The sequence below is a fragment of the Cinclus cinclus genome, chromosome 11 (genome assembly GCF_963662255.1).
Source record: "Cinclus cinclus chromosome 11, bCinCin1.1, whole genome shotgun sequence".
Lineage (NCBI taxonomy): Eukaryota > Metazoa > Chordata > Aves > Passeriformes > Cinclidae > Cinclus > Cinclus cinclus.
In genome coordinates, this window is record NC_085056.1 from 19,270,620 (window position 1) to 19,378,144 (window position 107,525).

The 107,525-nt window shown below is 48.8% G+C and overlaps 2 protein-coding genes across 3 annotated transcripts; both read left to right on the forward strand.

The window, feature by feature from the left end:
* The first annotated feature begins 1,893 nt into the window (after positions 1 to 1,893).
* On the forward strand, positions 1,894 to 15,485 carry NAE1 (NEDD8 activating enzyme E1 subunit 1). Of its 2 annotated transcripts, none has more exons than XM_062500011.1 (20): positions 1,894 to 1,952; positions 3,921 to 4,028; positions 4,099 to 4,176; positions 5,065 to 5,095; positions 5,725 to 5,796; positions 6,100 to 6,179; positions 6,691 to 6,800; positions 7,137 to 7,246; positions 7,833 to 7,895; positions 8,133 to 8,196; positions 9,259 to 9,350; positions 10,598 to 10,657; positions 10,740 to 10,873; positions 11,021 to 11,096; positions 11,338 to 11,377; positions 12,338 to 12,424; positions 13,522 to 13,614; positions 14,030 to 14,144; positions 14,218 to 14,267; positions 15,229 to 15,485. In XM_062500011.1, exons 1-20 carry the CDS (start codon positions 1,897 to 1,899, stop codon positions 15,336 to 15,338), a joined length of 1,629 nt encoding a protein of 542 aa, XP_062355995.1. In that variant the 5' UTR covers positions 1,894 to 1,896; the 3' UTR covers positions 15,339 to 15,485. The 2 variants fall into 2 exon arrangements, with proteins under 2 accessions (XP_062355995.1, XP_062355996.1); XM_062500012.1 differs by having other exon boundaries at positions 3,921 to 4,024; positions 4,116 to 4,176.
* A 14,486-nt stretch (positions 15,486 to 29,971) lies between these two features.
* On the forward strand, positions 29,972 to 104,980 carry LOC134048146 (hydrocephalus-inducing protein homolog). The gene is made up of 69 exons (XM_062499745.1): positions 29,972 to 30,269; positions 31,135 to 31,157; positions 33,299 to 33,418; positions 35,437 to 35,556; positions 37,304 to 37,438; positions 38,838 to 39,037; positions 42,251 to 42,375; positions 43,686 to 43,890; positions 47,199 to 47,391; positions 48,455 to 48,554; positions 49,742 to 49,860; positions 51,039 to 51,262; positions 53,692 to 53,759; positions 56,702 to 56,796; positions 56,848 to 56,934; positions 57,676 to 57,776; positions 59,022 to 59,157; positions 59,605 to 59,769; positions 63,317 to 63,555; positions 64,663 to 64,921; positions 65,205 to 65,235; positions 65,593 to 65,693; positions 67,040 to 67,183; positions 67,673 to 67,989; positions 69,544 to 69,708; positions 70,938 to 71,235; positions 72,104 to 72,232; positions 75,064 to 75,241; positions 75,769 to 75,944; positions 76,656 to 76,789; positions 76,880 to 76,939; positions 77,771 to 77,907; positions 78,544 to 78,665; positions 78,753 to 78,944; positions 79,342 to 79,494; positions 80,541 to 80,780; positions 81,034 to 81,226; positions 81,703 to 81,870; positions 82,099 to 82,365; positions 83,464 to 83,591; positions 84,082 to 84,177; positions 84,469 to 84,643; positions 85,123 to 85,264; positions 86,486 to 86,604; positions 87,562 to 88,139; positions 88,622 to 88,780; positions 89,216 to 89,403; positions 89,578 to 89,760; positions 90,000 to 90,119; positions 91,394 to 91,553; positions 91,659 to 91,831; positions 91,987 to 92,185; positions 92,849 to 92,948; positions 93,559 to 93,658; positions 94,152 to 94,320; positions 94,605 to 94,843; positions 95,168 to 95,228; positions 95,854 to 96,058; positions 96,434 to 96,666; positions 97,225 to 97,376; positions 98,309 to 98,501; positions 99,056 to 99,164; positions 99,756 to 100,010; positions 100,356 to 100,498; positions 100,848 to 101,069; positions 102,229 to 102,398; positions 102,908 to 103,008; positions 103,878 to 104,010; positions 104,818 to 104,980. Exons 1-69 carry the CDS (start codon positions 29,972 to 29,974, stop codon positions 104,978 to 104,980), a joined length of 11,385 nt encoding a protein of 3,794 aa, XP_062355729.1.
* The last annotated feature ends 2,545 nt before the right edge of the window (positions 104,981 to 107,525 follow it).

Consider the following 107,525-nt stretch of genomic DNA (forward strand, 5'->3'; position numbering starts at 1 on the left):
ATAGCTTCAGGGTATTTGTTGGTGGCATAACAGCACCTGACCTCCAATCAAGATATAAGAAAGTAATATCCACCAATGGACAGCAGAGTAAGAGTGGACTGATGAGACTTCGGGAGGGGTGAAAGGTATAAAAAGCAGTGCATCCATTTTGTAAACCAGCACGAGCATGTGGCTGCGAGCCATGGAGAGTCCCAGTGCTGCCTCTTCTCCTTATTCAGTCTTCTGTTGTGTTTTGTTAAGGTTTAATAAAACTTTGACATTTTAAAGAGTGAGTGTTGTTTCTCACAACTACTGAGGTCCAACCAATGCTGATCCTATATGGACAGATCTTCATAACAGAAGCACTTAGGCACAACAGATTTCACATGTTCTTGTCTCCCTACTAAGCAGGAATAACTAAAATCATGTGCAACATCTCTACAAAATATATCCCACCAGATTTTCCTGACTGCAGGTACCTTCAGGTCTTCTGCCTCAGTCTGCCTGAAAATGCCTCAAAAGTCCATACAGAAAGTGCATCGAGAGATGCAGGGAAATGCCCATGTTGAACATAAATTCTGGGAATGGCACTGTTGTTAGACAAATTGGATCCGTTACTGTGCAAGTGCCAGTAAATACACACTGAGAAAGACACTGTTTATGTCAGAGTTGCCAAGCCTCATGCTCCACATTTGTGTTCCACAAATCAAGCAGCCCAACTATCCACACTTTCCCCTATTTATATATTTTAACAAACAAAGACATTAACGTGCGCTGGTTACAAGGTACGTGGTTCTCTTATTAATTAGCATTCTCTTTCCTGTTGGTTAATGGTCACTTCTCGTGGGAATTACTGCCGTGCTCTGTCCTTCTCCTGCTTTGGCTCGCTGCTTTCCTGTGTGGAGCTCCATGACCTGGTGCTCCTGATCTGCCCCTGCCGCAATTCCCCTTTACCTGCTCCGAGCTGATCCCACACAGCTGCTGAGTTGCCTTTATTTGTTTCTTCCCGTGGCCCATGAGTTCTGCACTCCTCGTGTATCGGTGGAAATGCTTCTCCCCGAGCTCTGTTAACCTCCCCCGGGGCTGAGATCACTGGGGCACGTCCAGCCCCAAACTTAACAGGGCAATTCTGCTGACCACGAATTTGTGTTTCCAACAGCTGGACATCACTTAGAGCTCCTTGGCCGCTCTGTTTCACGGATTAAATCTCCCTTCTTGTTGATTAGGCTCGATAGTTAGAAAGATCAAAGAGCAAAGAACATATTTTCTTAACAAAATTTTACATACTCCACATTTTATGTACTGAGGCATAGGTAGGATGTGATTAAACTCTCCATGAGTTCTTTTGAGTAGAATCCTGCTAGGAATGGGGCTCCCATGAGGGCTGGATTGCCGATGGTTGGGCACGGAGAGGTTGCGTGAAGTATTTTTTGTAGGCTCCTATTTTTCGTGTTCTCTGTTCAGGCTGTGGATAATGGACCCTGAGCAGAGGAGTAACACTGCTTTAAAGAACGGCTAGGTTGAGATGCGGGGAAAGCTGCTGGGGGCAGCTCTACTCCGATCGTGACTATTTTTGGCGCTAAATGATTTGATGTGGAGAAGGCCGGGCTCAACGCCCCTCGCTCTGAGGCCTCACGCGGCCGCAAACGCTGCCCAAGGTGTCCCGGGGCGCGGCACAGGGAAGGGCGGGGAAGGCGCTGATGAACACGGGGAGCTGCGAGTGAGCGAGGGGTAGAATTCCGGGCGCGCCGGCTCTGCCGGCTTCGAGTCTCCGGCACAGCGCAGATGCTGCTGTCAGCCCGGCCCGAGGGAGGCAGAGGAGCGGCCGCTCCCAGCGCACGGCCCGGGCGGCGGGGCCGCTCCTCAGGGCAGGGCCGGGCAGGACCCGCCCCGCGCCTGCGCGGGAGAGCAGCGGCCATGGCGCGGCCGGGCCGGGCCGGCCTCAAGGAGCAGCGCTACGACCGCCAGCTCAGGTACCGCGGCGGGCACCGGCACCGGCACCGACACCAACACCGACCGAGCGGGGAGCGGGGCCGCACCTCCGGCGGCCCGCGGCGGACACGGGCCCGCTCGGCTCCGCGCCGGGGAAAGGCCCCCGGGGGCCGCGCTAGGCGGGGAGCGGGAGCTGTGTCCGACCGGCGGGGCCGTGAGGGCTGCACAGGCAAACGGACAATAGATATGCAGTAAATAAACAGTATATATTAACGGGAATATATAGATATGCATTCATACGTCATATTTTATATATATATATAAAGGGGATAGTCATACATAGATATATCTACGTAGGTACTCATGTATGTTCGTATATAAGATATATATTATTTATAAAATGTTTGTTGTATGAGTATATAATGTATGAATATGTGTATTCTATATATTTATATTATGTATGTCTGTTGGTATCTCTGTATATATGTGAATATGTAAAGGAGGGTGTGCCGAAAAGATGGAGCCAGGCTCTGCTCCAGGGCCCAGCAATGGCCCCAGAGCCACGGGCAGGGCTGAGCCCAGGAACTGCCCCTGCACAGGAGGCACAACTTCTGCCCTGGGCAGTGGCCAGCCCTGAGCAGAGTGTGCAGAGAGGCTGTGCAGTCTCCTCCCTGGGGATATTCCAGAGCCCCATGGACACTCTGCTGTGCCCTGTGCTCTGGGATGGCCCTGCTGGAGCAGGGAGGTGGCACCAGAGCAGCCCATGTGGCGCCTCCAGCCTGATCCATTCTTGGATTCTGTGAGAGGGCAGGAAAGATGCGAGTTACCAGGGATGGGTAATGGCACTGAAGTCAAGGGTGTCTGTCTGCAGTGTTCCACATGGATATGTGTGAGTGAAGGGTACAGCAGTGGTGATACTGCTCTGCTGTTCCCTCCATAGCTTTGTACAGCTCAGGAGTGTAGAGTCCTAGGCTCCTCAGTACAGGAAAGACAAGGAGCCACTGGAGAGGGTCCTGTGGAGGGCACAGAGAGGATTTGGGGTCTGGAGCATCTCTGGTGAGGAGGGGCTGGGAGCTGGACCCGGTTAGCCCGGAGCAGAGAAGACTGAGAGGGAATATCATCAATGCATAGAAATACCTCAAAAATGGGTGTCAGAGGGTGGTGCCCAGCGGCAGGACAAGGAGCAATGGCCATAAACTAAAACAGAAAAAGTTTCATCTCAACATGAGGAAGAACTTGTTTTCCTGGAGGGGGCAGAGCCCTGGACCAGATGCCCAGGGAAGCTCTGGAGTCTCCCTCTCTGGGACATTCCAAACCTACCTGGACCCTCTCCTGTGTCACCTGCTCCAGGTGACCCTGCCTGGGCAGGGCTTGGACTGACCTCCAGAGGTCCCTTCCAACCCTAAAAGTTCTGTGAGTTACCACCCCAGTGAAATCAGCAGGACGTGTGACCCAGGACTGTCCCTGAGCCTGATCTCAGCCTCAGTGCTGTTTTCTAGGGGTCTGAAGTACCAGACTCAGCAAGACTGATTTCTGTCTCCTGTGTGTTTCACTGTCTTGTGTGACAAATCTTAAAATATATATATAAAATCCTATTATTTATAATAAAAGTTAGGAGAAAGAGAATGTTCAGCATTAGGACAAAGTTTGCACAAGGACTGTTTTAACCAATGCTGCTTTTTGAAAAATTAAATTATGTTCCAAGAGAAAGAAGTGTGTGCATGCATATGGTGTAAAGTTGGAGAAAATGAAATGTCAGGGAAACTGTTCTTTGGAAAGTCTCAGAGTTTTCACAGCAAGTTCCCTTATGGATGCTTATTTTAGGTCCTCAGCAGTGAATGGACAGTAGCATGCCTGCCTTCCTTTTTTTTTTTTTTTTTTTGTTTGTTTGTTTGTTTTGTTTTGTTTGTTTTTGTTGTTTTTTTTAATCTGTTTGCTGTCTATTTATATAGGCTTTGCAATCTGAAGTTAAATAACTTCATTGTGTTTTGGTTTCCTTCCCAATACAGACTGTGGGGTGACCATGGCCAAGAAGCATTGGAATCTGCCCATGTTTGCGTGATAAATGCAACAGCAACAGGAACTGAAATACTGAAAAACTTGGTGCTGCCAGGTCAGTAGATATTTCTTCTGTCTCTTCTTTGTGATGTATCTGATAGCTTGATGATGCCATGTTATTCATAGGAGGTCTTTTCCCCCCAAAGGTATTGGTTCGTTTACAATTGTCGATGGGAATCGAGTCTCTGGAGAAGATGTTGGAAATAAGTAGGTTTTTACTGATTTCAGTTACAAATTGATAAGTGACAGTTTCATATGTAGTTCCATCTCTATATTTGCTAAGAAGTCCTGTAAAATTCTTTTTAAAGCCTCTCTCTGTTTCTCCAAGTCTTCTGTGGGTTTGGAGGTTGTTGACAGTGTGTACAGTCATTTTGATATTAGCTGCTAAATTATTTTACTTGCTGAGTTTGGACCTTACAGGTCTGTTTGCTTCACACATCAAGTTTATAAGGCCAATGCTCTATTCAGTATACAAAAAAAAGAAAATTAACTTATTTGATGTAGTCTTGAGCTATGACAGTGCTTGTGTTTCAGTATAGTTGAATGTTTTCCCTAATTCTGGTGATGCAGATGATTTAATTTTCATTAGTTGTTGTGCAACTGTGACTGCTAGACATTTGTTAGCTTTCATAGTTTTGAACAGCTCTGTGCAGCAGGGAAGAGGCTAAGAAACCTTTTGCAAATCCTGTAAGGATGATTTGCCTACTGATTCTTGATTAAGTTCTGTTACAGTGCACATAAATACCTACAGGGTTATGTGAGGGGGAAGGACATTCCATGGTATGAGGAAATCAGTAGTCTGATTAATCAGACTTGTAAGTCTGATTAGCCTGGTGAGAAAGAACCTGCAGCATGATCTTGTCTTCTAGAGAAGTTTTGCGTGTCTTATATTTCAGATTTATGGCTTGGGCGTTGAAAAGCTTTATTAAGAAACTTTTTCTGAGGAAAGCAGAACAGTGGTGGGAAAAAGCATATTTAAAGGTTTGTTGTATATGAGAGTCAGCAACATATTCTGCAGAACAAAATGTAACTTCAGTGCTGTTTTTTTCTTCAAAATAAAAGTTCACATGTAACTCTCTTTTGTCTCCTTTTCAGTTTCTTTCTACAAAAAAGCCATATTGGTCAGGTAAGGAAATAATAAGTGTCAGTTTACATGTATTGAAAGCTTGGGAATGTTGAATATTTAAACGTGGTATTATGAATAATGCTAAAAGCATATGTGTATAGGTTAAAGCCTGTTTGTTCTTTTACAGAATTCCCCATGTTTGGTTTTTAGTTGCTCATTAGTGGGAAGATAAACTCAACTGTGGTGAGATTGGATAGAAAAAATGAAGAGGTTGTGGTTAAAATCTATGGAGGGATAAGGTAGCAGACCATTGTGGTGAAGGAGTAAAGCTGGGAGTAGAGAGGTGAATGAGGGGGAAAGAATCACAAAAACAGAGAGTATAAGAGGCATAGATAACTCTTGGAAATTCTGTAATGAAACTGGAAATTAGGAAATAGCTGTCTCACAATTTGTCTTTTTAAAACAGTATTACATGCTCTCAAACTAAGTGCCTGCTATTATGGGATGCATTTTTGCTTCAGATGAGCAATGCTTGGAGTAAGGAGCCTTAGCTTACAATGAGCTTTGTTGTGGGGTGTTACCTGGGGTTGTTTTGTTGTTGTTGCTTGATTTGGCATTGTTAGCACGTGGCATTATGTAGTACTGATACACTGTGTAAACTACATTTCATTTTGATTTCTCTGAAACAGAATCGTGCCCAGAGTGCCATGGAGCTCTTGCAGGAATTAAATAGTGATGTTTCTGGAAACTTTGTTGAAGAGGTTTGTCTTCCTAAATTAGTACTAATGTGCCTGTTATATAGTGTGATAAAAAAGTGAAATAACAGCTCTGTGTTGCTTTGTGTTGTTGCAGTTTAAATAGATTCAGGATAAAACAGCATTTGAGGAATTGATCTTAAGTTAAATCATTTGTATGTATTTCACACAAAAAATCAATGTGTTTCAGACATTATTTTATAACTTCATCTAAATTTTATCTTTCACTTAACGCTTTATGTTCAGCAGAGTTGCTCTGTACTCAGAAATTTTCAGTGTTCCCTGACATAGATTTTTCCCCCTATTTAGAGTCCAGAAAAACTTTTAGACAACGACCCTTCCTTTTTTAATCGGTTTAACTTAGTGGTTGCAACACAACTGCCAGAAAGGTAAGAATTACCTAAGGTTGAATTACTTGTTTTCATTCAGTTGTAAAAGCGGGTTTATATATATGTGTGTGTGTGTGTGCATTTATGCACAGGCATTTCCTTGCAGAAAAGCAGAGCAGAATTGTGTCATTGTGAAGGAAAATTACAGCCAGTGATGGCATGTTCTAGATACCTTTTTGTACCTCTGATGGGAACTGCCTCTTCTGAAAGTTAGGACTATACAAAACATGGATCTCATGCTTTATTTCTCTGTCTCACAACTCATTGAAGCTTTTTATTTGATACTTGGAGCGTTTGGGAAGGTGGAATGAGATGTGAGATAATGGATGGACATTTTTTGCAACTCACTGTAAATTGCTGTATGAAATTAATCACGTTATGTGCTTAGGATCATGATGATATTAGAGGAGTTTCCTGAGAGAACTCTTTCACAAGTAACTGGTGTAGGAGTTAACTTTATAGTTAACTGTTGTCTTCTGTAGATCTGAAAAAAGCATGATTTTCCTTACAGTACATTGCTGCGCCTGGCTGAAGTTCTCTGGAATTCCAACATCCCTCTGCTGGTCTGCAGGACTTATGGGCTGGTTGGTTACATGAGAGTTGTGATTAAAGAACATACAGGTTAGAGGGTGTACTGAGAAAAAGACTTCTCTGCAAGGTTTAAGGCTTCAATAACTTATGTCACTTTGGGGTTTTTTGTTTGTCTTTTTTCATCTTGTGATATATTTAGTATATTTGTTAAGTCTTAGGTAGTTTGCATTCTTTGGGGAATGCACGGGGATTATGAACTGCAGCAAATAGTAAAAGTGGGGATTATCCTGACAATATAGGTGACTTACACAGAACACTTACTTTGGGAATCAAGCAGTGAAAGTAGCAGGTGGTCCTGTATTTGTGTAGCTCTGTTCTGAAGGCCAGACATAAAGCTGGGAAATGCATTGTGTCATTTTTTCACAGTTGTTGAATCTCACCCTGACAATATGTTAGAAGATCTGAGACTGGACAAACCATTTCCAGAACTGACAGAACACGTTCAGGATTATGACTTGGAGCAGATGGACAAAAAGGTTGGTATGTGGCTTGCACTGTGTTCCCCAGCACAGATGCAGACACAGCACAGGGATTTTGTGAAAATGGCTCTAGGCAGATGACTCTGGTGCCAAGTCTCATCTGAACAGAACCAACTCTAGAATCAGTCACAAGGAACTATTTTTGCCTCTGCCCCAAATGTTCTGGTCTATTTAATCTTAAACAGGTATGGGTCTTAGGAAGCAAGAGGTATTACTGAACAACTTGATCTTTTGTTAGATTGAATACTCCCTCACACCCTCTTTTGGAATTTGTTTTTTAATTTTTATGGTTACCTACTGCTGCAGAGCTTTACACTGTGGATGTTTGTGCATAGCATGAGTTCCGCTCCAGAAAAATATTGGAGAACTTGGCTCACCTTTTTTTAGATAAAGTAATAATTTGATAATTTATTTTATATTAGTTAAATAACATTATGGCTGAGTCAAAATCTGGAATATATCCTGTATCTTTAGGGTACTGCAAGGGATATTTAGAGTTTACATTGAAAATAGGTTTTAAATTTGTTTCCTATTTTTCATCTTTTCTCATCCTGACCAAAATTTCTCCACTGTTCAATTCCAGGACCACAGCCACACTCCATGGATTGTGATTGTAGCCAAGTATCTCACAAAATGGTTCAATGAGGTATGTTGCAAAACTGTATTATTACTATTATTGATCTGTCTTTTCTGAAGCAGTTAATTATTTTGGCAGTGTGTAACATAAAAAAACCAAGGTGGAATCATAAAAAAATTATTACTAATTGAAATACAAGTGATTGTATGAGCAATGACAGACTCCTGGAGTTCAGCAGTCTGAACACAGTGATTTTAGTAGTAGGCATTTTAAAGACAAAAATCTCTTTGTGTTTTTTAAATTTAGAAAAGTGAACAGTTGCCTAAGAGTTACAAAGAAAAAGAAGCCTTCAAAGAACTGATTCGGCAAGGTAATCCATGTCCCAGGGGTCCATTGTTCCTACTGGCAGAAGTAGACACAAAGTGGTATCTGAAAAGTAATCCCAATTTCTCTCAGGTTTAATTTATGAAAGAACTGTTGGTATATACTGTATGATTCTTCTGCTTAATGATTGTTTTGTATAGGTGAATCTTAAGGTGCCAGACTTGCTTATAAATGTTTGTTGTCAGTGTTTTATCCTAAGATACAGATTGTTTTGATTTGGGTGGGAGCAAAGGCTTTAAGAGAAAAACCTGTTTAAAATGTGATAAAGAGGAAATCAAATGGCTTTTGACACTGGAATTGTTATTCTGCAAGTATTTGGTGTGTCCATTGACACATGAGACACCTGGTAATCCTTCACATCTGCATGGTCAGTTTCTGTAGCACTGACTGCACTGTAACCAGTGTGTGAATGACTTCATTTGTGCAGGGGTTTCAGTCCATTACCTTTTCAGGGTGCTAAAATTCATGTGGCATTTTTAAGATCTATATTCATTGTCTTGAGGGACTGTAGAAAAACACAATTGACTGAAGTTTTGATATTTCCTTGCTTGAAGGTGGCCTAATGTGCAGATTTGGAGTGGTCCTTAACCCCAGACTGTGATACGGAATAGATCTGATCTGTAGTAATTACCTTTGGTTATGTTAGATTTTAGTGGAGGCCCTTTCCTGGGCTGGCTTGCTCTGTGGATACATAAGTGTTTACCAAATTTGATCAAAAAAACCCGGCAAAACATGACTGGCATGGGAAGTAGAATTGTTAGTTTAGTGCTTATGAAACTTGATTATCTCCTTCTTACAGAAATAGACTGGTGCTTTTGTGCTAAGTAACTTCTACTTAACATCACAAGAAAATGAATCATATGCGGAATTTAGATGAAGTGAGCTTTATAATTACATCTGATCTTTTTTCTTGTGATTTATTTTTCATTTTTTTACTGGTAGCCTTTTTTCCATTAATACATCCAAAGGCAGTCTGCTCTCTTGGTAAGACGTAAATGATGAGGTGTAATTCAACCAGTTGTGCATTTTAATGTTTTTTTTCAATAAGGTATCTTAAAGAATGAAAATGGGACCCCAGAAGATGAGGAAAACTTTGAAGAAGCTATAAAAAATGTGAACACAGTATTAAATCGTACAGAGGTAAAACGGACATTTCTGTGATAAAACTGAAGCAATTTCAACTGCCTCATTTTCTCAGAAGATATATTATTCAGTTTTAGGACTGAAATTCCATTAGTAACATTTGTATTTAGCTAAAACAGGATTAGTACAATGTTAGAACTGAAATTACGTGCTAAATAGACCTAGATTAGCTGGCAATGCAGCTTATGGAAATTATCTTACTCCCTTGCTCTTGCAAGAAATCTACATTTCCCTCCTGCAGACTTGAATTCAAATGTAGAATGAGTCAGCAACCAGAGTGCATCAGTGAGTTCTTGTCTGACTTCTGCAGTTCAGTCTGTAAAAAGCTCTGTGAAGTGCTGGGTACAATTGCAAGGCTTTAGCAGTGAGAGGTGTGGCTGATGCTGATTTAAATGCACTGCTGGGAGAGAGACTGAGAGCACTTACTGAAATTGTGCTGTATTGAAGCCATGGGCTGTAGTAGTTAATCTCTGTAGAAATGAAGGGCTGCATGGGGCTCCTGATACAATAAATTCACTGCTTTCCTCTTGAAGAAACTTGCTACAAAATTCCCTTCATAAACTGGTCAAGCTTGAAAGCGTTAGAAGTTATGTTTTCATTGTTTCTTAAATAATCTTGACCTAGTAACTTGTGGTTTAAAATTGAGCTCTGATTTCTTTTTTTTTCATCTGGGGTAAACTGCAAAGGCTACATGGGGCAAAAGCATATTCTGTGTTGTTTTGAACTGTGCTGATCCTTGCTTGGATGGTCATGTTAAGTCTCCCAAGAAAGCAGCAGGTAAAACTTAGTGCTGTCATCCAAGCCACTAGAAGACATGGCCCAGGATATTAATAGTTATTTGAGTTTATGTGCCAAACTGACTTGCAGCAGTTAAGGATTCTGACTAAAACTGACTTTTGTAGCCCCATTCCCCTTCCCTGGCCTTTTGGCTGCTCTGCCCCAGCAGGGCAGGATGGGCAGTAGGGATGGTTGCTGCTGCAGGTTTTTAAATCTTCTCTGTCAAAGATGGAAGTGAGGTGAGGTTTTGTTTGTGACACTGATCTTGCTCAGAAGCATCGCCTTGCTCTTGGGCTGGGCTTCTGTTTGAAATATGTGTCAGCAACTCTGTCTGTGTTGAATTCGGAAGAGATTTGCCAGGAAATTCTGAGGTCGCTTGGAGTTGGCTCACCTTTGTAGTGAGTGTTGAGGTAATTCAAGAAATCAAAAGTCAAGGAATTACAAACCAAATTTATTTATTTCCATAGATTCCAAGAAGCATTGAAGAGCTTTTTAATGATGATTGCTGCCTAAAACTCACAGAGCAGGTATGAGTAAGGGTAAGACTTAATTTCGAAAAAGCATTGTAAATAACATCTGTGTACCTGACTGTCTCATGTGCATTTGTAGTCATCTTCCTTCTGGATTTTGGTTCGAGCTTTAAAGGAATTTGTGGCAAATGAAGGACAAGGAAGCTTGCCTGTCCGGGGCACCATTCCTGATATGATGGCAGACTCCAGTAAATTCATCAAATTGCAAAATGTGTAAGTAGACGGCTCCTTGAGGGAGCTCACTTCCATTCATGTGGCTTGTATTTTGTCTTTATAATGTAAAACAACAACAACAAAAAGATAGTCTTCAGTGTGGAGTTGTCGGCTTTCTGCTGTAATTATTTACTTCATTATTACCAGATACCGTGAAAAAGCAAAGAAGGATATTGCTGCTGTGGGGAACCATGCTGCTAAATTGTTGCAGTCCCTGGGCAAGGTGAGTGCAAACCTATGGCCATTCTTCTAATGGAATGAAGTGTCAGTGAAGTATCTGCTTTATTTATCAATTTGATTTGGTCATATAAAAGCAAAATGCATATGGGGTATACTATTTACAATTTAAGACACTTTTTTTTGGTACATTAGTAACTAGTTATTTCACAATAAATAATATATATGTGAAAGCAGGAATTCTCTGGTAACTGTATGTACTGGAATGAGTATATTCTCTCTTTTAGGCACCTGAGTCTGTTTCAGAGAGAGAACTGAAATTGTTCTGTAAGTATGCTTGGATTCTCTTCTGGGTTTATGCACATCATCAAATAATCAAAAACTTTTGAATGATCATGTAGTTATTAAGCAGTAAGTCAATATTTGAATTTTTCAAGTAAGTACTAAGTGATGTGGATCCCTCATTTTTAGGAGAAGTAGCAGATGTTCAGCATCTCTCAGGAGTGAGTCTGTAAAGGTTGGCTTTAAAATTCTGTATTTTTTCATTCCAAACAACAGGGAGCAGCTGCCCTCTGCTTTCTTTGATGAGTACCTGATCACTCTTGCCCACGCTGGGGTACTGGTTTCAAAGTGTGGGCTTTGCAGAACTGAGGTAGTCTGAAAAGCTGTAACCCAGTTGATGGCACTTTGGGCTGTGTCTGTCCTGGATGTATACGTGTGTCCAGCAGCAGCCTGGCTGAGGCTCCTCACTACTGGAAGCTCCCCTGTAAGCACACAGTGAGGAGTGTGCTGCCCTGCATTGGTAAAGCACTGGGGAGCCTTCCAGTTGCTCCTTTTTCAGTGCTGGATTGTAGCTGCACCCTGGGTTGGTTCATAGCAATGATACTGGAAAACAACCTTTTCCAGTTCATGGCTATGCTGTTGAGATACGAATTGGGAACACGTGAGGCAGTGCGAGATGTGGTGCAAGACTGAAAGAACTGTGTTAATTTGCAGCCTGGAAGAGGGAGACATGTGGCTGTGACTGATGAATTGCTCTGGTGTACCTGTTACACTAACAGATGCATGGAGATTCCACATGAGCACAAAGTATTTCCCTAAAACCTTCCTGACCATAGACCTAAAGGTAGTTAAACAGGTCTTTACTACTGCAAGCTGAGAAGAAGCGGGGAAGTGTTTGGTGGGGTGCTGTTAAGTTGTAGCCTTTCCCATGTCACACGAAGGTGTGACAGAGCTGTAGTGGGTGGTGGCACTGATGGGCCAATGTCTCCTTGTCCCTGTGCCCAGGCAGCAATGCAGCTTTCCTGCGCGTGGTGCGGTGCCGGTCCCTGGCTGAGGAGCACAGCCCCAACTCCTGCAGCAAGGCTGCAATCAGTAAGTAACTGCTGCTTGCCACAGACCTCACTGCATTTCCAGCTCGGAATGGTTTGGTGAGGAAAAAGAAATGTAAGCTGTGTGTTCTGTTGCATTATTCATTTTTGTCATTTGGAATGTCACAATGTCTTTGGTGAATTTAAATAAATTCTTATTGTAAGGAATATGTCTCCCAACTACAAGTATGGAACCTTCAGGTCTAGAATGTTGAATTTATTTTGATTTTGAAATTTCAAAAATGACCTTACAGATTGATGTACGTTTCAGCTTTTGTTTTCTTGTGGATTTTACTTGCAGTACTCTGTATAAAACAGTGTTTTCTATTCAAACTGTTTTCTTCAAACTTCTCTTTTCTGTACCTCAGTTATTTCTGACACAGCTGAAAATGTGCTTTAACCTGACCAAATGAAAATAATTATCTTGACCCCTTTTGGTTTATTTCTTTAGCATGTGAACTAACAGACTAGTGACTTAATATTGCTTTTGGGTTTTACATTGACTTTTTATTTTTTTGAGCCTGCATAAATTAAAAAAAGGCTAGAAATACTTATTTATCAAAGTTTGTTGAAATTAGCTTAAACAAGTCCTCTGAATATTTCGGACAAAATATGTATTTATTTTGTGTATACATACTTCTTGTAATATTGATCATTACAGTGAAAGCTCCTTGAATTAGTTGGCAATGTGCAGTGGGATATAAGTAGCAGTTAATAATTTCCAAAGACTATTGAGCTGTGTGCTAAGGGATTTAGGACCTGTTATATAAGTACAGTCATTACACATAATACTTAAAGCATATGTTTAAAATACTAAAATTGTAACTAAAGAGAACACATGTAAATTAAAGCAGCTGCCAGAATTGAAACGTGAGTTTCTTCACTGAATAGGTTATATTAAATATGTATAATGTTGTTTTGTCATAAACTTTGGAGGCAAAATTGTATATCTTACAGTTGTTTGATTAAAATTCTGTCACAGGCTATATTATATAAAGGTTTTTTTCTAGTGCAGATTTTACCATTTGTTTTCAGAGAATTCAAAATCTTGCTTTTTCCATTCCATCTGCACCAGCTAACCAGTTCTCTTGCTGTTTTCAGTTTCCCATATGGATAACCCAGACAGTGAAATAGTGCTGTACTTGATGCTGAGAGCTGTCAATAGGTTTTACAAGCAGCATGGCAGATACCCAGGTATGTTAATACCAGTTACTTGACATCATCAGAAGAAATAGGAAGATCCAGTAGTTACTGCAGTTCAAGTTATAAACTGCAAATACATTAGTTGTGGTTTTGTTTCCATAGTAATAACAGTTTTACAAATGTAAAAATTAAAATGAGAGTTTTTTTCTCTTTGGGAACTTAAGCAATTTATCTGAATTAGTATCATTAATGGGTTGTGTGGATTACGAGTCAGTTCAGCTATGCAGTAATTTGTCTATGATGAGAACCATCAACAGAATATTCAATTATTACTAGTCTAGTACTAATAACACATTAATGGGCTTAGAAACTTTTTAGGAAAACAAAATACTTAGGCTGCCATTTGAACCCATTAGCTTTGACTGTGGTTACAGTTATGTGATGAAACAGCTGATTTATTTTCCAGGTGTCTACAACTACCAGGTGGAAAATGATATTGGAAAGCTAAAATCATGCCTTACTGGTTTCCTCCAAGAACATGGGCTGTCTGTAGTGGTGAAAGACGACTATGTGCACGAGTTGTAAGTGTTGTTTTTGGGGTGTGGCTCTTGGTAAAACTGCCGGGCAGGTTGTGACTGTTCCTTTCCTGTGCAGTTGTCGCTATGGAGCTGCCGAGCCTCACGCTGTTGCTGCCTTCATGGGAGGTAAGGGTGATACTCCAGGGCCACGCAAGCAGCAGCTTACCCAACCAGAACTCTGCTGCCTTCATTCCTCTGGGCTCTCAGAGCAAAGGCTGCAGTCACAGTGCAGTCACAGATGGCATTAGGGCACAATTCTCCCTTTTGTTCTCCAAATGTGGCCTCCTACAGTACATACAGAGTAAGTGAGTGCAGCAAGAGTTATAATCAGTAAACTTCAGAAACAATCTCAGTACATCAGCTCCTCAAGCTTAGAAATGGAATGCTGGGAAGAGGCTTATTTTTTTTAAACAAAAGTGATAATTACTATAATTTTAAAATTAGTGCAGTACACATCTTTTAACATAGTACACTTATGTTAAAGATCTATGAAATACAAGTAGCCTTGGTTTCTTACCTTCTTTCAACCTGCAGATATCTTTTAATGGATACTCAAAATTGATATATCAGTTAACATTATTTGGCTTCATGCAGTGATGAGGATAATTATGTATTCTGCTTATGTAGGAATTTTTTTTCTGATTAAAAAACTTAGTATGTATCATTCTTTAGAAAAATTGATAAGGGTAGTTTCTGAAGAAATTACAGAATGTTTCCTACTACAGGAAAACTCGGATCACACTGAAATGACCCTTCAGTTTATTTTACAGTTAAGTTTTATATTATTTTTTTAAACTCAGTTTCTCAATTGAAACAGGTCACAATTTTCATGGGTCTGTCCTCTCACACATTTTTACTCTTGTGTGTATGTACGTGGAGAGAAAGTGTATGCAAAGCTAACCTTTGAAGTAGCAGCTTTCTGACCTTCTATAGTGTGAAGTACTGAAAGGTAGTTGTGCCTCCTAGGAAATTTATCAGGCACTCCTGAAATAATTCCAGTGTAGGGACTTCTAGATAAATAACATTATTTTCCTGTTGTTTAAATATGACCTGCTAGCTGCCTTCTGTTTTTTCTTCTCTTTTGCAGGAGCTGCTGCACAGGAAGTTATCAAAGTCATTACAGGGCAGTTTGTAATTTTTAATAACACCTTTATTTACAGTGGAATGTCACAGACTTCAGCAACCTTCCAGCTGTAAGATATGCTCTTGCATTGTCCAGGCAGTGGTGCTGTTGCATTTACAGTTTTTACAGTATTTACAGTTCTGTAAATACTGTGATGTTCTGCCACTGACTGGACTGTTGTGTTCTGTATTACCTAATTAAAGTTACTTTATTTGTGATGATCTTCTTCTTGCTGTTGTTTCCTGAGGACAAATAAAATCATACTCTATCCTTACAAGTTTTTTAAATCTACAGTTTGCTGACTCACCTCTGAAAGAAAAGGGCAGTAGATGCTTTTGGCAGGGTAAGTTGCATTTACGAATTGGTTCACCTTGTTGGCAGCAGGACTGCATTTTTTCTTATAAAAGCTGCTCAGCTTGAGTGGGGAGAAGGTGCAAAAGGGTGAGAGGGGCTGATGGATCTCTGATGGTCTGAGGATCCAATGGAGCCAAGAGCCGGAAGGTGAAATACCATTTATTGAGTTCAGGGGTCTTTAGGGGAAAGGAATATGTGCCTGAAAGCTCTGTTCTGTCAGCCACATTCACCTAGTCAAAGGGTTTTTTCCTGCACCCGTGTGTGTGGCCAGTGCCACGGGATGGCAGCTCTTTCTGCTGTGGGGGCACTGCAGCCTCCAGCTGCAGAGTATGCAAACTGAGCTGCATTGAAATGTGTTCCCCAGAGCTCAGTGTTGGGGCTGGTTCTGGTTAACACTTTAATCGACGATCTGGATGTGGGGATTGAGAGCAGCCTCAGTAGATCTGCAGACTCCCGGTTGGGTGGCAGTGTGGATCTGCTGGAGGCCAGGAAGGCTCTGCAGGGAGACTGGGACAGACTCGATCCATGGGCCAAGCACAGAGGCGTGAGGTTCCACGAGGCCAAGTGCCACATCCTGCAGGTCAGCAGTCGCCTCAGCGTGAGCCAAAGCGTGCGCAAGGGGGCAAGAGGCCAATGGCCCCTGGCCTGTATCAGCACCGGTGTGGGCAGCAGGAGCAGGGCAGCGCCTGCCCCTCTGTGCTGGGCACTGGTGAGGCCACACGTCAAGTGCTGTGTCCAGCTCTGGGCCCCTCACTTGGAAAAGGACATGGAGGGGCTGGAGTGTGTCCAGAGAAGGGCAGCAAGGCTCATGAAGGGTTGAGAAAATGTGCTGCGAGGAACAGCTGAGGGAGTTGGGTTTGTTCAGTCTGGAGCAGAGGCTCAGGAGGGGCTCCAGGGCTCTCTCCAACTCCCTGACAGGAGCGTGCAGTGAGGCGGGGCCGGTCTCTTCTGCTGGGCCTGCAGTGAGATCCAGAGGAACTGGCCTCACGCTGAGAGAGGAAATTCAGGTTAGATTTTAGGGAAAACATAAATTCAGTGTTCAGGTGTTCAGGCCTAGGAACAGGTTGGCCAGGCAGGTGGTGGAGTTGCTATCCCTGGAGGTGTTCAAGAGGCCTCTGGATGTGACACTGGGAAATGGTTCATTGGTTTCGGGTTTGCAGTGGCAGTGCTGGGCTGACCTTGAACTGACGCTCTTCAAGATCTCTTCCACCCCTGACGCTTCTCCCATTCCAAGTGCTTCCCGCCGGGCTGAGGGGAAGGCTCAGTGCGGTCCCGAGTCCGAGGGTGGCCGCGCCCTGAGGCGCTCGGGCGGCGCAGCGGCTGCGGCGGATCCTGAGGGGCCGGGCCAGGCGCCGCCCTCAGATCCCCTCCGCGGGGCTGCCGCTGCCCCTCAGTCCGGGGATCCTTTCCCTCAGCCAGGGGATCCTGTCCCTCATCCTGGTGATCCTGTCCCTTATCCCGGCGGGCAGCACTCGGCAGCGCAGACCCGCCTCTCCTCGGGGTCTGCCCGGAGCCCCCCGCGCCGCCGGATCACAGGTACCTGAGCCGTGCCCCATTTTCTCCCTCGGGAGTCCCCAGCCCTCCCACAGAAGAATGCAGCTGCCGTTTCATCTTTATAGACTGATGCCTTCCTGTTCCCCCCCACCACCCCCCCATTTAATCTTAAAATTTTGATATGTTCTTTTCCTTTTTTATATTCGGGCTGGAGTGCTTGCTAAGGCTTCAAAGTGGAGCTCTGATAATGAGCTGTAAATCACACACGGCTCCTCTGAGGGAGGACGATGGGAGGGAGCTGAAATAGGCCAGGACACCCCCAAGTCCTGCTCACAGCGCAGCGTCCTCACGGCCTCAGCTGCTGCTGTGGGCTTTGGTTTCCATAGGGAGCCAACAATCCACACTTCTCCCCTCCGGGCTTTGGTCCCTGGATTCCAAAGGATGAGTCCCACCGAGGCTGCCTGGTCTAGTGACCGTGCCAGCCATGTGCTCTAGTGCTGCTGAACACACACATTGACAGATCTGCACTTCTGCGGGAATGGCTTTGGAAGTTTGAAGGGATGTTACTGGGTTATTTTCTGTAACTGATGGAGAAGAGGTAATCTGTTGTATATGCAACATTTGCCAGGTGTTTGTTGAAGCAAATCTAGTTGCTTGTCTTCCCACCTTGCCTTGTGATGGGACAACAGAGGTGTGCTATTTGCATCTAATGAATGGAGGCTGCCTTATAAATACTCTTTTGTGTACCTTCTGTAGGTTGGAAAAGTAAAAGATCCAGGAAAGGTCAAGATGTACCCTTGTATACCTACAGTTTTAAACCCCTTGTGCTTCCTATATTGTATAATTGCATATATGTGTATTAAATTAAACTCTTCTGAAATGCAATTAGCTCCAGAGTGAAGTCTTTTTTACAGCCTTCCTTTTGTTTGGGTGATTTTTGTTGTATTTTAGGCTGGAGGGGTGGTAGCAGTAGGACAAAGAGGTGAGGAAGGCTCGCAAGCTCTTACCTGTTGTGGCAGGGTTGGATTTGCAGGAAAACGAAATGCAAGTCTGTTATCACTTCTGAAAGGCTAAAGGGAGATGAACTCTCTGAATTCTCCCTCTCTAATGGAAGCAGGAAAGGAATAGGGGCTATCAGTAACTCTAAACAGAAAGCAGGGCTGGCTATTTTCATTAAGATGACCATGATACTGCTTTGAGCCTTTGCTCCACTTTGAGAAGGTAAACAAATCCATTATTAAGCTGGATTTGCCACTGATAGGAAGTTTCTACCTGGAGCTAAGTCATTTTTTGAGTAAATGGCATAGGCTACTGTGATGCAGGACTCAGCACTTGGACTTGTTAAACTTCATGTTCTTGGATTCAGCCCCTCTATCCAGCCTGTCCAGGTCCTCCACAGAGCCCTCCTACCCTCCAACAGATGCTCCCAGATTGGTGTCATCTGCCAAATTACAGTCCACTCCCCTCTCATCCCACTTCTTTTTTAGTCCCTTCTTCAACCCCACTCCTCTCCCAGTTCACAGCAACACTGATCAAACCAAACAGAACAAGTCCAAACAATCCAAACAACAACACATAGAATCAACAACTTTCATTCTTTAACCTAATAACCTTTTGGCTTCAGCAAAATAGTGCCTCATCCCTCACAATCCACCCTTTCCTTTTATTCTCCTTTTCTGCTGAAGCCCTTGATTTAATTATCCCGTCTGGCCAGCTGTTGGGGATTGGTTCTTTCCCTTTTCCCTCTGTGGAATTTTCCCCATTGTCATGCTAAGATACCTGTTGGCTGGGCCCTGATGGCAAGGGGGAGGGGAGAGAAGAGGGAAACCCTGCGAGATTCAAACAGCCTGAAGAGAAAGTGGAAGGCTCTGGCTCGCCCCATTTCCCCCGCGGAGTTTGGATGAGAAGGACTCGTCCAGCCAAGCCAGGGACTGCATCTCCTACATGGATGGCACTGGAAGTGGCTATCACTGCTATGTGAGGACTCCCTACCAGCTCCCAGGAACAGCAGGGCAGGGCTTGAGCAATGGGGAAAGGGAGAGCAGTCCACGCTCACCTTGGGGGAGAACTGGAATGCGGCGTCTGCCTCCCACTCAAAGCGCATGACCTTCATACTGGTATGGTTGGTGATGGTGAAGGTCCTGCGGTAGGGCCTCCCGACAGGACAGTCCCCAAACTGGATGTGATTCAATCTGACAGCTGTTAAGGAGGAGAGCAAGAGATCTCAGTATGCAGGGAGCTCCACCCGCCCCTTTCATGTGCACAGACAGCTGTATGTTCAATGCTTCCTTGCTCCAAGCCTTCCTCCCCGTGGGAGGGAGTTCCCCAGGCCTCTCCCCATCCCACCACTTTCAGAGAAACACTCTGACACATCCCTAAGCCAGCGACATGCAGCACGGCACACGCTGCTCTGCATGCATGGCTGCCACAGCCACGGGCCACCAAGTCCTGTGGCTGACAGCCCAGGCCTGGCTAGAGAAAGGACACACTTGATCAGATATTTTTCTCTTCCTTGCTCCACCTTGGCAGCCTCTCCTCTCTTACCATCAATGATGTCTTTCTTCAGACTGCGCTTAGCTCTCCTCTCATCTGTGTCTTCCTCTAGTCCACCAAGGGTGAATTCATCCTTGTGGCCTTCACCCACCAGCTCTATTAGGGTCTTCTTAGAGTAGATGTCTTCCAGTAACACACAAATCTTCCCTTCCAGATGTTGAGTCAGGGTGGGTTTGAAAATGACGTCAATATTTGTTGATTGCCCATGATGCAGAAGGAAGAAAGGCTTCTCTGGGGGCTTGCTCTCTGCACAGCAATGGAAATCAGAGTTAAGTGATACAGCTCTACAGAGGAAATACTTCCATAGGATATATGAGGAAGAAGAGGTTGAAACCAGCTGCCCTCTAAGCACAGCTTCTACCCCAGTGGTTCCAAACCCTCTTCCTATGTTCACGAGACTGCCACCTCCAGACACATCAGCACTTAGAGCAGCTGAACCTCACGTTGATGCCCAGCTGTCATTCCATCTGCTTCCAGCCAGTTCCAGCCATATGGAAAGCTGAGCCAGAGAGTGCTTTTGGCTTCTGCTGGCTGTTTGTGTGCTCAGGGGCTGCATCTGTTCCAGCTGGTACCTTCCCAATGCAGCAAATACCTCAGAGGGTCCACTGAGGTAGTGACAGTCCCCCACAGCTCAACCCACCGTGTCTAGAAGAACTGAACAACTTCTCACAACTTTCTAGGAGGAAACCCTGCAAAAGGTCCCCAAGAAAAGCTGGGGGGACAGAGAGCCCAAGGAAAGAAACTGTGTCTAACATCTGGCTGCTGCTCAGAGAAGCCAAGAGCAGGGCACATGTTTTCCCTCTGTGCATGATCACGCTTCATGGTTAATAAATTTACCATTTCCAACGCAGTCCTCTTCCACATCTTCAGTGTAGAATCTCTCGAGTGTGGAGCCCCTGCCTTTCAAGAAGAACGCTCCGTGCTCATCCTCCAGGTGTAACATAAACTGAGAAAAGGGAACAGAGAGCACAGTGATACTGGTGTGAGTACAGGATGGCACAGGGACTGACACCGCAGTGCTGCTGGTCCCGCAGGGGAACCCAGCACCTCTCCCACTACAAACAGCCCTTAGCACAATAGGTTAAGTCAAACCAGCCAGGAAAAAAGGGTCTTCAGAGACATTTGGATACCACTAACACAGAACCAAACAGGACAGAAAGTAATGAGCAGATTGTATTTAAACCACAACTAAGTTTGCTTGAAATGTAGTAAACTGGGATCAAATGCAATCTAATGAAACTGGGAAATCACACATCACTGTGAGAACAAAAGGTGACGAGAGACAGGGGGGAAAATACTCCATCACCACTCCACCTGTGTTTAACTTAAAGAAGAAAGACTCGATGGAAAATTCCCAAGATCTCCCTTCTTGTATATCAGTCACTTACTTAAAAAGAATTTCTCACACCTCTTCTTAGGTGTGCCATGTTTTCTGGGACCCTTCCCCTGTGCCAAAGGCATTTGTTCCCAAATCAGACCATTCCTTGAGCAGGTTCTCACCTTGACAGGTACGATGCCATTGTTATGGATGACCAGGGGGAGCATCTCTGAATCCCCCACCCGGAGTCTCTTGAAGCGCAGCACAGCATTTCCCCTCTTGCTGCGAGCACTTGGGCACACGACTGTCACCTGTGGCTCATGCCCCTTCCCACTGATGGTGAAGGTCAGGGTTTGGGGCTTAATTTGCACAGAGCTGCAGGAGAGGCACAGAAACAATTTCAGCTGGCACTAACCCATTTCTCTCTGGGCAAGTGAAGCAGCAAGCGCCACCCACAATGTTTTCCCTGCCTGGTGCCCCTGTACCCCACAACACAGCCCCCCACCAGCCTCTTCCCAATCCACGCAGGGCCATTCACAAGAGGAATCTGCTCCAAAGAACCAGAGCCTTCCACAATAACAGTTAATAATTTCACTTAATTGAATCATGCAGTACAGCAGGTAAATAATGAGGCACTAGATGAGATATGGCAAATCCCCTGGCTGCAGGGAGATGAGACATCTGCAACAAGCAAAAGCACAGCAGGAAAGCAGTACAAAAGCAAGGAGGCAAAAGTAAATCATCACCATCAATAAAGATAATTTCCAAGAACAGTAAAATAGCAATTTTGTATTAGGAATGAGACTTCTCTTGTTCCAATTCAGCCACTAAAGGGTTGAGGAAGAACAGGTCAAAGCCCCACTAGAGAGGTCCCAGGGCAGAGGAACTGGGCTCCTCTTTCAAACCAGCTCCAATCACTCACATAAAACCGCTTAATGAATGCCAGGGAACCACAGAGGATCACTTAATTTTACAGAATCTAAGAGGAAATTTTGACTGCTGACTTGCTGGCACCAAACTGTTCATCTCAGCCTTTGTCCTTGGAAACCCGCAGCTCAGCTGCAGCACATCTCAGTAACTTCCAGTTGGCTACCTAATATTTCTGTGTCTTCATAGTTCCTCCTCCAGGCTAAACCATCAGCCTCATTTTTCTGCTCTTTCTAACAGCTACTGCCTCCCAGATCAACTCATGCCAAGTACTCTGCCTAAGGCTACTGAAAGCATTAGAGCTAACAAGAGATCTGTGCCTTCCCAGTGGAGAGGCAGTTTTCAGTGAGGCCTCCCCCAGTATTCCACTGGCAATTTACCTTTTTGGGATGACAAGGGAAGCCTTGAAAGTACAGCCGTAGTTCTGCTTCTCTGGTGGGGTGAAGGTCACCGTAGCAACGGCATTGGATGAGCCAGGAATGGACATCATGTCAGGATACAACTTGAAAATGTTATTGATAGGGCTTTTTTCCTTGGGGAAACCCAGAGAGAAAAGTTAGGAGAAAGCACCTTTCAACATGACACAGTTTTATTCATAAATGCATTACTGAGAACAGCCCCAGACAGTGTGTCATCCTTCCTGCTTCCCGAGGCAGGCTCCCTCTCTCCCAGGGAATGCTGACCTCGTGCTAAAGCATTGTGTGTTTTGAGTGCTGGCAGCTGCCCCAGCATATACGGAAGGTGGGCGCTGCATGGAAAAACCCTGCAAATAACCTAGAACTGGCCTTCAAAGAGAAGGAAAAGCCAGGGAGCCCGAGGAAATGCTCTGCTTTGAGCCCTGGCATGTCAGTTCATAACAGCCCCTCTCTGAGTGTGCTTCCCACTGAAGACCCAGAGGTGTGAGCCAAAACCTTGCCTGGGACATGCAAAATTCAACACAGCTGTTCCCTGGCTCTGCTGCTCTCCCTTGCAGTTTAACCTGCACTAAGCTAGACTAGTCTGGGCCACAGGAAGCAATCCATCTGGAGAACAAAACAAACTCTCACAAGGCCTTTAGAGGGCAGCCATCACCTTGGCCTCTTGATCTTACCTTTCCAGGCAGGGGTTTGTTGGAGAGGACCATGTCACATGGCAGACCACTTGTATTGTAGACACTGAAATGAGCTTCAGCCTCTTGCCCAACCAGAACCTTGGTGAAGACAAATTTGTTCTCTTCTCTGACAAACAGACCCGTGCCTTTCACTGACCGCAGCTTGCAGCTGAGGTTGGTGCTGCTGCAGATCGGGTACTCCTCAAAGGTTAACATGACATCCTCAACAAGTGCTGTGGACAGACAAAAGGAATGAGCGTGGAAAAGCCTCCCTGATGAATTTATCCGCACCCTGCTGGCCTCTCAGAAGGCTTGATGAGCCCCTTCTGCCGATGTGACTGCTAAACCCAAGCTTGGGTGGGGGAGCTGGCTGTGAGGATGGAGCTCAGTCATCCTCAGTCTTAGAGAGCATTGCTTTCCTTTTATCCTTCCGTGCATCCCTCTCAGCCTGGGAGGGATGAGTCCACTGGTGGACTTGAAGAGGGCTGGAACCTCTTCAAGGATTTTAAGGTGGGACACCAGGGCTAGTGTGCCTCTCTATCCTAGCAGCAAGTTGAGGTGCTGATCAGCAGCAGGTGTGACCAAGGCAACCTATGGACAGGATGTACCTGGGAGGCAGGATTCGGCAATCAGGGTAAAGGGAATGCCCAGGGGATTGTCCTTGGGGTCTCTGCCCATGATGTCAATGTAGAGCTGCTCCTCACATGTCCCCTCCTGCCCTGCGAGGCATTCCACTGTGATCTTCTGCTGGCCCCACGGAGCGACAGAGCCGGAGCAGGGGGACACCGTGAACATGCCAAGACTGAGGTAACCCTGCAGAAAAAGTTCCAAGAGAGGCTGATGGCTAATAGCTGTGCCCTGAGCACCCCAGCAAAGAGTATGTCCTGCCTTGGCCTCCAGCTGGGGCCAAGTACCCAGTCCCAGGGCAGGGAAGGATGAATCCATGGCCCAAAGGCAGCTCCAGGCTGAGACCAACCAGCCAAGAGGAGCTGCAAGCCTGTCACAAGTGACAGAGAGAAAGGAGTTTGTGTGTAAAGAATGAAGGTGGTAGCTGTGATCCTTCAACCTCCAGAGGTAACACAGGACAGTAGAAATGGCTGTGAGAAATGATGGGAGAGAGGTAAGGGACTGGGAAGAAGAAAAAGCAATGTGTTCTGAGCTCTGTGGACTGGGAGTTTAGTGGGGGATGTTTTTGCTTCTGTGGTGTTCACACACCTATGCTGGCTAGCAGCTGTCAAACACAGGACCTGCTCCCCTCTGTTGACCCCACAGCTCCAGGTCTGAGCCAGAGTACAGGACTGTCAGTGGGACTGAGCACATCCTGGACTCCATCCTGCAGACTACATCCCACCCTGTGGTGATCAGCCCCCAGCCTGGGCACAGCAGCATGTTCTCACATCCCCTGCAGCAGCACTGCTGGGGAGCAGGAGTCACCCACCTGTGTCAAGGAGCTTGATTTCAGCTTTGTAGCCAATACAGCAGATTCCCCTTGGTTTGAACTGTGGAGAAAGCAGAGGTGTCTGTCATGCTGAGCTCCCCTGCCTTTCTCTGAGGTCAAAGCTGGCTTTCCTCCCCACAGAGGAAAGCCTTCCTGCTGCTGATGGCTCCCAGAGAGCAGCCTGCAGCACCCAGTGCTGCAGAGAGCAGCTCTACCACCAGCTTCATAGTACACATGGGGATACCAAGGTGATGTTTTGCTCCCTCTCCCCAAGCCAGGGATGCAGATGGATGATAGCCCAGGTCTCCTGGCTGCCTGCCACATACCAGCCATGGGGTGGTGCCTCCTCAGACAGGAAGGGTGGTGCAGGGCTTCTCATACCTTTTGCTTTCCAATGCAGATGCATCCTCGGGTGCTTGGAGGATGTGGAATTTGAAGTTGAGCATGCCTCTGTTCTCCAGCACGACAGTCTGGGTCTTCTTGGTGCCCTTGAGCATGGCCCCAAAGTTGATGGGTGAGGCAGGCTCAATACTGTACTTGCTGTACACAGCTTTCGCTGTCACCCTCACTGGGATGGTGGCAACAGTCTGGCTTCCTTCCCCTGAGCTGGCATCTGTCACCTGTGTGCACAGGAAGGGGTGGTAAACAAAGCCAAGAGGCCAGCTTGCTCTACCCCAGTCGCCAGCCTCCACCCCAGGCCTCCATCAATTTACCCTCCCTGTTTAAGCACCTCCTCCAGAGTCAGATTCTCAGCTCCACTTAGGAAGCCTCCCAATGGTTTTGAAAGACTTTGTGTATGTAGGAGAGAGGATTTTCCAGTTAAAGCCTTCCTTCCTTTAGATACCTATCCTGTTGATGCTCCCAAAACACCGTGTGATAACAGAGCCTGGCCCAGGGGGCTCACCTGGCAGTACAGGATGGGTTTGTTCTTGAGGAGCATTTCCCTTGTGGGGTGGAAGACCATCTCAACATTCACACCAGGCTGGGAGGCAATCAGCATGCCCGACTGAGGCTCAATAGTGAAGTGGGATGCCAAATCTTGCATCCTGGGACCTGCATTCTTCAGCACAAAACTGAAGGGGAGAAAGGGAAGGAATGGAGATCTCTGCAGTTAAAAGTATACATCCCACCAGCACAGCCAGGACTTTGTATAGGATTAGGGAAAAAAAAGAAAAGGGAGAGTCCAACTCTGCTCAGGGAATCCTGGATCTTGTCAGAGAGTGCAGGCAATCACAAGGTTACTGCAAGAACCCTTGACACCAAAATTTTTCATTCACTTCTTTACAGAGTCTCAGAAAGAGAAAGGAGGTGACCATCAAAGAAAGGCAATGAATCTCAGCATTTCAGTGGCTGACATTTCTGGGACTCTCCTTTGGGTTCCTCCTGGGCCTTGGAGAACTGCTGGTTTATGGCTGGATTCTCTGGTAAAATAGTTGAGATTAGAGAGCCCAGGTTTTTTATTTATCAAGAGGTAGCCAGCATTGAAACACGTTCTAGCCATTGACAGAGGCAGAAGGCAGGCCTGGCGACCCCAGGAAAGGCTCACTACCAGGCAGCTGGACTCACCAGTACTCAATGTTGTACATCCCTTTGTTCTTTAGACTCAGGACTTTCTTCACATTATCCAGGACATGAATGGTTCCAAATTCCAAGCTTCCATCTGGACCTGCAGAAAACCCGCAGAACAAGGTCAAACACGGTATTTGTGAGCTGCTGCAGAATACACCAGGTCACAAGCTACATGGAGGTCTTGGCACAAAACCCTTTTCAGCAAGTTTCTGTTCTTGAAAGTGTTTTCCAGCTACTTGTCTGCCCGTTCTCTTCTTACTCAAAATATCTGCAAGCTTAGTAGCTAAGCCTTAGGAGCTTGGCTTCCATTTCCTCACTTCCAAGCACAAATCCAATTACTTTATATGCTGTGCTGAGCCTGTGGCAGTTGCCAACTGCCTGTTCACATCTCTGTGGTTTCAAAGCCCCCAAATCCAATCTGCACGTGAAGCTGTACACTTCAAAGGTTAGAGGGGAGAGACTTAAGGCTGTAAGTGCCCTGATGAGGTTTTATTACACACAGCTTGCAGGGTATGTGCTTTATGTATCCATCCCATCCCTGCATCCCATCCCATCCCTGCATCCCATCCCATCCCATCCCTGCATCCCATCCCATCCCATCCCTGCATCCCATCCCATCCCATCCCATCCCATCCCATCCCATCCCATCCCATCCCATCCCATCCCATCCCATCCCATCCCAATTGCTTTGGTCTCCCACCTCCCAAGGCAGTGCAGTGCACCTGGACTGCTTTCTTTGGGAGGCATCCACTGACCTTCAGGCATGTCGATACTCAGAGAAACATCACAGACCTCTGCAGAGATCTCAATGTTTTCAGCCTGAACAATCCCCAGGATGTTTGATGTATCTGAAACCTGAAGCAGCAAGAAACAAACATTGTTCAGATGATTCTTTTAGTAGACAGCCTGTAAGTCCTTGTCTCTGCTGGCTGCTTCCTCTGTGGCCTCCCTGGCTTCACAAATGTTGGTGGACTCCCATGCTTTGTTCACCTGCTGCAGTGGGATTCTGCTGCAGAAAAAAGCCCTATCAGCCCAAGTCTGTTCTCCTACAGCAGGGAATGCTGCTGCCAAAGCATCCTTGAGAGGCACAGGGATGTAAGAACAGCCACAAGAACTGTGAGGTGTCTCAGAGCAGATGGCATTGACATGCCTCTCCAATCACCTAGCACCCTCTCTGAAACGCAGCCCCTAAACCACGGGGAACAAAATCCCAGCGGGAGTGTTTGTTGCACTATGCAAGAGGTTCAGACAAAGTCCAAGAGGAATGTAGAGATAACACTGCAGTCTGTACAACCAAACAACAGCCTTCAACCACTCACAGGGACAAAGTGGTTGTGGTACAGGCTCAGGATGCAGTGTCTGGTTATCTGGGTAGATGTGGATGCACTGCATATCCTGGCAAACGCTGTGTAGAGGCAGAGGTTGGGGTCACAGCACCCTTGTGTCTGTCAGGTGCAGCTCTTCCTGAGTCCACCCCTAAGAGCACACAGCTGCAGGGCAGGGCCCAGTCCCTCTCACCTCTAGTTACAGGGTCTTTGTTGGGGGTTGGTTCTCTCCCTTTTCCCTCTGTTGAATTTTCCCCATTGTCATGCTATAAGATACCTGTTGACTGGGCCCTGGTGACAAGGGGGAGGAGAGAGAAGAGGGAAACCCTGCGAGATTCAAACAGCCAGAAGAGGAAGCGGAAGGCTCTGGCTCGCCCCATTTCCCCAGCAGAGTTTGGACGAGAAGGACGATCGCTGCCTCTGACCCATTCCTGCCTTCCCAGCGGCGGGAGCCATCCTCACTGCTGTCGGACCCTGCACTGCTGCCTTCTCGCTGTAACCTGCCATCATCCAGCACTCTGCTGAGTCGGGACCCACACCGTGAGCGGAGGGCTCTCTCTCCATCTCTCTCTCCCACCTGGGACAGCGCTGCCATCACCCCCAGCCCTCCTGCAGCTCTGCGGGACCTGCCCGTCCCCAGAGCCGGGAACTGCAGCTCAGGGAAAAGGTGCCTGCAGCCAAAAAACACTGGGACTGAGTTACTGTTCTGTTTGTGGGTAATTTTATAGCTGTTGTTGTTCTTGTTTGTCTTGTTAGATATACTAGTAAAGAACTGTTATTCCTACCCCCATATCTTTGCCTGAGAGCTCTCTTAATTCCAAAATTATAATAATCGGAATAATCACATTTTTTTCAGTCCAAAGGGAAGCTTCTGCTTTCCTTAGTAAACACCTGTCTTTCAAACCAGGACAATGACCAGCTATGTTATCCCCAAGACCTCATGACCATCTATTTTCCCCTGGATGGCCTGAGTTCAGGTTTAGCTACTTGATATACAAATTTAACTATTTAGATAGGAGAAACAGAATCAAACCTTAACTTTGTTTTGCTTTGCTTTGACCCTAGAGGGCATTTGTTTTGACATTTGGCATTATTAAACTTGCCTTGTTTCCAAACTGAGAAGTCCTACTCAATCACAGTTCATCTACTTTCACTCAAGTAAAATCTCACTCCTTGTCTCCTCCACCAGGAGCAACTCATAAGTAGGTTTTAAACAATTACTTTGTTAATAAAAATAATTCTCTTAGCACCCTAATTATATTAGTGACTGATGGAAATGGTTTAGACTCTGTCATCAATTTACAGCTCAGATTCTTAAGGAAGCATCCTGAAAGAGATGATGCCTATTACTCTTAGCTCGAGTATGTGTTGAATAGAAACTGTGCACTTAAAAGCTACTTACACCACTGAAGTATAAAAAGAACTGTATTTTCTTACAGATACAGGCTTTGAAATTCCAGATAAATTTGTGGTTGGGTATGCTCTTGACTATAATGAATACTTCAGAGATCTAAATGGAAGTACATGCACATTCCTCCACTGCCAGGTGCCAGGTACCTACCTACCACAGGTACCCAGGGAGAATATTTGCTTCTACTCAGAGCTTTTCAACAATTAAAAACCCTTCAATCCCAGCTAGAAACTTCCACTGAAAGAGCAAAACCACTTTTAAAGTGACGAGTTGGTAATGCAATGTAGGTGCATAAGAAATGTTTGTGCTTCACCTTTTTCTAATTCTACTGCACAAGTCTCATGGCTCAGCCATGCTGCAGGACATTCTGACCGCCAGGATGGTGAGCAGCATACAGTCTGCAGCCCCATCTGAAAGTAAAGTAATTGCAATTTGACTTTAATTGGATGTTTGTCTGTTTTAGTTCAATCCCATGTTGCTCTTTTGTCACCAGTCTTTAAAGCAGCCACGCAGGAGCTCCGTGTGAAGGTTTTCTGTACACTGAGGGATAACACGGCTGTAAGATCCTTCTTCCCTTGTTCCATTACAGCTTCCTTAGGCTGCACAGAGTAGTAAACTTTGAAACATCATAAAGTAAAAGGGTTGATAATTTTTTCCCTCCTTTATTTTCAAAACTACCTTCTTAATTCTGGTTGACTCAGAAAGTTTTTCACTTCAAAGTTGTTTCACTAAGACAAAACACTTCTGCTGAAGACACAAACAATCTGTGGTATTACTCAGCAGCATGGAGTATGCACTCATTTAACAAACCTAAGTTTTTTAAAATATATAAACCTATATATTACAGATAAACTTGGAAAGAATATTAAAACCCCAAGTTTACTGCAAGTAGGAAACTTGCAACCATTATGGTTCCAGCGCGTTTTAACTGCAATGCTGGTAATACAACTGAAAATCAGTCTTGCATTTCATTCGAAGACAGAGGTTGATAAATATTGCACTTTTTGGTTTTTCTTTTAGCACATCTTTATTCTGAAATAGAATGACAAAGAGAAATAAATACAGGATGTGGTAATGCCAGTCTTCTGGAGCACCAATTCCTGGCTGCTGATTAGGTGCTGAACCATGACACCAGGAAATTACTTCTGCTGCTTGTGTGTCCCTAAGAAGAACGGGAAGGTGCACGCTAGTGCCCAGGACCTGCAGCTCGCTGACTGGCACTTGCACGATGCGCCGAACACAAACTGTTGAGACCCTGGGTTTTCCCGTTCTGACGGGCGGCGCGGAGCTGGGTGCGAGGCTCTGGCGGTACCGAGCGCTGCCGCCGTGCCCGTCACGTTCCGGGCCCCGGAGCGGATCGCTCCCGCTCGGCCCGGGGACCGAGGGGCACCAAGGCTGGAACAGGCGGGGACCGAGCGGGGATCGAGGGGGGGAACGAGACGGGACCGAAGGAGGGAGCGAGGCCCGGCCGGCTCCGCCGCCCCCGGGCCGGCCCCGCCCCGCCTGTCGGGTGCCGCGGTTGCCCGGTAACCGCGAACGCGGCCCCTGCGTCTGCGGCGGCTTTGTGGCCTCAGCACCCGCTGAACGCGCTCCTGGCCCGCTGGTCGCAGCCTGAGCGTGTGCGGGCGGCCACACTGCGCCAGTGGCCAAGTGAATTGTTCTCAGAGCTTTGGTCTCTGAGGGCGAGAACTGAACTCGCAGAGCTTTGCTCGGGCCCTGCGAGCCGATGCTGAATTAGGTTTGAAGGTAAAGGTTGACTAAAGTTGCACTTTTTGGTTTTGTCACATCTGTGCTCTGAAAGAGAATGCCGAAGGGAAATACAGGATGTGATAATGCCAGTCTTCGGGTGCAGCAGTTCAGTGGCATGTACTGAACAGGGGCTGAGTGGATGAACAACATATGGTCTACTGATTGGGCTTTTTTTCACTGAAGACATGCAACTTTTCCGAAGTATACTAGTCCATACATTGGTTTCCCTATAGTGACTACTTACACTGCCTAAAGGTGAACGAGTTCTGTTCAAGTTTCAGTGAGTTGTTACCATCTGGTTACTAAAATTATTAGGGAGACACTCCTGAATTAAGGAGTAAATGAGACCATATGCCAAAGTAAAGAATCTGCATTTCATGGAAATGGGAGGAAGAGAGAGAGAAAAACAAGTAGAAAAAGGGAGGGAGGGTGAAAGGCGTTTGGGAAGGGGGGGGAGAAAGAATGTCAGAGACGATTAAGTAGAAAATATCACCATACCTCCCTGGGGTGGGGCAAGTTTGACTCTTGTCTCTTGGTACTTTTGAATAATATAAAATCTTTAGCACCAGTACATCCTTCGAGTCTGCCATGAACTGGGCTCTGGATTTTCAGATCTGTTGTGTTACTTTGCATCTCATGCAGTCATCTGGTGCAAGGCCTCAGGCGTGGGTCTGGGGGCACTTTGGTGGGCTATGACACCCCCTCAGCTGCCCCCGTGGGAACGTCCTCTGGATGTGGTCTCGTGGGAGTGGGGAGTTTTAGAGCTAAGCCAGTTTGTGTGATGGAGGATGGGTGTCCACTGCCTATTGCCAGAGGTTACACCACACCCAAAATTTCCTCCTCCTTCTCCCTCTCTTGATGGGAGGTTTGTGTGCAAACCTGGCCTCAGCAGAGGAGCCTGTGGCTATGACTTCCCCGCCCTGAACCCAGACAGAGCTGATTTTCTGGACAGCTGCTGCGTTTGGCTTTGTTGTGGATACATTTTTCTCCCTCAGCCTTGTTTACTTCTCCCCAGACATGAGATAATAGGACAATAGTGTTGCCTGTACCTTGTCTCAAGTTCCTTTAGGCAGCTTAGCTCACAGTCCAAAGTTCCAGCCAGGAGGCATTTTCAGCATGGGGTGAGCTTCAGTGGTCACAGCTTCTTCATACAGTTTTGTCACAATGGGCAAAAAGTCCTTTAAAACAATATTTAAGCCATTCGGCATAGCATTCCAGTCTCTCACAAGTCCTGTGAGGAGCAGCTGAGAGAGCAGGGGTTGTTTAGCCTAAAGAAGAGGAGGTCCACTCTACCTATTTTAAAGTAGTATTTTAGCTACAGCTTTGTCTCTTTTAACTATTATTAATTTTCAGATTTTTAGCTCTGCTTTTCAGTATGATCCATCTTTGCATTGCAGAACATAGCCATATATTTAAAGTCCAACTAGAGGCCTAACAATACTAGCTACTTACTTCAGACAAGCACTTAGCTACTTTCAAATAATATAAAATTTTTAGCACCAGTATCCTTTGAGTCTGCCATGAATTGGGTTCTGGGTTTTCAGAGTTCCATTGTTGCTCCTTCCAGTTTTGTTGAGGCATTATCGTTCATCTGCGACATCCTGCCTCCACAATGGCTTCTGCATCCCCAAAAAAGACATCGACACCTCGTCTTTTGTCCAGGGAAAGACTGAAGTCTATTACTGTAAGTACCCACTGGGGCTGTGTTGAGGCTGGAAACCCCCCTCGTGTCCCTCCTCTCCCTGCCCTGCCTGTTGTGCAGCAGCACTGTGAAGCTGCAGAACCCCTCCCCACCTCTCTGTGCCGTGTTCCTGTGGCTGGGGGCTGTCCTGGTGCAGTAGGGAACATCGTGTGTTTCTTCAGGAACAGTCCAGTGTCTTGCCTGGCTGTGCCACCGCAGCCAAGTTAAGCCAGGTTCAGCCAATGTAAAGCTGAAGCCCTGAGCATGTGCTTCTTTCCCTTTCCATTTCCCACGGTGATTCCTTCTGTCAGGCTGGACACTCACCTGTGCTGCTCTGACCAACCTGCTCCTGGGCATGTGAGGATGGGGGGGGGGAAGCTCAAACTCTGCCCAAAGCCTTGAGAGACACGGCTGGTCCCAGCTAAGGGAGCTTCCACACCAGCTGCTCTGTCTCATCTCCTGTGTGGGACACAGATCCAGCCCTGCAGACAGCAGAGGAGGAGTCAGGGCCACAGAGGTCCCATGGCTGGCTGGAGCTCACTTGACTGAAGATGCCCCAGTGCTGAGGTTCTGTCAAGGAGATCCCTTTGGTTTCTTCTGTGGAGGCATCTGTGAGCCCAGACAGAGAACACAAATGCTAATTAACAGAGAGAACTAAAACTTGGACACACTCCTGTGCACCTCACTCTTGGTACAACTTGGCTTTCTTGTGTCTCTTGGACTCACCCAGCAGTGTTCTCTCCACGCTGTGAGTTTTGACTGTTGTGCAGGGATGGAGTTAGGGGAGTTCTGAGAGCTCCTCCCCACTCTCTGAAAAGGTCACTGCCTCAGTCCAATGACACAAAAGAGGAAACAGATGCCCAAAGAGCAGAAATCCCCAAACATGTCACATCTAATCACAGAGAAGCTAATGGCACAGAGCCATGTGTTTGGAGCATGTGCATTATGAATTTACTGGTGCTAAGTATTTCAGCAGGTAACTTCCAGGGCTTCCAGAACTGTCCTAGATGATGGGGTCACAAATTATTCACCGGTGCCACTTGTTCAAGGAAAGCCTTTCTGAACAAGTGCATCTCTGAGGTTCTAGCTGTCTTTTTTTTTTTTTTTTTTTTTTTTGCCTTTCAGCTGCTTCCTTCTAAGTTCCTGAAGGAGAAGTTTCTCAATGTGAAGGAGGTGGCCAGCACTGGGGCGAGTTTTCTGCCCAAAATTGGCCCATTTCGACACATGAGTGAGACTTGTCAAAAGGTAGCCTTTTCCTGCTCTTTTCTATTCTGTTTGATGCAAAGTTGGAAGAGGGCGTGTGCTTGTGACAGGCTTGTCTCCAGCAAAATACTTCAGTGTCCAGGTCCTGTTGTCATTGCCAACTGCTGGTAGTGGTGGACTTGGAGTCCTGATCTGCACCAAGCCAACACAAATAACCTCTGCTGAAGCTGCTGGGGTTTACTGGAATGTAGCTGCCATTGATAAAACAACAGGGGGGAAGGCTGGGGACACAAAGACACAAAATTGCCATTTGCCATTCTCCTGCTGAAATAGCCACCTCTTGCTTAGGTGTGGTCACCATCAAATGCTTGGGGTCATAGGATTCCCTCCAGAGTGGCAGTGTTGGCCTTTGAAGGCCGAGGACCTGCAGTAATTCCTTCAGATTTAACAAAACTTAATGTGTTAATGTTTTGGGTTGGAACAATGTGTTGGGACCCGGATGGGGTGTTTGATTTTGCAGGCTGCCAGATGTACAGGGGGACTCCCCCTGGGCAGAGGCAATGGATGTGCTTTATCTGGATCAGTGCCTACATAGAGAGGTGTGTTTAAAGCTGCCTTTCTTGCAGGACTGGCTCAGTATAAAGCACTGTGCAAACAGGTAGGTGACCGAGGTGGGCTGTTGAGCAGGAAATTGGCAGCAAGAGACATGTAATACATGGGTTAAGGATTGCCCTGGAGAAGGGCCTTAGGAACACCTCAGAGAGGGGCACAACTAAGGGACAAGTGTGCTGCAGCCATTCCCTTCAGCAGATTGTGTCTCCTGTGAAGGCACACAGGAGACCTGCTTGTGTCTCTGCACTGACAGCAGTGCAGCTGGAGAAGGCAGACAAAGCAGGGGAGAGTTTTCTCAAAGCTATGTCTGCTCCAGAAGCATTTGCTGCTGTTGTGTCATTCCAGACGTGCCTCTGCAATGATATCAAATAAGACAGCAATAATAGATTACAAGAAAGCACCCATTTAAAGCTCATGGAAAAAGGAGATACCAACTCTACTCTTACCCAAGTTGCTGAGAAAAGAACTGAACCTTATCATCATTCAGCATTCACTTCATTTGTCTTTTTCCCAACTTCTCTATTACTTTACTTTTGCCTTTACCTATGTTAGGAACGCACTGACGCTTAAATACAAGGGGACAAAATCATTGAAGCAGAAGAAAACTGTTTATTAGTAATGTTTCAGCTGAGGCAGGCGTGTCTCCCTCACCGCTGAGACAAACACACCCTCAAGTAAAATGGCAATCTTTCTATACCCTTTATACCTGTCCAGGGCACTCCCTGTCCTCTTTGCCAGTGGATGGGTACTGGGGAACTCACGTACTCTCCAGACCGCCAACTTTCCTGTGCCCTCCCCTCTCATCCTACTTCCTTTTGGTCAGGTCTTCAAGCCCATCCCTCTCCCAGCTCACAGCAATAACCAACCAACCAACCAGAACAATCCAAACCACAAACAACACATAGAACCAACAACTTTCATTCTTTCACTTAATAACCTTTTGGCTTCAGCAAAATATCACCTCATCTCTCACACCTCCTCTGGTACTGTTCTCTTCTTACTGATGTCTAAGTTCTAGATCAAAAAAGATATTTGCAGCTGTGTTGGCCTCGGTTTCTCAGAGTAAAGGACATCCCAAAATTGTTTCCCAAGGGTCTGATGTAAATTTGCGGGTTTTACTGACTCCATGAGTGCTCAGTCAGTGCCCCAGACCTGTGTGATCACATGGGCACAGAGCTGTGCGTAAGGTAAGTGCTGCCTGGCATTCTGGAGAGGAAACCTGGAGAAATACATGCCAAAAGAGCAGCTTGGCTTGAACCTGCTCTGTGTGGCCCAGCAGCTCTTGATCAGCTCAGAGCGGAGGTGGGTGAGCTACTGTTTCCCCAATGTGTCCTGGGCACATGTGCTCACCCAGAGTGTGTACTTCAGTGGGGATCAGTGTAAAATTCTCCTTCATGAACCTTCTTCCCAGCAGCTGAACCTCTCCCTGCTCTCTCTTGCCTCTCCAGTTGTTGCCAGTTGCCCCGATAGAGAGCTTGCTCCAAGTTTCCCCACCAGAGATGGTATTTCAGAAATTCGTCGCTCATGAGGTCTCGGAAATGGTTCTGTCTCTCACAAACAAGGACAAGGTAAGTGCTGGGACGTGGAGCTTCAAGACTGTGCTGAAAGAGGAGAGTGGTGTAATTCCCACAGTGTACAGCAAAGCGAGTTATCTGCTGCAGCACATGCAGAAGAAAATGTCGCAGGTGGAAATCTTTGTGTGCTGGGAATTCTCCACTGACTTTGGCCATGCATTGATGGTATCCACTTCAAAGGAGTTTCCTTCTCTTGAAAGCTCTGGATTGATAGGAATGCTGGGGGCTGTACAGCTCTTACCTGCTCTCATGCTTTGTCTTGAGTGTATGCCACATCCTGTGTCTCCTTGGCTAATCTGGGTTCCTGGGAGGACTCTCTGCCTCTCTCAGCCTGTTTGGCTCCCTTTGTGCAGCTCACAGTCAAAGCCCAGAGGCTGAGTCTTCTCCAATTTATGCTGGAATCACTTCTCTATGGCATTGGCACTGCAGGAAATGTGTTCTGAGACATCCCTGCAATCAGACTGATGTAGCAGAAGCAGGAGGAGGCCTTTAGGTGCCACTTCAGGCTCCTGCTAAGCTTCATCCAGCTCCACTCAGGTTTTCCAAAAGCAACATGGCGCTGTGCTTTCCTTTTGGAGAAACCACAGCACATCCAAAGCCACATGGTCCTAGAGGTTTTCATCTTCGCTTGAAGAAGTTGAGATTGTTTTGCAGTTTCCCAAGAGAGCTGAATGGGAAAAAGGTGAAAATGTCAGCAGTTGTGTTCCACTGTAAAGAGGAAAACTGAGACCATTTGAATTTCAGTCAGGGAAACATTTTCTCAAATGAAGCTTGTGCCAAGGGTGGGCTGGTGGGAAGAGACAGGAGGGTCTCAAAATCAGCTGGTTTTGACTTTTTGAGAGCATGTTACAGGTGCTCAGGGTTGATTATGTAAGTGCTGCAAAATGCACGTTTGCTGTGTCTGTGGTTCCCAGAGGGCAGGACCTGTCAGGAATGCCCAGGAGCCCAGCTTGCCTGCACAGGCAGCAGGAACCCCTGGAGAGCCAAGACTGGCTTTTAATACTGGAACCAGAGTGTGAGTCAGTGCTGGTCATGTTTCTCCAGGAAGAAAATACCTTTGTAGCCCATAGTCGATGGGCACAGCCTGGCTGTGTTTCTGTCACCTTTAACAAGCTGATTGCTCTCATCATTTTGTGATTCTTCCTTGCTACTTTACTGCCCATTTAAATGCTCTTTGCCATCTCCTTGTTTTAGGGATTGTCTTGCTGTGTTCCTTCTTTTGCTTTTCAGTTTGCTTCCATTCCCAATAAGGCCACAATATTTGGTCTCCTCTCTTGCTGGTCTGCCTGCATGGCCGTATCCCCAGAACTGCCTTACCCAAACCTGATCTGCTAGAAGGGAATTTCTTCCTTCCCTCAGGACAATGTGCTGTTTTGCTTTCCAGTAGCACATCCCCCCTCTGGAACACAACAGCATGGCTGTGTGCAGGCAGAAGCCAGCAGGTGTTTTGGCCTTGTTGAAGATGCAGATCACTTGGTTCAGGGGCTCTGTCCCCATCCTGCTGGTGCTGACCTGCTCAGCCCTTTCTTCCCACCAGACATTGCCCTACTGCCCCTGGCCAAAATGCTGCACCCAGACAGAAGGGGTTCAAGTTCACCCTTGTGAATTATGTGCCTGTACCTCCACAGCTGCAAGTGCTTTGGAAAAGGGGTCAGGGAAGGATGTCACCAGGGCATGGACAGGTCTCCTCTTGATCTGTTTCCACAAGTGGCAAAAACATCATTTTATGTCTTTCCTGCAGTTTACTCGGCTGGTGAAGGTCTACATGGAGAGATCACCTTATTTTGAGCTGTTGTGCCCCAATGATGCATACCACATCATCCCACCAGGCACATCTTCCCATGTGCGCATCCGCTTCACCCCCGACGAGACCAAGGTGAGACTGGAGGAGCCAAAACACAGAATTATCTCCAATGCCATTGTTTTCCCTGCACTCTGGGTACGGCCCACTCCATGCTGTGAGCTTGGCTCCAGGCTGGGGACAGGCAGCCTGCAGCCAGTCACACCTTGGCATGTGCTGTCAGGCACTGCAGCCAGGCCTGACGGCCTCTGCCTGCCCTCCTTGCACATTGCTGAGCATTCCCGAGGGAAGATGCACAGGGAGCAGTCTGAAAATAACAGAGGGGTGTTGATGGATATTCAGCCATCTCTAGGTACATTGGAAAGGGTTTAATTAGATGGAAAACAGTAGCGGAACAAAGAGCTTTCCTCCTTCCTGGCTGGCAACAGCTTCCCTGCCTCACCCTGGGCTGGAGCAAAGATGGTGCTTTTTCACACCCTCTGTTCTCCAGCCTTGCAGCTGTGCTGTCCCAGAGCACAAGTGACCATGACAAAGCTGCAAGGCCAGGCCAGAGCATGTGCTATGCCTGTGAGCCCAGCCTGGCACAGGCACACTGAGCTCTAGGGGCCCTTAGTCAGCAGCAGGTTGCTGAGCTGCAGGGGACTTGGACACCTGCCTGAAAGAGCTCGTGTAGCACAGGTACAACCTGCAGGCAGACCTGTGACCCCAGAGCCTGTGGCGGTGACACTGCTGTGGCTCTGTCTTCATGCCTGTCACTGTGGTTGCTCTGTTAACTGGAACCCATTCCATGCCAAGCATGCTTTTGTGTGGAGGTTTGAATACCAGTGCTGAGACACTGGCAAGTCTGATCTCAGCGCTGTGATCTGGAGGCTTGTTCATGCAGAAGGGTTTAGGACATGGCATGGAAGGGAGGAGGGAAACAAAGACAGGCTCTTTCCAGTAGCATCCTGCTGCCTCTTAACACTGTTCTTCTCCTGACTTGGTTGGAGAGGCAAAGTTAGAGTGGAGTTCTGAGCCAAGTGATGTTTCTACACCAGGCCAGAGGTGCAGGAGCTCTTTGGGTACAACTGTTTTCTCATCTTCCTTTTGCTGCTTAGAGTCACTTTAACACTTTGTCCTATTCTCAAATAGCGGGGATAGAAACCTAAAGAGGAATGTCCTGTGTTCCCTAGCCCCATGTTCCTTAGAAGGAACTTAGGAATTACTTAACATCATGAAAATTTAGAGTAAAAATTGTGGTGGCCTAGAGCAGTTCTCTGTATGATCCAAGTGACACAAGATTTTAGTGCCACTGAGACAGGTTTTGCAAAGTGCACTGCTGCCTTTAAAATGTGACAGTTTAGTACAACTTAAGCGTTCATTTTGGGGTGGAAGAGGTAAATTGATGCCCTCGAAGGGTTATAGGAAATGGCTTTTCTTCTGCCATGGGGATGGCACTAAATGCCCTGTGCTGAGACAGTTTCTTTTCCTGCAGGATTATTCCCACGAACTCATCTGTCTCACTGCAAGGGACAGGATAGTTGTGCCTATTCAGGCCATTGCTGCCCAAGCTATCCTGGACTTCCCTGACCAGCTGGACTTCTCAGAGTGCCCAGTCAAGTACAGCAGCCAGAAGACTCTGCTGGTTCGCAATGTTGGTAACGTGGAAGCTCATTACCAGCTGAGCACCCAGAGGTGAGGCAGCTCATGTGTCCTTGTGCAAAACACCTGTGGGTGATAACAGATCTGGAAAAGAGCAACAAGAGAACCAGAGCATGGGAGCTGCTGCCCTGCAGCCCTGGCTGGAAATGGGCAGGATGTGTGGGGTTTGCTGGTGCTTCTCATGTTTTAAGCAGGATGCAGCCTTTGAGTTTTCTGTGTCCCAGATTTTCTGGAGGCTGCTGGAACCCTCCTGGGCACAAGCAGCTTCTGAAATGGTTACTCAGCACTGTCAGCCAAACAGACCCGTTCTCTGGGAGGCCAGAGGCATGTGGCTTTCCTGTGGTCCCTGCATCAAATGCCCAACATGAGCTGTGTTACAGGGAGCTGGTGCCATTCCTGTCACTTAAAGCTGATCTGATTTCCCTTGTCAGCTGAGGGCATCAGTCACCTCTTCTGTTCTATGACAAGCCTTTGCAAGCCAGTTTAAATTTTCAAACAGATGATTTAAATCTCTCAATAAGGTCTTGCCCCCATTCTTTGAGATTTCTTTTTAAATACTCTGAAGTTCCTGTATTTCTGCTGGGTTTTCATTTTAGTTTGTGTACAATGTTTGCCAAAAGATCATGAATTCTTCCTTGGGAACCTTCATAAAGGGTGAGCTCCTCTAATGCCTGTCAACATACCACATGCCCTTAGGAACATGCACAGGTGTGTAGGAAATACAAGATATTTAGTGAATATGTGAAAAGCAATTGGGCTGATTTAGAAGATAGAAGTATAGAAGTACAGAATAACTTCTGCTGGATGGGACCTCTGGAAATCATCTGAGCAGACCCACTGCTCAAAGCAAGAGCGGTGTCTGGGGATTGCAAGGTTCCATTGGGAGATCTGGACCCGCCTTCAGATGCCATACAAGAAAACAAACATACAAATGGACCTAGTTAAAAAGCAGAAGAAAACAACCCATTAAAAACTCCCTCCCTACCTTCTCTTTTCTGCCTTTTGGGTGCAGTAGTGATTCATTGAAAGGGTAGATCTAGATCTAGATCAGGATGAGAACTATCTTAAGGAACAGCTCACAATTAACAGATAAAAGGCCAAAATTTAGCCTGCCAGCCCCATCTCTTGGTAGTGGTTTCTTTTGGTTCTAGCAGTGTCAGCGATGTCTCCTTCACAGCTCTTCTATCTGTGGGCTCAGGGAACAGCTTCGTGATGTTGGCTGAAATTCAGAGGAATTAACTGCAGAGCTTGTGTCCTTGGGTCTTGGGGAGCCAGGTCTATGTGAGAGATGACTGCTACAGCACTAACAGGGGAGTCTGCTGGGTACAGCCTGGGGTGGGATGTAGGAGATGCAGGGGCTGATTTGCGCTCAGTTTTTAGTCCTGACAATTGAGTCCTGAACTTGGCTGTATCCTCTTCTCTTGATCATTTGAAAATAAGAAGATCCCCTCTTTCTCAGGTGACTTCTGAAGTCACCCCCAGGACTGTTATTCCCATCCTGTCATCTGAGGGCAGGAGTATGTAACATGGGGCAAGAGTGGAAATGGGATGGATTGAGATGGGATGAGAGGGCATGGCATGGCATGGCATGGCATGGCATGGCATGGCATGGCATGGCATGGCATGGCATGGCATGGCATGGCATGGCATGGCATGGCATGGCATGGCATGGCATAGAAAGTAGTGCTGAAGTGTGGCCAGAAATTCCCTTAACTGGTAGAATCTCTGTTCTGGTGAAATTTTTGGCGAAAGAATAAGGAAAGAGTCCTGTGCCTTGCCCACACCAAGCCCCAGCAGAGACCTGCAGCAGTCCTGGCATCACTCCTGGGGCAGATGCAGGAGCACGTACAGTAATCCAGCTCTGGGGCTGGTGGGGTCTTGTCTTCCCTCCCCTCTTTCCAAAGTCTCTCATCCAGCATATGAACAGTGCTGGCCCAAGGCTTCTCCCTCAGCCAGTAGTGATGTTCTCACTGGTGGTAATGGGAACAGCTCAGGCCCATAACTGCAGCAAGAGGTCCTTAATGAGCACAACCTCAAGCAAGTTCATCAGCTGTCACTGCTCACATGAATAAAGTTCAGCTTGCCAGATGTTCTCCTTATTTTTGCATGCGATGCATGCATCACCTAACTCCACAGAACACACTCTTAAGTGACAGATTGACCACCAACAAATCACCGAGGCCAGGAACTTTTGTTTCCTCGGTGGTGCTGCAGAAGAGCACAAAGCCCAGTAGCTGCTGGGCAGAAGCACATTTCACCTGAGCTGTCCCTGAGCATCAAAGTACGGAGCCTTGTGTTTGTCAGGCAAGAGCTGTTGACCTGGTGACCAATCCTAATTGCTCCTGTTAAATCCAAAGTGCACCAACACATCTGCATAATTATTTCCAACACATTGCACAGAGTTTGTCTGGTGGGCCAAACAAACAGTTACCAGCCTGGATGACAACCCAGAGTCCCAGACTGCATTGCTGGTAAATACACAGAAACCTCCTGTTCTGCTTCCTTGATGTGCTCCTGATAAGGATGCTCCATTTAGCTGTGATTGGATCCTTCACACTGTACATGGCATCCTCCTTTTGGGTCTTGTTTCCAAAGTCACTGTATTCTCTGCATTTGCCCTCTGTTTCAGAGTGTGGACTGCTCCTTTTCTTAGAGCAGCTTCCATTGAAATGCTGATAAAATTTGCCCTTTCTAGGCTAAATCGGGATGTTATCAAGGTAAAATAAACCAAAGAACCACACTATAAATTCACAGAAATTATTCCTTGCTCTTCAAGGAAAAGTTAATTCTCCCTGTCTGATTCCTAGGCTGTAATCTCACAGGACAGGTAATGCCCTAACATTTGCATCTCTTGAAATGAGGTTTATAGGCAGCAGGAAAAGGGAAATTCCTGAGGCAGTCGGTGTCAAGTTGTGCATGCAAATAGCTCTTAAACTTCTCTGTGCTTTTCACAAACCATTCTCTGATGGGATTGCTGGCAGTCAGACCCTTGAGTCTCCTTGCAGGGGGCTGGATTCAGAGTACGGGGGACATGAGGTCATTTTATCCCACAGGATCTTCTGAGGGCTGGATCTTCTCAGAAGTGGGTCAGTAGCTGTTCCTGATCCTGTCTGTTCTGTCTGTCTTCTGTTGACTGTGATCTGTTTGCTCCCTGCTTGCCCAAGTGAGCTGAAGTGACCTGCACTGCAGAAGGAATATCATCCCCAGATGTGGCCCTGAGTCCTGATCTCTGTCTTTGTGTTGCAGTCCTTTCTGCGTGGTTCCAGACAGGGGAACTCTGGCCGCTGGTGACACCATGCAGGTGACAGTGGGATTTCACCCGCTGACGGTCGGTGACCATTCCGGGTCCCTGGTAGTGTGCTGCAACACAGGTGAGTGCTGGGCACTGCATGGGGCACAGGACAGTTCTCCACCATCACTCCCTGTTGTCCCATCCCCCTCGATTCCCTCTAGGTGTACCACCACCCCTGTTACAGCTTTACCCCAAAGAAATCTTGAGAACTCATTGGAGTTTAGGGGGTTGATAAAGTGAATCCCCTCTAACAGGGCTGGGATTTTTGGAATTGTGTTTTGCTGGGGGTTGCTGAGTAGAGGAAGGAGGAATCCTGATTCTCCCCTATTGTGTGGCTATGCCTGGGTGCACTTAAATTATTTTATTGTTGGGCAGTGCTGTATGTGAGGCGTGAGGTCTCCAGCACAGTCTCTCCAATGCAATGTATTCCTTGCACACCTCTGTCCCCATCTGCTGCTTCTCCATTGGCACGGACCCTTTTTCTGTGTTGGCCTCTACACACATATCTAGTTTCTGTCCAATAACATTTTCAGGCCCTCGAGTTCCTGTTTGGTGACAAATCAGGACAAATTTTTCCACGTCCCCATTTCCTAGGCCGCTCATGGATGTTGCAAATTTCTCACATCTATCTCCCATTTGATTTGTAGACTGAGGAATCCCATTCATTCTTCATATAGACGCTGCTCTGTACTTATTAATATTTCTTTTGTCCCTTTTAAATTTAATTTTAAATGGGTCTTGAGATCAGAACAATACAAAATATTTCAAGACTGATGTGGCTGTGGGTTTGGACAGGGAGATAATGATGATGATGATTTTCATGGTGTTAATTTTGTAGAGGTTTGTCATCTTGCAGAGCCAGGCTGGTTGTGTTTCCTCACCTGTGTCCCCTCCTGCTGTGGGCTGTCACTTCACTGGTTCCTCTGGGCCTCCTTTTTCTGCCCACATGCCCCCAGGCATATTTGCTTGTCAGCAACAAGGGGTCCAAGGGATCAGGAGAGACAGGAGTCTCGTGGGATGCCCAGGGGAGACCCTGGGCAAGGCCAGACTGAACAGGGCTCCTCAGCGTCACCTGGAGGGCTTTGATGCAGAAATCCTGGTGATCTGAGTGGGTCACCTGAGCACATCTGCCCAATCTCACTGTTCATACTGTCACCTTGGTGCCAAACCTCTACCAACACAGTGAGAAATAAGGTGTTTGAGGAGGTGCCCAGGACATCCTCACGCTGTACACACAGAGCTGTCAGGATGTGATAAATGTACTGATCCATAGAATGGTCATTCAGCTAAAAACTGTGACACTTCCTTGTGCAAACTGTGGTTTGCTCAGCTCCTTGTGCTTCCATCAGCAACTGAGCTGAGCAAAGACTCCTCTTTGCTTTGTTCCAGGTGAAAAAGGTATCTGCACAAACCTTCACGGAGAAGCTGTAGATGTCAACGTTGGGTTGAGCGCCAATTCCGTGAAGGTTGAGAACACTTTCATCACCACATCAAACTACACAACCGTGCTCATCGAAAACAGGAGTAACATCACAGCCCACTTCCAGTGGAAGACTTTTCCTACTGAGGAAGATGAGAATAAACTGAAGAGAAGGTTGGTTTGAAAGATGCATTTCAGAGAGATACATGGCCCAAGACTAAATCTAACGTATGGCCTCAGGGGGGTGTTGGTGCTTTTGAATGGTTTAGGCCAAGTAAACCATCCCTGGCATTAGGATGTGTGTTTTGGGCTTCAGGAGCTCAGCACTCAGCATTCCATTTCCATTTATACTCCAGCTAAGGATAGCATTTTGGGAAGGGAAGGTTGATTGCAGTGACTGGATTTCCTGAAGTTCTGATTGGGCTTTTGACTCTAATCTTCTTCCCACATGATTTGGCAACATCCTTAAACATTTCCTGAGTTGCCAGCCCCTCTTTCCAAAGGTGATACACCTACTTCCACCCCCCCCCCCCCCCCCCCCCCCCCTTAGTTCCTTCAAAAGTTCCTTGCCCATCCAGGCTGGTTGTGTTCCCTGTCAGCTCATCTTTCAGCACACAGGGACAGTCTGTTCCTGTGCCTCCAAGACTTCTTTCTTGAAGTATGTCTATCCTTCCTGGACCCCTTTGCTTTTAAGGGCTGTTTCCCAAGGTGCTCTCCAAACCCGTCTCTTGAACAGGCTGAAGTCTGCCCTCCAGAAGTCCAGAGTGGAAGTTTTGTTGATGCCTCTCCTTGTTTCACTGAATATTGAGAACTCTATTATTTCACAGCCACTGTACACCAGACAGTGGTGAACAGATGAAGTTCATTAGTTCTTAGGGAATCTCCTGCTGATATCTAGTACCTGGGTCCCAGGGAGGCAGCAGACTTCCCTGTGGAATGGATCTGGTCAATACACAGGGCCCTCAGTTCCCCTTACAGGGGAGTCACCCACTACCACTACCCTTCTTTTCTTCTTAGTACTTGAGGCTGTGATCTGTCTGACAGACAAAGTGCAACTGGGACACTCTCCAGACAGAATTTTTTCTTTAGTGTCATTTGCCTGACCCTCTGGATGCAGGGCCTCATAGCTATTCTGTCAGGGCACTGGGTAGGTGATAGGGGTCAGGATATAATTTTATTGCCTCTCCAATAGAGAGCCATTTCCATTCCCCAGTGTCTCCTAGGTCTCCTCCTTCTGCCTGATTGCAACAAGGGCAAGGCTCCTCTGACTCCTGCTGAGCTTCTCTCAGGGTTGGAAGGGTGTAACTCCACCAGTTAATTTCTGTTTCACTCTCCCTGATGCTCCTCAGCCTTTGCACTTCCTCCTAAAGCTTTGCCACCAGACAGAGCAGGTCATTCACCTGCTGACACTGCACGCAGGTGTCTTTTGCACTATCCTCTGATATTAACACCAGGTTCAGACCCTCCTTGCAGCCAGGGGCTGGACAGCTGAGTCCTTCCTGGGGGGTTCTGTTTGAGTTAGTACACTCTTGCTGGCAGAAGCAGCAATGGCTTTTGATCATTTGTAAACCATTGCTGGGGGAGGAGGGGGGTGGGGAAGAAAAAGAAGAAAGAAAAAGAAAGAAAGAAAGAAAGAAAGAAAGAAAGAAAGAAAGAAAGAAAGAAAGAAAGAAAGAAAGAAAGAAAGAAAGAAAGAAAGAAAGAAAGAAAGAAAGAAAGAAAGAAAGAAAGAAAGAAGAAAGAAAGAAAGAAAGAAAGAAAGAAAGAAAGAAAGAAAGAAAGAAAGAAAGAAAGAGGCAATCACCTCTCAACCAGCCAAATGACACAATCCACTACACAACGAGGGTGGCTGGCTACACCCTTTCTGCTCAGCTGCTTGCTGAAGTGCAAAATTGAAAAAACACCACACAAACTGCTGTGCCAAAACTGCCATGTAAAAACTGCTGTGCCAAAACTGCCATGCCAAAAAACTGCCATGCCCAAAACTGCCTTGGCAGAACTGTTGTGCCAGAACTGCCATGTCCAAATTGCCAAGTTCCAGTTTCCTTTGGGTCAGGTTGCTCACACTCCCCAGAGTAATTTAAAATTGCCTCCAAAGCACCAGGAGATGGACCCTCACCCACTTGAATGGCTGGCAAGAGGATCCTTTAGTGCCCTGGACTTCTTGGTTTTCCACTGTTCTCTATCTACTTAGACAGCATCTCACTTCCATACAAGCTCCCTGTGCTAAAAGAAAATCCTCTTACCTTCTCTGGCTACTTTCCTGGGCTGTTGATTTCCATTTTTTCTCATTTGGCTGCCTCAGCCTGAATGCCAGTTGATCCACTTTTCCCTCTGAAGCAACTAGGTTTCCCCAGGGTAAATTTCCAACTGGTTTTGGTTTTGTGGGTTTTTTTCCCAGTTACATCTGTCCACATGCTAGTTAAACTATCACCAGGACATTTTCTCCTTCCTTCCTTCCTTCCTTCCTTCCTTCCTTCCTTCCTTCCTTCCTTCCTTCCTTCCTTCCTTCCTTCCTTCCTTCCTTCCTTCCTTCCTTCCTTCCTTCCTTCCTTCCTTCCTTCCTTCCTTCCTTCCTTCCTTCCTTCCTTCCTTCCTTCCTTCCTTCCTTCCTTCCTTCCTCCCTCCCTCCCTCCCTCCCTTCTTTCCTTCCTTCCTTCCTTCCTTCCTTCCCTCCATCTTAGGGATGGTTTTAGCTCCAAGACCACTGTCCTGCTGTCACAGAAGCTTCTGAGATCTCAGAGCAGAGAGGACTTGTTTATGAGAGGAGGTAGTGCAAGATCCTTTCCCTCTCAGGACATTCTACTACCATGTACTGGCATGGGACCCAAAAAGCTCTGGATCATGAAAAGGTCTCTCCAGGAGTTTGCTGTCTCCCTCCTGCACAACAAAGTCCCTCGCTCTCTCAGAGCCTCTCTTTTCATCCATATAAAACCTTGAATGTCACTGAAGGGGTGCGGTGTCTCAATTAATTGATTTCCTTTGGAAGTGCTCTGGGATGCTCTTGTGAAAGACAGAGTAGGGAACAGGCCAGGTCCAAAATGGAAGAAACAAAGAGTGATGCTGGTAACACGTAGCTGCAAACCAGCATTGTCTCCCCTTCCCAGGGAAGTCCTGCAGTGGGCACTCCGTGATCTTTATCTGCCTCCCCCGAGCAGCTCAGGGGTAGGAAAAGCCAGTTGAGGTGCCTGGTGGATTCTCCCTCAGTTTTGGCAGAGGCTTTGAGCCAGGGGGTTCTTCTGAGGGGTGCTGGCTTTCCAAAACTCTCCTGAGCTTGCAAGTGTACAGTAAAACTACCTGCTGTGCCAGTGAACAAGTTATCCTCTCATTGATTTGGGACCCCCGTGGCTTGGGGTCAGCGCTTGCTGGGGAGCTGCTGCTGCTCCTCCCCAAGTGCTTTGCTCTCCTGCACTCAGACTTCTCTCTGCAAATGCGTGGTTTATTAAATGATCTGCTGGCTTTGTCTCTCCCTGTGGATGCAGGCAGTGCTATTTTCTGCAGCCACTGACAGAGGTATCGCTGGAAAACTTCATTGAGGAGAAGAATATAGAGCAGGAGAAGGGCTATTGTGAAGATAACACTGCCCTTGTGAGCCACACAGTCCAGGAGGAGATGGCAAAGGTGCAAGAAGACCCCATGCTGTTCTCCGATGACATTTTTTCCATTGAACCAGTGGTAAGTGATAGCATTTTCCTCCTCTTCCTCCTCCCTCTCTTCCTCCTCCCACCCTCCCTCCCCATCCTCCTGGATGCCGATGCACTCACTCAGCAGATCCTCAGGTGGATCCATGTGCTGGGAGGAAAGACATCAAGTCTCTGGTGGGGCTGCAGAGCTCGCTGCTAAAAGCAGTTCTGCCCTGCAGGCTCAAGGCAGGGAGCCTGACAAGGCTGAGCTCTGCTGTCAGGGCTCCAGCTCAAGGGCACTCGTTGCGTGTCCTTGCACTGTCCACAGGGTCCAGTTCTTGTAGGTACGTGGTGTGCAGGGTTTAGCAGAGGGTGTTGGAGCTCTGCCAGTTCCCATCTTGACCTGAAGCATGCAATGGTTTGCTGGGAAAAGGAGGCCAAATTCAGCCCAAGGTTAATCCTAGAAATGCCAATCCCTTCCTGCATCCATGACTTGCACTATTTCTGAGTCTCCCTTCCTGTGTCATCTGTGAGCCTGGACTCAAGGCTGGAAGGTCTAAATGGGCCTTTTGAGTTCTCTTGCACACAGGGACAGAAAGCCTTTCCTGTTTGTGCAAGCAAACCCCCATGTCCTCCCATCTGCCAGAGCCCTGATTCTGAGTATTGGTATTGGGAGAGATGATGAATGCCTGGTGCCTGCACAGTGCAAAATCCCTTCTCATCCTGGAGTAAACCCTAGAATAATGCCAACCTCCGCTTTCTTTCAGAACACGTGAAACTATTCTTTTTATTTCCAAGGAAGGGGATCATGTTCTCTTCTTGAGAAGAGCCACCAGTGCACAATGGCAGTTCCACACTGCTGTAGCTGACAGCAGCATGATGTGACCAAGAGCTTGTGTCAGAGCAGTAGGATTGTTGTGGAGAGTGGGAGCTGATCAGCTGAGCATTAACACACACTTCCAGCACTGTGTTGAGCTGGGTTTGGAGTGTTTCCTTGGGCTCCTTGTGTTGTTCATTCATCATTGATGCTCTAAATAAAGGCTTAGAGGACTGAGGTTGAAAACAAGAAATGTGAAGTTGGAAGATTAACGTTTTGCTGTCTCTTTGTGCCTTAGGAGGGAGAAATTGGGCCGAACTGTTGCACCAAAATCAAGGTGACCTTTAAACCTGTAGAAGCACTGGAGTATCGAAGTGTGGCTTACTGCAACATCTCAGGTACAGCTCCTTTCCCCTGCTTGTCTCACCCACAGTGAAGCCATGGTGCAAGCCTGAGCCCGCTGGGCTCCCCTGTAACTGCTGGGAAGAGTCCCTGCTCAGCAAGGCAGAGCTGGCACATTCCCACTGTCCCTGCAGCTTCCAGGGAGTCTCTCGTGCAAGGCCAGGGCTCAGAACACCTGTGTCTGGATTACTGATCCCAGAACAAGCCAGGCAGTGCAGGGAGACGTTTTCATGCCATGACTTTGCCAGCATTTCCACAAAGGCCAAAGAGCTACAGAGCAGAACAGCTTTAGTGAACCAGCACTAGGCCCCTCTAGACCACTGACCTCCAGGATGGGTCCATTTGACATGGATCCATCATCAGGCAGTAGGAGCTGAGTTAGAAATGTGCTCCCTGCCCCTGGATCACATCCCACTGCCCAGACACCAGCAGACCAGAGGTGGCTGAGCCCTGCTGAGCCCAGGGTGTTTGTAGAAGGACCACCCTCAGCCAGCAGCTTCTTCTCTCCCTGTGTGGCAATTGTCGCCTTGCAGCTCTGTCTGTGGAAATAGAACAGAGTGCCGAGTGTCAGAAGTTGAGGGCTTTGGCAACAAAGTCGTGTGCTACTGGGCTAGACAGTTTGGCAGTTGCCAAACCATGAGCTTTGTGCCTTCATTGAATGGATTTCAAAGCTCCTCTAAGCGCATGGGAAGGAAGCCATAGAATCATAGTATGTTAATGATATTAAGGATGGAATGGACCTTAGTGGCAAGACCAGGTAGCTCCAAGCCCCATCCAGCCTGGCTTTGAACACTTTGGGGCTGGAACCTCCACAACTCTCCTGGGGAACCTGCTCCAGTGTCTCCCCACCCTCACAGTACAAAATTTCTTCCTAATATCTAACCTATACTTCCTTTCTTTCAATTTTCCCCATTACTTCTTGGCCTGTCACTACAAGACATCAGGGATGTTTTAAACTCGGCAGATGGGTGGCTAAAATTGGAAAGCAGCCCAAGGAATGGCTTAGAAATTGGAAGTCAGCCCCAAGGAATATCTCCCAAGGGAAGAGAAGAGTCCAGATCTTCTCCTGTAGCAACAGGAGCTGGTTGCATCCAGCTCAGAGTCAGGGACTAGCATTGAGGCAGCCTGGAAAACGCAGTATAACAGAGAGAATTATTGTACTGAAATGGACATCTCTCCCCAGGCCGAGAGAGCAGGCTGCCCCTGCACCTCATAGGGGAAGGCCAAGGACCCTTCGTTGAACTCAGCTCTCATACACTGAACCTTGGGAACATTTTTGTCAACACCCCCTACGTCTATGAGGTGAGCAGCAGGCCTAGGGATGGATCCTGATGGCTCCTGAGGCAGCAGCAAGCCTGGTGGATCTGTGGAATTCCTGCCAACCTGGCTAGTTGTGAGCAGGGAATATTTGATGTACTGGTCAAATCTGGGAGGTCAGGAAGGTGTGTCTGTTGTTCATGAAACCCCAATCCCTGCTTTTGTGTGGCCTTCCTTGGGGATCAGCTGGGAGGCTTCCTGCAAAACAGCCCCCTGGCATATGAAACCAGCACTGGGTTCAAAAAGCTGCATGTTCAGAGGCTTTTGTGGCAGCTCCAGACACAAGGCACCTTTGTACTGAGCTGTTCAGAAGCAGCTGGAACAAACTGGCTACGTTTGAGCTTCGGTCCATTGCAAACGATTTTCAGTCAGGTGTCTCCTGCTTATTCCTGGAAGTCACAGGAAAGCCATCCAGCCCTCTGGCTCAGTGCTGGCCCTTTCAAAGGGCTTGGCAGTTCTTCCCTTGCTGACCAGTCCCGCACCACACTTCAGCCTTGGTGCATCTCTGACTCTAGAAAGAGAAGAGTGTTCCTAGGAATAAAGCAAAGGATTTTTCTACCTATTTGCCTTCCCCCTCCCCGCCACAGTAGTGTCAAGTTTGCAAAAGAAAGCGGAGAACAACTAAAAGAGGTAAAAAATGAGGCACTACATCATGCTAGACACTTTCAAGAGCTGGCTGTGGAAGAGAAAGACATGCTGAGTTTTCTTACCAAAAGATGGTGCTGTCTATACATTTTGATGCTGATGCCTCATTTTCAATGTATTGTTTTCATGATATGGGACAAGGTGAATGAGTAGATGGTACTGCTGGAGCTCTGTTAACTGGGGCAGCAGCAGCAGCTCTGTGGTGATTCACTGTGCAGCTGCAATCACCCCATGCTGCTCTCAGGGCCAGGTCTGAATGAGCTTGCTGATGCTGACCAGAGGTGGACTGCTCTGTGTCCATGGGATAGCCCCAGAGTGACTCTGGTTATGTGGAGTTACCACTGCTTTGCATGAAAACCCAAAGGCAGAACTTGTCCTGTTGTATTTTTTTGATTTCTGCCATTCAGCATCACAAAGCATCTTCTGCCTTTTCTGGGTGTTAATTGTGTCATTAGACAACAATTCACACAAAGGGAAGACTGCACGTGCATTTCCGTTTTGCTTTCTTGCTGCTGCAGGTGAAACTGATTAACCAAGCACCTATTGATGCTCCCTTCACCTATATCTGTACAACTGCAAACGTGGGCTACTGCTTCAAGTTTGCACCTGAGGAGGGCATCATTGCACCAGGTGGGATCCAGACCATCCAGATCTCCTTCAATGCCACCGTACTGGGGAGGTTTGAGGAAGAATTCCAGTTCAGTGTGGCTGGATCTCCTACGCCTGCAATCCTGACAATCAAGTAAGGACTCTGGGAGCTTGCTGGGCACATCTGTAGCTGTCTCTGGGACATCCCCCACCGACCTCATTTTGGGGTCAAGAAGAGAAGAAAAGTGCTGCCTGAGGTCCTCATCTCTGCTCTGATTGTGGCATTGCCTTAGGGGGGAGGTGCCTGCTGCCCTGTGTGCTACCTGAGAGCTGGAATGACACCTCCCTGCAGGGATCTCCCTCTGCCTTGGGCCATAGCAGGCAGTGGGAGGGATCAGCTTTGGGCAGTAGCTGCTCTGGGATGTCCCACCTGAACACCCAGCAAGGCTCCCAGGGCTTTGGAGATGGGCCAGCCTGGGTGATTCTGCACCAGCAGCAGTGATTTTAAAAACTTCTGTGAATAATCCATCCCAAATGGGCAGCAGCAGCCTCACCTCACCTCTCATGGCCATGCTGTGGGGGACAATCTGTGCTCCCAACTCCTGTGCAGAGAGTGCTCTGGTACCTCCTTTCCACAGCCAGGAAAGGGCTGATCCCGTGGGCTGGTGCCATTGCAAGAGATAATCCTGGTCCAGTAGAAGGGAGAAGGGGTGATAACAGGGGAGGCCGAGCTCAGTCCTCAGGACCACAGCAGCATGAGGGCTTGTCCCTGCTAGCCCGAGCCATGTGCTGGAAGGATGATGTAGTGTAAGCAGGAAAGCTGATGCTGGCTGCACTGGAGCTTTGGAGCTGGGCTGTTGCTGTTGGGAGGCCCTGGATCAAGGCAGCAAAGAAACAAAAACAATCTGCAGTCCATTATACCAATGAGATAAGGGAGATGGATAAAAAAGGACAAGCAAGTGATCACTTTGCAAGAGAAAAGTGGTGAGTAGGTCTTCCCACAGTAGAGAAACAATTATGCTGGCTTTGTCTTTGGAGTACTGCTTTTTTATTTTGGAAATTAAGAGGGAACCATCCACCATCAAATGATTGATTCTCCTCTGTCCCTCCCCCAAAGTGGTCACAGGATGTTATTGCATAAGCAGCTTTCTCCTTGAGCAAGGGCAGGTGTGCCCTGTTGAGGTGTGTAGAGCAGAGCCAGTGGCAGTCCCGTGAACACAACAGAAGGCACAGTTCACTGGTCCTGGATTTTTAACCAAAGGCCAAGTGGGCATTGATTGGCATCAGCCATGAAATAAACTCGTGAGTGTCGTGCAGCTTCAAGTGCTGATTTCAGTGGATGTTGGGGCCTGTCTGCTGAGTTCAAGCACAGCTGAGGTGGTGTGGTAGATTCAGGACATCCACGTCCTGAACGGATGAAGTGCAGTAGCTGTTGGCTGTGCCAGCTGGTGCACTTGTGACAAGCTGATCCTTTCCTGAAGCGATGCACTTCACTGGGCTCCTCTGAGAACGAGCTGTGCTTTTGGAGCCCCGAGCACACTTGCTAAAAACAAAAAGTTGCTGATAAAACAGGCGAAGGGCAGGTCTTTGTATGGAAATCCGAGGGAAGGTTTATTGGGTCTTGAAGGCAGTCCAGGGACAAAGACAAAACTGGGTTGAGGGCAAAGGGTTAACTATGGGACGAAAGAGGCACGTCCTGAGGATCAAGGTCCTATAGGGACAGGGAAAAGCAGTGCAGAGGAGGGGCAGCCAACCAGGGGAACCAATAGGGTAACAGGGCTGGAGCAATATGGGCATATCAGGAGCAATAGCGATCAGGAGAAGGGAGAACATTCTAGGAGGAATAGCAATGAGGTGAACAGGCGCTGGACAGGGGTGGAACAACTCTACAAGCCAAGAGAACTTCAGACATCAGCATGTGCCTGCAAAGGCCTATGGGAGGGAGGCACTTCTCACCCCAGCCTGGAGGGGTGTTTCTCCCTGCCTGCTCCTGCTCCTCCAGAGCTGAAGCGGCACAGCCCCAGTGGCTGACTCCTGAGCCTCCGTGCTTTCCTCTAGGATTCATCTGTTGACTGGGTAGAATTGTTGCTGCTGTTTCCAGAGAATTCTTGAGGCTTCCTTGACTCCATGTCTCAAAACTCTGTAATGATTGTGTGGGTTAAAATCTGCTGAGAAAGTTCCTCCATGGGAAGACCAGTTGCAGCTAAGAAGCAGCAAAGCAGGGAACCTGTGGCTGGAAAGGCTGGTTACAGAAGTTTGTGGGGACACCTTTATGTCTGTCATCTTACAGATGGGGAAACTGAGGCACAGAGCCATGTCTGGGTGTGTGTTCAGGGTCCTTCATGGGACCACCAGCAACTTGGGGGCTTTTCCTGCCTGCCCTGTGCCCGAACCCCATCCGTGGCTGTGGCTGCTAGCCACTTGGGCTTTAGCTGCCTCCTGTCCACATGACACTGTGCTGAGCACATGGTGGTGTGTTGATCTGAAACCCACAGTGCCCCCGACTAGGTTTTCTGCCCCCAAGCCACTACAGCCAGACACTTTGCAATTGCCTTTAACCAAGCCATTTCCTCCTCATTGCAGGGGACATGTCTGTGAACCGACTGTACACTTCAACGTCGATGAGCTCGACTTCGGTGACATTTCCTTTGGTGAGTGTTCCCTGGGCTTAGACACAGCATGAGGGATCTGTGCATTCCAAAGTGGAACGCTTGAATGTGAAGGCATCCGTCACTCATGTTCTGCCACTGCAGCAGCCTCTTCAGGGTGTGAACTCCAGGGCTGCTGGTGCCTCAGGTAGCATTTTGCCATTGTGAGATCAAATAGTACCAGGGAATAGAAAGGCAGTATTTTCTGATGGCTCTGTCCTGGTTTAAAAGACAGATGTCTGCCAAGAAAGGAGGGAATCTTGCTGAATGGGAAGATGACTCCCTCCCTCCAAATTATTGTACCTGTGGAATTCCAGGGCTTCCAGGCAAAACTATGGGAAAAGGAATGACAGTTCTTTACTAGAATATAGCAGAACAGCACAAACAACAAGGCAGTAACAGAAGTTTCCAACCTGCCAAGTACTGTTTTTCCCCTTTGGTATAGTTATGATCACAGGCAGGAGGAGCTGTGGGATCTGGCAGGGCAGTGATCCCCTCCCAGCTGGCAGGGAAGGTGTGGGAAGGGAAGGTGTGGGAAGGGAAGGTGTGGGAAGGTGTGGGAAGGTGTGGGAAGGTGTGGGAAGGTGTGGGAAGGTGTGGGAAGGGAAGGGAAGGGAAGGGAAGGGAAGGGAAGGGAAGGGAAGGGAAGGGAAGGGAAGGGAAGGGAAGGGAAGGGAAGGGAAGGGAAGAAGGAAGGGAAGGGAAGGGAAGGGAAGAAGGAAGGGAAGAAGGAAGGAACTGTGCAAACTCACGGGCAGCAGGGGATCTCGGCAGTGCCAAACAGCAGCAGGCAGAAGCAGGGAAGGCAGGCGAGTTTGATGATGGTGCTGAGCTGCAGCCTAGTGAAGTGCTGGGGACAAGCACTCAACCTCCCACAGCACCACACGGCTGAGCTTCCCCATCCCCGAGTGGAAGGAAGGAAATGTCCGCTCCCTGCAAAACCTCAGGTCCCACTTCAAAACTGCCCATGGCATCATGCCATAACTCCCAAAAAACCCTGAACAGAAAAACCCACCCCCCCACAGCCAAAACCCCCCAAACCCCTATCCCCTTCCCAGACCGAGAGGGAAATTCACTACAAAGGCTAAACCCATAACAATGAAGTTCATGAACTTTTCAAGAAAACTAATTGCCTTTCCTGAGCTGCTTCTTCCCCACTCTTCATCACCCCTGAGGCACTTTTTAAGTTGCTTTTTGAATCAATGAAGCAAGAAAGGCAACAGGTTCTGTAATAGCAGATTCTTGCTGCTTAATCCGATTTCATTCCTGAGGTCTCTTCAGCTGAAGGCAGCTGTTGTAGTTTTGCTTCTTTTTAACTGTTGATTGCTGTCTGCATGTGGTGACTTCAGTCTCATTGGAGGTTTTGAAATCTGTGTTTGTCCTTCTTGTGGCCTCTCTTGCCTCCCTGCTGGAGTCACTGCTGGAGCTGGCACTGATCACTGTTGATGTGCGCAGAGAAGCCCTGGGCTGTGCCACAGTTGTTTTTTCCCCCCCATCTGTGTTCAAATGACTCTTGGTGAGCAGGCCTGGAGAGAAGTCTCCTCCCCACCGAGCTGGCCAGCCAAGCCAGATGTCCACTGCAGAGCAGGTTGTGGCTGGTGTCCGGGCTCTGCAGGACATCCTCACCGTAGCAGCGTGCACTAGAGGGTGAAGTGCCGCTACCTTCCTGAAAAGTGCCTTTAGTAGAAGGCGGTCAGGCAGGCACACAAACACACACTAAGTCCACACGGCCGCAAGGAGCAGAAAGGAGCCCACGGAGAAAAGACGAGAGGGATCCTCTGTATGGAGTTCTGATGGAGGTTTCTTGTAGCCACACACCAAAGGGGTCCAGGAGCAGAAGAGCCAGAAAAAAGGAGGGTCGAGGCTTAAGTACAAGGCAAGAGGGGGCAGAGTAGAACACGAGGGTCCAAGGGGCTGAGAGCACAGGGGCGGTACAAAGGTGCGGCAAAGGGCAACAACCAACAAAGAAATGGGGGTGGAACACTGTGGAAAATTTGGGCCAGTGGGTAAAGAGGGAAAGGAGAACTTTGCAGAACTGGGGAGGACATTAGGGATGACATAACTGGGGTACATTAACATAGAGGAGCAAAGAATTGTGGGGAGAATCCCTTTTTGTCACCCTGGGTTAAATGCCCTTTAGACGTCTCCTTGTCTTTCCTTCCAGGGCATGGAGATTGGTATCTCCCTGGCAGGCCCCTGGGTCTCCACGCTTCACCATGTGTGGCTGTATCTCTGGCTTTCCAGCAGGGAAAGCAAATCTCAGAGCTAAAGCGGGGTAAACACTTGCAGGCAGCAATCACAGGGAGCAGCACGGGTGTGATGTCTGGGTTTTTTGGGATGAGGTGGGACATTATTGCTAATCTCAAAGCAAGGCTCGGGTTTGCCTCCAGCTGAGTGGGCTCTGAGATGTCACGTGCTCAGTGTGTTTGGCCCAAACCAAGAGATGCCTTAAGGATCCTGCAGAGAGAAACTGCATTAGGGTGCTTTGCATCATATTCTAGTTCCTGATTCCATCCTCACTTTCTTTGATGTAGCTTCTCTCAATGACGACTCACTGTTTATGTATCTTAAAAATTGTGAGAGTGTTGGCAGACTTAACAGGGAATTTTACAGCTTGGATTTTCAGAGTAAATGCTTGGTGTGGGTGCACACTCATCAGTGGGAAATAACTGGTGCTGGTTTGGGGCAGGTGAGGGAGCTCCTCCCCATCAGAGAGAAGCTTGCAATACTCAGCAGGGCTAAGAGTGGGCATTTTCAAGGCTGCAGTCTGGAATCAGCGTCAAAGAGAACTAAATGACAATTAATTTCTCATGCAGCTTCTCGGTGAGCTGTAGTTCAGACAATAAAGAGCTGAACTCCAATCACACTTTAATCCTACCAGGATATGCACACCAGGAGTCATGACATAACTGGTGCCTAAATGGAATTTTATGTCCTTTTCCTAGGCTTTCCCTACACCATGACCTGTTGCCTCACTAACCCCTCCCCAGCATCCCTGAGGTTCAAGCTCCGCATGTCTGACGATGGCACTCAGCCTGCTGTTAGTAGCTTTGATCAAATACAAAAGCAGAGTGACCCATCCTGGAGGCAGGGAATTCATTTTTATGTGGAGCCAAGGGAGTTTACAATGAATCCCAGCCAAGGGACCATCGCTCCCCAGGGACACCAGGATATCAAGGTATGGGAAGAATCCAGCTGAAGCTTCACTGCAGTGTGGGAGGGCTTTAGCTCTGCTGCCAGCTTTGAGCATCGTGTGGGTGAGATCTGCACTGGCGTGAGGCCTCTGTTAGCTGGGTTAATCGGGACGCTCCTGAAGAAGCACTGTTTTGTTTCCAAAATCGTACGCCGAGATCACATACAAACAAAAAACTCTGTAGCTATGAACTGCCCAGCACCTGCTGGGCCACACTTTGCCCTCAACTTCCTGCTGTAAATCTGATTCTGTGCAAGTCAGCAGATTTCCTCTGCATTTATGTCATTGTAGTGAGATGAAAAATTTGCCCCTTAATTTGAATACAGTGGTGTGTAGAGCTTTCATCTAATGTTTTAATTTATTTGACCTATACCCTGATAGCAAGGTGTGTTTAACAAATCTGGTATCGCCAGGAGTCTTTTGTTACTCTCAGAGACTGTGCTCTACACATGGACCAGCAGAAGAATTAAGGCAAAATCCTCCCTCTCCTTTAGCATGAAACAAGAACTGGAGGATATCACACGTGGGTAACGAGCTTTTGTATGGAGGAATTTACTCCTCTCCCTCTCCTCTCCTCTCCTCTCCTCTCCTCTCCTCTCCTCTCCTCTCCTCTCCTCTCCTCTCCTCTCCTCTCCTCTCCTCTCCTCTCCTCTCCTCTCCTCTCCTCTCCTCTCCTCTCCTCTCCTCTCCTCTCCTCTCCTCTCCTCTCCTCTCCTCTCCCACCAGGTGACCCTGTGTTCCAACACCGTGATGGATTTCTGCCGGAGAATGCTGGTGGACCTGGAGGGTATTGGCAATGGAGTGGCATCAGTGACCATCATGGCCAGGTACCAGCACTTCCCTGGCCTCCCCCAGCACGCTGCCTTGACCTGGATTTTCTGGCTGGAGCTGCCAAGGAGACGTGTTGTTTAATGACCTCATGTTCTGCCCAGCCGGATGAGAGAACAGCAGTGCTTGGAAAGCAGCCTGTGCTGAAAAGCACCCCTGCTCACAGCCCAGCATGGTCCTGGGCCTTTTTCTAAAGGGACCAGGAATGATGCGATTTATTGGCCTGGTTTTTGGTGCTTGAAGTGGAAGAAATTTCCCGGGGGACTCCTCTCGTCCTTCCTGCAAGAGGTGGAGTCGTGCTGGGTTGTAACCAACCTGCACTGGTTTGGGACACACCAAGCAGCTTGCTGAGAGTCAGGGCCTGGTTCTGTTAATGAGGGCACGTGACCGTGGGGAAGTGGCTCACAGCAAGAGTGATGAGGGCAGGATCTTACAAGGGGGAAACAGCCCTTGAAGTGACAGGCCAGCTCTAGTTTTTCTCCTTGCCTCTGCTTCCCATTTTGAGCGTTAATGTTCTCAGACTAAAACCAAAAGTTGTTCTTGCTGCAGCTGCATTCCATTCTGCTATGCTGCCGCAGGCGTCAGTTTAATGACAAGAGAGATGCAGTTCCCTGGTGCTGTTCCCTCTCCCAGGCAGAGCCATCCAGTCAATGCCTGGGCTGCAGTTTTTTTAAGCACGTGCAACTGGAAACAGGCATAGACCTGTGGACTGAAGGACTGAGGGAGATGTAGGAACTGGGAAGGGGTGATCACCCACTCTGCAGGACAGGTGGTGTCTCATGCCCTCCAAGGTTAGGGGAAATTGTTGAGTTCTCAGGCAGGGCAACAGTGCCAAGGGAGAGAAGGGAGTCATTTTTATTGAGACACTAGAGTCGTGTGTTCCTTGAGCCTTGGTGAGCACTGCTCCTTGTTGGGAAGGCTCCCCCAGAGCTCATGGATCACTGGAACTGTTACAGGAGTCCTTGTAAGCCTTCTTGAGTAAAGGAGGGGCTGAGGCAGCTGTGGGACAGCTGTGCTCTGCTTGGGGCACTTGGCAGTCTCTGGGTGCTGCCTCTCAGGATTTGCCCCTCCTTGACAGGACATGTTTGAGTGGGAAGACTTTGAAGGCAATTTATCAGTGTCGGGCTGTTAAACGTCTATTTGACAGTGACAAACGTGTTATGCTCCATTTCACAATCTTCGAGGGTAAACGTTCCCCATCCTCTCAGTATCTCTGATTCCCCTGGGGTCATCTCATTGCCCAGATGTCTCGTTCCTGAGCTGCGAGTGTACCCTCACGTCCTGCTGTACGACGAGTGCCGCCTCAAGGTGCCCTACGAGAGGAAGTTCCTCGTTGTGAATAACACCGACCTTCCTGGCTGCTACGGGCTTATTCCCCAGGTTTGGCATCACATGCGCCTCCTTCTTGCAAATATTACTGAGGAGATTATTCCAGGGGAAAAGGGTTTGGATAAGTCCTTGCTGGTTTCTATTCAGAATTAAAGATCTGCTGAGAGCAGGATCCTACCTGAATGTAAACTTTAGGATGCAGTGTAATCTCCTGAGGAAACAGTTTATGTTTTAGTCTTCAGGGTCTTTTCTTGTGGGACACCTTAGAGGGCTGTGAAAAGCTGCTGCACACACAGACACCCATGCCTGTGTTGGCAGCCTCCTTGCAGGACCCCCTGAGGATGCTAAGCCTACAATTCTTGCATCTTGTTTCTGCCTTTTATATTTGCCCTGGGGATTTTTAAAAATGTGTGTAAGTTGCCGTTGTGGTGGATGTTAAGGAGTTTGAAATTTCTTCAGAGGTCCCTCCTAAATTGCATTTGATTCTGTCCCTTCTAGAAACGCAAGGAGGACACTCCTGTGTTCTACTCCAGCCCCAAACCCTGTGGGATTGTCCAGCCTCACAGCATTGCAGAGATTCCAGTTACAATCGAAGTCCAAACATTGGGCGAGCATCGCACCAGTGTTCTTATCAGCGTGTTTGGGGATGAGAGAAACCCACGGGTGAGTGCAAGGGGAGATGTGTGCCTTTGTGCAACTCGTCCTGGCAGGCTGCAAAGGGTATGGGGATTGTTCTGGGGAAACCAGGCACAGGCTGCTTTGGAGGACAGGAGGGATTGGTGGCATAAACAGCTCATGCCTTATAGGTGGTAATCTCAGTGTCTGACACAGAAAGTAGCTCATCTAAGCTGGAAACGAGGATAATTCTAGTTAATTAACCTTTAAAATGCTAGTAACTTTGGAAACATCTGTTATAAAATGTCTTGTCATCTCTCTGAGCACAAAAGAAGATGTCAGAAGACTTCTGGGAACCTTGAGCTTTCTCTGAAAGAAAGGAAATGTGACATTTGAAGAGTTGTTGCAAGGATTTCAACTTCCATTAAAACCTATGCAAATGAGGATGCCAAATTCCCTGGATGGCACCAATCATCTGAACCTGGGCCACTGTGGCACTGCACAGAAATCAGTCACCAGGAAGGACTGGCAGTGCAGGCTGTGCCAGTGAACCTGAAGTTGGACAAAACAGTTGTTTCAACTCTCAGGCTGCTTACCTTTTAAGCTGAGTCTCTCCCCACCACAATAACTAGTTGTTCAACCGTCTGCCTGGTCTTAACCTGACATTTCTTCCAAAGCTTTTCCCTTGGGGCCAATAATTTGTACTTCGAAAGTTTGTCTTTACCTTGATCCTTTTGAATTAGGAGGTGAATGTGTAACTTTGTTTTCTTTTCCAAAAGCCCAGCATTTCAACTGGACAGTGCTAGCTGTCCCTAAAGAAAGTAACTTAGGCAGTGTTGAGCTGCTTTTCTAGGTTTCCCTGTTGAGGTTTGTTTTGGTTTTTCAAAAAAATCTTTCTTGCTTGCTTCCTGGAACAGAGACAAGAATTACAGAGCACTGGACAGCTGGCAGACATCTACCCGAGTCCAAGGCTGATAGAGTTTGGCATGATCCCAGCACTGCAGCCTAATTCACAAACTTTTACCCTCTTCAACAAACGTCTTGTCCCTACAGACTTCAGGGCAGAGATAGTAAGTATCTGTGGGGCTGTTTTCCAGGGAAATTGACTGGTCAGTAGCAACCATTACTTGGTTTTTAGATGCAAGCTAGATCGCCCTGTGTGAGAGGAGGCAAGATACTCCAATATTCCATCTGAGCGAGGCAAGAGAAACCTGGCTCTGGAGGTTTTAGCTGGGGCACCCCTCAGTGAAATCAGGGGCAGAGATGCTGGAGCACAAATTAGTCTGGGTTGTGTTGACAAGTTCTCCCTTAATTTTATGGAAGGCCTTTAGCTGGGTGTGTCACAGTTTTGGAGCTCTGAGATCAAGAGAAACCTGTGGTCCTTTGCTCCCCGGAGCGCATGGATCGCCGTAATGGTTTCCCTACATTTCCCTAGGGGTTCCATCTATCCATTTGCTTTGTGCCAAACTGCTGTTACTAGAGGAGGGCAGGCTACAAGGTCTGTCCTCAGACTGCTTGCGGGGAGGCAATTTTCACAGCTCCTGTGGGTCGAGCCAGTTGGGCTGTCCACACAAAGACATGTCTGGGGGTTGTGCACCCCCACATCCTATGGTCTCTGTGCCTGACACGGTGCCAGAGCTGCTCAGCCAGCTCCCGAGCCCATGCCCAGAGTGGCTGCTCCCCGACCAACGCTGGGCTGGGTAGCAGGAGGGCAGGGCTTGCTCTCTACAGCACACAGATACGTGGAAGCATGGAGGACAGAGGCAAAGAGAAGACAGGGATCTTCCCTGTGGAACCCAAGGCAGCCTATTCCAAGGAAGGCCCAGGCACAATAGACACAGACACTGAGTGTGCAGGAACTTTTATACAGGGGAGGTTCTAGGGGAGGGTACAAATCCTCAAGCAATAGGGGGAAGATTGGGGAGGAGCACAAGGCAGGGTTTACAATGCTTTAACCAATGAGGAAACACAGGGGGAGGGAGCAATTCAAACAAACCCATGGGGCTTCAAAGCTTAGGGGATTGCCCAAGGGGATTTCCAAAGCAGGGGCTTGGCACAAGGAGGGATTGACAGCTTGGCAGGGGGAAGGGCAAAGAACATTCCACAGCAAGGGGCAGGTACAATGTGGGATTGACAATTCAGGAGGAGGAGGGACAGAGAACATTCTGTAACAAAGGGGAGGTCTTAGGGAAGATTGACAACTGGGTAGGAGGGTACAACTTGGACTAGACCAGCAATAGAGGGGGGAACAGGGGCAAACCATTAAAGAAAAAACACACCGCAACATGTGCCGCTGAAGAGCATCTTTGGGGACCAGCTGCAGAGAAAGGCAGCTCCTCAATATGTGGAGGTTGCATTGGGCAGAAGGAGCTGGGGCTACTCCCCAGGCAGGGGGAGCAGGGCTGGTGCAGCCAGTGGAGGGCTTGTAGGCTGGGGCTGGGACTGGGGGGATGACTGATGGAGGGGGTGATCTGTGAGGGGGTTGAGATTTGTTCTTCTTCACGTTGGGTGTGTTGAACTTGTGGAGCTGGTTAAAACCTGATACTACGGACTTGTTTGAGTCTGTGGATAAAGCATCAGGCCATGTGGGAGAGTCCAGGCTCAGCCTCCTGGGCCAAGGAGGAGGACCGTGAACTTTCCTCTTGCTTCTTTTCCTGCTGTTTGGGGATAAATGTAACCTTAAAGTGAGGGATTTTTCCAGGACAGCTTTCTCTAGCTCCACAATGAAATTCTGCTTTCAGCCTGTGCAGGGAGCAATGCACCTTGGCTGGGTGGGCCTGGCGTGTCAAGGATGGGTTTCACAAGCTCGTACCAGGGCCGGACCTGCAGAGCTGTGTCCGTGCAGCTGTGCTGCTGCAAGGCCTTTCCTCCCTGCCTGGGGCACCTTCCCACTCTCTTGCCCAATCCATGAAGTCCATGAGAAAGCAGATGAAGAGAAGAGTGGTGGGAAGAGTGGGCCATGTCCACACGGCGCATGTTATCCAGTTTCCTTTTTGCTTCCTGCTTTTCTGCCCTGCTGTAACCATTCAGAGGTGACTTTTCCAAAGCAGAGGGCACTGGGGCGCCTCTCTACAGCTGATGATAAGTGGGAAGTGAGGGCTTCAGTCCTTCAGGGGATGTTGAGAAGCACTGATGGCCCCTTGGGAAAGAACAGTTTGGTGCTGGGGTTTTGCTGAACTGGTTTTGCAGAGTTATTCTTCAGGCTCTCAGCAGTATCCTCCAGCTCTGTGGTTTCTGGAGTGGGATTTGAGCAGTCCTGGCTTCCTCTGGCCTCGAGCCTTTGTAAGAAGCCACGAGAGACAAAGCAGCTTTCCTTGGCACATAGTGCAGAGAAAGACTGGGGAAGGAACAGTCTCCTGTGGAGGAGTGTCCCGTCGGTCGGGCAAAACTGGGATAATTAGGAGAGTCTGTTAAAGGAGGGGGAAATACAGGTTGTATAAGCTCTGCTGTTTCCCGATACTATAGCTTAAATTTAGGGAAATTAAGCCCTTACGATTTTTTATCCTCCCCTCTTTATTCTTTCCTTTTCTTATATCCCCCAGAACACCAGGGTGTGTCATTTCCATCCTAAATGCGTAATATGCTTTTCTTACAGGCCTGCAATCCCCACTGCTATGTCATTGAACCCAGAGAAGGAGTGATCCCCGCTACGGGTGATATTCCTGTGACCATCACAGCAACGTTGGATGACACTGGGATTTTTGCTGACACTATTCAGCTTTTCATTGGGAACAGCCTTTGGACCACCTTCATGTTGCTGGCTGTGGGCACCGGCACCACAATTGTCATGGACAAACCATTCGTCCCAGAGCTCAGCTTGGGACACCAGTTCAGGTAGGAGATCCCTCCATTGCCACCTCTCCTCCTGTCTCAACAAGGAGCAGTTTTGCTGTAGTTCTTCAGAAAAGATCTTCTTCAGTTTACAAAGCCCTGACACCTTCCCCAAAGGCAGAGACTCCTTTAGAAACATGGGATGGCCAGTTGAATGTTGTTAGATACCCTCAAAAGCCACTGAAAGGGAAACCAGTTGCTAAATGGCCAGTGAATTGTCTTTAGTTCTCATACATTGTCCTGACTTGACCAAGTAATGCTCTCACAGAACAAAAGGTTCTGAAATGGTGCCCGGATGAGGCAGTCCTTCCATGTGGCTGAGGGACCAAGGGAAGATGGCATCACAGCCTTCCCTTCCAAAATGGTGCCTCTCAGGCAAGCAGGGGCCCTGGGAACAAAGAGACAAGAAAGAGGGTGAGAACCCCCAGCAGGAGGGCAGGAGCTCTCAGAGCAGTTCCAGAGGCAGATGGAAACTTGCTGGTTTGTGTGGGGTCCACAGCACCGCTGCTGCCGCTTCCTTGTGTTGTTCGTGGGCTCTGCTGCTGCCCTGCTCTGCCCAGGACCTCACTTGGTTTTTTGCTGCCAGCAGAGTTTGCAAAGTTCACTTTAAAACAGCTTCTAATTGCGAAATGGATACCAGTGCAAAAGTTTCTACAAATGGCTACCAGTGCAACCCAAAGGTGCTATGAACCTGGAGGAGAGTCCCTGCTGCCCTGGTTTCCGGTCCTGGAGCAGGCAGATCATTTTTACCAGCTTGCTGGGATCATCCAGAAAGTGCCTCTGAGCTGGCTTTTAAAAATGCCTGCAATCACACCCCCCCACACAAAAGGTCCCCAAGTGCAGGATCTCAAAGATTCAGTAACGGTTTTGGACCTACAATACAATTATACAATATACAGTCACAGTATGAAGCAGCCCAGAACAAGCATTTTGGAGGAAAAACCAGGTCCTGAAGGGCACCTTATCAGACACTGTTTCTGATCCACATTAAGAGTTGGAAATGCAGACAGTCTCCAAGCTATTAACACCTCAGACTGCTCACTGGGAGCACTCTGTTGACCAAGGAAATAGCTACTCCCATACTGTTTTCCATCCTGGCCTCTATTCTAGGCTCGTTCCCTGTATTTGTCGGTTCAAAGTAACAAACAGGGGCCACCATTTCCATCGGCTCTTCTGGAGTGTGGAATGTCACAGCCCCCCTAAGAAGAAGGGCCAGAGCATCCCAGCCCTCAGCAGCCCCCTGGCCGAAGATGATTGCCAGAGCCCCAAAGGCACCAGCCCCGTGTTTGGGCTGGAGCCACTGTCGATGGAGCTGCAGCCGGGCGAGTCTGTGGACATGGTGCTGCGAGGCTTCTCCCCCATCGAGCAGGTGAGGTCCCCACCAAGGGCTGAGCCTGGGGAGCCATCAGATGCCCTCCCCTGGGCTTGTTCCACATTCCTTGACACTTGCCTGGGGAGATGAGCAGGGGCCTTCAAGAAACTGGTTTAAGGCCACATGTTCCTGTGGCAGCACCAGTTGCTTTCCTTGCTGGCCACCATCAGACCAGCTAAGGCTTTCTTGTGATTCCACAGCTACAAAACCCAGGGCTGATCCCAAAGCAGGGGCGGAAGGAAATGTTGCCCTTTTGAGGCAAACAGTGTTTCATGCTTAGTCAGCAAAGAAGGGCAGAGAAATAACTTACAGTTAGACTAGGAGTCCAAAAAGAAAGTGAATTAAAAAAGTGCCAAGCGGTTTATCTGGGGTAAAAGCAGAATAAAAATTAAGCCGTGTGAAGGGAGGGAGTTTCTCACAGGTGCCTTTTGTGGTTTTTGGGTGCAGTGTTAGGGACAATTGAGTGGAGAATAAAGAAGGTGCCTCACAGGAAGAAAAAGGCACAGTGGCCATAACTCTAAGGCAACAATAGGGCCTGTGGTGGGTGGTGGGTGCTGAGCCAGGGCAGGGCATTTTCTGGAAGCTCTGCCACCACCCAGCAGTGACAAGAGACCCTTGCATGCAGGAGGTGCAGGATTATGTGATGTGTGAAGCTGTCACTGGGACAGCCAGCAGGACAGAGAAGATAATAGAAACAACCATTACCTGCAAGTTTATTGATCCCTCCATAGAAATATCAGCCAGACAATTCTCTTTCTGGGTGGAGAAGGTAAGTTTCTGGATTGCATCCTGACATTTAACAGCATGGCTGAGGGGGGGGGGGGGTGTGTGCTTGTGTTAAAGCCCCTCTTTACCCTTCCTGAGGCACTTTGTGAAGTGAGTGAAGATGCTTTTAGGGATGAGAGTGGTATTTAACTTCCCCAACATAAAATTGCAGTTACAGCTTCACTGCCATTGGGGATTGTGGCCACTTCCAGAGAAATGCCAGTCTCTCTGCTCAGTGTAAAGGGAGGTTTTTCAGGAACCTCCAAGGCACAGGGATGTCTGTACCCCGATGCTGTAGGGAGGCTGGGAAAAATGGAGATTCCTGTGAATTCCTCAGGCTGACAAGGAAAAACCCATCATCTCCTGTGTCTCTTTGCCTTCTCTGCTGTTGGCATGGATGCTTTATGATATAGCTATATGGTATAGCTCTGTGCATTTCCCTGAGCCTCACCTGCTTCAAAGGACCCCCAGACATCCTGCAGCTGCAGCGATGATAACACTGAGGCAGAGCAGGTGTCCTTTAGTCTCTGGATCCCAACTCCAGCATCATCTTTTCCTCTCCTGCCAGTTGTCTGAAAAAGAGAGGATGTTTCCTTATTTGGTGTCTGTAGTTTCAGGCCTCTCTTCCAATTCCTAGGTTTCCACTGAAGTACAGAATCCCTGGAACAGGCAGTTCAGGTGTAACTAGAAGCTTTTCAGCTCTCCCTGATTCTGCCTGGCTTCTGCTTGATGCCACACACACAAACTGATTCATTGCATGCCATGGCACAGCACCTGCCTGATATCAGTACATGCAGAACTAGTTTCCCAAACTCTCTGGTTTCTGTAAACCGTGCAGGAAGCCCATCACTATGGATAGAGAGGAAGGAGGAGCCTAGGCTGCTCATAGCTTTGAGACCAGACACTGTGTCCCTGTAGCAGGGGCTGCAGGACACATGTTGCAGATGAACTGCTTTCATGAGGCTGCTAGAGCCATTAAGGTTGCAAGAAATGTCTGTATGTGAGTGGTGACCATCTACTGCTGTTCTGCCCAACAGAGAGACAAAACTGGAGACAAATGGTCTGGATTGACTTTTTTGATTTAGATCTTGTTTAAGCAGTTGCCTCCTCTCAGGGGGCTATTCCCTCATCCATGTGTGGGAGTGTTTCCCTGTCCCCCAGGGAATGCTGTGGTTCTAAACATGAAAAGCATCTGCTTTAAAGACAAATGTCCTGGAAGGGTAGAAACAAATAGAAGGGGGAAATAGAGATGTATGCACTTCTGGGGCTGAAAACTGTGAGATGCAGCAGAAGCAGAAGGAGGTCTGTGGCTAGCTGAGGCTTCTTTTTCCTTGTCTCCCGTTTCCATAGAAACCCAGTGATGATGTCCTGACTCTGCAGTACAAGCCTTTGGCTTTAAAGAACACCTGCTTGTTGCCACTCGACCTTATGCTGGACTTGGAGCAGCCGTTTCTGCTCTGCGATGCGGACCAGCAGCCCCTCCCGGATGGCCAGGTGAGCAGCCCTGGACTCCTCCAGTGGGGTCTGAAGAGGAGGGATGTGGTGGTGCCTTTCTGTTGGGAGAGCCTTGAGTCAAGAAGTTTATTCTGTAGTGTCAGCAGTGGATTGGCCTGAGCTGCATCAGCAGAGCTGCTGAAGGAATCAAAATCTTATCTGAATTGAGAAGGTCCATCCTGGCTTTAAGGCACAAGGAGAAGGAGCAGGCAACTAGGTCTGGGCCAGCCATGCAGTAAAGGTGTCTCCTGGAAAGCATCCCAGCTCTCCAGCAGCCACCCCCTTGTCTTGCTGCTGAGCACAGAAACATGGGCTTGAGGGAATCCTGGACTAGACTGCTGTGGCTGCAGTCACAGTGTTGCTGTAATGAAATGCACGATGAACCAAGAAGCCCATGCTGGGAATCACACTTCAAGCATTTACTGTTTCAGCTGTGAGACCTTGGGACGTCATCACTCGGGTGATTAATTACTGTTCATCTCCTTGCAGCCTGTGACAGTGGATGTAGGACAGACCTGTCATCTCTACATTGCATTTGACCCATCTTATAAACTGGATTTTCATAGCTGGAAGGAAGAGAAGGTTCTGAAGATAAACATGGTCAACGGCCATCCTTATGTGGAGTGTATCACCCTTCAAGGAGAAGTCCACTTCCCCAATCTCCAAATCCAGCCCAGCACCCTGGAGTTTGGCTGCATCCTGGCTGGCACTGCAGAAGGGCGTTCTCTGGAGATAACCAACTGCAGCCCACGGCCTGTCCAGTACCACTGGTCATTCCATTCAGACAGCCAGGTGAACAGGCTGAGGTATGTGCACCTTTGCTCTCTCCTTGAAGCTCTTCTTCCTGGTGTCCTGTTTCTGCTTTGCAAAGAACAAAGCTGTTTGCCTAGGATCTGACAGACTGCTTCTGACTTTTCCTTTTGTAAGTAGCAGTGACCAGCCGTGGTCAAGCTGGATGCTCAGGGAATTGGTTTTCCACCAATTTTATACTTCCTGGGGCAAACCCGTAGTGGTTTCCTTGGGAAAGAAAGCTAAAGCTGGGCTGAAAGCTGCTTTCTCAGACCTCTGTGGCCTGAGGCAATGTCCACCTTGATGAAGGGCCCCTAGTCCCAGCTCCCACAGTGCTTCTGGGAGGCCCTTTTGACCCCTCTGCTTTGGGATGGGTTCTCTTTGCAGGAGCTCCTCTCTGCTCCTTATCTTCCTCCCTTGCATTGTGCTGGAGGATGCCCAGAAAGTCCCAACACCAGAGAAAGAGCTACTTAGAGCCTGGGCTGATGCTGAACATCTTGTTACCTTCCCTTTCCTTCTTTTCTGAGGCAACTCTTTTAGTGTCAGGATGATTTCTTTCACAGGGCTCCGCTTTCAGTGGACACCTTGGATTCTTCACTCCCTTTTTTTGGTGACACTTATTACTATTTTTAACTTTTCCCCACTGCAACATGTCCCTTATGGGGACTGTACTGCTTGACAGCAGGACTTGTTCATCACATCATCTCCTATCCCTGCCTCCGAGAGAGTTTCTACTTTAGAGTGAAAAATGTCATTGTCTGGGCACCATGGTCCTGAGAAGTTGCCTCAAACCATTCATTAAAACTAAAGACAGTAGAACAGATGATTAGGGGGCTCTTGGGGGTTATGATGAGAGAGCCCCTCATCCAGAAATAAAACCCAGCTTTAGATAACAAGCTACAAAGCTAAAGACAGGGCTTCTTTGGGGAGCAGGTCATTATAGGCACTGAATGCCGGTCTGGGAATGGAACATCCAGGTTGTGTTTGACTGTGTGGGGAGCACTTGCAGCTCAGCAGGGTGACAGGCAGGCATGGCTCAACTGTGTCTCTGACGTGGCATTAGAAACACAAGCAGAGTTACCCTGAGCACCTGCTTCAATTTAAAATGGGGAATGTGACCTGAGTCACTTGGGAGTGTTGGAAAATATCATCCAACCCCCCCAAGAGTGTCAGGGAAACATCCCTGATAAATACCTGGTAGAGCTGCAGAATTTCTGGCATTGGGCACTGGGGGGGCTGTGCTGGCTCATCACTGGCCAGGTGTGCCCCTTGGTGCCTCAGATCTCACCTTCTTGGCTTGCCTTCTCTGTCTTTTCCTCTCCCACTGTGCTTTTTGCATCCCCACAAGGTGTTAATCCCCATCCTCTGGAGTTCCTCAATGCAAGCAGTTGCAGCTGCCTGCACCACTGCTACCAGTATCATCCCTGGGCTGTCTTTAGAACAGAGCTGCTCCAGCCTGGATTGAGAAGGGCTGGATCAAACCATTTCTCAGTTCAACGCACCAGCACCCACCCAGCAGCTGCATCCTGACCAGGAGCTATTCGTGCAGGTGTCCCTTCCTCCCATGGCAGGTCCCTGTTCATAGTTACATTATTTTCCAGGCATGAGCGTTGCCCACCTAAGTTCAAACCCCAACCACCAAAGGAGAAGAGAACCTGCTTGGATTACTCGGCATCTCAAAGGAGACGCTTCAAGATTAGAAATGGGGAGGACCCAGCCACAGCCCTCAGAGAATCGTGGGATCCTGCCCAGTCTTTAGGAGCAGAGGTAGATTTTCTTGTACACCTACTGCTTGTGTTGCCTCCCCAGCTTACCACCACCAAGTCATGCTCCTGCTGTCCTCCCTTTTTGCTGCCCTACTGTCCTGTGCCCCGAGAGTGCGCTGGGCAGCAGGGCCAGTGGCTGGACATGGGGTGTGTGGGAGGGAGAGAGTTTTCTTTGGAGAAGCCTGCTGAGATCCTACAGACCTGTGCGGAGTGTGGGACTTTGTGGCCATGTTTTCTTCACAAAGATAAGATGAGGCTTTTATCTGCATCATGATGATAAGACCTCCAGCTTCCTTCCCAGAGCAAGCTGTGATGAGTGCTGATCTCCATGTACCCTCTTCCCAACCCAGCCAAAACCAACTGTTTTCAGGTCTCTGCTTTTACCCAAGAGCTGGTATTGCAGTGGTGGCCCTGAAGCTGTCTTATAAACTGAGACTTTGCAAAGTGTCTGTCTCTTCCTCCTAGCATAGAAAATGGCTTGTTTTTCAGGTGCTGCCATATATTTGTGAAAAGTATTACATCCCACTAGGCTTGGGGGGATTCAGGTTATCCACGGACGTACTGCACCCTCCCCTCAAAGTGGAGAATGTAAGAGGAAATCTGTCTCACTTCCACATTTTCGGTATGGCAAGCAGAGCTGTAGCTCCCAGTCCCGTTGGCAGCCCTCAGCATTGCCCACAGAGGGGCCTCACATCCCTCTAGACCCATCACAAAGCGCTTCTGAAGCAACTGGTTGTTGGAGAGGCCGTGCAGGACATGTCATAGGGCTGCCCAAGGACACTGTGCAGCACCTATGGAGGGCATTGTTCCCCCTGGAGCTCATCAGGTGGTCCATAGGGCATTTTTGCAGGGCCTTTTGCTGTAGCACCTTGAGAATGCAGCATATAAATCAGAGAGCAAGGGGAAAAGCCTCAGGAGTCAGAGCAGCTGGGCTGGAGTCCTTCACTGAGATCCCTGAGCTCCAAGAGCTCTCACTCTGAGTCTCCTCCTTTTCTAAAAGCAGTAGGAAATGCTTTTTAAAGGCAAGTTGTGCATCAGAGGGAATTTCTACTGCCAGGAGATATCCCAGTTCACTTGAATGTACAATTAATGCATTGATCTGTGAGTATGGGAAAAGATCTTCCCTGTGGTCTCTCCACTGGTCAGTGGCATGGACACAGGATGAGATCAGGATGATTCTGGCTGTGCTTGAGGAATAGGCACCTCCAGCTACAGCTGCAGTTTGCTCCAAGGTGCTCTTCTGCATCCATTTCCACACTGAACATCTCAATCGTTCCTGTCCTCCAGGTTTTCAGTGTCCTGCCGCAGTCGGGTGTGCTGCAGCCAGGAGAGAGACAGAAGGTCTCCTTCAGCTTCTTTGGCCACCTCAACACCATCGCCAGTGTCACGGCGCTGTGCCATGTAGAGGGAGGCCCCACCTACGAGGTGGAGCTGACCGGGGAGGCCTCATGCATCAGCTACTCCCTGAGCCTCCAGGAGATCAACTGCGGCTTTCAGGTACCACACGTGTGCCCTGGCACAGCTCCTTGCCTTTGAACCACGGCCGATGGGTTCCTGCCCACCTCAGTCCAGGGCTCCTCCCCCTTCCCAGCCCCTTTGTTGGCTCTGGGGCTTGGAATTGCAACCTTTGAGGGACACATCTGGCATCCAAGCTGGTTTTAAATGGCCATCTCTAACCCTCTCCAAAAGGCTGGGAATGCCTCTTTTTCAGGGTACCTAACACTGCTTCCTGGGGCAGGCAGGGCCCCAGGGGGGATGCTCGGAGGGGCATGTCTTGAGACATCCCTTTGCTGATCCACTCCTAAAGACTGATCTCCCAAGGACATGCTCTTGTCTAAAGGTCTTGCTTAATCCACACAATAATCAAGGGAACAAGTTGGGCTTCCAGTTGCTCTAGTTGGAGAGACTGTCCCAGAATAACTCCCACTTCACTCTTTTTCAGTTGAAAGCACACAGATATTTCCAGCTGCTGGCCCTGTCTGTTTTGCCCTGTGTGACTCCCTTGTTGCATGTATGTTGCTTGCCAATACTTGAATGCAGGTGCCTTTTCTTCTGGGATGCCTCAGTGCTGTTTCTGTTTCTCCTGGCAGTTGGTGAACCCTCACAGTGCAGAGGGCCTGGGTCCCCTGGTTCCTTTATTACTGGCCCTCACATGGTTGTTTACCACACCTCTGTGTGCTGCCAGAGCTCCCTGCTCCTGTGCAGGTGCCCTGTGCCTGGGGGTTCCTTAGGTCCCCCCGTGCCTGTATCTCCTCCGTGGTCCCTGCTCCCATTATGTGTCTGCTTTCAGCCCCAGGAGAGAGGAAGGAGATTCCCAGCAGCAGGCCTGGGTCTGTAACTTCCCACTCCTATGCCTTCTCTCCAGATATTTAATGAAATTCGTCACAGCACAGTCACCCTGGCGAACACTGGCAAGATTAAATTCAACTGGGTGCTAAATCCTAGCACTGCAGAGCAACATCTGCCTGGCGTGTTTCTGGTCATCCCCCCCACTGTAAGTACCACAAGTGACCGACCCCAGTCCTGTGTCAAGTGGCCCAGGAGAGTGTTAAAAGGAAAAAAGAAGGGGGGGAAGGGGGAAAAAAATCAGAGGGGAAAATCCCAAACCCAGCTGTTAGAGAGAGAGGGCTGTAAGTAATTTCTGCTGTTTCTGCTGGGTGCAGAGAAGCAAGTGCTCTCCTGACAGACTCCCTCATGGCCTTGGCTGGTGGGTGGCTCTGCTGTCACAGGGCACACACCAGTGGGAGGAGGCACAAGTCTGTTGGTCACCTCAAGTGATGCGCTTCACTGGGTTCCTCTGAGAACGAGCTGTGCTTTTGGAGCCCCGAGCACACTTGCTAAAAACAAGAAGTGGCTGACAATACAGGCGAAGGGCAGGTCTTTGTATGGAAATCTGAGGGAAGCTTTATTGGGTCTGGAAGGGAATCCAGGGACAAAGACAAAACTGGGTTGAGGGCACAGGGTTAAATATGGGACGAAAGAGGCGAGTCCTGAGGATCAAGGTCCTATAGGGACAGGGAAAAGCGGTGCAGAGGAGGGGCAGCCAACCAGGGGAACCAATAGGGTAACAGGGCTGGAGCAATAGGGCAAACTATAGCCAAGGGGCATCAAGGAAAGGAAGAACTTTCCAGAAAGGGTACATCCAAGGTGAACAGGGGTGGAACAACTGTACAAACCAATAGAACTCAAGATATTAACATGTGCCTGCAAAGGCCTCTGGGAGGGAGGCACTTCTCACCCCAGCCTGGAGGGGCGTTTCTCCCTGCCTGCTTCTGCCTCTCCAGAGCTGAAGTGGTACAGTGCCAGTAGCAGGCTGGTTGCCCTTCACAGTTATTGTCTTGTGCTGCTGTAAGGGGAACAGAGAACAATTCTACTTGCTAGATTTCTCAGATGAAAACAAAGTGTAAACAAAACAAGTATTATATCTGAAAACTGTTTTTTCATGAAGAAAGTGTGCGGTCCCAACCAGAAGGGGATAAAACAGCGGAGAGAGAAAGTGAGAAACGCAAAGTAACAGTTGGCAGGCACAGAGCGGTGCTGCTGTAACCCTGGGGCGCTCTGTCCGTGTGCCGCTCGGCAGATGGAGCTGTGTGCGGCCAGCCGCCCCGAGCGGGCACGCCTGCCGCAGTGCTGGCCACCACCCGCAGCCGGCAGCAGGCGCGGCTGGCCCGCGGGCAAACAGCCGAGCACCAGGGTGCCGCGGCGAGCGGGGAGTGGCTCTGCCGGGAGCCGGACCCTCCAGCTGTTCCCAGCCCAACAAAAAGCCAAAAACGGCAGGGAAAAACTGGCAGCGTTGACTGCTTTCATATGGGAAGATTCCTCCTGTAATTCAGCCCTTTTAGGAAGACTATTGTTCAGACAGGCAAAATTCTCCTGGGCTTTGGAGTCTGCTCGCAGCCCCCTAGAGGTGGAGCCTGCATGCATTTTCTCCTCGCAACTTCCTTTCCTCGTGGAGGGTGTTAAGGGTTAGGGTACAGCCCCCATAGTAATTTTTCACCCCGTATCAGAAAGTGTCTTCTTAACATATATTGAGGCATAAATTAAAATTTAACTGGTTCCTCACAGTCACTTGGGGACCCTGACAGCTGAGATCTCAGGCTGTGCTGGCACTGGAGCGTTGCTGAGGGTCACCTTAGCCAGGCTGTGCGATCACACAGGACATAGCCCTTGGCCCTGCCTCCCTGCTGCCAGCGCTAAGCAGCACTTCCATATCCCTTCCTAGGCTTGCTGCTCCCTGCCTCCTGCAGCTCTGCTGCTGTGCAGCGGCTTTGTGGGGCAGTGAGGGAGCTAGGGAGCAGCAGGGCTGGAAGAGCAAGGAGAAAAATTGGCAGCATCCCACCACTGTCCAAGCTTCTCAGTCCTGCCTGGATGTCTCCCAGCCGAAGCAGCGCTCCTGCCTTTGTCCCTCCTTGCAGGGGGAGGAGGAAGCCGATGGCGTTCCCATTTCTTCATGCCTGTCTCCTACAAGGGATGAGAGGAGCTGCTGGCCCTGCTGAGTGCAGGGATTTCTCTTCCACAGCAGCAGCAAAAGAGCCTTTTTTTTTTTAATTTTTTTGTTGAGGCGGGCTCTTGCTGGCAGAGGGCAAACCCCATTGGCAGCAGAGCTGTGTTTATATCAGGCTGTGCTGAGGCTGCAGCCTTATGAGCCCTTGGGAAAACACACTGCACCCTGGGGCTGGAGGCTCGACCTTATGGGCACAAGAGACGTAGAAGGTGTGAGAAGCGAAGCCCACTCCTCAGTTAAAATCTAAAGGGGGACAAAATCAATAAAGCAAAAGTAACAGCACTGGGTGCTTGACTTGGGTGCTTAGCTGCAGCCAGAGGCACACCACACCACACATCAAGACCCCTTATATACCCGGGGTATTGCATCAGCCTCATACATATTTACAAATGGTTATATGTATTGAAATATTTTAACATAGTTCCTCCTCCGTCCCACCTTTTTGGAGCACGTGCAGTTGTCCTAGTCCTGGTCATTTGTCACTCTTCAGCACATTCAACAGGTTTCCATTCCTCCACTGGTTAAATGTTAATGTTGCATCAACTCTTCCCCAACATTGGTATTGCAATGCAAGATAACATTCACATTGAAAGAACTCTAAACTTTAGCAAAACATCTTTTACAAAAGAAAACATTATGAAACACGTAATACTCACTTTAACAATCGCCAAAGCCAAGACTGTAATACGTCTATCATGAAGGTGATGTGGTCTGATGGTTTCTTCTAGATGAGGACCTGTCCTCTCAGCCTGTCTGTCCCCTGAGCCATCCCCCCATCAAACACTCTGATGCATTCCCTCCCTCCTCTCCCATCCCTGCAGGGCTCCGTTGCACCTGGTGAGAAGCAAGTGCTGAAATTCTCTTACATGCCAGGAGTACCAGGAGCCTTCAGCAGGACTTTCCAGCTTAAAGTGGGTGACCTGGACCCAGAAAATATCTGCCTGAAAGGAGAAGCATTCTTTCCTGTGATCAGTGTGAACCTGCCCTGGAACATCGAAGGTGGGCACTGCTTGTCTGCCCCTAGGAAGGGTCCCTCTGGTTTTGTTCCCTACCATATGCACATAGGGTATCTCATGCTCAGCTCCACCAAGCCTGAGGGTTACAGGACTCCCGGACCAACTCAAGCCCTCTGACTGCTTCATGAGTCTTGAGCAGAGGATCCCACGTGGGCTTTGTCCCAGAAGCCATCCTGCAGAGCTTGCCAGCACATCTGGCAGGGTCCTGAAGGATGATGGCTAGACTGAAAGGCTTGGGAAAGCTGTAAGAGAGGATGGCAGGGCTTCTGACAGGGTTGGATTTGCGTGACATTGCAGGCAATGAGATGCTCCTCTGTGGGGATGGACAAACTTGATGGGTGGGAGCAAATAAAATGAGGATTCAGAGAGGAACAGCAGCATCCACCTTCCATAGATGGCTGGAGGGATTTCTTTCTGGAAGAAACCAGTGTTGAGAGGTGGGGACTTCCCAGCTTAAATGGGATTGGCACATTGCTCACACTTCACTTTGTGGACGTTTTCTTCCTTCAGGAAATGAAAAATATGAGAAGCTCATAAAACCCCTGCAACAATTCAGTCAGAGGAATCAATCAGTTGTTCAGAAGACTCAGAGTCCGAAGACTAAGGCCTTGAAGTTTCAGACTCCAAAGACTCAGACCCTGAAGACTCAGAACCTGAAGCCCCACGCACCTGGCTTTGGCACTGTAGTAAGAGCAGCTGCAGCCCCGTTTGGCACATGCCACCCTCTCCATGGCACCCGAGCCCCTTACAGCCCACCGGTGCCCTGATGGCACCTGGGACCTCCCTGCCCACTTACAAGCATGTGTCACCACAGCATTGCCCCTAGGGCTTCCACTCTGCTCATGCTCTCTTCTGGGGTTGCACCAGATTCCTGGCTACCCCAGGGAGAGATCCTGAAGGCCATGCTCAAGGGGTGGAGTTGATGGTGCTTTGAAGGAGATGCAGGTCATTGCTGGGGAGTCTGTTGGTCCCAACCCAAGCCCTGCTAGATTTACAGACCTGAACAGCAGCTGCTTGACTGTGCCCTGGGACTGTGCTGGTAGTGCTCACCTCCAAGATGAGCTTGGTCCCAGTTCCCTTTCAAGACAGGTTTTGTCCAAGCTGCCTTGGTACTGGCTGGGGGCAGGCAAGTCTCTGGAGCTCTGGAAGGTTCCTGGCTTGTCTGCCTGGCCAGATGAGGCAAACTTTGCTAACAGTGGCTGGGCAGGTGAAGATGCTGGAGTTAACTGCTGTGGAGATGAGGTCCTGGCTAAGAGAGCAGGAGGTGTCACCGACACTGAGCAGCCAGACAGGAGGACCCCACACCCCCTGTCCATAAGAGCAGGGTGGGATCCTTTCTCAGATGCCAACGTTGGGAAAGACCTTTGCTAACCAGGCACTGTCTTCCCTTTCCTCAGCCAAACACTGAGCTGCAGATAGAGACGGTGATGATGCTGATAGAGGAGGCTGCCCTGGAGCTGCAGGAAAAGCTCCCATCCCATCCCCCAAACAGCAGGTTCCCTGACAAAAAGATGCGCCAGAGTCTTGTCAAGTGAGTAGGGACTCCCATCCCCATCTCCAGGTGCCTCGTGGGGAACACCCAGCAATGTCCCCTTGTCCTGAGAGCTCCTTGTGTCTGCAGAGCTGGGAATAGCCTGGACTTCAGACAGGATGTGGTCCTGGTGGCTGTGACACTCTCCATGTGAGCAGTGGAGTGTCCTCTTTTCCCCAGCACCGCGCTGAGCTTTGGACTGCTCAGCTCCCCACAGGTGTGGGGTTCTGTCCCTTGAGCTGAGGGGACCCAGTGCAGACCTTCAAGGCCTTCCAGACAGCACAAATTCTGTCCCTGCTGACTAGCTCTGAAAGAGACAACTCCCAGCTGATGTCTTGGTTCCAAGTAACAGAGCACACTAAACAAAAACAAAAACAACAACAATAACAAAACAAAACAAAAAAGAAAGAGAAGGGAAGGGAACTGCACATGTCAGCAAACCCTTTAAAACCCAAAATCAGATGGCTTGAATCCTGGTGGGCAGGCAGGGCTTATCTAGGTAACTTGGTCTGTCCCTTTACACCACCATGATGCAGCACAAGTACAGGATGCTTCAATTCAGGAAGAAGATTCTCTGCAGAGCAGATCATGTAATCTGGTTGCAGAACAATGAAGATCTCCTGTGCAGGACAAACTTATTGCTAGGCCCCAAAGCAATTTCAGGCTCAGGCTATACACAGGCTAAGCAGTTTCACTGAGATCAGTGAAGGCCCAGTGTACTCACCTATACTGGCTTTTCATGGCAGAAGAGCTGTGGTCAGCTAATTTCATTTTCACGTACCATTAGTAGCTGATAAAACCTAGGACATGTACTCCTGACTTCCCAAAGTCATTGTCAGGTGATCAGGCCATGGATTTCATGGGCTTGAGCTGAGTTTTTACAGCAGAGAATAAAGAACTAGCCACTTTATTTGTATCCCCCATCCACTTGGACATGCAGCCAGGCTGTGGTTTAAGGACTGTCCTTATTCCTCCTTGCAGAGTTGAGCTGCCTGAATATGTGCTGGACATGGGCACTGTACGTAAGGGTTACACTGAGAGACGCACTCTGGTGATCACCAACCCTGGGCAGATCCCAGTGTCCTTCCAGGTCGATGTATCTGCCCTGCAGGACACAGGTAAGCAGTGCTGGAGACACTTCCTGTGGGCTTGAAGGAGGTGTCTCAGACAGATTAGCTTAAGCCACTGAACTTGGTGAGGTTTTTGAGCTTTTTCTTCTCAGTGCCCCTGCTGGGAGCTTTAGAGGCAGAATTCTCCTGGCCAGCCATGCCCAGGGGACCTGGGCTGTCTGTGACTGCCCTAATGCTTCAGTGCAGAGGCCAGAAGGGCTCATCACCCTGATCACCTCTCAGCATCTTCTGCCCTTGGCTCTCACAAGCATCAAGTCTCTCTGGGCACTCAGTGGGCTTGTTTTGCAAACCAGCAGACTCTGCTGTGTTTTGGAAGTGCTTTGGTTGGAGTCCACACTGTCACAGCACTTGTATTCAGCCTTTATTGAGGAAACAGCCTGTGACATCCTCTGGTGGATCAAAAGAGTCTTCCAAAAGAGGCCTTGAGGCAGGGCTGTGTTTCCATCACACAAGGGCTCACTGTGTCTGAGGGGTGTTCAGGTGCACTCTTTTTTGTCCAGGTCACACCATGGCATGGGGTTTTTCCCAGACTTCTCAGCCAGGGCACCTGTAAGACCTTAACATGCTTAAGACACATTTTGTGGTTCTTGAGTATCTCAGCTGCTTTGTTTTCATCTGTTCAAGGTTTCAGAGTGAATCTGGACCAGATGCAGGGTCTGCCTCACAGACACACCATAATGTTTGAGGTGTGCTTTGAAAGCACCCGCCGGCCATGGGGTGATGTGGATGTGCTGCTGCCCATAGAGGTACCAGAGCTCTTGGGGCATGCAGCAGGCTGGGTGCAGCAGCAGATGTCACCTGCACCCTCCGCTGACTTCTCTGTCCTTCTCCAGGTGGCAAAAGGCCCCACGTATAACATCCACCTCCATGCCACTGTGTTGGGACTGTCGCTCAACCTCTCCAAGAACATGCTGCAGTTCTCTGATACCCTCGTTGGGCAGTGCCAGATTGAGACAGTCCAGCTCTACAACTGGTTCCAAATACCCTGCAAGTGGTTCATTACTGCCATCAAGCCTGTCAGGAAGGTAAAGCACAGGCGACGTCGAACATGTAACTTCTTGGTTGGGTTTTCTTTGTGTCTCTTGCCCTTTCTGCTCCTGTGGCTGCCTGAGCACTTGGATCTACAGTGTGTCTGAGGAAGCTTCTGAGGGTCTAAATCAAGACTGTTTTGCCTGGACCTGTTCCATTATCTGATGCTTTGCTTCTCTGCCATCTTCACCCATTCCTTCTCTCAGGACAGTAGTTCCCTATCTGCCTGCCCAGTTCACAGGTTTTTGCTGCAGCTCCAGGCTATGGGGGCCACACTTGGTTTGGCTGTGGGTACTCTGAGCACAGTATCATCAGTGTCTCAGAGCACTACAAGAACTGAGGCTCTGTCCTCACACACTGAGGAGACCTCACACAATTGGTTTCTGTGCCCAGGACAATCAACGCAAACGCATTACACCAGCCATGCGTCAGAAGCAGCAGGTGCTGGAGGATGAGCCCTGTCCCTTTGAAGTGACGCCCTCCAAAGGAACCCTCAATCCAGGAAGGTGGCAGAACTTACAAATCCAGTTTACACCCAAGCAGGAGGTGAGATTGGCAGGTGTCAGCCCAGGAGGCCTGTCAGGGCTATCTGGAAATGAGGGCCTGGTGCAGAGGTATGAGCTCTGCCTTCACAGGGAGCTTTCTGCAAGCCCCGTTCTCAGCATGGCTCAGTTCACCCCAAGAGTACTCCTGCGAGATGTGCTTCGAAATGCCCACAGGGAGCTTGCACAGAGAGAGAGCATCAGGGCTCTGTGGCTGCCTCCTGGCACAAGGAGGGGGATGTGCCCAACTCCCCTTGTGCCTCCCTCTTGCCTGGCTGTATTTGCCGCTGCACGCTTGCAGAGGACAGTCCTGGAATGGCCAGTCTAGGCTCGTCCTGCTGCAGAACTGACAGACAAAACAGTCACCAGACACCTTCCTGGGCATGGCAGGACAATCACCTGTACTGGTGTGCTGCCAGCAGTAGCCAGGGCTCTGGCCTGCCTGCTCATTCCTATGCAGCTGGGAATTCAACTTAAAGGATGGAGTATTCCCAAGAGCAGTTTTCCTGTGGCTGCTGGCTCTTGGAAACTGACAGTGTGTACCAGTATGGACACAAGTGCTTCTGTGCCCGCTAACAGTCGCAGGGGTCTTTATTTGCTCGAGAGATGTAACCATCTTGTGTCTGGCTATGACCAGAGCCAAACACTAAGCAGAGAAGATGACCCTTATTTCTAGCCAGTGAGAGCTCATTTGCTTCTCTCCTGGAGCTGGTGTTTGCCTGACTTGGCAGTGCCAGGACTGTGTCTGGACACTGTAACCCCGAGGGCCCTTCTCATGAGCACTGCACTGCTGCATGACTAGGTGAAAACACCTGACAGTCCATTGTACTTCCATCTGATACCCAAACACCCAGTTAGAATGCACACCAGGATTCATCCCAGTTACTCAGACCCAGGACACAGAGGCTGTAGTATCTAGCATAAGTAAATACCTGGTTTCCATTCACCTTGGAGGGACTGGTAACACCCTGACCTTGGGGCAAGCGTTGTATTTGGGGTCCTGTCACCCGGGACTCTGTGGATGAGTTTTCTGCACTTTTCTCTTTTCAGAGGTCTTACAAGAATGAGCTGAAGCTTAACATTTGTGGAAGCAGCAATCACTTAAAGCTGCACCTCTCAGGACAAGGTCTAGAGCCACGGTTGGAGTTCAGCCCCCCAGCACTCAAGATGGGATGGGTGCTGGTGGACAGTGATGGGGTGGATGCCACAGTGGTGGTGAAGAACCCATGCAACTTCCCTGTTGAGTTTTACTCACTGGATTTTGATGAGCAGTACCTTGAGGAAGAGAAGGTGAGAAGGCAGGTCTGGTCCCCATTGTACATGCTGCCCAAGCTTCACAGCACTCCAGCATTCCCAGGCTTGTGCCAGGGAGATGGAGGCAATCCCCAGAGTAAAGCCAAGTCTGCTGATGTGCTGTGGGAGGACTTAACTAGTTTGTGTTGTTGGGAGGATGGGAGGAGACAGAAAATGGGTTTGTTGAGTGTGTGTGAAGAGAGGCGAGAAAAGGAACGTTGTGTATGGTTTCCCTTCCCTACCTGCACAGATCCTGTGGATGGCAGCGGGGTCTGAGTACCAAAAGAACTTTCTAATGCCTCCACGCACCGTGGGTGGGATGCTGCCCCCAGAAGTGCTGGAGGACTGTGAAGCACAGAAGAGGCCGAAGGCTCAACAGGCAGAGCTCAAGGCCATGGCAGAGGCCAAGGACATGGCTGAGGCCATAGACAAGGCAGCACCAGGTCAGAAAAACAGTGAGGGTTTGGCCATGTCTGTCTTGATTGTGGCCACAGCAGGGAGTCCAGCCCATACACCCTGAACTGTCTGTCACCTTGTTCTCCAGGGAAAGCCCATGCTTTTAGCAGCTGCCTGTTCCCCAGCTTGGTGGAGGAACTCTTGGGTGAAGGGCTGGGGCATCCTCTCTCTACCCTGAATGTCACCAAAGGAAGCTCCTCTCTGCTGCTATAGACTGGGGATAAAATCAGGATATTCCCTTGTGTCCCTTAGCCACAAAGACTAGGATTGGATGAGTTCTTCAGCCAGTAGGACCAGGTCTAATAACCCTGGCTCTTTTATATTTGCACCTTCCTAGCAACAAAAGAACAAGCTCATGTTGCTTTCACCAAGTCTCCTTTCGTGGGATCTGAGGAGATGGGGAGGATGATGAGGATCAAAGGAGGGCGGGAGGCTGACTTTTCCCCCTGGTTTTGCACTGCAGCATATCATGGGGCTGTCACACCCTCTCCTGAGCCCATGGTGGAAGTGACTGGGAGCCCTATCTCTCAGGCTGTCATGCGCCACCTGGGCATCGACCCATCTTCAGAGAGTTGTGAAGCACAGCAGGACAGAGGGATTGTTGTTATTGTCCATGGGCCACCCCGGGCAGGTATGTGAGCTGCAGCCCTGGGCTGCAGGGAGAGGGGCAGGCAGGAGGAACACATCCTGGTGGACCATGGTGCTTAAGCCAAAGTCCTCAGCTGAACAGGAGGTGGAGATGATCCTCTTGGCTCTAGAATTCAGAGCTTGTACCCACACTCCAGCTGCCTCCCTCATGGCCTCCCCAGAGGGACACTTGCTTTCCCACTGTCCTTTTTACTTCGACATCTTGTTTGAGGTTCTTCCAAGGCCTGTCCCTGTAATGCCTCGTATGCAAGTGTCACCAAGCAGTCCTCCTCTCTCTCAGGAAAGACAGAGATAGTGGCGGCCCTGTGTCACTATTATGACACTGCTCACTTGTCCATTGACACCATGGTGAAAGAGGCCATCGCCAATGATCAGAGCCAAGCAGGGCGCCGCGCCCGGGAGCTTTGCACCAAGGCTGCCATGGAGCTGAAAGGCGAAGACCAAGATGATGCTGGTAAGGAGAAATGCTGGACCCAGAGCCAGTGCTTGAGAAACCTACCATAACTGTCCACTTCTGCTTACTCAGAGCAGCACCTTTTCAGTCCTTGGGTCTCCTAGGGAACATGGGTGAAGTGCATCTCTGGCTTGTCTAAAAAAAAAGAAATAAATTTTAAGAGCTCAGTCAGGGGTTCTTTTATAGCCCCTTTGCTGCCGTTCTTGGCACATAATTGGTACATGTTTATTTTTCTGCGGGTGGTGAAGCACTTCTGTCCCTTTCCCAAATATTTTATATTTCCTCTAAGCTGAGTCAAGCTTGCTCCTCATGGGGCAGCAGGCAGAACTGCTGCCCACTTTAACAAGGAAAAAGCCTTCTGAAGTGGCTCATTAAGCACAAGAGGACTGACTATGGGTTTAACCTTGCAAAGGAGAAGAAGGGAAGGACAACCTCCCAGAGGAATTTCCAATGAGAGACATGCTACAGATGAGCTCTTTTCTCCAGAGATTTACCTATGCCCACTGTCAGGGCACACAGCTCATGCATGCTGGGCTGTTCTACGTGTAAGACTGAAGACTTTAATGAAACTTACTGGGAAGTTGGTACCCTGAGCTCTGCAGGGTGAGGCAGACCTGGCTCAGTGCAAGGGGGAAGTTTTGCATTGCTCAGTTTTGAACCTGGCTGGGTTGGGAGCTGGTGGAAGGAAGAAGAGTCTGGGTTCCAGCTGGGATTTTCCCACAAGGAAGATTTCATTTCAGTGGAGACAGGTGATGCAAGTGGGGTAGGGCTTCAGGTCCCCACATGAGAATGCAGGATGGGTGCAGTGTATGGAAAAATGGTCCTGAAGGACAAATCTTTGGCTTGATCTGCAGGGGAGCTGCTGTGCAAGAGTGTCACCTGCATGCACAGTTGTTAGGAGGGACATAGTGCTGGCTTTAAAATCAAATACGGGATGGCATGTTTTACCATGCTGGTAGGAGAAGGAGGGAAGGAGCTGCTTCTGGGAAACCGTGCTGCCAGTGCCCGGCAGACTGGGGAAAAAGTGCCACATTTCTTCAAGGGCCCAAGGTTACGCCCATTGCGGGGAAAGGTACCTAATTGTTTTTCAAAGCCCCCCTGAACCATCTGTCCCCTATGCAGGTAAAAAGCTTACTGCTCGGACCAAGAATAAACAAGCCTCTGGAGAAAAAATCATCAAGAAAAATGCCAAAGGCAAGAACATTCCAGCACAAAAGAAAAAGGAGCCAGCCAGCAAATCCAACAAAAAGGTAAACACAGTCTGCTCTGGTTGATGTCTGGGACCTTTGCATTGTTTTTGAGATGGGCAGGGGCTGCTTACCGTGGAGGCTGTGTGCCAGCCAGGGCCTGTTATGTGGGACCATAGTGCCAAGCCCAGCTGGCAGGCTGGGTATGACTTGAGCTGGGAATGTGCTCTGGCAGACAGCTATACTGGTTCTAAGTGGTTTGCTGGTGAAGTGCAGTCCTGGCTAGTATGGCTGCAGGCAGTGAGTAAAGTGCTGGAAGGCTGCACTGGGGGCTTGCAAGCTTGGGTCTCTGCTGGCCAAGGCATGGACCCTCCAGGACCATCCCCTGGAGCCTCACATACTGCACTGCAGGGTTGTTCTACTCTCCACTAGTGAGGAACCCCAGCTGCAAGCCCAGCAGTGGGAATTGTTCAGGGCTTTTCACCATGGTTTATTTTCCTAACAATGCTCCACATTACAGTTCACAGTTTCCACTGCTCCTGCACCACAACAGCTGAACATCATCAGCAGTCATGGGGAAAAGCTGAACTGCTTGAGCTGTGTGCTGCCCGAGGACCTGCTGGTGGACATCCTATGTGAGAGGCTGAAGGTGTGTGGGGTGGGGGAAAAGGAGACATTCCTGCTCTGGAGAGACAGGCAGAGATGTATGACTTGGAGAGGAGGAGGTCTGTACATGCTGCTGGAGGATCCTGGACTGTGTGCAGGGAACCTTGGGGGAAGCTGCAGATGCCCCTAGTTGGCAGAGCCTAATGACAGATCCAAGCTGTTCTTAGCTAATGCCCTTTGAACAAGGATAGCTGGTACCCTGTGACATCTCTTAACTGTCCAGCTGTGAGCCCCCTGTGTGCAATGGCTGACTTGTTCTTCCCTTTATTTGCAGCATGAAGACTGCTCCAAGGGAGTGGTCTTTGATGGCTTGGAGAGCCTCTTCACAAGCAGCCTGGAATCTTCTCTGCTCTGTGTACTCAAAGCTGTTAACAATCATCATCATATCTACATAGTGAACCTGCATCAGGATTGTGCTTCTTGGATAACCAAGGAGGAAGATGAAAGAAAGAGGAGGGACGCTAAAAGAGAGAAGGAAGGTAAGATATCTCCCTCCCTCTCAAATCTTTCTCAAGCCCTTGACCTTATCTCTGCGTATCTGGGTTTGCAGCAGAGCTTGTAAGAAACATTTTTATTAATCTTTCGACCTTCTGCCTCAGCATAACCAGAACTCAGAGTTGCAGATCTGAGGTTTTACGATTCACCCTAATCTCTAACATTAAAGTTTGGGCACAAGTGCAAACTGCTGTAGCTCAGTGACAAATGACTGTCCTCAGCCTTGGTGCGCTTAAGCCAGGCAAAACACAGGAACTCACTGCCCGGCCATAGTTTGGGTGATTGTTTGAATTTTGGAGCAGGGTTATGAGCTCCCCAACATCTCCTGGTATGATAGGCTGGGTTGGGAAAAGCTGTGAATCCTTGCGGCTGACCCAGAGCACCCAGCTCTGCTTCTGGTCACTCATGGTTTCTCTTCTGGTTTGTGCTAAAGAATTGCAGCAGACAAAAGCTTTTCAGAGGAACATGCAACGTATCTTGAAAATGGATGAGGATGAGTATTATGCCCTCCCTGAGGAGAAGCAAGCTCTAGTGGATAAAATAATACAGGGAAGAAAGCATCTACGGAGGGAGAGGTGAGTAAGCCCTCCATGGGTTACTGCTTAGAGTAGTGTCCCTGGAAGGTTTCCCTGCTCCAAGGCCTCTGAGCTCAGTTTGATAGCAAAGGCAAGAAGCAGCACAGGGATGGCCACTCTTAGCTCCCTGGCTCCCAAGAGAGGAAAGACCTTCTTCTACTGAGATAGAATATCTTCTCTATTTTAGTGGTGAGCTCTGCCAGTTTAGATGCTGCCTGCAGGGAGCTGGGCTCAGGGCTTGCCTGTAGAAGTGTATTTAAGTCTATGGTGTTGATTTGCACTTTATTCATCATCTCCCTTCTTCACCAAAACAGTGGGATTGTGGTATGGGCAGGTGTGGGGCACAGACAAACCCTTGGTTTGGGTCCTGGTCCTGCTACAGATGAAATCCTTGCAATGCTGACCTGCCAAGGTTCTCCTTATGGTGGGACACCACCCATAAAAGCCCATGTCCTTTAGGCTCCCCTGAAACTGCAGAAGTAGGCAAGCTCTGCTCCAGCAAGGCAGCCCAGCTCAGGACAAACAGGAAAAGTGTGGAGCTGGGAGGTGAGGCTGCTTAAAGCAAGCCTGTGTATCAGGACTTCTTTCAGCTCAGGCTGAAGTTGGTTTCATGGGGAGGAGACAGACGAGGCTGCTTCAAATTGTTTCCATGGCAGATAGCACAAGTTTGCCTTGGTTACAGCTGGGTTCCAGCAGGAAATCTGGCTGACAAGAGCCTGTCTTGCAGGAGAAGAGTTCCTGCAGCCTTTGCTTTCTGACTGATAGGATTATTCTCATTAAGGAGCAGGCTATGTCCAGGGAGAAGGGGGCTGCATGAATCGAGTAAGAATTGTAGGGAGGGACAAGCAGATGTTAGCAATTTGTGAAGTGGTTTAAACTGGGAAATCAAGAGACGAAGGGCGCTTTCAGTCATCAGTGCAGAGAGCTGGTGGATCAGCCTTTGGCAGTGGGCTGGAGGTGTCTGGGTGTGCCTTAAGAGGGAGGTTGCACAGTCGAGACCTTACAATGGCAATGCTTAGGTTTGGCTGGTCCTGGAGGTCCCCTTCCACAGTTCACTTGGGGTGTTCTCAACCTCTGTGGGTTGAGGAAAATTCAGGGAAATGGTCTCATGGTTATGCCTGGCCTCAGGGTCAAGGAATAAACTGCAGGGCCAGCCAGGACTAGTGAGCCCAGGCTTGTGGTGGTGACTCTCAGAGATGTTTTCTATTTTGTTTGCTGAAGGGAGATGAAGCAGCTGGCTCAAAAGCTTGAGGAGGAGGCAAAAGCCTTAGAGGAAGAAGAGAAGTGGAAGGAGGAAGAGAGGCAGAAGGAGGAAGAGAAGCGGAAGAAGGAAAAGAAGGGTGTCTCCTTGGGGAAGCAGTCTGCGAAACCAGAGAAGAAGGAAACCAAAGCCCTGGAGAAGAAGGAAACCAAAATCCCAGAGAAGAAGGAAATCAAATCTCCAGGGAGGAAGGAGACCAAAAGCCCAGAGAAGGGGGAACCCAAAGCCCCAGAGAAGAAGGAGACCAAAAACCTAGAGGAAAAGATAACCAAAATCCTAGAGGATATGATAACCAAAATCCTAGAGGAGGAAACTGAAATCCTAGAGGAGCGTATATACAAAGGCCAAAGGATCTGGGAAATCACAGAAAAGGAGGAAACCGAATCCCCAGAAAAGGAGGAAACGGAATCCACAGAAAAGGAGGAAACAGAATCCCCAGAAAAGAAGGAACCCAAAGCCCCAGAGAAGGGGGAACCCAAAGCCCCAAAGGGGGAACCCAGAGCCCCAAAGAAGTGGGATACCAAAGCCCCAAAGGAGGGGGAACCCAAAGGCCCAAAGAAGTGGGATACCAAAGCCCCTGGGAAGGGTGAACCCAAAGCCTCAAAGACGGGGGAACCCAAATCCCCAAAGAAGGCGGCTACCAAAGCCCCTGAGAAGGGGGAGCCCAAAGCCCCAAAGAAGGGGGAACCCAAAGCCCCAAAGAAGGGGGATACCAAAGCCCCTGGGAAGGGGGAACCCAAACCTCCAAAGAAGTGGGAACCCAAATACTCAAAGAAGGGGGATACCAAAGCCGCAAAGAAGAATGAACCCAAAGCCCCAGAGAAGAGAGAATCCAAATCCCCTGAGAAGGATGAACCCAAAGCCCCAGAGAAGGAAGAACCCAAATCCCCTGAGAAGGATGAACCCAAAGCCCAAGAGAAGGAAGAACCCAAAGCCTCTGAGAAGGGTGAACCCAAAGCCCCAGAGAAGGAAGAACCCAAAGCCCCAGAGAAGGAAGAACCCAAAGCCCCTGAGAAGGGTGAACCCAAAGCCCCAGAGAAGGAAGAACCCAAAGCCCAAGGGAAGGAACAACCCAAATCCCCAGAGAAGGGGGAACTCAAGGACGTAGAGAAGGGGGAGCCCAAAGCCCCTGACAAGCAGGATACCAAAGCCCCTGGGATGGGGGAAACCAAAGCCCATGACAAGGGGGAAGCCGAAATCCCAGAGTACCCAGCTGAGATGGATAAGAACTTGATCCAGAGGTTTCAAATCTATGAGTCATCGCAGCAGGACCTCACACAGCTTTTCTCCTACGGTGACAAGGTTCAGGGTTCTGTGCAGTTACCCGTGATCCAAAACAGAAATACATCCCTGCCTTCAGCTGAAAACAAAGGTCAGAAGACCTATAAGTCTCAGGAGAAGGTTGAGAAGAAGCCTGAACAAAAAGGTGGAGGCCAAAGAAGTCTTCAGTCATCTCAGCTGGAGACACAAAGCGAGGTTGCAGAAGGGACAGTCAGAGATGAGCATGTCAGGGTGCGGTGCTTGGACATCCAGGTCACAAATCCGAAGGCCATGATTAGGGAGATCCTGAGGGATGGGAGGCTGCCAACAAAAGATGAGATAAAACCTTGCAAGGCTCAGATTTTGAGCATGCTGTGGTCTTGGATCCTGGAGTATTGTGTCCCCCCAGGTGACAATGGCACAGAGCCTTGTCCAGGCACCTGATGATGTTCCACAATGACTCCGTAGCATCTGTGTGGATGGGGAGGTTATCACCATCCATCCCTCAGTGGGCAGAAAGTGGGAGTGCTCTGTGTACAAGTATCCCATCTGTTCAGAGTTTCCCAGCCTGGAAATCATTAGAAATGGTCCCAGGACAGGGCAGCTCATGGTCATTGTTTTCTTCAGCTGAGTCACTTGGGAGAGGTTTCTGTCCCAGTCCTGCTTGTAGCTCTTGCCTCTGCTCTGGAGCCTGCTCACCCCACTGGGCATAACAAAGCACTTGTATACTTCAGATAAATCAAAAACCCCATTGCCAAAAGATCAGTGCATTTAAAGAAGGAGCTGTGAGGATGAAGGCAACAGAAGTATAAACAGGACTTTCTGTTCTGTTTTAGATGCTGAGACATCTGGGACTGCATCCCGAAGGGCCTCCCCTGCCCCCTGCTGCTGTCTTCTCCGTAGTCAACTACCCAGAGGAGCGGTTGGGTTCTGCAGAGTGTGTGAAGCCCTTCACCATTGTTGCACCAGAAGGTGCTGCTATGGAAGACAATCGGGTGGGTGCTCCAGTGGTGCTGGCACTGAAGGTGCCAGGGCAGGGACCAGGCTAGATGGGGGCATGGGGGACAGGTTGGATGGAGAAGGATCACTGTGGAGAGGTAGTGAAGATGTGATGGGGCCCCGTGTCTGCAGGTCTCCTTTCTGTCAGGGATGGGACAAAAGCGACAGCTCTGCGGGAGACAGAGCAGTTCTGTAAGACAAGAGGGAAAAAAATCACCTAAAACTGTCAACTTCCTTTGAGAACAGGGTCCTGAAGTGAGAAGGGGTGTCCTAGGTAAAACAAACACCAGTAAGGAAGACCAAGACCCTGGGCAGGTGGACTTATTTGTTTATTTATTCTCTCTTCCATTGGTTGAGAAATACCTGCTTTGCTTTCCAGGATGGGGATGTCTTAGGGCTCACCTGTCCCTCCCTTTTCTCTCTCCCCTTAGGCCAAGGCCCCAGATGCCAAGGGCAGTTCTGCCGAGGGCCAACCAAAGACACGTAAAGCAGCCAGCAGAGACAACTCTCCAAAGGAGAACCAGATCTCCACACACAGAACAGAAAGTCCCCAGGATTCCTCTGCAACCAGATCCAAAAGTGTGCTGAAAAGAGCCTCAACCCCCACAGAATTCCACAGGTGAGCCACATGGGAAGAGGTGATGCCTCTGCTTCTTGGTCCTCTTGCCAAACAAGGTCCGTCATCCCCAGCTCCACAGTGACCCTGTGCCAGTGCCTCCACGGGGTGGCCAGTGCACCCTCCTTGTTTCATTTGCTCCTTAGCAATGTCTGAAGCCTCCTCTTTAATTGCCAGGCTGAAACGGTACCGATGGATAGTGCCTGACCACGGTGAGGTGGAACTGAAGGTCCACTTCTCCACCAAAAGGCCAGGGAAGTTTGAGCACACACTGAGGTTTGAGCTCGTGGAGACAAAGCGCCAGTACGAGCTGCCCTGCAGTGGCACGGGCGTGTACCCCAGCATCAGCCAGAACCCGCGGTAAGGCTGGCCCTTGGCAGCCTCCCACACTGCTGCCCCCTGAACTCACAGCCAGGGCTGCCCCTTGGTGCTTCTGGCCTGGGCAGGTGGTGCTGCTTGAGGTCACCCAGCATCTCTTCCTGTGCTGGGAGCTGGGAAGGCAGATGGTGCCTCAGCCACCAGGAAGGGTTATGGCTTTCTGACTACATTTCCTACTTGGAGCATCTCGTAATTCCTTCTTCCCCACTTTCTCTGCCCAGGCTGGTGTTTCCACAGTGGAGGGAGACCATGGAGGCAGATGAAATCATCTTCAAGGAATATGTTGAGAGCACAAAGCAATTCCACTTTGGACCTCTGCTGTGTGGGAAATCAAGAGAGTGGTATGTGCTCCCTGCTGGGCCTTGTTCTTTCCTGGACATGCTTGGAGAGACATGCTGTCCTGCTGGCACAATCCAGGGCAGTCCCCAGCAGAGTCCTGGGAGACACATGGGTTTGAAGGACCACAGATGTGTGAACTTGAGCAGATAAGAGGCAAATGGGCCTTGGAGGAGCTGCTCTGCCTACCCGGTGGGTGTCTTGGTGGCCGCCTTGGTGGCCAGAGCCGCATGCTGCTTCCAGACCAAAGGAGACTTGGGGGGCAACTTCTGTCCCCCTCCACATCTCAGCTTCACCCTGTAGGGAATGAACTGTATGGTGGTTTTAGAGGTGCTTTGAGCTCTGCAGGTAGCCTGATTGAGCAATTCTTCTGTAGATGGTTTTGTGAACCTTTCATTAATCTGTAATTAATAATAAGATTTATGGTTCACCTGCCAATGGGTGTCAGGGCGAATGTACAGCATCATGTACATTTTCCTGTGATGACATTGCATCCTCACTGCTAGGTAAAGTCTGCCTAAACACGCTGTCACTGAAGCTGTTGTGTATTTCTACTTTTACTGTCACTTTTTTTTTTTAAATACTATTTAACATTAAGTTCTTGTCTCCATGGGAGATCTGGAGGGCTAGGTCTATTTTGCCAATGTAAGGAAATGAAATCAAAATAGTTTAAAAAACCAGACAATCTTTAGCCAGGTTGATGGATAATCTGGGATTTCTCTTTGCCTCTTTAACCCTTTCACTCCAAAGTCATTTCCACACCTGAGAGAAGGGTCATTTGTTATCTATTTGCATTCCTCTTGGGAATTGATGCTTTAAATTTCCTTGTCAGATGTTGAGCTAACGCATGAAATCCAAAGGATTTTTATGACTTTTATGAAAGAGATTAGCTAAACTTTTTTCCAAAAGAGAAGAGTTTAAAGAAAGAGTTTTCTTTCTTTATACCCTGCAGGGAAGGCACCCCAAGAAGGGGAAAGAACCCATGTGCCTGGTGTACTGTTGCTTTTCTAGGCACCCTTGAATTTACATTGTATTAAAAACTCTTGAAGTGGCCTGAGCATCATCAGGCTTCTGGGGTGGAGGCACCAAGTCCAGGGGAAGGCATCAAAGTAAGGCAAGGATGAGCACACGTCCATGCCCCTGACTGGGATCCATTTCCCTCACTTGTTTGTTAGAACTGGGTCTTCCAGCACCGCTTCTTTGGGTGCACATGGAGCTCTCCTCGACGTGTGGCAAAGGCAACAGTCTCCTCTGCAGCCTTTTCCCCTTTTGTGGACAGGTACAAGGCCCGGAACTGTCCCGGCAACTCAGAGAATTTAACCATCCTCAACAACTCCCCTGTGGATGCAGAGGTCCAGTTCTCCTTTGAGAATGATGGGAAAGCAGAGACATTCCTTTTGGACCCTCCCAGCATGACACTCAAACCAAAGGAGAAGCAGGTAGGAGGAGGGCAGGTAGAGCTGGCACTGTACAAGTGCCCAGGAGCTGCTCCTCCTGCTCACACACAGTGCTCTTTCTATTTCTTTCTGTGGGGCCGGGTCTAGGAGCTGACCATTTGGGCATACCCCACTTCCCCTGGCTTCCTGGAAGACAAACTCATCTGCTGCATTGAGAAGAACCCAGACCCAGTGGTTTTCAGCCTGTGCTGCCATGGGGTGCATGTGATGCTGGAGGTCAGCCCCCTGGAGCTGTCTTTTGACAAGCTGCTTCTGCACAGGTCAGTCCTCCCACAAGCACTCCAGGACTTGTGACAAAGAGAAAATGTTTGACCTGGTTTCCAGGGCATGGATGGAGCTGCTGCAAGTTGCATTCAGTGGTGAGGCTGGTGTGACCGTCCAGCAGCTGATGCCAAGTGCCTTCCTGTCTCTGCAGGACTGACAGCAGGACCTTGGTCCTGAAAAACAACACCCTACTGCCCATGGCCTGGCAGCTCACTGGGCTGGATGACCTTGTTGAGGCCTTCTCCTTGTCACAAGATAACGGCATCATTGATCCCCGCTCAGAGTTTGAAGTGACCCTGAATTTCAAGGCCGAGCAGATTGGCAGCATTAAGAAGACCCTGCGACTAGAGGTGAGAGGGACTGGGCCCTGCCCTGCAGCTGTGTGCTCTTAGGGATGGACTCAGGAAGAGCTGCACCTGACAGATTCAAGGGTGCTGTGACCCCAATCTCTGCCTCTACACAGCGTTTGCCAGGACGTGCAGTGCATCCACATCCCCCCAAATAACCAGACACTGCATCCTGAGCCTGTACCACAACCACTTTGTCCCTGTGAGTGGTTGAAGGCTGTTGTTTGGTTGTACAGACTGCAGTGTTATCTCTACATTCCTCTTGGACTTTGTCTGAACCTCTTGCATAGTGCAACAAACACTCCCGCTGGGATTTTGTTCCCCGTGGTTTAGGGGCTGCGTTTCAGAGAGGGTGCTAGGTGATTGGAGAGGCATGTCAATGCCATCTGCTGTGAGACACCTCACAGTTCTTGTGGTTGTTCTTACATCCCTGTGCCTCTCAAGGATGCTTTGGCAGCAGCATTCCCTGCTGTAGGAGCACAGACTTGGGCTGATAGGGCTTTTTTCTGCAGCAGAATCCCACTGGGGCAGGTGAACAAAGCATGGGAGTCCACCAACATTTGTGAAGCCAAGGAGGCCACAGAGGAAGCCGCCAGCAGAGACAAGGACTTACAGGCTGTCTACTAAAAGAATCATCTGAACAATGTTTGTTTCTTGCTGCTTCAGGTTTCAGATACATCAAACATCCTGGGGATTGTTCAGGCTGAAGACATTGAGATCTCTGCAGAGGTCTGTGATGTTTCTCTGAGTATCGACATGCCTGAAGGTCAGTGGATGCCTCCCAAAGAAAGCAGTCCAGGTGCACTGCACTGCCTTGGGAGGTGGGAGACCAAAGCATTTGGGATGGGATGGGATGGGATGGGATGGGATGGGATGGGATGGGATGGGATGGGATGCAGGGATGGGATAGGATGCAGGAATGGGATGGGATGCAGGGATGGGATGGATACATAAAGCACATACCCTGCAAGCTGTGTGTAATAAAACCTCATCAGGGCACTTACAGCCTTAAGTCTCTCCCCTCTGACCTTTGAAGTATACAGCTTCACGTGCAGATTGGATTTGGGGGCTTTGAAACCACAGAGATGTGAACAGGCAGTTGGCAACTGCCACAGGCTCAGCACAGCATATAAAGTAATTGGATTTGTGCTTGGAAGTGAGGAAATGGAAGCCAAGCTCCTAAGGCTTAGCTACTAAGCTTGCAGATATTTTGAGTAAGAAGAGAACGGGCAGACAAGTAGCTGGAAAACACTTTCAAGAACAGAAACTTGCTGAAAAGGGTTTTGTGCCAAGACCTCCATGTAGCTTGTGACCTGGTGTATTCTGCAGCAGCTCACAAATACCGTGTTTGACCTTGTTCTGCGGGTTTTCTGCAGGTCCAGATGGAAGCTTGGAATTTGGAACCATTCATGTCCTGGAAAATGTGAAGAAAGTCCTGAGTCTAAAGAACAAAGGGATGTACAACATTGAGTACCGGTGAGTCCAGCTACCTGGTAGTGAACATTTCCTGGGGTTGCCAGGCCTGCCTTCTGCCTCTGTCAATGGCTAGAACGTGTTTCAATGCTGGCTACCTCTTGATAAATACAAAACCTGGGCTCTCTAATCTCAACTATTTTACCAGAGAACCCAGCCATAAAACAGCAGTTTTCCACAGCCCAAGAGGAACCCAAAAGAGAGTTCCCGAAATGTCAGCCACTGAAATGCTGAGATTCATTGCCTTTCTTTGATGGTCACCTCCTTTCTCTTTCTGAAACTCTGTAAAGAAGTGAATGAAAAATTTTGGTGTCAAGGGTTCTTGCAGTAACCTCGTGATTGCCTGCACTCTCTGTCAAGATCCAGGATTCCCTGAGCAGAGTTGGACTCTCCCTTTTCTTTTTTTTCCCTAATCCTATACAAAGTCCTGGCTGTGCTGGTGGGATGTATACTTTTAACTGCAGAGATCTCCATTCCTTCCCTTTCTCCCCTTCAGTTTTGTGCTGAAGAATGCAGGTCCCAGGATGCAAGATTTGGCATCCCACTTCACTATTGAGCCTCAGTCGGGCATGCTGATTGCCTCCCAGCCTGGTGTGAATGTTGAGATGCTCTTCCACCCCACAAGGGAAATGGTCGTCAAGAACAAACCCATCCTGTACTGCCAGGTGAGCCCCCTGGGCCAGGCTCTGTTATCACACGGTGTTTTGGGAGCATCAACAGGATAGGTATCTAAAGGAAGGAAGGCTTTAACTGGAGAATCCTCTTTCCTACATACACAAAGTCTTTCAAAACCATTGGGAGGCTTCCTAAGTGGAGGTGAGAATCTGACTCTGGAGGAGGTGCTTAAACAGGGAGGGTAAATTGATGGAGGCCTGGGGTGGAGGCTCGCAACTGGGGTAGAGCAAGCTGGCCTCTTGGCTTTGTTTACCACCCCTTCCTGTGCACACAGGTGACAGATGCCAGCTCAGGGGAAGGAAGCCAGACTGTTGCCACCATCCCAGTGAGGGTGACAGCGAAAGCTGTGTACAGCAAGTACAGTATTGAGCCTGCCTCACCCATCAACTTTGGGGCCATGCTCAAGGGCACCAAGAAGACCCAGACTGTCGTGCTGGAGAACAAAGGCATGCTCAACTTCAAATTCCACATCCTCCAAGCACCCGAGGATGCATCTGCATTGGAAAGCAAAAGGTATGAGAAGCCCTGCACCACCCTTCCTGTCTGAGGAGGCACCACCCCATGGCTGGTATGTGGCAGGCAGCCAGGAGACCTGGGCTATCATCCATCTGCATCCCTAGCTTGGGGAGAGGGAGCAAAACATCACCTTGGTATCCCCATGTGTACTATGAAGCTGGTGGTAGAGCTGCTCTCTGCAGCACTGGGTGCTGCAGGCTGCTCTCTGGGAGCCATCAGCAGCAGGAAGGCTTTCCTCTGTGGGGAGGAAAGCCAGCTTTGACCTCAGAGAAAGGCAGGGGAGCTCAGCATGACAGACACCTCTGCTTTCTCCTTCCTCAGCTCAAAGCAAGAGGAATCCGCTCCACCAGCGACAAAGCTGAAATCAAGCTCCTTGACACAGGTGGGTGACTCCTGCTCCCCAGCAGTGCTGCTGCAGGGGATGTGAGAACATGCTGCTGTGCCCAGGCTGGGGGCTGATCACCACAGGGTGGGATGTAGTCTGCAGGATGGAGTCCAGGATGTGCTCAGTCCCACTGACAGTCCTGTACTCTGGCTCAGACCTGGAGCTGTGGGGTCAACAGAGGGGAGCAGGTCCTGTGTTTGACAGCTGCTAGCCAGCATAGGTGTGTGAACACCACAGAAGCAAAAACATCCCCCACTAAACTCCCAGTCCACAGAGCTCAGAACACATTGCTTTTTCTTCTTCCCAGTCCCTTACCTCTCTCCCATCATTTCTCACAGCCATTTCTACTGTCCTGTGCTACCTCTGGAGGTTGAAGGATCACAGCTACCACCTTCATTCTTTACACACAAACTCCTTTCTCTCTGTCACTTGTGACAGGCTTGCAGCTCCTCTTGGCTGGTTGGTCTCAGCCTGGAGCTGCCTTTGGGCCATGGATTCATCCTTCCCTGCCCTGGGACTGGGTACTTGGCCCCAACTGGAGGCCAAGGCAGGACATACTCTTTGCTGGGGTGCTCAGGGCACAGCTATTAGCCATCAGCCTCTCTTGGAACTTTTTCTGCAGGGTTACCTCAGGCTTGGCATGTTCACGGTGTCCCCCTGCTCCGGCTCTGTCGCTCCATGGGGCCAGCAGAAGATCACAGTGGAATGCCTCGCAGGGCAGGAGGGGACATGTGAGGAGCAGCTCTACATTGACATCATGGGCAGAGACCCCAAGGACAATCCCGTGGGCATTCCCTTTACCCTGATTGCCGAATCCTGCCTCCCAGGTACATCCTGTCCATAGGTTCCCTTGGTCACACCTGCTGCTGATCAGCACCTCAACTTGCTGCTAGGATAGAGAGGCACACTAACCCTGGTGTCCCACCTTAAAATCCTTGAAGAGGTTCCAGCCCTCTTCAAGTCCACCAGTGGACTCATCCCTCCCAGGCTGAGAGGGATGCACGGAAGGATAAAAGGAAAGCAATGCTCTCTAAGACTGAGGATGACTGAGCTCCATCCTCACAGCCAGCTCCCCCACCCAAGCTTGGGTTTAGCAGTCACATCGGCAGAAGGGGCTCATCAAGCCTTCTGAGAGGCCAGCAGGGTGCAGATAAATTCATCAGGGAGGCTTTTCCACGCTCATTCCTTTTGTCTGTCCACAGCACTTGTTGAGGATGTCATGTTAACCTTTGAGGAGTACCCGATCTGCAGCAGCACCAACCTCAGCTGCAAGCTGCGGTCAGTGAAAGGCACGGGTCTGTTTGTCAGAGAAGAGAACAAATTTGTCTTCACCAAGGTTCTGGTTGGGCAAGAGGCTGAAGCTCATTTCAGTGTCTACAATACAAGTGGTCTGCCATGTGACGTGGTCCTCTCCAACAAACCCCTGCCTGGAAAGGTAAGATCAAGAGGCCAAGGTGATGGCTGCCCTCTAAAGGCCTTGTGAGAGTTTGTTTTGTTCTCCAGATGGATTGCTTCCTGTGGCCCAGACTAGTCTAGCTTAGTGCAGGTTAAACTGCAAGGGAGAGCAGCAGAGCCAGGGAACAGCTGTGTTGAATTTTGCATGTCCCAAGCAAGGTTTTGGCTCACACCTCTGGGTCTTCAGTGGGAAGCACACTCAGAGAGGGGCTGTTATGAACTGACATGCCAGGGCTCAAAGCAGAGCATTTCCTCGGGCTCCCTGGCTTTTCCTTCTCTTTGAAGGCCAGTTCTAGGTTATTTGCAGGGTTTTTCCATGCAGCGCCCACCTTCTGTATATGCTGGGGCAGCTGCCAGCACTCAAAACACACAATGCTTTAGCACGAGGTCAGCATTCCCTGGGAGAGAGGGAGCCTGCCTCGGGAAGCAGGAAGGATGACACACTGTCTGGGGCTGTTCTCAGTAATGCATTTATGAATAAAACTGTGTCATGTTGAAAGGTGCTTTCTCCTAACTTTTCTCTCTGGGTTTCCCCAAGGAAAAAAGCCCTATCAATAACATTTTCAAGTTGTATCCTGACATGATGTCCATTCCTGGCTCATCCAATGCCGTTGCTACGGTGACCTTCACCCCACCAGAGAAGCAGAACTACAGCTGTACTTTCAAGGCTTCCCTTGTCATCCCAAAAAGGTAAATTGCCAGTGGAATACTGGGGGAGGCCTCACTGAAAACTGCCTCTCCACTGGGAAGGCACAGATCTCTTGTTAGCTCTAATGCTTTCAGTAGCCTTAGGCAGAGTACTTGGCATGAGTTGATCTGGGAGGCAGTAGCTGTTAGAAAGAGCAGAAAAATGAGGCTGATGGTTTAGCCTGGAGGAGGAACTATGAAGACACAGAAATATTAGGTAGCCAACTGGAAGTTACTGAGATGTGCTGCAGCTGAGCTGCGGGTTTCCAAGGACAAAGGCTGAGATGAACAGTTTGGTGCCAGCAAGTCAGCAGTCAAAATTTCCTCTTAGATTCTGTAAAATTAAGTGATCCTCTGTGGTTCCCTGGCATTCATTAAGCGGTTTTATGTGAGTGATTGGAGCTGGTTTGAAAGAGGAGCCCAGTTCCTCTGCCCTGGGACCTCTCTAGTGGGGCTTTGACCTGTTCTTCCTCAACCCTTTAGTGGCTGAATTGGAACAAGAGAAGTCTCATTCCTAATACAAAATTGCTATTTTACTGTTCTTGGAAATTATCTTTATTGATGGTGATGATTTACTTTTGCCTCCTTGCTTTTGTACTGCTTTCCTGCTGTGCTTTTGCTTGTTGCAGATGTCTCATCTCCCTGCAGCCAGGGGATTTGCCATATCTCATCTAGTGCCTCATTATTTACCTGCTGTACTGCATGATTCAATTAAGTGAAATTATTAACTGTTATTGTGGAAGGCTCTGGTTCTTTGGAGCAGATTCCTCTTGTGAATGGCCCTGCGTGGATTGGGAAGAGGCTGGTGGGGGGCTGTGTTGTGGGGTACAGGGGCACCAGGCAGGGAAAACATTGTGGGTGGCGCTTGCTGCTTCACTTGCCCAGAGAGAAATGGGTTAGTGCCAGCTGAAATTGTTTCTGTGCCTCTCCTGCAGCTCTGTGCAAATTAAGCCCCAAACCCTGACCTTCACCATCAGTGGGAAGGGGCATGAGCCACAGGTGACAGTCGTGTGCCCAAGTGCTCGCAGCAAGAGGGGAAATGCTGTGCTGCGCTTCAAGAGACTCCGGGTGGGGGATTCAGAGATGCTCCCCCTGGTCATCCGTAACAATGGCATCGTACCTGTCAAGGTGAGAACCTGCTCAAGGAATGGTCTGATTTGGGAACAAATGCCTGTGGCACAGGGGAAGGGTCCCAGAAAACATGGCACACCTAAGAAGAGGTGTGAGAAATTAATTTTAAGCAAGTGACTGACATCCAAGAAGGGAGTTCTTGGGAATTTTCCATCCAGTCTTTCTTCTTTAAGTTAAACACAGGTGGAGTGGTGATGGAGTATTTTCCCCCCTGTCTCTCGTCACCTTTGTTCTCACGGTGATGTGTGATTTCCCAGTTCCATTAGATTGCATTTGATTCTAGTTTACTACATTTCAAGCAAACTTAGTTGTGGTTTAAATACAATCTGCTCATTACTTTCTGTCCCGTTTGGTTCTGTGTTAGTGGTATCCAGATGTCTCTGAAGACCCTTTTTTTCCTGGCTGGTTTGACTTAACCTATTGTGCTAAGGGCTGTTTGTAGTGGGAGAGGTGCTGGGTTCCCCTGCGGGACCAGCAGCACTGCGGTGTCAGTCCCTGTGCCATCCTGTACTCACACCAGTATCACTGTGCTCTCTGTTCCCTTTTCTCAGTTTATGTTACACCTGGAGGATGAGCACGGAGCGTTCTTCTTGAAAGGCAGGGGCTCCACACTCGAGAGATTCTACACTGAAGATGTGGAAGAGGACTGCGTTGGAAATGGTAAATTTATTAGCCATGAAGCGTGATCATGCACAGAGGGAAAACATGTGCCCTGCTCTTGGCTTCTCTGAGCAGCAGCCAGATGTTAGACACAGTTTCTTTCCTTGGGCTCTCTGTCCCCCCAGCTTTTCTTGGGGACCTTTTGCAGGGTTTCCTCCTAGAAAGTTGTGAGAAGTTGTTCAGTTCTTCTAGACACGGTGGGTTGAGCTGTGGGGGACTGTCACTACCTCAGTGGACCCTCTGAGGTATTTGCTGCATTGGGAAGGTACCAGCTGGAACAGATGCAGCCCCTGAGCACACAAACAGCCAGCAGAAGCCAAAAGCACTCTCTGGCTCAGCTTTCCATATGGCTGGAACTGGCTGGAAGCAGATGGAATGACAGCTGGGCATCAACGTGAGGTTCAGCTGCTCTAAGTGCTGATGTGTCTGGAGGTGGCAGTCTCGTGAACATAGGAAGAGGGTTTGGAACCACTGGGGTAGAAGCTATGCTTAGAGGGCAGCTGGTTTCAACCTCTTCTTCCTCATATATCCTATGGAAGTATTTCCTCTGTAGAGCTGTATCACTTAACTCTGATTTCCATTGCTGTGCAGAGAGCAAGCCCCCAGAGAAGCCTTTCTTCTTTCTGCATCATGGGCAATCGACAAATATTGACGTCATTTTCAAACCCACCCTGACTCAACATCTGGAAGGGAAGATTTGTGTGTTACTGGAAGACATCTACTCTAAGAAGACCCTAATAGAGCTGGTGGGTGAAGGCCACAAGGATGAATTCACCCTTGATGGACTAGAGGAAGACACAGATGAGAGGAGAGCTAAGCGCAGTCTGAAGAAAGACATTATTGATGGTAAGAGAGGAGAGGCTGCCAAGGTGGAGCAAGGAAGAAGAAAATATCTGATCAAGTGTGTCCTTTCTCTAGCCAGGCCTGGGCTGTCAGCCACAGGACTTGGTGGCCCGTGGCTGTGGTAGCCATGCATGCAGAGCAGCGTGTGCCATGCTGCATGTCGCTGGCTTAGGGATGTGTCAGAGTCTTTCTCTGAAAGTGGTGGGACGGGGAGAGGCCTGGGGAACTCCCTCCCACGGGGAGGAAGGCTTGGAGCAAGGAAGCATTGAACATACAGCTGTCTGTGCACGTGAAAGGGGCGGGTGGAGCTCCCTGCATACTGAGATCTCTTGCTCTCCTCCTTAACAGCTGTCAGATTGAATCACATCCAGTTTGGGGACTGTCCTGTCGGGAGGCCCTACCGCAGGACCTTCACCATCACCAACCATACCAGTATGAAGGTCATGCGCTTTGAGTGGGAGGCAGACGCCGCATTCCAGTTCTCCCCCAAGGTGAGCGTGGACTGCTCTCCCTTTCCCCATTGCTCAAGCCCTGCCCTGCTGTTCCTGGGCGCTGGCAGGGAGTCCTGACATAGCAGTGATAGCCACTTCCAGTGCCATCCATGTAGGAGATGCAGTCCCTGGCTTGGCTGGGCCAAGGCTGCCAGCCTTGCAGAAAAGGCTTCACGTTATGGGAGGTGGCACCTTCTGTTCACACTTTTGTCTATCAGAGTTCACATAAATCCACACCGAGGTGCAGATTCCTGGCACAGCACCTCACCACATCAGTCCCTTTTGCTGTCAGTCCTGCCCTTGGCAGTGCTTCCTTCCAGTTTGGTCTTGACTGCCTGATTCTCCCTAGATGGGACACCTCCATCCTGGCTATGCCAAGGACATCACAGTCACCTTGAAATCAGATGTCCCAGCCACCTTCAGGAGGCACCCTGTGAAATGTAAGGTGATCAAGACCAACTCTGAGCTACCACAAAGGATGGTTCAGGATTGGGAGGACCGAATGTCCATTGTCACAATGGAGGATGCCACCAGGAAGGACATGTCAGCCAGCTGGCCTGAGAAAGAGAAGGTAAGGAGCAAAACAGCAAAAAGCCAACCTAGCTTTTACAAAAAGACCACCATAACACTATCACTGCTGGCTGAGCAGCTCCTGCTTCCTCTGGACATTGGGCAGCCGTGGGGTTCAGCAGCAGTGCATTCTAGGGGAGATGCACAGTGACCACATACAATCACACAAGAGCCTTTTGACAAGAGACCTTTAGCCACACACAAACTATCAGTCTGTGCCACAAGCACAAGTGTTGCAGCCCATGTTGAATGGGAGACAACGTTATATGATTTTATCCCATTTTATGGTGTTAGAAATCTCTTCATCTCATTAGGTGCCTTTTCACCAACGAGCAGTTAAGTCTCTTGCACCATGTCTCTTCTTTTGAAGTGGAGAGAAATACACTTCTGCTGCACATACTGGTGAACTCCGAGTTTTGTCTGCATGGATACCAGAGTATGGTTGTGGTCTCTGTATTGTGTGGGATATCTCATCATGGAGTAGCCCAGGCACTGTATGACAGAATGGAGGAGTCTGGAGAAGGATCATCTCCAGAGACTCCTGCTTTTATTGTCATTATTACCAAACATACTCATCTTGGGTGAAAGTCCTGTCTGAGTTTCTGGACCATTTTAAGGTCTCTAAACCATCCTCTTTTCTATCAGAACATCTGCAGTTGGAGACTTTGCTACTGAGATCTTTCACTTCCCAAAGTGCCCACTCCCAGCTCCCAGCAGTGTGGCTGTTGCTCCACACATGACATCTGGAGAGCACTTGCTCTTAAGACAAGAAGAAAAAGGTGCTTTCTAGAGGTCTTCAGTCCTGGGGTTCTCCATCCACAGAGCTCCAGCAGGCAAACTTAATCCTAATTGTGAGACCTGCTGGATTTGTAGGGGACCAGGAAAAAAGCCAGTCCCTCTTACAAGGTTGAAGTACAGGGACTGGAATGCAGCTATAGTCTCCATGGATATATTAACAGCTGTGGTAGTGACTGCTTTGATCAACAGGTAGGAACAACTACTGTAGCGGATCAGTTCCAGTTTTATCATCTTTCCAGGAAAGTAGAAGTGAATGGTCCTTCCTAGTCCCTCTGTGAGGCTGATCTTGGGGGCCAAGAGATTCCCTTGTCAGCCTGACTTTGTGGGCTCTGCTCAGTGATTCTTCCCTCCTCTGTTTGCAGATGGTCCAGACAGCCCCAGAACCAGAACCGGCACCGGCTTACACTGTGGATGAGAGCATCCAGGAGGCCAAGGTGTACCTCAGTGCTGTTGTTGGCTACACCGAGTTCAAACGGAACCTGATAGTGGTTCAGCTCAAGGATACCTTGCCCAACCAGACAAGGAAAGACATGTGAGTGCTGGAGGCCAGCAGGGCCCTGTGAGCGGGAGCTGCCTTTGCCAGGGCTGAGCCAGTGCCCGCTTCCCAGAACTCTACCCCAGCCAAAACCAGCACAGGCCCATTTATGTGCATACAAAGCCAAGCAGGAGACGGTGGTCAGCAGAGGTTCAGTGCTGCCATATCTTTCTGCTGAGACCAGCCATGGGTTTGTTTTTACTGCATGTCACTTGTCCTCATCTGCTCAAGAATAAGTTTGCAGTCAAGCCAAGACCTAAAGTGCAGAGTAAGCCTCTTAGCTTCAATGTCCTGGGCACCGCGTTGGCCCTTTCCTCTTAAACTTCCAGACTTGGAAATACTTTTTGGGCCACCCAGGACAGCAGTCTGAGCACAGTAGAGTTGCCTGGAGAAGAAGATGGTCCTCAGCAGAAAGTGGTACCAGGAGTCCATCAGACAATGTTATTGCACTATTTGCTTTATATTTATTGGACTTGGTTTTTTTATTCCTCCTTCTTGCTTTTCAGTTTCAGGATACACAACACAGGAAATATAGCCCTGGAATACAGCTGGATGGAAGCTGCGGATAGTAAAGCAGTGAAGAAACCATACTCAACCACTCTGATGCGTAAGGGCATTTCACTTGGTGGCTGAGGGCCTGGGGAGCAGACCCTGCCACTTGACCCTGAATTGCTTTTGCATCCTTGTCCACACATTCACTTTCATCAGCATCTTCCCAAGTGCAGCTGGAGATTTTTCTCCTTGTCCCCCTCTGCCTTTCAGCCCCTTCTGTTCTTGCTCTGCCCCTTCTGCTCTGCAAAGGAGCTGAGCCAGGCTCTGGGAAGAGCCACACGCTGGGTCAGGACTGGGAAAGGGGACATCAGGTCATCTCTTTGAGAAGTCTGAGACTGGGAAAAACAATGGTGTAATGAGTGAGCTCCCTGCAGCCACTGTCTGTGTGCAGTTCCCCACTCCAGGGCAAATGTAAAGTCACTGTCTAAAACCAACTCTTCTCATTTGGCACAGGAATGTGTGCTGCAGGCAGAGACCTTGCTCCCAGATGCTCTATTTCCTGCTGAAAGTACTCCGCTAGAGATGTTCCAAGTGCATTCCAGATCTCTTCCACTTACCTGCAGCAGAAGGCAGATTTGCTGGGAACATAGGATTGGTCTTTGAAAGGTGTTCTCTTCTTCTCTGCAGGTCAGTTCCTCTCCTCCAATCCTCTGAGCCATCACAGAAAGCTGCTGCATCCTTTCTGGTGGCAGCAGGACCATCCTTTTGAGATGCATCCTTCTGGACTGCGGCAGCTTGCCAAGCAACAGCAGGATTCTGAGCAGCAGCAGCATCAGCAGCAGCAGGATTCTGAGCAGCAGCAGCAGCAGCAGCATTATTCTCAGCAGCAGCCCAAGCAGAAGGACCACTCCAAGAAGCTACAGCGCTTCAAACAAAAACACCTCTATTTGCAGTGTGTTAGTTCCTCCCTGGAAATCTGCCCAGATGACATCAAAGACCTGCCACTGTTCTACATCAACCCCTGCCACGGCATCATCCCTCCTGGCCAAAAGCAGATCTTTCACATGCTGTTCTCCCCAAAGCACGCGGGGAAGTTTAGGACCACCATACTCTTCAGGTGGGCAACGTCTACACACTTGCCCAGAACTCCCGCTTCGGATGGGTATCACTGAGTCACAGGGTGGCATGGGATGGAAAGGACCACAGTAGGTCATCTGGTCCCACTTCCCTGCTCAAGCAGGGCCATCCCAGAGCACATGACACAGGGTTGGGTCCAGAGGGCTCTGGAATAATTCCAGTGAGGGACACTCCCTCACTGTTGCCTCTCTGGGCAACCTGTCACCTGCACAGGAGAGGAGTTCTTCCTCAGGTTCAAGTGGAATTTCCTGTTCAGATTCTGCCCATTGCCTCCTGTCCTATTGCTGGCCATCACCAAGCACAGCCTGGTTCATCCCTTAAGACCCTCCCTTCAGTCCCTCTGACTGGGATGGGGAGGTGGGCTTGGAGACAGGCAGCCCCAGAGAGGCAGCAAAACACCCAGAGGAGCACAGAAAGATCATCATCTGGCCTTGCTAGGGAGACACTGCAAAAAGACACTCTATGAAACATTAAGCTCCTGGAGGGTTGCAAAATCTGTAACGAGAGATACGGGGACCAGCCAGTCCCTAGCTCTGCTTCCTTTTGGAACAAGCAAGGCCTGCTTCTCCACATGGAACCCCATGTGCTGTGGCTGGTCCCCAGGCACTTAGCTGGTCATGTTGCTGCCCTTGCACCTCTGCAGCCTCCCTGCAGCGAGTGCAGTTGTTTAATTTGCTGCTCACTGCTTGCACAGACAGAGGATGCAACACTGTGTGCAGTGCAAGGAGACAGAAAAGTGGCTGGCTGGAAATGTTCATCTGACTAATACCAGTCCCTTTCTTCCTAGGACTCATAAGCTGAAGCCGGCTCTGAAGAAGGTAGAGGTGATTGTGAAAGGCAGAGCCCAGGAGCAGGAGAGTCTTGATAAACCAAAACGCTCTGCGTTACGGCAGACAGACAAAGGCCAAGGACCCAAGAAGCAGGTGCACTGGAAACTAACACCTGAGTGACAGCGTTTGTGTTAGCTGCAGCATCCAGCAGGAGCCAGCAACATCGTGTCTTCTGCTGGCTTCTTCCACCCTTCACCAGAGACCTCTGCAGCTACCCTTGCAAGCTCCAGTGAACACCTTTATCCTATCTTTAATTACCTAAGTTAATTAACTAATTTTTAATTAAACAATTGGCAATAAATTGTTAATTGTCAGCTTGTCTTGCTTGGAAAGACAGGTTTCTGCGGGACCTCTCTGGAATGGAGAATGTGACCCCCTTCCCTCCACATTATTCTAACTTTGAAATTAAAAGGCTTTCCAGCAAAGATACGGGAAAAGGAGTAACAATTCTTTTCTAGGATGTCTAACCAGACAAACAAGCAGCAGCACTGGCAGCAACAACAAACAGAACCAGATACCCACCCACAGCCTTCGCTTGGCTGCAGGCACTTTCCCTGTGGTGTAGTTCCAGTCCCAGCCGGGCAGGGAAGGGAGGCAAATAATGAATAAAGCAATTTCTAGAGAAGTTTTAATTAAGCTACACCAAGGAATACGCTGAAGAAGTCGAGCGCTGTGTCATCAATTCTTAAACACTTACTGCTGTGAGGGAGTCTATAGAGTAGCTAAATAGTGACTGAACAGTGCTTGATTTGTTCAAAGAGAAAGAAGAAAGTGATGAGAATACACCCTAGTGAGGGAAGAGCCCTTAGACCCTTTCAAAATAGGCAAATAGATTACACTGAGTTTCCCAAACTCCAGAGATGGAAGTATCTTCTTGTAATAGCTGATCACCTCACCTACTGGGTAGAAGGGTTTCCTACTTCAGCTGCAACTACCTCCAAAGTGGCTAAGATGCTATTAGAAGAAATAATTCCCAGACATGGGATCATTGAAAGAATGGACTAAGATAAGGGAACACATTTTACTTGTGCTGCATTAGATGTAAATTGGAAATTTCATACCCCATGGCACCCTCAATGCTCTGGATGTGTGGAGAGAATGAATGCTCTCCTTAAGAACCATATTATCAAATTAATGACTGAAACCAGATTAGCATTATTACAGCTCAGAACTGCTCCAAGAAAGGACAAAGGAGATTCTCCCTAAGAAATGTTACTTGGGTTACCTTATCTGGGAAGGGAGGAGGGGCTGAAACTAATGACTTGTATCTCAGAAATTATTTGCAGGCAATCACACTTTCTCTCACGGACTTCAAAAGAAAAGGGTTGTTACCCCAGGCATCACCTCCAGACTTTCACGTACACCAGGTAGAACCTGGAGATTTGGTTCTAATAAAATCTTGGAAAGATGATACCTCAACACCTGCATGGGAAGATCCTTTTAAGGCACTTTTAACAACTCAAAGCAATTATCAGGACTGCAGAAAAGGAGTGGTCTCACACCTCTCAAGTCAAAGGACCAGTGGAACCTCCTCCCCAAACCTGGACAGTGGTACAAGGAAGTGACCCTTGAAAGTTAATCTTCAAAAGATAATTTAATAGTAAACAGTCAAGGGTAAGACTGGACTGACCTCTGCATTTGCCACCAGCGAGACTTTTGCTCCACTGTGGGCTGAATCGCTCGGGTGTTGAGCAGTGGGAATAGAAATCATACCAGACCTTGACAAAAGAGGAATAGAAAATGATGTTCCAAGACTCTGGAAATTGCTGGGTGGAGTGTCACGGCTTCTGTGCTTCACCTCTATATCCCTACAGCGTGCTGTTCTAGTGCACAGAACTTAGGAAGCAGGTATGGATGAGGAAGGTTATCTTTGTGGCCACAGTTACAATCTGAGCTTTGCTTCATCCGAGCAAGCGCGGATGGAACTGCTGATGGGAGGCACTGCATACAAGTATATCTACAGCTCACTTTACTTGAGTTGGAGGAGAACTACGGACAGCAACGTGAACTGACAAATCAGGAACTTTTAAATAGACTGAATGTAACACCTACCTAATAAAAGACCGATCGATCTTATTTGTAATTGCATCGCAAAAGCAGTCCGTTTATGCTGGTGTCCTGGTTTGAAAGACAGGTGTTTGCCAAGGAAAGCAGAAGCCTCCCTTTGAACTGAAAAATATGATCCTTCCTTCCTTCCTGCAGATTATGATGATTTTGAAATTAAGGGAGCTCTCAGACAAAGATATGGGGGTAGGAATAACAGTTCTTTACTAGTATATCTAACAAGACAAACAAGAACAACAACAGCTGTGAAATTGCCCACAAACAGAACAGTAACTCAGTCCCAGTCCCTTTCTGGCTGCAGGCACCTTTTCCCTGAGCTGCAGTTCCCGGCTCTGGGGACGGGCAGGTCCCGCAGAGCTGCAGGAGGGCTGGGGGTGATGGCAGCGCTGTCCCAGGTGGGAGAGAGAGATGGAGAGAGAGCCCTCCGCTCACGGCGTCGGTCCCGACTCAGCAGAGTGCTGGATGGTGGCAGGTTACAGCGAGAAGGCAGCAGTGCAGGGTCCGACAGCAGTGAGGATGGCTCCCGCCGCTGGGAAGGCGGGAATGGGTCAGAGGCGGCGATCGTCCTTCTCGTCCAAACTCTGCTGGGGAAATGGGGCGA

What these genes read in the sequence shown, in the direction of transcription:
- NAE1 (XM_062500011.1), top strand. Translation starts at nt 1,897, where the DNA reads ATGGCGCGGCCGGGCCGGGCCGGCCTCAAGGAGCAGCGCTACGACCGC. An exon ending in CGCTACGACCGCCAGCTCAG is followed by an intron (nt 1,953 to 3,920) that starts GTACCGCGGCGG and finishes TTCCCAATACAG; the next exon opens with ACTGTGGGGTGACCATGGCC. An exon ending in CAGTATTAAATCGTACAGAG is followed by an intron (nt 9,351 to 10,597) that starts GTAAAACGGACA and finishes TTATTTCCATAG; the next exon opens with ATTCCAAGAAGCATTGAAGA.
- LOC134048146 (XM_062499745.1), top strand. Translation starts at nt 29,972, where the DNA reads ATGCGCCGAACACAAACTGTTGAGACCCTGGGTTTTCCCGTTCTGACG. An exon ending in ATCTGCCCTGCAGGACACAG is followed by an intron (nt 77,908 to 78,543) that starts GTAAGCAGTGCT and finishes CATCTGTTCAAG; the next exon opens with GTTTCAGAGTGAATCTGGAC. An exon ending in AGAGGACTGCGTTGGAAATG is followed by an intron (nt 99,165 to 99,755) that starts GTAAATTTATTA and finishes ATTGCTGTGCAG; the next exon opens with AGAGCAAGCCCCCAGAGAAG.